Source organism: Centrocercus urophasianus, unplaced genomic scaffold (genome assembly GCF_019232065.1).
Source record: "Centrocercus urophasianus isolate 14NV4802_14NV808 unplaced genomic scaffold, USGS_Curo_1.0 seq_16, whole genome shotgun sequence".
NCBI lineage: Eukaryota > Metazoa > Chordata > Aves > Galliformes > Phasianidae > Centrocercus > Centrocercus urophasianus.
In genome coordinates this window covers 23,217,589-23,339,484 of record NW_024884711.1, presented here as the reverse complement: position 1 = coordinate 23,339,484, position 121,896 = coordinate 23,217,589, and the positions used below count along the sequence as shown (strand labels likewise).

General features: G+C 37.9%; 1 protein-coding gene across 3 annotated transcripts; it reads right to left on the bottom strand.

The window, feature by feature from the left end:
• Positions 1-531: 531 nt before the first annotated feature.
• Positions 532-68,451, bottom strand: ICA1 (islet cell autoantigen 1). 3 transcript variants are annotated; one of them, XM_042816996.1, is made up of 16 exons: positions 68,366-68,451; positions 58,979-59,002; positions 57,385-57,422; positions 54,335-54,506; positions 52,480-52,552; positions 50,789-50,912; positions 48,383-48,581; positions 25,048-25,173; positions 24,750-24,848; positions 17,165-17,256; positions 16,041-16,090; positions 13,260-13,301; positions 8,773-9,042; positions 3,722-3,820; positions 1,324-1,459; positions 532-697 (listed from the first exon to the last, which is right to left on the bottom strand). In XM_042816996.1, exons 3-15 carry the CDS (start codon positions 57,399-57,401, stop codon positions 1,338-1,340), a joined length of 1,485 nt encoding a protein of 494 aa, XP_042672930.1. In that variant the 5' UTR covers positions 57,402-57,422; positions 58,979-59,002; positions 68,366-68,451; the 3' UTR covers positions 532-697; positions 1,324-1,337. The 3 variants fall into 3 exon arrangements, with proteins under 3 accessions (XP_042672930.1, XP_042672929.1, XP_042672931.1); XM_042816995.1 differs by having other exon boundaries at positions 532-1,459; XM_042816997.1 differs by having other exon boundaries at positions 532-1,459; positions 3,725-3,820.
• Between the last annotated feature and the right edge of the window lie 53,445 nt (positions 68,452-121,896).

Here is a 121,896-nt window from a genome sequence, read left to right as displayed (position 1 = left end):
TAGCTTTTTAGCTAAATACACATTCATGTTGCCCAGTGCAGCCATCAGATCATGTTCTACTGTGCTTGAGGAGCAGCACGGCTCAGTTAACTTCTGTATTACACAGTCACCTTGAGTTGCACAGTGCAGGTACTTAGTTATCTAACAGACCCCAAGGCAAGGATTAACTAACTGAGCATACAGCTATGAGCAGGTGAAAATCAGCTGAATTTTAAAAGGCCAAACATAATAAATTGCAAAGCAAGCCCAATACAGTACACATAGCAAGCATGCATAACTTGCAATATTAAGCAACTGCTGACACATCTTTTATACCTTCCTTTGCTATAAAGGGAAGGTCGGGAGAGAAAGAGACACCAAGTAAATTCACATTCTCTTATTATCCTACTGCAGTACTATTCCAGAACAACATGAGGTACTGGTAATCATTAAGTACTGCCTAAAAACTGGCCATCTGTTACCTTCGGATGCTTGTTACGTACCAACTCAACAGCACTCCACCATCTCAACCAACACTGGGAATAAAAGGACTTTCTTGTGAAAATCATTTTATTAAAGAGTTAGCGTCACAACAAGCTCAAAGTAACACATGCTTCAGAAATAAATTTGATGAAAAATACTCTGAACAGAAATATGAATGTTTTGAAGGCATGGTAAATCATCAGTTGCAAGAAACTTCTGCAAACAGGTGCAAATTCTGTTGGTGCAATGGAAAAAAAAAAGTCAGAAAAGACGACTTCTGGCCATTTTGGTAGTACAGTTTGTCTAAGAATTTAAATCAGAAAGGGCACAATTTCCATGGCTGCATAGACCCAGATGTATTTCTTCAATAATTAGCTCCAGCACAGATTTTTCATTGTGAGTACTAACAAAACAAATTTAGTTGACACCCAAATGTAGCAATTATATATATATATATATATTATATGCAATAGATGTTTGACTCATGCAGCCTCCTCACTTACATTATTTTTCTTTAATTTAATCAATAAACATTATAAAAAAATAAGTTTGCAATTTGTATTTTGTTCCAGTGTTAGCTCTGCATCACCTCAGGCAAAGACAGTGTTTTCAGCAGATAGATAATCTAATTTGGCAAGAAATCTGCCCTAATTCTAAAACTCATTTTTGTAAATCCATGTAGAAAATAAATGCAAACTCTTTATACAAAACAAGAGCAAGTAACTGTACCTATATAAAAGAGGATTTTGTTTTGTTATCATGGCACATACTTTAAAGTTTCACAACAACATACTAATTTTAATTAGGTTTTTTTTTTTTAAACCCAAAAACAGTGTTGATGAATGGAAGAATGTGCGTTACCATGGGCAGCTGACTCATGCATTAAGCAATTCATGTTCTTTATCAGTTTTCCCAACAGCATCAGGATTGGATAACGGGTCAAGGTCAGCAAAGATACTGAACCAGGCAGTCCGGTCTTTAGGATTCCTTGTAGGTTCTGGGGAAAAATGAATAAATAAATAAAAGTACAAACTTGGAGTTCTTCCTCGTCAGCTATTTCAAAACAAAACTGATTGAAAGTTTGGCTGAGGTCAAACAAATGCTGTTGTTTCACTTATTACTAAGGGCACTTCTGACAAGAAAATCAGAATGAGTGATTGCATTTTAAAACACCACCTTTAAAAGAATATGGAACTTTGTTAAGAACAAATGTTTTACATCTGTCTGCCTGTGTACTTTATACACCTCCTGCCATGATAAGTACAGAACATTTCAATTACAAATAGTCTCTGTCAAGCTTTAGTGAAAGGTATTTCCATAGAATCATAGAATCCTTTGAGTTGGAAGGGAACTTTAATGGTCTTCTAGTCCAACTCCCCTGCAATGAAAAGGGACAGCTACTGCAAGACAAGGTCACTCAGACCCTGGTCCAGCCTCACCATGAATGTCTCCAAGGATTTGGGTATCCATCAGCTCTCTGGGAAATCCATGCCAGTGCCTCACCACACATATAGGAAAAAAAAAATACTTCTTCCTTATATCTAATCTAAATCTCCCCTTCTTTAGTTTGAAACCACTTCTTGTCCTGTCATAACAAATCCTGCTAAAAAGTCTGTTCTCTTTCTTTTCAAAGCCCTCCAGAAGATACTGAAAGGCCACTATCAGGTCTTCCTGAAGCCTTCTTTTCTCCAGGCTGAGCAGCCCCAGCTCTCTCAGCCTGTCCTCGTAGGAGAGGTGTTCCATCCCTGGGATCATTTTTGTGGACACACTCCAACAGGTTAGTGTCTCTCCTGTATTGAGGGCTCCATATCTGGACACAACACCAGGTGATGCCTCACCAGTGCAGAGCAGAGGGGCAGGAATGCCTTCCTCACGCTGCTGGCCACACTTCTTTTAATACAGCCCAGGATATAGTTGGCTTTCTGGGCTGTGAAGGCACACTGCTGACTCATGCCCAGCTTCCCCTCCACCAGTACCCCTAAGTCCTTCTCAGCAGGGCTGTGCTCTATCCTTAACATCCTCCAGATTGCACTGATAGTGGGGGTTGCCACAACCCAGGAGCAAGACCTTGCATTTGAATTTGTTGAAGCTGATGAATTTCACCTGAGTCCAGTGTCAGAGACATGTACCTGTGTGTGTGAGACTGCTTGTGTATACACCTGCATGCCTGCAAAAAAACAAAAGCTAAATGGAAGCAAACTCTACTTTCAACCTTCAGTCTTACAGGACTGAATTCCCCACACAATATCATAAATTATGTCTCAAGTACAGCTTCTAGTACAAGGGTAGATTTTTTGATTGATATTAAAAAAATGTACAAAATAAGATGCACTCTTCTACTCAGAAGAATAATGTTGTACACTAAATGAAAGCATTCTTTGTAAAATAAGGAATTTATGGGCAAAATATGCTCTGCTTGGCATTAATTCCATCTTCATGTCTGTGAGGCTAGAGAACCTGTCACTTTCACAGACACAGATTTTAGAGTAGCTGAATGCTCTTTGTATTTCTGGTGAAGGTATTGCAGCTGAGACATCTTATTCATCTCCCAACCAGTTCCCAAAACATCTTAACTGTCTTTTTCTACTAGGCTAAGAGCAGTCATTAGTTTAATCCTGGGAGGCAGGGGAAGGAATACACAGTGCTCCTTCCTTCTGCACTGACCATATCTGAAACAACTTCTGCTTGAAAATGAATGCACAAAATAGGCTGCTAACTAGAATAAGGATGCAATGCATTCCTGGTTCCCCTATCAAAAAAACCCTAGTCAAAATCAGCAGGGCTTTGTCTCAGTAGGTAGCAGGACTATACTCTTCGCCACAAGCGAATTGTTTCATACAGACAACTACTGATATGATGCATGTTATCAGTGAAATTTATGATAATGGCTCTTCTGTCTTATCAGTAGCCTGCATTATAGCCTAGAGCCTCAGAACACTCTTTAGCTTACAATAGTGCATGCAGATGCTTTTCCATATGACTCAAAATTGAAGTAGCAGAACAAACTGTAGTGTGAGCTCACTTGTTACTCAGTACATTATTCTTCTGACATACCAGCACTGAAGCCTACAAACAAAACATACGCACAAACACTATACATATAATCAACATTGAGAGAGCAAAGCAGTAGCAACAAAACTCTTGATGTGTAAATGCTATAAAAACAGGCTTTATTGTGGTAGATGAGGTGAGAAAACTAGCAAGATGTAAGTCACAGTTAAAGAGGAAAAGCAAAGCATCTCAAAACTAAATGACTTACCACCTTTCACTGGCGTCTTGTTAGCATTCACATTCAGGCTGTTTGGTTTCTGTGCTGGCTGTGGTATAGACGGGGGGCTCCCACTGTTAGCTGCCCACCCTAAAATTCAATAGTATAGCAGCATTAGTGGTAAGAATTACCTTGTCAGCGCTGAGACTTCACTCTCTAGCAGCACAGTGCTCACATTAGGTGATGGAGCACAGTGCTGTTTTGGTTACGGCCTTCTCTATCTTTCCTCGTACATGAGAAATCAGCAGGAAGATACTGCAGACAAACAACACCCTTAAGAACAGAGCATCTGTGGATCAGTTTCTTCATCTCCAGATTCAAGGAATTGTGCACTTTTCACACCTTTAACCTAGCTAAAGAAAGATAGGTGGATTTTTTTTGTATCTTTAATCCAATCACACTTAATAAGCCAGTATTAAGTGTGCCACAACTGTAGAATGAGGGACATCAGCTACACATGGGCAAAAAAACTTTTTTTTTTTTTTTTTTTTTTTTTAACATCTTCCTTTACTTTTACAGTTCCAAACATTTATTTCATCAACTGTTCCAGAAACAAATGCATTCTGTGACCCTGGGTTATTTAATGAATTATGAAATCATTAATTCTGAAAAAAGAAATCATTTGTTGCCAAACACTGAAGAATTAAATTCTAGATGAACTACTTGCAGCTAACTTAAAGCTGGGTTTTAATTGAGTGTATTTTAGTTATCCTTCATGGTAAGGATCTTCTCACCAGGGAGAGAGCAACTATGTGGAAAGAAGTGAAACTGGGTATTCACAATTTATTGTTCCTACATGCACATTTCATAACCTCAAGATAATAATGACAACTACAGTTATTGAAGCTGGATGAGCCAGGCTGGCAAAATGAATTAGGGACAGCATACCACAGAAACATAGGAAAAATGGTCCGTGGTTTAAGGTATTTAAATTCTTATGCTTTATCACATTTAGAGGACCGGAGGTCATATTTCTAATACCAGGATTAGAATACAGATGTAATTAGCTTGCTTCTATTTCTTATTTCAATGCCACCTCCTTTAAGTGTTGCCTTGGTCAATTATCCATCCACCTGAAGGAACTCGTATATCTAATTCTTCAGTATCTGAAACAAGATATTCATCTGTACACATGGCTAGTATTTCCTTTTTCAGCCTCTTTTTCTACAAGTTCACACTCTCACATCCTTTATCTGTTCTCGTCTTCCTTCCTCCCCTTACTTTCTTCACTTTTGAGACCACTGTCAGATACCGAAAGCTGCTGCAACAGCCATTATGTTACAGAAACCCTTCCTTCCTCTAACAGCTTATTCTCATCACTCCGATCTGGCGTTGACTATAAAGGACTCAAAGCCCATGCTGTGTTATTAAAAGGAAGCAAGAAGAGTGTTTCTATAAAAATCACATAGATGAGAAAGGGAATTTTAAGCCACAAACATCCTCTGTATCTCTGAGAAACTTAAAACTTCCTGAAAATCTGGGTGCAGAAGGCTCACATACGTTTGTTCTAGGCAAAGGCAACAAAGGCTTACAGGCCAGCTTATACCTCCTGAAAATGTGATCTTAAGAGTTTAATCTTTCAAATTTAAAAAAAATAAGGCATTAACACTTCAGAGTGACATACTTTTTCATATATTTTCTCTGCTTGTATTACAAAAGAGAAGAATGGCAGAGGACACAACTACAGAAAACTTTCATTTGAAAGCATTTCATAATGCTTTCATTTGCACGCGTATGTACTGCAGGAAAGTGCTTTGCATATCATGGATGGCAGTGGATAAAATGAGAGCTCCAAAGAACGGGGCCAAATCCTAATTTCAGAGAAATGAATGGGCAGTGCTGCCTGGAAAGTTTCTGTGCAAGTTCCACTGCCTTCAGTGAGCTCAGGAAGAAACCAATATGATCGTGCATCACTGCAAATGTTGGAGCACAGAGTGGAACACTGTGAGGCACCCAGCTGCTTGGACCCCTCCGTTTGACTCTCTGAGCTGAGACCTGGTGAGCCCACATGGTGCTGTGCTCTGGGTCTCTTCATTACAGCACAGGCAGCTCAAGCATCACTTTGAAAGCAAAAGAAACCTAACCATAAAAAAATCCAATCAAAAATGTTCTGTAAAATAGACAATGCTCGTATTATGAAATTCTGGATCCATGAAGGCTTTGGGAAAGATTGCCACAGGATTTTTATGAAATACTTTCATGAATTTTGTTTTTACCACCCACTCACGGTGAGCTGCAGAGAACAAAGCCTGTGCCTTTCAACACCAAACTGCAGTCTGTATCAGTGTGACAGCATTTGCTGGCCCCACACTTGTTTTAGTTTGCCTTGTTCACAGGGCAAATTCATTCTGTGACTAGACAGAAGGTTATCGCTGTGACAGCAAGGAAACCAAACAGCTTGCTCTTCAGCAAGCTTCTTCACAAAGTTACCACAATTAAATTTAGAAATGGAAACAGTAAGCTGCACATTTTCTTACCGACTAGAATATGTGCATATGTAGGTGATACAAAGAGGAATTCTCAGTGGGGTAAGTAAATGTGGCCATAAACATGAAGGAGAAAGCCAGTGCTCTCTGTGAAAAAGTGGCATGGCAACTGAACTGCAAAACTGTATTTAGAATGGGATATAAAAAGATTCACTGGGATCATACTTTGTTTTTGATATTTGTGTATACACACACACACACACACACATATATATTTTTAGACATTTTAAAACAGCACTTGGTAGTCCCCTAGCAATTTGGAGTCCCATTGTGCTAGATCCTGTCAATAAATACAGCCAGAGAGAACTCGGAGCTGGGAATTCCTGACCGTAACAGTTTACAACCTGCATAGCACTGTGCCTGTTTTACAGATAAAGATCTGAGGCAGAGAAAAAACAAAGCCTCAAAGATTTATGAGTGTGCTTAACATAAAATAAGTAAGTAATCCCACTGAAGTTAATAGAAAAGTTAACGTGCTTAAAGTTAAGCATGTGAGTTTTAAGAATTTTTATGGTCTTAAGGCCAAATTCACACAGGAAGCATGCACATCTAGGCTCTGCTGCAGCACCTCGCACTGAATAATTATTAAACAATCCCATCAATTAGGGGAAAAAAAAGTACAGCATAGTGCACAGATGTATCCCAAATGCCTCAGTAAAATATCCATAACTCACATATTCTAATATTTTTGTTTAGATATGCTTATACTGCAGCTAGTATTTTTTTTGTTTTCTAAAAAGTCACTGCTCACAGATCTGACAAGGTTATATGAAAGAAGTGCCGTGAAGTGAAATGCAGTTTCAGAAGAAATGAGATTTCACAAGATATAAAAAGCATACAATTTCACCTTCAGATAAAAAGTAAAAATAATGCATTTCACTTGACTACTAGACTCAGCCAGGAACACGATGATTATCAGATATGATCATTTGAGTTGACTAGCTTTTCAAATGCCAGTAGATCAATTACCATTATCTTCTCCCAAAATCATGGAAATTAATTTGAAAACATTAATCTGTTTTACTCTTTTAATGTGTGATTCTACTATGATGTTACATTGACAGAACTACTTTCCTATTTCTAGTGTTTCATGAATGCAACATACGTAACTTGCACAACCAATGTCACTGCCTCATGCAAGTGGAAGAGACAACAACAAAACAGATACTCAGCTGTCTGAATATATTGTATACATACATGCATAAATATTTCTCCTTGAATAAACATTTACATTTAAAAACATGCAAAAAGTCAAGAAAAGCAATTCTCGTAACATGTATCGCTATTTTTAGTCATTTGCTTAAAATCTGTGTATGCCCTTGCATCAAAAAAGGTGTTTTTCATTGTTCCTTTTGTCCCTGTTCCATTTGACAATGCAGTGACTAAGACTCATTTTTTTTCTGTTCCTATTGTATGTAGTCAATTCCTACACTGTTCCAGTCCCTCTTCACTCTATTAATCATACTCATATATGCATATATCTAATCATAAAATTGCACAGCGTTGCAAATGTCATTTGCCCAGCTCTCATCTAAATATTGAAGTCAGTGAACCCAAGTATCTTGCTTGTGCTGGGAAGAAGGAACAGTAACTGAATTAATTACCAGGTAACTTTGACTTTCTTATTCTTGCCAAAATGACACAGGTCAGTACATATCCTACGTGATTATATGAGTTTCACAGGTTCCAAGACGTAGTCTTCAGGATGAAATCAGTCTGCTAGTCTTACTACAGCACTCTTCCCCAAAGGAGATGAAAATGACTGCTGGGACAGAGCCCAAAACAGCACAATCCTCCTCCAGTTTGCAGCACCCTACACAGAATCTGGGCTGGCAGCTACAGACAGTGGGGTGGATAAAGGTAGCTGTTGTTGGCTGATTAACCACGCTCCCTCCCTCAGGCCAAAGAAGCAGTGGGAAGGCTTTCCTTTAGTATCTCCTTCTTCCTTTCCCCTTCCCATTGCTCAAAAAGCTCAAGAAAGAGAATAGCATAGAACACCAGGGAGAGAAGGAGTGGTCACTTGTATCAGTAGACAGATGTGCAGCCTACAACACAAATTCACCAGCGTGGCTGCTAGGAAAAGGTATTCCACTCTTACCTCACTTATATCCCTACCCGACAACAGTGTAGGATACAGAAAATAAATGCAATTGATTTTCACTAAGTTGTTTAAAAGTAGTATTTCCAGACAAAATACAGTGATCATTTTTGGTTCTTTGGCCCCTTAACAAACAGACACAGCAGTCATAATTCAAACAGTAAAACCCATTCACACGTATTTTCTAATACAGAAAAAACATGTCAAAGACCTTTCAGGAATAATAATGAAAATATTCAAGATAATTATTCTGACTTCAGGCTTTAAAGTAATTCCTTCACAAATCTAAATGCAGGGCTAGAAGAAAAATGCATGTTCCTCTCCAGGTCACATTTCACTTTAACTTCAGCATTTCTGCAGCTATGGCACAACATCACTACACTTCTAAACAGCAGAAAGCCGTACTCTGAAGCTTAAAAGCAAAAACAAAATGATAACATACCAAGATGAGCTCTTACCATGTAAAGATGACTGCAAGTCATTCATATTTTGGTCTAATAGTTGAGAAGGCAAATAGCCTGATGGAGTCAATGCCACAGCTGAACTGTTATCCTCATCTCCAGCTGAAGAGTTCATGGCAAGATCATCCTGTCCAAAAACATCTGTCCATTCTTTACTGAATTCTCCCTCTTCCAGGGAGGAAGCACTGAAGATATCATCCAGTATTACCAAGTCATCCTTATCACCAGGTTCTGATTTCAAGGACTTTGCAAACTGTTCCTTTGATGCTGTCTCAGAACAAAACAGAAAGTAAAGATAAATCAATATTAAAACAATCAAGGAATGGAAGCCACATTTTCAAAATATTTAGTCTAGTTTCTATGTATTAACTAAGATGGGATATTTTTTTCTATGAATACTTGTCATTTTCTCTTGTAGAACTAATTCTCTTGGACACCTGGGCTTGTAGTTTATGCAACAAATTATTCCCTGATTACCTTAGATAATAGTACTGCACTTCAAACTCATTGTCCATTAAAAATACTGCAAGCCTACATAACTATCTAATAGATACTGCACCAAAATCAATATAGAGTTTAATACCTAAAAACACAGGAGAAAAGTACTGTGAAGTATTACATAAGCTACTTTTTGAAGCATTACATAAACCTCCTCTCAAAACAATCAGATGATTGATACAAGCAGAAAACAACGGGAGATGATTGTAGAATTCTGTGAGAACATACTTCAGATGGCCTTTATAACTTTCCATTCATTGCTCACAGGGATATGCTGTTCTTCTCCAAAGGGTGCTGTTTTATCATGTAACTTTTGAATTCTCATATCCAGTAAGAACCATAATCCTTTCCACTAGCTTACATAATGTTTGGAAAGAGAAAGAATCATCTATGAATGCCAAGTGTTATTTTACCTGGAAACATTTAGAGTTCCACTGTGGGAGCAAACAGAGGACAAAAACGGTGGTTAACAATGCTGATGTTATGTTACTGAAACCCAGATCAGTTTATCTTAACTACACTTATTTCAAACTTGTGGTAAGGCTCAGAAACAAATTCAGTTTTCCAAATTGCTGATATATCAGCTGAACTCTCCACGTTTCATACAGCTTACAGAGATGTTTTAACATTTTGGGGTTGAGATAAAAGATTGATAGTGGCACAGTGCTTGCTACCAGAGCAACTGGTCATTTGATTTAAATTCAATTGCCTTCTCAAGAAAGCTCTCTTTTAATAGCTGCAGTAATTTACAATGAAATGGCTGAAGTTGAGTCATAGGAGAAAAAAACAGCACAACTGTTTTAAAAATAGGTAGATGACTCAACATACACACCTATGTACTAAGAAACAAAGACGACAACACGTAATACAACGGTTTTTTAAATTGCTGAAGTCAACACTGATGCTGAGCTCCTCTCTAATTCACATTTTATGCTCCCTCACATGACCAAAAAAATAGGAGCTATTACAAACAAGTCAATTCTAATGTTCCCACTAGACTATAACTAAAATACCATAGAAAACAACATGTTCTCATGAATACTGAGTTCCTTTCCAATCTTCACATAAATAGCAAAGAATGTTAACATTCTCCAAGAACCTACAATTCCCCCAAATCTCTCTGTTCAAGCAGCAATGCAGTGGGGTACATTCTTACATAGGGAAAAGATGCTTGCTGTTTCAAAGACGTGTAAGAACTGTGATTTCTACCGGATGACACCATCTCAAATCGGCTTTCAGTAGGCTCCTTCATGAACTTAGAAGGCTTGCAGGGGGAGACTCAAAGAAGGCATCATTAATAACAGCATACTACCAATACTAATCACAAATTACTTTTACAAAATATGTTACCAAAATTTGGCAGTGAACAGCTTAGGGAAAAAAATTGCTTCATTTGGGTATCCCATTGCAGAAGTACAATTTCTACTGGGAGAGAAAGTAAAGTAAAACACAGCTTTACATCAGAGAACCACTTGAATCTTGCAGTACTTCACATAACCACCAGAAATCAGAAGAGTGACACATCTCTTATCTCAGCAGTCTTTCTGGTTTTCCTGGGGAGAGAATGCAGACAGAGTAGGGGATGATAGGGTGGTGCCTATGCTGAAGCTACCTCAAGTAAACAGCAGTAAAGCTCTGCTTGTTTGCAACAATGGTTATCCTGAAAACAGTCTTGCTTATCGAGATATTACTCGTGTGGTATCGTCCTAGATTACTAGAATTATATGGTCTTTCTCATCTCACCTATAAAGCTTCTATTATTTCTTTTCCCATTTCACTGCCTATTTTCACCGTTGAAATTGCTTCTTCACCTTCACATTCTGCCCTTAATCTTAAAAATATCCATGAAAAAAATCCACAAGCTCCCAGTAAAAGACTGAAAAACCCAACATCATGACATTCTCTTCTGTGTCTGTTTGAACAAGCATCTAGCAATACTTAAACTCCTTTGCAAACATTCCTCATTTTGCTGTTATTAGAAAAATAAATAAATAGGAAGATAAATTAAAAATATTTACAATTATACATTATTTGAAATACAGGATAAAGACTACCTTCTAAGTCACACACAAAAGTGTACCTCTAACTACACTAGTGCAGTTAAAATAGCAAAATAGTAATTAGTCTAAATCTAGCTATTATGTAAAATCTAGGTTGATAGCTAACATTAACACAAGCATTTTTGTCAGATGTAGCTACTCCACAAAGACTTTCATATTGACTTAACTATTTCACTAAAGAAAAAAAAATAACAGGCTTTTAACTGACATGACTAAACTTGTATGAACAATAACTGTATGCATTATCTATATCTGAAGGTTGAAGAGCATACGGTTCAGGAGAAAACCAGAAGGGAAAAAAAAGGCCACATGCTAACTTCTTATTTGTTAACCACAGAAAAGAAGTTGTCACTATCAGTTCACAGATTAGGATTGCTATGTGCAGAGGTAGCCAAGGAAACTTTCAATGTTTCTGCCTGGGTTAAGATGCAATTTCCCCTGCAGTATAAGAGACTGCCCATGGCAAACCAAAGTCACAGTGTTTGCAGATCTGCTGTTGCTTACCCATTGGAAGGCTGTACCTTAAGTAGCCCAAATAAAACTCTCTGACTTGTGTGGCTGACTAAACCACACAAAGGGACTTCTTTGGTTCTTTGTTTGCTTTCTGAGCTGCCAGATTATTTTGATCTTGTTGTTAAGGTTTTTTTTACTCATTCTTTTCAGATGAACAAGTGAAGAGCAAATGAAAAAATGCATGCAGAATTCTTATTGCACAAGAGAATTCAATATAAACCATCTGGCAAGTAAAACAGCACCCTTTGGAAAAGAACAGCATATCTCCTTGAGCTGCTGCTAATCTAACAAAAGTGAAAGGATAGGAATAGAACCTGGAATTAATGCCATTGCTCTCACATCTATTTGAGAACAACACAGCAGGTTGAATTAACTATATGGCTGAAAGAAGTTACCAGTTCTTAAATGTTTTCTAATATTTTCACTGTTGGTATAAAACTAGTGGTTACTATTGTATTGCTAAGTGAAGAGTTCACAGAATCACAGAATCATAGAATGGCCTGGGTTGAAAAGGACCTCAAAGATCATTGAGTTTCAATCCCCTGCTCTGTGCAGGGTTGCCAACCACCAGACCAGGCTGCCCAGAGCCACATCCAGCCTGGCCTTGAATGCCTCCAGGGATGGGGCATCCACAACCTCCTTGGGCAACCTGTTCCAGTGCGTCACCTCCCTATGTGTGAAAAACTTCCTCCTAATATCTGACCTAAACCTCCCCTGCCTCTGTTTAAAACCATTCCCTCTGGTCCTATCACTACCCACCCATGTAAACAGTCATTCCCCCTCCTGTTTGTAAGCTCCCTTTAAGTACTGAAAGGCCACAGCGAGGTCCCCTGGAGCTTACTCTTCTCCAAGCTAAACAAGCCCAGTTCCCTCAACCTTTCTTCACAGGAGAGGTGCTCCAGCCCTCTGATAATCTTAGTGGCCCTCCTCTGGACATGTTCCAAGAGCTCTGAATCTTTTTTGTGCTGGGGGCCCCAGGCCTGGATGCAGTATTCCCAAGGGACCTCACAAGAGCCGAGTACAGGGAGACAATCACCTCCCTCTCCCTCCTGGCCACCTTTTTTTAATGCAGAGACTGCAAAAAGTTATAGCAGAGGTAAGGTTTATTGTGCAACCTACTTCAATGAAGCAAACCAATTAATATAACCAATTCAGTATAACCTTGAATCACCTGCTGGAATGTTTTTATCCTCAGTAAGGTTTGTTTTATATTCTTACATCAGGCACAGTGTTTCAACTGTTTATGAAGTTGAACTTCCTTTAATGCTGTTTAAATACTTCAACTGAATAATTTCATTGAGAAACATATTAACCTTTCAGATTATGAAAGCAATAAAGAACCAAGATTAAAATTGGCACTTGGTACCTATGATTGAAAAGTAAATGAAACAGATATGCACAAATGTTTCATACCATTTTCTTCAGGATGCAGGTCTAATAAGTCATCTACAGCACCTAAGAATAAAAAAGAGGAAAAAATTAAAAGGAACAGGAGATTTGCAGTACTGACAAACACCTTGCATACATCTAGATGTAGTTTCTTCAGACACTTCGCCTGACTTCTGTTTGTGGTTACAATTTCCTTGTAACTTGGATAGGGAATCCTTGCCATCATGAGCTGTAATCAAGAGCCATGAACACATCAAATCACACTTGGCACTTAATGGTACTGAAAGAATGAGAACATGTTGCGTGTTGAACATTGTGACATTGTTTATGAACATTTGCTACTCATGCTTAAAATGAACCTGGTCACCATGGGTGAAAGACCCAAGATATTTAAAAATACTTGTAAGTAACATTTCTGAATTACAACAAGACAAAATCTTCCTCTGCAACACCACCTGCCCCACAAGACCATCTCCAGGCTAGGTGTATCCAAATGAGGCAACCCCTGAACTGAACTTTCCTCCAGAAGCAGATTTTTTTTTTTTTATATGTTTGTACTTCCACAGGGCAGAAGAGAGAACAAAAGTGCTCAGGATCTCATCAATCCTTAAACTGCTTTTCTTGACTATGTATCAGTTTATTATACAAACTGGATGTTAAGAAGTGGAAGCAGTTGATGAGAAGAGCTGTGAATAAACAGTCCCATCACTAGTAGCACCATGTTGATTATTTTATGATATAAAGATGTATTTAAAAAAAAAAAAAAGCAGAACAAAAAAAACAATCTTAGCAATGTCAGAGACTTGTCAGTATATGAAGAGGGGAAAATTTAGCAAAAGTATTCCAAAATAATTCAGTTCCTTCTAGAGATGAAGGAGAAAGAGACACAACAAGGTATTTATATTATGGATAATACTTATGAGCTGTCAAATATTTCAGTAAGTGAGAATGATTCTAGACAACGTCTGCTAAGAAAATACTTTAGAAGTCAGGTTTTTATATTAAAAAAATATTAAAATATCTGGTAAAGTAAGTATCCAATTGCTTAACCGCAAAGTGGTTGAAACTTCTAATTGCCAAAAAAAATGTCCTGATGCAGTGTCACAATTAAAGAAAACACACACACACACAAAAAAAAACCACAGCGATAGCGATTCAAATAATTGTAGGTAACTATGGGCTGGTAAAAGAACAGAAGTACAAGTGCTCCTGTAATAAAATGCATTTTTATGGAAAATAGGCTTAGTTTAAAAGTTAATAAATGGAGATCAAAACAGTAACAACAACAACACCACAACCAACTATTCAATTCTTTGATAAAACTATGAGCTTTTTTAGCAAAGAAATTTGTTTAGAAACAAGTTGACTTTCCACTATGCAGCCTTCCAGCTAGAAAGCTAGCACTGCGTAATATCTATAAGAAACATATTGAATGGATTAGGAACAAGAAAACTAACAGATGTCAAAAGAAGTTGTTGGCAAAAATAATTGCAAAGTAGAAGTGTTTCCAGTTTAGATCTGCAAGGTTTAGTGTTATATTCATTGCTTTTCAATGGCTTTAGCAGCCATCTGGAAGTAAACACAGAATCCCTCCTAAAAAAAAAAAAGTGCAAACAACTTCCAGACTGTTAGAGGTGGTCATTCAGGCCAGTCACTTAGTTACTACAGTAAAGCTGGAGAATTTAATACTACTAATTCTTAAGATATATCTTTAGGAATAAAGAATATAAACCATGCTTCAGAATGGAAGAATGAGTCCTGGAAATCTGTGACTAAAATGAACCATGCTTTCATAAATCAAAAAAAAAAAAACAAACAAAAAAAACCACATGCGAGCTTCTAACTTGACATAACTGAAAAAATGAGATAGTACTGGAAATAGAAAAATAAAGAAGGCAATGAGTAGAAACAGGAATGTGACTTTAGAAACATTACTGGTGAAACTAATATCAGAAATGTCTTGTACAGTAATACTGCTCAAATATTAAAAGTGATGCTGGACAAGGAATGGAAACAAAAACTTCAAAACTAATGGACTAGAGAATATGTATTACAGATATCCATATGGTTAGCCTATCATGAGGAGGATCTGAACGGCAAGATTCTCTATTAATTTAGTACATAAAGATATACTTTAAAGTCATAGCATAACTTGGATGGACATCTGGGTGCCATTTTGTGAGCCACTCATTAGTGTAGAGCTTGCGATGAAGTTGGATCAGGCTTTCCAGGGATGTGCCTCAAACATCTCCAAGGACGACAGTTTCTGTAAGGACTTATTCCAACTCTTTGCCACCCTTGCAGAGAACACTCTTTCTAATACCTAAATGTAGTTACATTTTCCCCTCCTGTCATTCGTCTCCATCATCTACCATTCTTTCATTGTGAATCTTCAACTAGAGCCTGGCTGTGTCACTGGATAATAACCACACTTTGCCCACCTTTTAGCCGTAAGTTCTACTGAATTCAACGAGTTATTAACAGAGGGGATGTTTAATCACTGGAATAAACTAGTATGCTAAGTAGCACAGTTTCCCTGTCTTCACATCTACTGATCAGAAAATTCTTTCCTTGAAGATGTGCTCAGTGTAAGAATTATGCTTTGGAAAGCAAACTATTTGCCTGAGAGTAACTGAGTGAAATGCATTGGGATACAACACATAAGACATTATCTTTAACAGATCTTCCTGGCATTTTTATGCATTTATAGGGATTTACTTATTGAAGCTAAACATACATTAAACAAACAAAAAAGAAAACAACATATACTGCATTTATGAGTTGTAAATACATGAAATAAAATACCTGAATAGTCTGGTTCCTTGGTATGACTCTCCTCATCTAATGAAATCAACCTTAATTTGAAAGAGTAAGAAACATTAAGAAAACAATTCTAGGAACAGTAAATGTATTATTCTCTTTTTGGTCACACCGTTACAGAATCATAATGATAAGGAGGAAACAGTAATTCATATGGACTCCTGCTTTTGCTATATTTGCTGGTTTGTTGTTGAATTTTACTGTTCTATCGGAAGAAGTCTAGTGAAAATCAAAATAAGACTGAAGACCAACTGTCAAAACCTACCAGCTTCTCATTCTTCACCTAACTAAATATATGTAATGAAAGCACAGAGTGTTCTGTTTTGGTCAGTGGATGTAAACCTAAACAAGTAAAATAACTTTTATTATAAATAGCCAAGCAAAATCCACTAATTGTCAGTCAAGCTGTTCTCCGCTTTTTGACAACTTATCCTTAGCTGGGTGCTTCACTTAAGCACAGATAGTCAAAACAACAGGTGGCAGCAGGATTATATCAACACAGCATCTCCTCGCAACTGAATCCTGATGGTCCCATAGGGGAGGGATCACATCTCATTCTCCTGTTCTTCTGTTTCTATAGCAGCCCATTCACCTCAGAGCTACAGGTAACCCAAACCTTGATAGCATCAGCACACTTAAATGCACTTTTTACTAAGTACCTCCTTTTCCATTGGATTACTAACCAGTGCTGTATACATTACAAAAACTAATTGCTGCTCAAAGCAATCAGGAATCCATATCCTATTCCCAGGTGAAAGGAGATGCTGCTGAAGGGAGAAATAGAATGCTCACATATCTTCTCCCATATTATGCTGCTTTACTAAGGAAAAGATGAAGCAAAAGCTGAAAAATAAAGACATGGCTAAGAAAGATGAGAAACATATCAGGTTTAATGGATCTTTTTCAAGCTCTTAATTTCATCTTAAAGTTTATTAATTTTCATACACACAAAACATTTCAGTAATGCTTGCATTAAGCTTACTTTTTCTAACGTGATCAAATTACCTGTGTCTCTCTTCAGTTTTAAATGTTTGGTGACCTCTGTAACTAGAAATCAGATTATACATTAGAGATACTTATTATTTTGAGATACAGTGCATATGACTTACTGACTCTGCTGATCTTCTGATTTGGTGCTCTCAGTCTGCGGGTCCTCCTTTTCTGCTGTTTCTCTTAGTTTATTCACAGGATCTTGCAAACTCTACATATATTGATTACATAAGTGAAGAGAGAGAAGAAAAGATTCAGGGAAGCAAAGGTATATCACATAAAGCCAAACAAGACTATAAAGACTACATAATTTAGTATAAAAGTACATCTGATACAAATAGATTCACTTCTTAAACCTATTTGCTCCTCATACTGCTTCTTTATTTCTTTACTCTTTTTTCTTCCTCACCCAACTATTCTTAGGACCTTAGCAATAGCAGCGTAATACAAAGGTACTCCTCATATTCTGAACCTGAAAGCAAGAGTTAAAATCTCAAAATCATTAGGTAAGAGGCCAAGTGTGATATTACCATAGCCTATCAACCCCCTTACAATGTGGAAGACCATGCTATAAGACAACAGCAGTTTCATGGCCAGCACTTTTATATGCAAAAGTTGGGCATGTGAACAAGCCAAGATACGAAGCACTGTATTCTCACTGAGATTAGAGAACTGGTTGCCCCCACAGTCAATATTGTTCATTAATTTGTGTTGCTGTATGAAAACTTAAACGAAGATAGTATTTAACATGTTCACTAAGTCCATCTCATGTAAGGAATAAAGGTTACTGTCCCCAATCCACCATTCACTATGAGAAAAATATTCCCATAAGTTGTAGGTCTTGTTTGCACCATCTTGTTAACCAGAATCTGTTAGTCACTAGAAGGGGCATTCCAGTGTCTGTTTCTGTAGTACTTGTGTATACAAGGATATGTACTTCTCTGTTTTAGAAACCAAACTACAGGATTTGTCAGATACTGCAGTTGTGTGGTTTTTTTCCCTCTTAGTGAATTAATGCCTACCTAGTACCACAGATTGATTTCTTACAAGCATCTAGAGCACTGCAGACATCATGTTTTGAAAAATGAGGGATCACAAAGGCCTCACCAATAATTAGAGGCCTTAAAGAAAGGTACCTTACTTTATGGCTGTCGTATTTTTCCAACACTATCACAGTGCAATGCCAAAGCCACTTACACTTCTTGGATTCTGAAAAACAGACACGAGCCACCTCATCTAGATGAAGGCACATGTTACCCTTTAACTGTATTTGTACCAGGTGCCGACTAGATTGCACCTCTTCTACTATTAAAATTGGTGGGAGTTATTCACTTGATCCTGAGAAGACCTGAATTAAAGTTCAGAAACAAAGCAATATGCACAGAACTGCAGTACAAAGAAAGACAGTGCTGCTACTTGCAGTGAAGCATCTTAAACATCTTCACGTTGACCATACAATTCACTGCACTCAGGAGGTGATGCTGCAACAGCGTGTGGTGCTCTGTGACCAAGCACAGTAGCACAGAGCCTACCCCAAGAAGGATGTTATGTTTTAGAATAACAAACAGGGCCACATAAACTGCCTTATTATGTAACTTAGAAAGTTATCAGAAGTAAAATCCTTTGCATCTCCACCAATGAAAAGTTTTATTATTCTTTTTTTATGGAGAAATTGCCATCCTTCCTTAAGAAACTGTATCACGGTGCTTCCTTCATTGTTAAAGAATGTTTCAGGAAATCCATTTTTAAAAGCCTGTGATCAAAGCACGGAAACAGTATATAGAAATTAAGTTCACAAGTACCTTAGGAAGGAAACAGAATGATAATACTCAGAGTCACTATTTCCTGTATTAGAAAAATAAATATAGCTCTGAAATGAAGCTTCAGTTTAAATGGAAATTACAACAAAACACTGCTGAAGATCAGCAGCTGTATTTTAAAACAATAATGTAGCTAATTGTTTTTACGTTTAGGCAATATTTCCATCAATTCTAACAGCAAATAATTAAATTAATATCCTTTTCCCTATCTCCCTCCACTCCACATCCTAATGCACACTATGAACTGAGGTATCTTTCTAAAATGATTAAAAACAGAGAATAAATACAAAATAAAAATGAGTGCTAAAAAGTACTGTTAACTGTTTTTTGAACATGAATGCACAGTAACGTGATAACTATTGTAAACATGCATACAAATGACACTGCGACATTCTATTAATTGTTTTAGGCTATGTCTGAAAAAAGGAAGGTCTCCCATCACTTAGGAAGTAAAATGATTAAACAAGTCTGTAAAGACACAGACTGAATGTGTACAAAAGGAAGCATGCTTCATTCAGCTTGGTGTATAAAACAATGCTGACTTCACTGGCTGAGAAGAAACAGATGTCTAACTTCACAAAATCCATCTGGATGCTTGTGTGAACTCGCATGGACTTTGTAAGCTACAGAAATACATGGCTGAGGGTCTCATACCTAAAATGCTTTCTTCCTAGCTTCATTAGTTCTCTTCTATAAAAATTGGTGAGATTGTACACGCTTGTAGAGCCACTTCACAGTCTCTCATTGTGCCTATCCTCTGTCTCTACAACTAAAAGTCACCCAATAATATTTTGCTAGCTCAGATTAATATCCCAGCCACCCAGGGGTATTTATCCACTGCCAAGTTAACTTGGATTCCAGTTAAAACATTGCTCCTACACTGACTGCCTCTCCCTTACAAAACTCCTTTACCTTGACTTGGGTTTCTTTCAAGTCCAGCCAAAATGACCTTGACTGCACGCAAAACCTGTCCTTGATTTACATCACTGGAGTGCTGGCAATGCACCCAGCTTGCCTAGAGCTCCTCACAAGTGACTTGGACAACTTAGGCACTTCTGCTCCACTGCAGCCTCACTTCAAGTGTTCTATGCAGTTTTGGACACCACAATACCAGAAGGACATAAAACTGTTAGAGAGCATCCAAAGGAGGGCAACAAAGATGGGGAAGGATCTAGAGGGCAAGGTGCACGAGGAGCGGCTGAAGTCCCTTGGCTTGCTCAGCGCAGAGGAGCTGAGGGGAGGCCTCATGGCAGCTGTGGCTCTCACAGAGCAGAGGGGCAGCACTGAGCTCTGCACTTTGCAACAGGGCCTGAGGGAGGGGCAGCTGGGGTTAGGGAAAGGGTCTGCATCAGAGGGCAGTGGGCATGGAATGGGCTGCCAAAGGTTCCCATGGTCATAGTCCAAAGTTGCTGGAGTTCAAGGAGCATTTGAACAATGCTTTCAGAAACAGGGTTTGAATTTTGGGTGGCCCTGCGTGGAGCCAGGAGCTGGACTTGATGGTACTGTGGGTCCCTTCCTACTTGGGATATTCTGATTCTTTGCTGTGAAAAAGAATCAAAGTAACATAGCTGAGGGCAGCTCCAGAAGAAAGGGAGACATCCCATGTCCTTGTAAGAACATACGGAGAAGCACAACACCATTGAAGAGACAAATACTTGCATCTGCTTCATTTGGAGGGAAGACTGAAAGGTGGCTTCAGAATTGCCTCACAGAGGTTCATGAAGAAGAAAAAAGCGCCTGGAGATATAAAATTATACACAGTCTTGCCTAGGGAGTAAAATCATGATGCAGCAAATGGAAATGAAACAACAGCAAAGGTCAGCAGAATTTAACAGTACTGAAGTAGCTGCTTGGGCTTGGTTCTCCAAGCCATTTAAGCAGCAGATGCAGCAGCAGTCCACTTTACACCCCAAAAAGGGATGCACTCAGATTTAGGTCCCTTGAGTCCCTTACTAAGGCTAGTACAATTTCTTGTCTCATATGAACTCCTCGGGAGGTTTAGCAGTATAGCATAGAAACGTAAAAAATCTGATCAAATACTCATTAAGTAAGGCAAATAAACAGTGACAGAAATTTGAAAAAGGCATCATTTATGAAAAGCAGCCCCTGAAATAAACTTGAATCCATTTGATATGTACTAATTTAAAGACAATGAAACTTTCAAAGTGTTACCAAAGCAGCAGCCCATCATCTTTAATATTACAGTAATGAATATTTTTACATCACGATACATAAGTTTGTTAGCACATTAATAATAATCTTTCATCAAGGATAAAATCAACAGTTAGGAAATACAGCTGCAATAGCACAGTTGTACTACCCTCAGTATATACCCTGAAGCAAAGAAAACAAATGGGCTGCTTTTCATTAATGGGAGTTTGGCAGTCATCTCTAAAGATAATGTTTTCTTTCCAGAAACAACCCAAAAGCCACTTAAGAGTCTCTTTCCTGAGGTAAATCTAGTACACTCATACTACAATATGCAAATAGTAGTTTTCCATTAAATGCACCTTATAGTTTTTCAGTAAGACAATCTACATCTAAGTCAAATAGTAACACTGTTTCCTTAAATTCTTGTTTTAAAGCAAAACACTGACCCTACATACATGTATGCTCAGTTTAATTCAGAAGAGGTACTTCTGAATTAAGGATGAGTAACATTAAAGTGTTCCTATCAGAACTAGAATTATAAAAGTAAAAAATGATTTGCAAGCACCAATTTCAGTATTTTCCCTTAGAAAATATCCCTTCTGAGATACAAGACAAGGAAAAAAAATTCTAAGAGACAACTCTCAATTAAACACGTAAAAATGGCCACGTTAAAATGCTTCATGTACATTTTAAACAATTATATATTCCAACTGTAAGTTTTTAATGCATAAAGTGAACAGCAGATACAACATTTTCATTGAATAAACTTCTACACTAGAAGATTACTCATTAGAAACTGCACTTATTCTTGATCACCTACAGTCACTAACTATACTTCACAAGAAAAAAATAATATCACCGTCTTGTTTATTGATGGAAAAGAGATCATGCAGGACACTGAACTTTAATATACAAAAGAAAATAATCCCACATTCTAGAGACCACAAGAAATAAAGGACTGATATTATAAGGCAGCAACATAGTCTTATCCCCAAGCAGCTGCTTTCTGCAAGAACAGACTTCCACAAAACTGCAATATAAAACTAACCTCTGATTACCATTACATTTCAGCATACATGTAGCTGCAAAAACAGGAAGTCACATATTTTCAGAGCAGGAGGCCAGTAATAAAAATAGTTATGATTCTCATTAACAAACTTAGGGCTGCACCTCAAACATACTACAGTCACTTTTATAGTTATGTTCTGTTCCGCTGAGTGCTTGTTATAGGTGCACAGATAATACGGATTTTATTTCTCCATCATAGATTCCTAACTTAATTTCAAGTTTAGAGTATGTTGAAATCTTTCACAAGAGGTAGTTCGGAAGAAAACAAGCATTTAAAAGTATCTCTCCCTTTACCGCATGAGTATTTCATGCTCTATAGAATAGGTGCATTTTCTGTGCAGGTTTATTTCCAAGATCACTACCCTATTTTGAAACATCATATGTCTTGTTGAAATAATCATGTTTATAGGTATGAAAGGGAATAAAGAATAAATACACAGCAAAAATACAGGCTAGCTGCACAAGTTAGACTGGAAAGGGCTTCTTTAAAAGCAAAGAAAAAAAAACCTTAAAAAAATTTTACACATGAGGAGATTATGAGCCAGAGCAGTTCCTCAGCATGCTACCCAGGTTCTGGCCATGTTAAGCTCAAGCCGTGAAGCAGCCATTGGTACAATGGGAGGTGACTGAGGAAACAAAGAGGTTTGGAGTTTAACTGCAGAGTCCGTAGGCAATGACTGGCAATGCCAAGATAACTAAGCCTGTCTTCTTTTGAAGTTTGGAGGTACCTTGTGCCTAGAATTTGGAGTATGTAAGAAGGAAGAACGGAGTTAGGTAACTTCAGAGCAACTGTGGACTTATCCTACAAGAAAGGATCCTTTAGAGACTGTCTAAGACGAAAAGCTTATGAATTTTTAAAACTGTCCAGTACAGCCTCCTTTTATTTTTGTCTTCTAGTCAGGAGAGACTGAAGTTTGAAATGTGTTTGTTTGGTTGGTTTGTTTTGATGTTTCAAGCTGCAGAAATAATTGTCTCCACAAACACTTCATAAAAACTCTACAAAACTGCTCCCTCACTGCTCACATTCTAGAAGACAACTTTAAATACAGCATGTCATGTACGGGCAGGTATGCTAGCCCGGGGTATGTTAAATCTTATACCTTCAGGTGCCTCTTCTCCCAGAGATCTGGAGTAGCCACAGGCTATACAGCACACTGCAGTCCAGCTTTCACTTCTGCATGCCATATGCAGAAACCTACATGGATTGAGGCTATGACTTGTAATTGTTTTCAAACTAGATTGTCTCTCCAAGCACACAGTGCTTCGCTCAAAGTTATTCATTCTTTGCTTTTCTGCCAGTTTGTAAGCCTTCCATCAGACCTTCTTCAGACAAATGTTATTTTTCTCCCACATAAATAGGATCAGTCCATCACACAGTTATCATGTTGCATAAAATAATTATAGGACAAGGACACATATGAGGATAACTGGGAAATTAATGTTTCTTCTTTTTCCCCCTATTCCTCTACTGAAGCTCAAATTGCAATGGGAAGAGCAACTTCTTAGGCAGAAGCAGACATGATTAGAAAAAAACACAGTGTGAATGAGCCCTTATTTTCGGAAACCTAGCTAAACTTTGAACTCATTACTTCAGTCAGACATTGCATATGCTCTACATTCAAAAATTACAGAAGATCAGCAAATATACTAGTCAAGGAAAACAGCAATTCGTTTAGGGAACCTGCTTTGACAGGAGGGCTGGTCTCAATGATCTCTAGAGGTCCCTTACAACCCCTACATTCTGTCATTTTGTGATTCTGTAGTTTGTATTATCTGGTCATAGTCAGATGGCTGTGGTCAAGGGCTCTACGTCCAAGTGAAGGTTGGTTATAAGCTATCCTAACCAGGGGTTCATCTTGGGACTAGTGCTCTTCAACATCTTTATCAACAACATAGACGGTGGGGTTGAGTGTAACCTCAATAAGTTTACAGCTGACACTTCATAAAAGAGGGATGTGATCCAGAGGGATCTGGACATGCTCAAAAAGTGGGCATACAAGAATTTAATGAGGTTTAACAAGGCCAAGTGCAAGACCCCATCTGTAGTACTCTGTCCGAGCCTGAGGCCCACGGTACATTAAGAATGTGAAGCTTTTGTAGCAGGTCCAGAGGAAGGCCACAAAGATGACCAAAGGACTGGTGCATCTCTCCTGTGAAGACAGATTGAGGGAGTTGGGATTGTTTAGCTTGGAGACGAGAAGGATTCGGGGAGATCTCACTGTAGCATTCCAGTACTTGAAAGGAGCTTACAAGCAGGAGAGGGATTGATTTTTTACATGGTCTGATAGTGATAGGACAAGGCAGAATGGCTTTAAACCAAAACAAGGCAGATTAAAATTAGATGTTAGGAAGAATTTTTAAATTTTATTTTATTTTATTTTTTTTTTTTAAACTCAGAGAGTGGTGAGGCAGTATAACAGGTTGCTCAAAGAGGTTATGGATCCGCCATCTCTGGATGCATTCAAGGCCAGGTTGGATGGGATCCTGGGCAGCCTTATCTAGTGGCTGGCAACCCCGTCTATGGCAAGGGAGTTGGAACTAGATAATCTTTAAGGTTCCCTCCAACCTAATCATTCCATGATTCAACAAAACATGAATGTTTTCTATATCACTGTATGGTCTCTTATTTGTTATGGAAAGACAAATGTACCTATATATTCCTTACCTTTAGCATAGTGAATTCATATGGCTGATAACCTTTGAAACTTTCATGGATAGCTGCCATTGTGTGCGAAGTTTTTTCCCAAAAATGAAGAAGTGTTGTCTGTAAGGCAGGGTAAAAATTCAGTGTACTGTTATCTTAAACATGAATCTGGTTTTTCACACAAAGTTTTTATCTCCACTCCAGTATTAGTTACAGATTCTCGTATTTGAATATTGCCATGGAAACCTCTTAGAAAAACATATATTAACTGGAAATCTTTATTTGGGAGGTAATGGGTTTTGTTTTTTTTTTTTGGTACCTGATATGTTGTTAATACATGAGAAAGAAGGTTGCATCTACTTGCTCCCAAAAGGTCAACTTTTTGACAGACATCAGTCTTCAGTTTGTCAAAGTTGAGTTTTGCATGTCGCACTTGAGCTTGAACCTTCAAACAAAGGGAGAATTATTTATGTAGCGAGTTTTTTTCTTCATTTTTCTACCCCAACTTTATGAAAGAAGAAACAAACAGAACTTAGAAAATCAGAAATATCAGAAAATAGAAATGAGAAAACTGAACAGACTCAATTAAAATCTCAAATAGAATTATTAATATAATCTGTCCCACTGAAAATACATTATAGCAAGCTGACATGCCAAAATTAGGAATTATACGTTTACTGCATAATACACAAGGACATCTCCATACACCTGATGTAGGAAAGCAATTATGCTGATGAACTTTAAAGTCAGTCAGAAATTTTGCTGATAATATAGCACTTCAGTAACTTCAAACTGCTACAAAAAGTTATCTTGTCACAGTTCTCCTTTTAATAGAAGTGCTTTTCTCATTTGTTGCTATAAGGAGAGTATCAAGACCTCCTTTCATAGGAACAATTTCTGTTTGAAAGAATTTTAGTTTCACAAATTCTTCTACCACCAGTTATGCATATACAAGATATTCTGTTACGCAAGCCATACACATTTAATGACAATACTAGTATTCTCATCAGGTATCAGAACAGAAACTTGATGTAGGCATTCTGAACACAGGATACCTCATTTTAATGACAATTTTGTGCAGAGAAATTTTTATACAACAAAATGTTTACACAATCTAGTTTTTGTCCAAGGAAATACAAAATTATCAAAAAACAGAACAATTTTCCTATCAATCTTTCACAGTTAAAACGTTTACCCACAAAAATCTTCACAGTAAACGATAACCACACTGAACCCAATTTAAAGACAATTTCTTTTCTTTACAGAAAATCCTAATTCAGAGAGGAAGCCTAACAGGCTTGGTTAAAACAAGATCTGACAAACTTGCATGTTTCTGGTTTTCAGAAGTAAATCTATAATCCTGCAACAAGTATCTGTGGTCCTTTTGTGGTGGACACATCTCATGACACCATGTGAAATGTTAGGATTACAATACCTATCATCCTATCTCACTTATAGTAATAGACTTCCAACCAGGCAGAAAAAACCAAAAGATCAGTGCCACAAATTCATCAGATGACCTACTCAGATGAATTGTGGCCATGTCTGTGATTGGACAACCCTTTTTCACTGATCTCATCTGATCAACTGTGCAAATGTTACAGGGTTGTACATATTGAAGGTCTGATACATCCATAATGAAGGAGCAATCATAACTGAAAACTGATGAAAAGTGAAGAATCTCACAGGTGAGATTTTAATTCTAGTTGATGGCAATGTGTCAAATATAAAGCTATACTTTCCAATGATGCAGCTGAGATCAGAATCCTTTTGCTCTTCAGTGTATCACAGCACTAGTTTGTTTGTGAGAGTACAGCAAGGTCAACTGTGATTTTGTAGTCAAAATTGTAGTCAAAATGTAGTCAACAGTCCAAATGAGCAAAGAACGTTACTCCTGGGGAATATAAGTATCTCTGTGTCAGAAATTGTGGGCCACAAGAAAAAAAAATATATACTAATAAATGTGATTGTTAATTTCCACAGTTGGAAGTCTGGACAGGGACTTCATACAACAAATTGGGATTCAGGTCCATCTCATGCCTCCAACTCCTTAAGAAAAAAGCCCAGAAAAGGAAAAAGTTGTAAAGTTTCCAGTTACAGTCTTCCTGCAAATAGCCTTCAGGACACTTAGCAAGAAACAACATCAGCATTTTATCTTAATACATTAATAGTGCCTCATTTAAAAGCTAGAACACTGACAAAAGGGCGATTCATAAGTGTGGAATATTAACCTGCATGTTCGAGATATCCATATAGAAGATTCAAAATATGTAGCACAGTATTTTGATACCAAATGTCACAGATTTATTTCACCAACCAATTAAGATGTGAAAGTATGAGAATTATTCAATTAAGGATGTTTATGAGCTTTTTTAACATATTAAAAATTTAGCAGAAATACTCTCCGTCGTAGAACAGTTGTGCAGGACAGCCCAGAAAGAAACCCACCCCAGGGCATCATCATAACCTTTTGCCTTTTATTTGTGCCCATGAGCACATTTTCAATTCAAATTATTATTAGAAACCTTTCAAGATTACTGGCTTCAGGAATTAGGAATAAAACCTCTATGCTGACAAAGCATAATCTACTTAAAACTGCACAAATTATTATAACAAAACTTTAGTTTTCTGCTCAAAGGGGAGTTTATGCAACATATACTGAAGTTCTCCTTCCTCTGCAATTACTTTCCAAGCCAGGACAAATAGGATCACACTGTGGTTTCTGTTCCATGAATTTTATTTCATATATTTCATTTCATCCATGCACAGCATACAAAATTTATTCAAAATCCTGATCTGAGATGTGTTGGGATTTTACTGACTAAAGAGAACTGTGCTGTTTCAAAGGCAAGGTAGGCATTTTACAATGAAAGAGCTACTAGCATCTGAAGCAGTAGGTGCCAGTTAAGAGATTTATGCAATACATGAAAATCTCACCACAGTACAGCTGACATAAAAAAAAAAAAAAAAAAAAAAAAAACCTACTACTCTCCATCTTTTCCTTTTTCTAAGGAAAAGTAAACTGCTTTTAATTTTCCAATGCAAATATCAAAGTATAATATTTAAAAGATCAAATTCTTCAAAGAAAACACATGAGAAAAATCTGAAAAAAGTGTTTTATTAATTGCTTGATAAACTAATAAGCCAGATAAAACTGAAATAATTAAAAATAAGTAAATAAATAAATAGATAATCAGTACTAAGATCCTAAATGCCGTGTGTTTGAAATTCAGACTCTGGGATGCTTGACTGTAATACAAATACAGCTTCCTAAGCTGACATTCAAACAGAAAAGTCCCAGTTTTCAAGACTGCCATCATCAAAAATAAAGAAATAAATTTTTACACCCAATTAAAAAACCCTGTTCAGTATATTGCTATTAAAATTTGGATTTTTTTTTTAAACATATTTTCAAGAAAATTTTGTGTCTCCTATGGTATTTTCATGTTACTACTTTTGGTCTAAAGTAAAACACAACATTTATTTTCAGTAGTAGCCCAATTTCAGGGACAGTTCAGCCAATAAGAAATTATCTCCAAACTAAATACAGTATATTTTTTGTCTCAGCACTTCCAGTATAGAAGCAGAAACAGATGCTTTCAGTCTCATTTGTCACCCAGCCTCTCACTTACTTGATCTGAAAAGCATGCACAGTGTGTGTACAGAGTGGAAAGCAGGGGGGGAAGTAAATCAAGAGGGAAAAATTCCTGGAATATAGCAAACCTTCCCATTGGGAGCTCTGGGTAAACTCCACCAGCAGATGGAATCAGCACAAATCTCTGCATGAAATAAGCATAACACCTTCTGGCATACCTGATTGTTATAAAGACTACATGAAACCTAAGCACAAAATAAAATAGGCTGTATTTTCAGGACAAAGTATTTAGAGCACAGAAGAGAAAGCAAAAGGAACCTGGCTACTAGTTATCACAGAACTGTAATAACATCACCTAAGCTATGAAATTATGAAAAGGAACACCTACCACACTTTTAAACCAACATATGCAAGCACCTATTGTAGTTTGCTCTTAAAGTTGAGTTTGATGCCACAAGTCTGGGAATAGAAAAATTAATGTTTTATACAAAGTAATGACTGTAGCTAAACTATTCCATGTGCAACACAAAGAATTCCAAAGTCTTGCACAGTGCTAACCCCAATTTCAGCATGCTTTAGTATGTTCAACATTTTGCAGGCTTTTCTTTGACTCAACTGTTCCCTTGGGTGGGAATAGTATTTACTGCATGTATTAATCTCTGTTCCATTAACATGTAAGGATAATATGTTAAAACAATATTTAAAGAAGAGGTTGTATACTTCTGTTTGTGTCCTTTAACCCTTCTTTTATGGTCTGATGAAGAACACTGATAAAAGTTACTTTTGGAAGATGACATTTATGAAGTTCAAAATGCCTCTTGGGCAGAATAACACATGCAAACAATATGGTCTGTCACATACTGTCACATTTTAAGCTAAGCAGATGAACATCAAACTTGTTCAAAAAGTGAAGCTATTCTTGTAAAAGATGTAAAATATCCTAGAAAAAAAGGTGCATAATTAGTTCCAATGATATACTAATTAAGTTTACCATTTTGGACTTAATTACGATTGCCCCTGCATGTGTACATATGCACTTCACTCTATTAGGCTTGATTAAGTAAACCTAAGGTAACGTTGGCATTCCTATAAAGGACTAAATAATTACCATTGCATGTCTGTCTTACTCTTGAAAGCAACACAAGTATTGTCTGGCCCTTCTGCCTCAAAAAAGATCATAGCTTTGAAAGAATAGCCAGTTCTGTGGAATTGCTACCCATGATTCTGACTCTCTGTCGATACAGAATTACAAGCTATAATACCTTGACACTGCTGTTGAAAACCTGTGTGTTCTGTGTCAGAGTTGTCTCTATCTATCAGGAATACCATGAGAAAAGAAAACAGAAGTAGCTGAAAGTTAAATTAAATATTATGTTAACTGCAAATTATTGCAACTGATTCTAGAAAGATTGAGAAAACTTTCTGGTATCCTAAAGTGATTAAAAAAAAAAAGTCTCTAACTATTATAGACCTATTTGAGTTGGAAGGGACCCTTAAATATCATTTTAGCTCTCTTGCAATGAACAGGGACACCTACAGCTACATCAGGTTGCTCAGAGCCTTGTCCAGCCAGGCCTTAAATATCTTCAAGGATGGGGCATCCACCACCTCTCTGCGCAACCTGTTTCGGTACTTCACTATCCGTATTGCAAACAACATTTTTTTTTTCTATTCAATCTAAATCTTCTCTGTTTTACTTTGAAACCATTTCCCCTTGTCCTATCACCCTGCTAAAGGGTCTGTTCCTTTCTTCCTTATAGCTCCTGTTTAGATACTGAAAGGGTGCAATGAGGTCTCCCTGGAGTCTTCAATTCTCCAGGCTGAACAGCTCCAGCTCTCTCTCTCCTGCATGGACTTGATCAAGAAAACAAGATGGCACAAAGACTTTTCAGCTGCCTACAACTATTCTTCTAGTGTATTTTAGATTTAATTGGAACCTCTAATTCACTTCACTGCTTTCACTGTAGCACATTCAGTACAGTCCTGAAACTGAACATACGTAATAAGTCAAGTGATAAAACTAGAAATCAATAAAGAAAAATTAGTATAAGCAATGCTATGCCACTCTGACACAATATAGTGAAATGTAGCTTAATATGAATTAGTTTAAAGCTGCAGCATGTCATTTACTGCACTAGGAACAATCACATTTCTCTGTCAACTAGAGCTGAATCATTGTATACAAATAAAATATCATAAAGTCTTTATGCTAGTAGAAGTTATTTCCTTTTATTTCAATATTGTTTATTTCTACCAAAACAAATGAATTGCCATGATTTCAATGTAAGCTTTGCTCTGCTTATACTGTCTACAAAGCTGTCTAAAGGAAAGAACTAGTAAAAAAAATTAAAAAATCACATAATTGTAATGTTATGCCCCCAAACCTGACAGCTTTCATGTAAACTTTGTCACAGAAACCAGCTTCATGCTAGCTATTTTCACCATCTTCTCTGAATTTGCAATAGTATTCTTCTTACACTCAGTTTTCCTTCTCACAAAGTGATATCTAGTGAAATGTTATCATTCACTTCTGTAATCAAAATGTGAGACAAAAATAACAGTCGTAATAGTTTTAATTTTCACAGAAGAGCAATAGCCTTTGATGATAACTCACATTTTCATCTGAGTTACTGTGTTATTCCCCTTGATTTCAATAGTAACGCTCACTGTTGTTTAACCTTTGTATTGCAACAGTTACTGAAGGTTTCAATGAGACAGAGTTCCACAGCACCAGACACTAAAAATAAATGAAAAAAATTCCAGGTCTTGTGCCAGTGTTATGCAGTCTTTAGGTAAAAGCCCCTGATAGTCAGGTGTCTAAATTGGGACTGTGCTGGGAAAAGAAGCCCTTCCTGTATACCCACAGGGTGATTCCTGCTCTGGGCATAGTGGAATTTGCCCCACTAGAATGTTACAGCCCTTCTTATACCTTCTCTCGATTTAAGAGCATGGTTCTCTTAAGCCTTCACTGCAACATACACATAAGCACCTGTGCAATGCACACACTCAGGTCTAACATCAACATCCATCAGCTAAAAAGCATTAGAGCTGCCAGGGGATGTCTGGAGTAACACATTCAAGCAAGCTTTAGCATTCAGCTATGCTTCTGATCTGAGAATCAGGAGCACTTGAAAGACTTGGTTTTTTTTTTCTGCTTCTGCTGATTTGTAATAAAAATAAGCATATCCCATTTAGTATGAAGATAAAAATGAACTTAAATTACTACTTAACATTTCAGGCTTTTTTGCATGCTGTGTATCATTTCTCATGGGTAAGGCCATAGTATTTTAAACTTCCTTTTCTATTCTCCTTCTGACCCCCTATGAAAGAGACAATAAAGATGCTATAGAAAGGAGAATATTTGTGTAAGGAAGGCAAGGAATGTATCATATGAGAGAACTGCATTTCACACAGACACATGATAGCTTTGATACAGTATACAGGTCTAGATTCATGTATAGCATGCAATTGATAATACAGTGTAGTTTCTCAGCCACATGAAACTAACACAAATAAACAAACACATTCTGTGTTGCACTCCAACCAGCCTCTCTGCTGCTACTACACTATTCTACAGAAGCAGGGTCTTGATTACTTTTTCATAAGGAAATTGATCATATTCTGACAGCTCTTCTGCCTCTAACATGCTGTCCTGAGGCACTGAATAGATTATAATTGAAAAGGAAAATTTTTGGAGCTTTTAAGAAGCTATATTTAAGAAATTTTTAAACTACATATACATACATATATATATTTATCATTAGAGATCCTCACCATCTCCCAGAATGGAACAGAACAACTTGAAAATATCTTAAGACTGGATGGCAATGTTCTGTACTTTGCAATTACAACATTTGAAACCTTAGCTACCCAGAAAACAAAGTAATTGTGTGATAAGGGAAGCTTCAGATTAATCTTTAGTTTTAGTTGAACTAATACCTTTCGATACTGCAATTATTTTGATACATTTTAATTAAAATAAATTTGTACTAAATTTTCTTTTTTTGGTATATTAAAACCGCTTCATTAAAAGCATTCTGATACTTGTGGGTAATAACCCTTAACATAACCCTTAACACTGCAGGAAGTACCAAAAGGGATCCATTATTTTCTGTGATTGTTGACACATGTCCTGACAGACATGGCTTATTTCAGCAATTCTTTGAGGACAGTTACTTTAGCTCCAGTAGTATCTTCAAAACTGCAGTCATTACTTTGGCTCAGTATTTGCCAGAGTTTTTCCTTGTGTAGAGCAGCATTCCTTTCAGTCCCCCAGGTCACTCACACCTGATCCAGCTTGTGGAATCTCTGTGGGTTTTCTAGGAAAGCATTCATAGCTAGTTGCCATTCATTTGGCTAGAGATCAAAAGATCAACTTTGCAAAATCTTACTGCTGCACTCGCTCTAAGGCATACCTTCCAATAAGATATGCTAGGTGCAACTAGTCAGATGTTGTTACTCGAGATCTTAGTGGATGAAGATCACACAAACAATTGACTCTAGAGTTTCATTCATGTTACCCTAAAAACTGCCCATTTCTCTCCACTGGAGCTTTAAAAGCCATGCAGAAGCTTTTGAAGATTTGTTTACATGCAGACACTACAGCAGACATCAGGAGGCAGATGCAAGAAGCCCTAAACAAAATGTTTGGGAAAAACCCAACTTCCTTTTTAGCTAATAGCCGTAACTATTAAAATATATGCTTATTTGCTGTTTGAATTCATTCACATATAAGCTTTCAAGCATTGAATCTTGATAAATTCTCGAAGAGGTGATCGAAGAATTTCAGTAACTTAAATACTATGGTCAAGCCAACTCTCCCTCTTGCCTTTGATACATGAGAATGATTGACCTAGAAACACCCCATCTAAGGTAATTTCCCCTAGTCCTCAAATTACCTCTAACACTTCTTAATTCTCCCTCTCCTTGCCTCCAGTTTTCCAAGCCAGAGGCATGGACTGCCCATGTATCAGTTTCCTAGAGAGTCCTGATGCTGGCTGACTAAGCTAATTCTTCCCAAAAGCTGCAACTGTTCTTGTCAAGATCTATCTTACAAACACAGTTGCAGAGCTGCAATTAGCAACTGGCTGTCTGAGAGCAGAAAATAATAATATCCAAAAGAGCTGAAATTATGATTAAACATACAAAAGAGCTCCTAAATCCAGGATTCCAAACAGATTCTATCATGTTGCTACTATCTGCAGTGAATGGAGATGAAACCATTGCACTCAAGATACAAACATATGCCAGACAAACCACTGCTTTGATTCTGATCTCTTTTTTAACTAAAGCAAAGTTGCCTATGCAACTTTGTCCTAGTTTCTAGGCTTTTTTTTTTTTTTTTTTTTTTCAAATCCTGTCAGCACTTTGGGTCAAGTGCCTGCCTTTTCTTCCTGTTTTGAAATCCATGTCACCAGGTCAGCTTTGCCTGCAACACATTCTTCTATGGTAGGCTACCTGGGTCAAGGACAACATCATGGCAAAAAGCAAAACACTTAAAGAACTTTCCTGTGTTGTTGTTTAGTTGTTTGGTTTTGTTTGTTTGTTCCTTTAGCAGTAACATAAACATATACATATACATATATATATATATATATACATACATATATACATATATACATATCTATATATATATACATATATATATATATATATACACATATATATACATACATATATATATATATAATATGTTTTTTGGAACATTGCCATTTTTAAATCCCAGAGGATTTTTTTTTTTTTTTTTTTTTTTTTTAAGATATTATACAAATATTATATTTACAAAGCAGCCTGACCGAGGACATGAGTTTTCACTTCTGTGGATTTTATTCAGTGGAATATGAAATTTGCTCTTTGCATCACATTTTTATCTCATTTCCCTCTAAAGTTTTTCAGTGCTCAGACTGTAAAACTTTTATGGCTTTGAATCTGTCGGCTCACATGCCGTGTAAGTGCAGCCTGGCAGTAATGACTAAGCCATAGTCAAAACTGCTTACTCCATAACCACTGACAGTCAGCAGATGTGAGCAACTCTCTGACCCCTGCGAGGATATAAAGTTATGGCTGGCTTGAATATTCTTCCTTTTTCCCTGAAAAAACCCAAAAGCTGGTTGTACCATCTTCTGATATATTCCATGATGGCTATCGCAGACATTGAATACTGCTAATTAGCCTTCCCTCTCTGGTTTACACAAACACTGACACAAAGAACTTATTTCTCTCGCGCTTTTTCTACCACCTCACTTCCTTCCCAGCTCTGTAATTACTCCTGCTGTTGCACATTGTATCTTTTCCAACTCTCTTATGTCTCTTTAGGTATGTGGAAAAACAAGAACCTCATCACACATTATGCATGTGGTTGTATGAATATTATCCAGTTGCATGAAGAATTGTTTTTCCCTATTCTATTTTTCTTATACCCAGACTCAAGTTGGATCTGCAATATCATATCAGTTCAGCCATTGCACTGAGGAAAAAAATTACGTTACTCTAAAAGAAAAAGTCAGAAGAGCACAAATGTATGATCAAAGATGTAAATAAGCTACTGTAAAAGGAATGAAAGATTTTTCAGTCTGGAAAAAAAGAGCTGAATAAGAGGTGCATTAGGAGGCCATCAGACAACACACAGACACAGGAAAAAGCTGTGCTTTGGCCACAAGAACCAGAGAGCATTATATTAAATCAGCATATTAAACTCAACACAAGAACAGCAGAGATTTGATGGAAATCACAGAATCATAGAGTCACCTCCAAGGTTGGAAAAGATCACCAAGATCATCCAGTCCAACTGTCCATCTCTCACCAGTATTTCTCACTAAACCACATCCCTCAGTGCCACACCTACACATTTCTAGAACGCCTCCAGGGATGGCAACTCCACCACCTCCCTGGGTAGTCTGTGCCAGCACTTGACCAATCTTTTGGAGAACAATTTTCTCCTAAAATTCAACCTGAACCTCCCCTTGTGCAACTTGAGGCCATTTCCTCTCATCCTATTTCTATTTACATGGGAGAAGAGGACAACTCCCACCTCATCTCAGATAGTCGTAAAGAGCAATAAGGTCACCCTGTGCACCTTCTCCAGACTGAACAATCTCAGTCACTCCTCAATAAGACTTGTGCTCCACATCCTCACCAGCTTTGTTACTCTTCTCTGAACATTCCCCAGGGCCTCAGAGTCTTTCTAGTAGTGAGGGGCACCACGTACTTGCTCTATGCAAGGTCCTGGTTGCTACTGTTAGTTGCAGATGACGGGCAGATGGTGGGACTTCTGCTTGAGCTAATATACCCATCCTGAAGAATCAGGTAATACTGAGGTGTGTGTGTAGGTCAGGGTGGGATTGTAAACAAGGTGCTGGACTGCGCCTGGATCAATGCCTTATCTGAAAGCTGGGCTGCAAAGGCAGTACAGATATTTTCCAAGCATTTTTCCTAAAAGACAGCAGTCTTTCTCATTTCACTGACACCTGTGTAACAGCAGGCTTTTCAGAATCAAAATTCAAAAGCATGTTGAATTTGCTAACTTAAAAAGTGTTCTCAATTGTGTTAAAAAGTGTTTTCAATTGCCAGGGTATATTGACACACTGCCCATGCCCAATCATGCCTAAGTAAGGGAAAGCATTTAGAAATACTCCCTAAATTGTAACTGTAGGACAAGAAGAAAGCTTTGAATTCACATAAATTCATTTGAGGAAGAGATGGGAGTAATTTTCAGACACTGATGATTTTTACAGTCATGGTTGCAGTACAGACAAAAGCCCAGATCTCAGTGCCTTACTTTCACAAAATTTTGTACCTCCCCACACTGAAATCTACAGATATCTTAAGATCTGGGATTTCAACTTTGAAAGCAGCATGTCATAACATACAGGATCCACCTGGACAGATCTAGCTTAGCTTCCAGCATCCATTGCCCAAGCACGTAGACAACACTCTTCAAGTTCTAGAGGGTTGTCTGCCAAGTGAAACTTTAACTCATTATATTTAAGAGGGGAGTGGTGCACCAAGCAGTAATATTGTCTGTGTAAATCCTCAGGAAAAAGATAGAAGCAGCAATTTTTATTTTGTATTGAACTTTTACTTTGCATTTGTGAAAATTGGTAGAGCAGCCCTCCTACTAGGTTAGATATTCTGATCAGAACTAGCTAAACATAGCCTGAACTCATACACCAAAAATCTTCCATCAATTCAGTCAATGAGGTATTCTGTTTCAAGACATCTCAAGAGTGTAGACTTTTTCCCTCACCTGTTTAACTTTCTGAGTTCAATCTGAGGCTTCTTCCTCCCTACTATTAATAGTATGGTAGTACAAAAACCTAAATCCAAACGCATCTTTGCAGCGGCAAAATTTTATTATATCCAAGTCAAATATCTTCAAGACATGAAAACAATCTCTGGCAAGCAACATTGCTCTTTGTGTTAAATAACTTTATGAACAACTGCCCTGCAGCAATGAATACACTTTCCACTCTTAAAAAATATTTTAGTCCCTTCAGAGGGAAAACAAACAAACAAAAACAGACTGAAAGGTACAGCCAAACAGCAACAGAAGTCTGATTTTTTTTTAAACTAAGGAATTATGGGGATCTCCCATTTCCTTCCCAATTTCTTCCCCTCCAGCATGGCCCAACACAGGGAGACAATAGCATGCCAGCTGAGGACAGCAGCCTCTGCTGAGTCCTTGCCACTCATCCAGCAGCTGGATGCAGCCTTGACCAAAGTTACATTTCTCAGCACAATCCAGTCAGTGCAACAAGCCAAAAGCCAGACAACAAAAATATTTAGCTTTGAGCCTTAAAAGAGTTTTTTTTTTTTTGTTTTGTTTTTTTTTTTAAACAAACAGAGGAGCACAGTGCAATTCCACAATAGGAATCCATCTGCTCAAACAGCTATCACTTCATTGCAATAAAGCACACAACACAAGGAGAAACTAACATGCTAGTTTTGAGAAAAATAGCTATAAAATACAGGATGCAACTGACTCTCAGGCATGACAGCTGAGTCACTCCAACCATAATTTCCTTTAAAGTGGAGAAAGGTTTGTTAAATTTAAGAACCAAGAATTGGCAACAGTACCGTATCTTCCATTCTTCAGAACCTCACTCCAATTCATTACAGAAACCATGATCACAGCACAACAACCATATGCTGAAAATTAGGCAAAGCAAAAAAGAAAATTGTCACACCATCTTACAGGACTCAGGCCTCCAAGACCACAAATCTAGAGATGTATCAAGCATTACTTTTCCATCAGATTAACTACACAGTTTTTAAAAATGATTTTGAATTAAACAAAAGCTAAACAAGTTCACAGAAGACTTATTTCAATTAGGAGTTGTTTACTTCAATCAAACCTGTGAAGAAAACACTTTTAAGCTAAGTTCATATATGACATTGTCAATACAAAGTGAATGCTTGCATTGAGCTTTGCACGGGTTGAACTACATTTAGGCACAATCTTTTGAAAAGCTGCATATATGTAAGGTCATCCCTGTTCTTAGGAAAAGGGCTGTAAGTACTACTGACTTTTCCTTTCCAAAAAATCGTCCCCCATTTTTCAAATGCACAGCTCTGTGCTCTGTTATCCACCACCTTCAATTGCAATGGAAAGGTATCTCACAGTACTTTGATTCATTTTTATAGTTTGGATCAACATGCAAGTTACTTTCAAAAGAGAACAAACAGTAAATGACAACGTAAAGGAACGGAGGGCAATAACAACCTCGCATCTAATCTGACTAACAGAAGGTCTGCATTTCCTACTTCAAGCAGCCTAAGTACATGCCTCAGCTTTCTACTGGTGACAAATTTCAGTATTAGTCAAACTCAGGATGCGTGCTATACCAGGCTGAAAGGCAAAAAATGTACTGATGCTAATGCAGCCCTTGAAACAATGACATGCACAGAAAAAAGTTACCAATAATTTGCCAAGTCCGCTGACTAGGAAACTCCTAAATTGCATGCAAGACAACATTCACCTGCATAGCATTACTTCACACTTTTGGGATAGATCTTTATGATATGACACCAACTGCAGTTTTAGTAGTAAGCACACATCTGTAAGCCTACAGTTAAGAGTAATTACCACAATAGCATGCTTGGACACATACTATTCTTAACTGGAAAAAGGTGCACATTTTTGCACAAGAACATATATCCTCTTTAGGGAGGGAGGTTGATATATGAACTTGATATGGTATCTCATATCCTCAAATGACTGACAAAATCCAACAGCACAAATGTCTATAACTCGATACAGTCTGAAAACAGACTTTTTTTGTAACTATAATACAAGTCTGCAAGATGCCAAAAATGACTATTCAGATTTGTAGCACAAAGCAGGCCAACTAAAACAGATGACAAAAGCAAATAAATAAGCTTCCAGGTATGGAAGATCTTCATCAGCTCTAAACCACAGGTAACCTGGACTTAGCATTAAATGTGCTGAGAATCACTCTTAGTTCTTCACAAGTCAACTGTGTTAATTATATTGCACAATCTGAAAGCAAAGCAAGGTTGGTACACATGAAGCAGGGAGGTGCTGGCAAGTGTAGAACAATTAGACAGTTAGCTCTTGCAGGAGATAGAGACAGGTAATTACTGCTTTTGAAAGCTGCTGGAAGGCCAGCTAGAGAGGTAATGTAAAGAAAATTGAAACACAGCACAAAACTAAACTCTCTACTATGTCCATTTCATTCACCTAATAATTACATAGCTCAGCTTCTATCTCATTTATTGAAGGTATGTTAAATCCTTCAGATGCAACATCACAGACAACTGCATTTATATTTTTCATTCCCTTGCATCAAAATCAAATTCTTCAGGGCCTGAACAAGACTATTACTTGACTCGGAGGTGCTTCTGAGCAGGTGGATGGGGAAACTGAGTCATCTGGAATTAGGCAAAGGGATGTTAAAAACTCACGTTTAAGGGCAGTAACATTTTCCCCAGTTAGAGCATCAAAAAATACTAGTTGGCTGCAAGGTCCTTTTGCAACCCTTCCTGTGAAGGGTTGTGATGTACTTGTGATCGGTGAACGCATAATGTACTGGGAAATGCCACTGACACACTAAGCAAATACTAGCGGTATGACACCAATACCCCCAGAAATATACTTGTACCATCAACATGATAACCAGGTCGCTTTTAATAGCTAATGCAGGAAGAAAAGTCATGCAGTTGAGTTTCAGATTTTGCCTTTTTTTTTTTTTTTTTTTTTTTTTTTTTTTTTTTTTTTTTTTTTTTTAATCAATTTGGTTCTATGAAGAGAAGGAGAAAAATCAAACATAGTATCTTAGAGAAGATTCAGAGCCTATGTAGCACATAACTGAATAGCAAAAGGCCTTATGAAGTATAAGCAGATGGACTACATTATGTATGTGCCCAGGCATTTTAGGAAAGTATAAGAATGAATTCCTGGGCAGTGGTGACCAAAAAACTTCTTTCTCTTGTGTAAACAAAGTTTTCCCCAACAGCTGTATTCCCCTTCCTGTTTATCCTTCTCTCCTGCAGAATTATCTCAGTTCGTTCACATCTGTACTTCATTTATTTTTAAAAAATATTTCTTTAGCTACCTCCTAGCTTTTCAGATTATTAAGGCTGAGGGAATTTTCCAAATCTCATTTCTCCTTTTACAACCTATCTTGTTTACATTTTTACACTTCATTTGCGCTCTGAATTCAAATAATGTTCCACATGGGGTAGGGCTTTACCCACACAGATCAGTTTGCAGGATTAGAGTTTTCAAGTGACCACTTGAAATTGCCTAGGCAATTATCATTTCTTCTTGATTTTAAGACCAAAACACAGCAGGATAATTAAGTGAAAACATTTGTAAAAAAAAGCATTTGGTTGCTCCTGTCTTCCTTTTTATTAAATTTCATGATTACCTTTAATGCTTACACATTCCACAATTATTAGATTTTAAAAATCTGTTGAAGCCTAAAGTTTGCCACATCATATTTGAGAACACCTTTCTAACATTGGGGTTCATGACAATAACCAATACATTAAAGATTAAGTTAACACTATTATTGCGTTAAATCACTTAACTTTTTTAATTTGCTTTATTCTGATGAAGTACTACACGTTCTTCTAATGATACGAACAGTGGTTTTAACCTATTTTGTCTTGAGCTACAAGGATGAAATTGCACCACAATATAAAACACGCCACGTCCACTTTTTTTTTTTTTTTTTTTGCATTTCAACTAGGTTGCACATAACAAGATCACTAAAATATGTCTAACACTAACACTTCATTGCCTTTTTTTTTTTTTTTTTTTTTTTTTTTTACAGCCATTTTGCTGGGTCTCAAGTGACTCTTTTTAAAAATAATTGAGTGGATGATGAACCACCTCTCAAGGGCAAGCATCAGCCTCTGGAAGCAACTCTATCCTACAAGCAATACATCTGAAGATGATGTAATCTGTTCCAAAAAGCTTGCTTCTATTGCTAAATAGCATCCTTTTATTATGCTTTTAAAAGAGCAACTCTATCACAAATTGTTACTTTGCATTTAACCTAGTAACAATCATCAGTGATATTCCGTATACATGAAATAGCTTCAGAAAATCGTTGAGTTTTTTCTCATTCAAAATCCTTACAATTAGTACTTGAAATGGTAATTTAAATTTATAAGATTATAAAATACACTGTGAAAAACTTTAGCTTAAGGTCAATTTGTCATAAAAAGGTGATTTTCTTAAAACTGATTTAAAATGCTTAAGTATTTTGTATGTAAAGTACATTTTGGTTTGGGTTTCTGCAATTAATGCTACTGAATTTGACACTGAAGAACACGGAAAAAGCTTTACATCAGAAACAGCACAAAAAGATGTTCTCAGCACTGAAACTTCATCTGACATTACAAGGAGAGACAGTGATGACAGATGATCAAAAACTATCATTTTTTACAGAGAGCACTTTCAGTGTGTTCTACTTTCGATTGACATGATTTCTAAATAAATCATTAAATTTAACACTCCCAGTAGCATACAATTCTATATTAAAGAAGTATTAATTATGTTCTTTCTGTCCCAACGAGAAAGAAACAAAGTGTTTGGGTGAGACATTAGGAAAAACTTCTCTGAAAGAATGGGCACACGCTGCCCAGGGAGGTGGTGGAGTCACCATCCCTGGAGTTGTTCAAGAAACATGTTGGTGTGGTACTAAGGAACATGACTTAGTGGGCAACGTCAGCCACAGGTGGATGGTTGGTTTAGATGATCTTGGAGATCTCTTCCAACCTTAATTATTCTATGATTCTGATTTCCTTGACGGCAATAAGCATGCCACAAGAAGTAAAGGATGTGAATGCTGTTATCTCTGTCATCACTTTGCTACACTGAGATACAGATCTCTGAATGCTAAGTGATGATGTCTCACTAATTTTAGAGTGCAGCAAATATTACTGGGTATCCCAGAATTTCACTTCATATCTTCTGATGATTAACAGCAACCCAAATCAGCAAACCGATCAGCAAGAGTGATAAAGATGGACTATCAAAGTGATAGAACCTACCTTTTCACATTTCTATTAGGCATGATGAAATTTTTCAGTATTTTTCACATAGTTGTGCCACAAACATCTCATATCTAATTATGGTCTACTGAAACTACTTATAGGTCCTTCTGTCATCTCCAGGGAACAACAATCATCATCTACTATACCACATGCAAATGCTTACATTTTTGGCACCTAAGGGCAAAAAAAAAGCTTTAAATTTTGCAACAGTTAACTTAAGAAGTTACTGTGGAAGTATCACTGAAAAAGAAACAGAAACAGCCGCTATCTAAAACATTATTCTTTTTTTTAAACCAAAGTAAACAGTAAATACCATAGCTGGCTCCAAAGATGAATCATTTACAGTGCTATTTGTAACTATGGCAGCTGAAAGTATTGATGTACAATCAATGAAAATACAGATGATATAGTATATTTGAAAGCTTAGCTTATGTAATTATCATACTAGAGCAGAAAAAGACACTCACCCTATCCTGGGCTCACATAGGAAACTCCAGTAGAGTGGATCTCCAGAAGAGATCCTTCCCCACTGGCAGTCAGCTCTTAAATGGGTCTAGGAGAGGTGCAGCCAGGCTCCACCCCTTCCTGCAGCACAGGTGAATTGCCTGTGCTCCTGTGGCTTGACTCAGTGCTCACCTCAGGTGATCAATCATAGGTTCAGGCCGTGATTCAGCAGCCTCATCCAATTGATTACACCACTCTGACTGCAAATGCCAAAAGACATTTTTCTTTGGGATGCTGGTATACTTTGCTACTTGGAAAAACAATACACTTTCCAGCTTAATATCATCTGCAGAAGTAATTAACTTCAGCACATTTTCTTTCAGTTGACTTGTAAATAATTAAACTAGAACACCATCAAAATCCACAAAACTTTTAAGACTATCACCCTCAACTGAATTTCATTTACTAGATGAGCAAAGTCACTTGGAAAATGTATTACAAAAGCACATGTCATGGTAGGAAAACAGACTAATTGATTTTCAACATATTTTCTAGCTTTATTTTCTATGAGTTTGTTTAGTGTTCCTCAACCAACGGTCTCAGCTCTTAAGTGCACTTACTATTTAATGCAAGTTTAAATTCATTTTCTCAGTAAGCACTTTTGAACAATCCAGATTTATTACATGCAATGTATTTTTTCTACTACTTTCATAATTTGAATAGAACCACAAAATAACAAAATTCTGTAAAGCTATTTACAAACTTGTGTTGTTCACTACTCCTCATTTTGTTACTCTCTAAATGCCTACAGATTTTCTTTTCATTATTTTACCACAAACTGAAATTATTTTTACAAGGATGTGAACTGTCAAATTCATTCTTGTTTCAAAAGATCAGTACCATATTAGTTGTCTTTTATCCTTTCCTTAGATTTTTTGCACTTCCTTAGCACTTCAGGAGATTTAAGTTTAACAGACAATTAAAAAAATAATCCTTAAGCACATTTCCACAGTGCCTCCAGTCTTGCAGGGCTGTTTGCAGCTCTGGTGTTAAAGGAGGATTGGAATATGGAGAGCTAGAGATGATGCTGTAACATGGGACAGCCCCTTCAGCATCACACAAGCCAAACTGCTCTCATACCAGGCTGAGCTGATAGGCAGGGAGACAGTAGAAGAACAAAGATGTAGGGGTGTCAACAGCCTCCAAAACCTTCCTGTAAAGCTGTGGCAGATGCATCTTATCCAGACTTGCTAGGGCTTTACAGTATATACATTCCGATGTTTCCCTTTTGACCTTTTGATCAATTAATTTATTTAGATTCTCATTCTTCCCCGGGCATCCATACAAGCTTTAACTTCTTTCCTAAAAGACATCCAGCAGGGAACTTGTGCTGATCAGCTACTCCCTGCATGAGTATATTTATAAAAACAACAGTCTAAATGATTGTTATGTCTTCTTCTTGAGTTTTCCTTTTTCTTACTGCTTTCCCTTTCTCTTGCCAGACTTATGTTTAAAATGCCACTTAAGGACAATCATTTTGTTTCAAGTATATATAGAGTCCTACTACTATGAAGAACTTGAGATGAACTGCCCCCAGTTCATCTCACAGTTCAGCTGCAAGCTTGCAAGTTCCTCACAACTGCAAAGTAACAGTCAGACATTAAGGGACTTATAATTTTTAAGATCCCTAGGGAAAGTGGGAATGTACTGACACTTTTCTTCCATGGTAGGATGTATTCCAGCTCTTCAGCACACTAAAGTAGACTCTACCCTGTAATGCTGCACCTCAAACTATCTCATCTCCCTGAACAAGGAGGCCCAGTATACTCCGTACTACTTGTCCCCATGGTTCCCACAAACATGCTGATCAAGAAACTACTCCTCTTCCAGACAGTACTCCAATCTAATATATAATGCTTTACAAACAGAGATATATCACTGCTATCTCAGTACCATAGGGCTTGCACTGTATTTCAAGCGGATGAATCTCACAGCATTCACAAAGCTCTGCAGCAAACACCCCATGCATTGCTTATTTGCAGTTTCAACCTCATCTTCCTCCCACTGTTTGGTTCATACAGAAGCAGAGATCCTTGCAAAGCAGAGGGGACTATGCAACAAGGAGAAATTGAGCCATCAACAGTTTACAGATTGTGTTTCCACCCCTGGGGCAAACAGTTCCAGGTATACTGAACCATGACAGAGCCCCAGCCTCCACATACCCAGTTCTCAGTACACTGCTACACCACAGCTTGCCTGAGGCATCCCAGTACTTACAAAGCTCTGTGCATTTACAAAGCCACTTCAGCTTTGGCTTGAACCTCAGAACAAAGGGAAGCAAAGAGCAGAAAGAGGATGAAACAAAAACCCATATATACAGTAAGGATTAATTTGTTCTACCAATGTAGTATTATATTTATCTTGCCATCTAAACGATTTTTCATATAATTAAAGTTCAGTATGATATTTTTTCAACTTTTTTTAATTTTTAATCTGTTCCAGGAGATACTGTAATGTCTAGTTTATACAGTGTGATATAAACATTCTTATCAAAACATCTAAAATAGCTTAGCTAAATAAAATTGAACCAAACAGCCTCTTCTGTGTTCCTTATAGGCAGAAAACTCATGGAAAATCTTCTTTGTATTTTCAGAGCTACAGTGAGGAGATTCAAGGACCACCATTGGGCTATTTGGTCTGTAATCTTACAGTATCACAGCAGAGCTCACACTGCAGGGTGCAGTCAACAGACAGATAGAACAGCCAAGACTTAACAAACTCACAATCCTAATCAATGGTGGTAAATTTGGTGAATGAATATTATCTCAATGAAGTTACTTTAAATATCACAGTACTGCATAGCAAAGCACTGGTAGGGAACCTGCTTTGGCAGGGGGGTTGGACTCAGCGATCTCTGGAGGTCCCTTCCAACCCCTACAATTCTGTGATTCTGTGAAACTGGGGATGAAAGACCACTGTATTTATAGCTGTGCTTTAGTATCCATAAATCACAGAGTCATAGAATGGCCTGGGATGAAAAGGACCTCAAAGATCATCGAGTTTCAACCCCCTGCTCTTTGCAGGGTTGCCAACCACCAGACCAGGCTGCCCAGAGCCACATCCAGCCTGGCCTTGAATGCCTCCAGGGATGGGGCATCCACAGCCTCCTTGGGCAACCTGTTTAGTGTGTCACCACACCCTGAGTGAAAACCTTCCTCCTAATACCTAATTTAGATCTCCCCTGCCTTTGTTTAAGACCATTCCCCTTTGTCCTGTCACTATTCACTCATGTAAACAGTCGTTTATAATTAGTTTATAGGAAGAATAAAAAGAACAACAAACCTCCCAAAAAAAACAGTGGAGGTGCATAGCATTTATAGAACACTGTGGGGAGAAGTAAACACTTTACCTGTTTCCTTGGTTTGACTCAAGTAGTAACAATCACAAGAATATCTTCATGTAACAAGGTAAAAAGTTTGTTCTGGGGGTTATTGCTGGAAAAACAACACCGAACACTTTGAAAGTGGCAGTATAGCTGGATCTATTGTATTTACAGCAATGTCTTGGAAATAGCAGTAGAAAACTCAAGTACCTCACTGCTTTGAAAGAGAGCTACAAAAATACCAATGTTTTAACTCAGATTTTATCAGCTCTGAAAATACTGACTCAACTGTTGATCTTTTAGCCTTAGCTACTCTGAGGTATGAAAAGCCCATCTGGATTGATTTAGCTTTGGTCTCCTGAAACAAGTACTGCCTCTGTACACATAGTGATGTATTTATATTATGAAGGCCTACGCAACTGAAAAACAGTTCTATAATCAAGTGATATAAATAGTGCTGATGCACTGGGTACATTAAAGATCTCTATACCAGCACTGTTTACTCAAAATTAAAGACACTCACTGAAGTAGCACATAGCATTTTCACAACACAAAGTCTGAATAATTTTTTTTTTCAAATGCTCTCTCAGATCAGCTCCATTAACCACTTGCTAGTGTATCACTACATAAGAAACTCCAGATCAAACATTTCTCAATGACGATGGCATATTTGAGAACTAAAAAAATCTTACATCTGTAATTATGGTATTTTTCTCACAAAGTTAAGCATGAATTAAATTGCAAGATCCAAAATAAGCCTTAAAAGCTCTGCACTACACTGCCACACTATGGTACAATCAAGATCTGCAAGCGAGAATATAACAAAAAGAGAATAAAAATAACTTCTATAATTATCTGAGATGAAGTACCTACCATCTGTTATCTTTATCTACTACAACTCCAAAGCACTAAAAACAAACTTGTGCCTTGTTCAGCATCAGCTACCTAGGTAAATTATACTTATGGATTTTGCTTCGGTAATGTTTTTCAAAAACGAAAAAAGTTTAACTTCTGCAAGTGTTAAAACATGTAGGAAAGTTGATACCAGGAGCATTCTTTACTTTGCTGGCTGCAAAACATAGAGGTTTTTGTTCTCTACAATACTATGTGATCTGAAAGGTTTTCTGTTGACGGCCAGAGAAAAGAAAGGTTCAAAGACATTCTTTAAGTATTTTTTGAGGTATTCAAGGCAATGCTACAGAATTTTAGCATCTACATCGAACACATCAATGATTTGCTTTGTTGCTAAAATATAACTCATTTTAGACTTGCAAACTTTTCAATATATTTAACATGGTACAAATAGGAAAATTTTCCTAAATACTTCTAAGTTTAAAAAGACTTTATTTTTGCTGACCTTGAAGCACAGTAACACAAGAGGACTGAAATTTCACATGCAGCTTTTTAAATGCACAGCTCATGAGTCAAAGCATAAATTATTTTAATTACTTTGCCATTTACATAATTTATACCTTCCATAGCATTTGTTTTTCAAGAAAGCTATAAGTCAACTTCGTATGACCATTACCAGCACTACTTTATTCATTCTAACATTCCATTTTTTAAGTGTTTTTCTAATAAATCAAACATTATACATAAGCAATTGGCTGACGCCAAGACCATACCAATTATTTTACCTGTAAGAACTTGCCATTATAAACATTTCCCACAAGGCATAATAAAATACTTGCCTGGTGCCACAATACTCACAGGAATATCCTGAACTGAAGTATATTAAATAAAGATTAGATGGCTAGCTGGAATTTCATCTATTCCACCCCTTTCTTAATTGCTATTGTCACCATTTCAGTTTACAAGAAATGGTACAGTCTAGATACATACCAGTTCCTTTCCATTAGGATGGCTCACTCAAGTTTTTAAACTCCAAATTATGCACCTTTCATCTCCAAACATTTCCAGTCACAGAAAGATGACTGCTCAAGCCATTAATGAACAAGGATTGTCTTAAGAAAAGTTCCAGTCCTTCAACTAACACATGCAAGGGCCTCCTGAGCATTCCTGATCAGGATCAACCCAAATAAATTCTATCCTCACATTTGGCAACAAATCTGTAGGCTATCCTCTGTGACTTGTGATTGGCAGGGGAGGAATATAGTCAACCTGAGAGACACTGAAGGAAGACAATTTATGGAGAGTGCATTCTTAACAGTTTTAATGGTTAGTTGTTGCCCAGGAATCATGCTGAACTGTATATGGAACTCCTCCCTTAAATCTGACACCATCCATTCTGAATAATCCTGCTTTTAACTGCACCCAAAGATTTATCAGCGGATACTGGCATTTCTGATATTCTGTCCATTTTAGGTACAAAAATCTATTTTCCTTTCCCAGATGAAAGCAGACATCTTCTTCAATTAGTCATTCAGGTACCACAGCTAAGTATTTAAAATTAGATAGCCTTCTTTAAAACATGTATTTTATATGAATTATAAAGATTTAAGATGAAGTTAAATTGACTACTGAAAAATGTTATTTCTTACTACCATATCTTCCCTTACAGCCTACTCTTCTTTGAAGGATATTGTATTCCATATCAGATTAATTGGAGTTCTGTCACACGGAAAAAGATTAGTTACGTTTAATGGCCTTTTTAGCACTGCAGAGTTATATCTTCCTGAGAACAATCAAAATCATGCTTCACTGCTTCATCAGGCATCCCATTCTAAGAAACTACAAGAAATGTCATACCTTCCTGAACTTTTCCATCTGCTTATAAAGATCTGGATCCAGCTCCTGAGACACATCTTTCATCCAAAGCAGAGCTCCTCTGTATTCAGTTCGATACTGTTCCATGCGATTTACTGTCAGCCACGTGTCTGATATGGCCCTATATCTGAATGTCTCCACTTCTTGATATAACCTAGTCAAAGGAGCACGCAGTGCTAATCTGGGGAAGACATGAAGAAATGAGGGGAAGGAAGTCATTCTGCAAAAGCACACAAATTAATATAATTACTGATACTTTGCTAGTAATCAAAAGACAGAAATAAAAAAGAATTCACTCAATTTTTACTCTGTGTTCAGATATTTGAACAGATTGGTTGGGAATATACACAAAATTGATAGTTTTGTATACATACTGTGTTTCCAGTTCTCCTAGTCAAGTAGCAGCCTTTCATAGTTTCCTTCACTTACTCATGCAAGTGGAAAAGAAACTTTGGTTAATGTGTATATTTTATTTAGCTAAAATGCTTTTATTTACTTTTTTAACTTTCCTCTTAGCAAGTTGCATTTAACAAGTGCAAGAATATACCTGAAGTCATTTTTATTACTGGATACATACCACAGATGCATCAAGATAGTCATGTCAAGCTTCAGAAAAAGCATTTCTATTAGCCTTTAATCTTCATATATACATGTAAACAAAGAAGTAATCAGTCAGGTGCCTAACTAACTGATTCATTTTTCTTTATTTTGAGGAATCCAAACAATTCTTTTGAAGGATATTTATCTTTGGGAAGATTTTAGGGATTTTCTTAAATGTTTGTTTCAGATACTACACTTTGGAGAGGCAGCAGGGGACACTGTTGTCTTCCCTATGCCATCACTTCAGCTCCTAATGGGACAGAATTACTCCAACTTTTGCCATGTTTCCATCTGCTGCTTCTGCTTTCCTGTTTCTTGCCAGCAGCCACCTCGCTGGAAAGGGTTCAATCAGTTCCACACCAGTGTAGAGCTAGTTTAATTTGTCACTTAGGGACTTCCTAGGCCTAAGAGAATCTCTAATTTCAGCTCCAATAGCCAGCAAATTTCATTTACTTGATCTCCGGATTGCTACTGGCATTCAAAATAAGTAAGAACAATTTTCACTCCAAGATGAGCTTGAAGATGGCTCAAGAAGAAAAGAAAGACAAACATCTGTTTTTATTTTTATGGGAAATAATTTTGAAAGACATCTTACTTGACGTACATTTAAGAGATATAATAAAACATGAACTTCTTACTGGGTCTTTTTTGGATATAATGTACATTCTTCTTCAATTCTACAAATACCTAACCAGTCATTCAAATGAAAAATTCACTTTACATGGACAGACTGTACAGTGTGATTTGTGAAAAATGTTGAGCTACTTAAAAAAGCAAACATTTAGGGGTTTTGCTCAAAGGTACGTTACATATGTTCTGAAGATCTTACTCAGGGCTGTTCCTGGATGTGCTAATGACCAAACTGTAGCCCAAGATAAACATGAAATCCTCAGTACTTGGTAGGTGAACTTTTTATTTTGAGCCAAACAGCTGCACTGCTCAGCAAAAGCTGGAAAGTGTCATGATAATTAAAAGTCTCCCCAAATCCTTTAGGAGTAGAGAATTTGATTTTTCCTTTGTCATGAAACTGAACTTTCCCTTCTGACTGATGGAAAATTTAAATCTTTCATAGTACTAATATGGAAAAAACAAACCACAAAATCCTACACACATAATGAAACCCAACAAGATCAAGTACTGTTGCTTGTAAACCCTTTGAAAAAGCACAGTCAGTGAGACATCGAAAACTCTACAGAAAAGCAGAAGTTTGCGTGTTTGTGCCCCCCTGTATCCTTCACATTATACTAATCTGCTCCTACCAATCTACATAAGGTCAGCAGGATGTTTCCTTGAGATTCTTTCTGTAAGGTTAAAGCAGGAAATGGCTTTGTTTCCTTGAGGTGTGAGACTCTATGGTCCAGAAAAAGTCACCTCCTACCCCTCTCAGGACCTAGACACCTCCCCAGAATAGGAATGCTGCAGTGTTTTTCCACATAATGAGAATTGCAGCTAAGCAGGAAAGAGACTTGAACCAGCTCCTTTACTGCCCCACTGCCAGACAGGCCATGCAGATAGCACCTGTATAGCTTCAGAACTGCTGAGCTGAACAGGCATAAGTGGAGGAATCTGGAGATCCAGAGACACGGCAGGCCCAGGGGACAGAAAACAGATGTGGCAAAAGTACTCACAGCAAGCCAGAAATATTACCCGTACTTCGACAGTTTTGTTCAATAACAAATTTCTTATCACTTTGTTCCTCACATATCTATAGTGGTAAAATCAATTACAGCAATGATGAATGAACTACCATTATCCCATGTGATCAGATGGTAATTCTGACATACATACCTTTGCTGAGAAGAAAAGCAGAGGGCCTTTCCAGTTGCTTGCATCATTTTTCCTGCTCTCGTTTTATCCTGAGAACCCTGTGACCGAAGAAATTTCCCCAATTCATTTTCTTCCTGAGACAGAACTAACGAAAAATAAACGAGTGATCAAACATGTAATTTAAAACATTACTAACAGCTTTTAAATTGGCCTAACGTCAAATAGGTTAAGTCACTCCAAAACCAAGCAGCACAGAAGAATTAATTTCATGGACTTTCTGAATTTATGAATCAGAATATTTGATGAGTTTCCTGTATTTAACAAGAACCACTATTTTGTCAGTGCCAAGAGTCAAAAGAAAAAAACATGCTACTTAGTTCTTGAACAAAAATAAATAAATAAATAAATAAATAAAAAATCAAGGTTGGATTACATGGAGGTCCCAAAAGTGGCATAACTGTAGTATCTAATCTGGTCTTTGTTTTTCAAGCTTGATTACTGACTTTTTTTACTACGAAAAATCTAGTAACTTCTGTTAAACAGCATTTATTTTCAAATTACTTTGCAGGACCATTTTTAGAACTCTAGGATTTTTCACATTTTAAATAATACTCTTGAATTTGTATTTTTAAATAAGAGGATAAACAAAAGTATATGGTTATATATTGACATGTTGCCTACTCCCAGTTTGGAACCGTAAGTTTTTATGATCTCAAATCCTTATAAAAACATTTAACGGTGGCCTCATCTAACAGTCTTTCAAAGTGGCTGTCTTCAATAGCACCTATTTGTTTCAGGCTCAATGAGGAGAATGCTCCAATATACTGAAAGACATTTTGAAGTTCTCTTGTCACTCTGGTAAACACTGACAATCATATTGCAGACTCATAGCATACTATGACAGAGTGTGCTGCATGCACATCTTTGTCAAGGAAATTTCACCTGCTATTGTGGAATACATCTGAACTCCAATACACTACTAGTCTGCATTACAATTTTACTCAGTATCCTGAAACATCTTGTCATCTCTCAACCTCTTCTTTGGATAGGCAAAAGAAAAAAGTGGAGAAAATATGTATAAAACTGAACCACAAAAAAGTAAATTTAAAGGTGTTTCCAAAGTTGATTCACTTTTCTAGGCCAGAAACCACAGCAGCAGAAAGTCAAAAATGTTAATGGCAGAGAACTTCTTAGGTCTTTTAATACAACCTGCTGTTTGAAACTTCCAAATGAAGTTCCTGTCTCTCACTAATGACTACTAATTGATGTCCACCTGTTGAAGCCAAGTCAGCATAATCAAATTCATCATAATAGCATGGATCAGTTAATTATAAAACTAGTAATAAGACCAATGTTCTTCATAGTCAATCTTGATAAAAACACAAGAATTCAGAACAGAGTTAGAATTTCTAATGCAAAACAGTTCTGAATTTAGATGGTCCATGTAATGTAATAGAAAAAAAAACTCAAAAATCAAGCTATCCCACGTAACTGTTGCTTTGTATCTCTGTAATATCAAATATAAAACTTAACATGAACTTGGAGATTTATTAACAATTAAGCAAATCTACATTTAGGTGACCACAAGGAATGTTATCTTTAACTAAGGATTAAAGCAGCAGTTCCCCATTTCCATTTTCACTTTTTCACTTGTTAGATGATTCCATACTGCAGATCTCCTTATCATTTTAACAGTATTTGATCATACTTACAACAAATCCTTTTTTGATAAAGTTCTATTGCTTTCAACAGCTCCATACATGTTCTCTGAATTGAATGGAACAGCTGGAATTAAAACAGAGTAAACAAAAAGATTTTTAAGCGTATGCAAGAAACACTGAAGATTAAAACACAAAAAAAGAGCTTATTTTAAATTTTGTTCAAATACTAGGAATATGTATTTTCTTCTTAAATATTGAGTAACCTTTCCCTTTTGAAAGTATATTTGCCTTAATTGTGTATTTTTTCAATCACATTATCCATTGAAACTATATAGACAGATCAGTCAAAACATACAGAAGGAAAATAAAGACAAAAAACATTTTGGAAACAGACCAAACAGTTGATATTCAACCAAAGTACTAATGATTTGTTTATAGTTAATACCTTTTGATACATATGAAGACATACTAACCTTTGTTTTTGAACACCCTCCAACAAAACACGAGGTTATCAAAATGCCTATCTGCAGTTTCTCTGAGACATGTTAAGGGGCAATAAATATACTAAATTTTTAATACCACAAAGGAAAGTGGAACAAATTCATATGATTATACCAACAGTAAAATTTTTTATTTTAAAGTAAACTTCTTACTGTCACAGCTCTGGTTTTCTAGACAAAATGATAAAGCAGCAGTTTCCCAAGAAAGTATAGAAAAAACATCATTCTTGATTAAGTTCTGAGAATGAACAGGAAAACAGAAATTACCACTCCTTTCCGTTCATCTAAAACCTGCAATTTCAACTTCAACTTTGTTATTTCAAGTACCATGCAAATAATAGCAAAATGGACTGTTGGCGCAGTAACTGTCATCCTTTGGCACCTGATTAACCTCCTTATGTATACTAGGACCTTGTCTTTTAAGCAGAGAGCATGACTTGCAGTTGAAAAGCTGCTTAAGTTAAAACTTTTTTTTTTTTTTTTTTTAATCTTGTAAACAAATTAACCTATTTATAATCCCACATGAGGTAACAAAGTGTCCTGTCTGATGAATCTGCAACACAATAACCACAAGAACTCAGGTGTCCATATTCATAAAACACTGTTTCAGCCCCTCTAGCCTGTTTCACAACAATACTTCCCACTTCAAACCTATCATGAAAGCCACATGCATGCCTAGAATCCTCTAAGATATGTCAGTTATCACTACCACAGTTAGTGTACAAATATTTAGGTGTTGCAAGTTTCTTGTACTTCATCATAAACACATTAAAAAACCCAAAAATCCTAATTCAGTGATTTTCTGAGAACAATACAATTGAAATTTAGCTGGACAATAACCCAGTTATTACACTTCAGAAGTCCATTATCTATCTTTTTTTGATTTAGCCAAAGATGTTTAGGCTCTTCACTTTGTAGAACCTTGGCTCTCTTCCAGCGTAGCTGAGGGTACTGACAGCAGGACTGTATTTGCCACTCATTAGGACTCCATCTCCCAGTTACTCTTTAAAGACTCAGGAACTGCCTTTTCTCATGCTCACAAACAGTAATCTGTACAAAAGCCTCAGAGAGCACACTGCACTATGCACCAATTCCTGATAATAAACAAAGGATGATCTCCTGTTTCTCTTGACAACAGAAAAGAGAAAGCCTGCCACCAAAACCTGAAAATAAGATGAGAGATGTCAGGTTTCAATTAAATTTTTGTCTTACAAAAATGCCACTGTATTCCTATTGTCTCCCTAAGTACTTTTGTCCAAAATTGGAAAGGATATTGTACAAAAACAATGATAAAAATCTATATAGATTATCATACAGTATGTATAGGTACATATCTTAGAGACTTGATGGAAATTAAAACATCTTAGAAGTTGTGAGAGAATAGTTATTACTCAGACATTACAAACCTCTAGTTTTGCATCCAGATCTGCATCTGAAGCCACAACATGTTCATCTTCTTTTTTTCCTGTGACTTTTATAAGGGTTTGCTTTGTTTTCCAGTATTTCTGTTGCATTTTGTTAACCACAGATTTTTCTTGGCTTTGAGCATATTGATCATAAAATTCCCTTGGATAATTGCTAAAATATTAAGAAACAAAATAACAGAACTTCAATATGATGCTTAAAAAGTAACTATAACAAACTATATTAATAAATTTCCATATAGAATATGTCATGTATATCTATGCATGTGTATTCTAATATGCATCTCCTCATTATGCATTAGTAACAAAGTTATTAAAGCAGTACAAGTTCCACCAATATTTCCTATCCTTCTTTGGAAAATAACACACTGCATTTAATCTGAACACCTTGGGCACGTAATATTGCCAAATAATCAATTGCTAAAAAATCTTCCCAATGCATTATAGAATAATTTATAGTCCCTTGAATTAAAATTTGTTTTTATACAACTAACAGGAAAGTTCCAAACGGCACTAGTAGAACTGCTATTTTCACGCAATTTAAGCTGTGTCAGGATTTCACAAAGATCATTTAAAGAACATCATGTAAAAATGAAGTTACGCTCTTCATTGTCATTTTTAGAAATTGCATAAATAAAAAAAGAATATTTGTCTCTTTTTCTTTCTCCCCTCTATGGGGGGGAAAGGGGGAGAATTTTTACTGGCAGATGATTCTGCATTGCATTCCTCTAGCAAAACCAATAGAAAAGTATAACATAAACACAAACTGCATATTCTACAATATGTTTAAACCATATGAAGCATAGAAAATACAGTCCCTCAATGAAATCTTGATCTCTTTCAGTAACAGTTATTTCACTATTATTTTCTGCATTAGTATACGTCCTTTCCCTTATTGTATAAATTAAGATCTGCAAAATCACTGCAGCTCATGAGAAATAATTGGCTTGTAAAATGTAATACTAGGAAAATTAAAGTCTTTGGTGCACATATTCCTAAAAAGGGTGGCAGTGCTACCCTACACAGTTACAGTAACTTTAAAAGGAACTTTGTTTGACAGGGATATGCTTCTTGGTTCAATTATTTCTAATCAGTGAATTAAGAGGCAGTCAATCACCAAATGGATGATAAGAAATTTAACTGGAAATGAGCAAAGACAACATTCAAAATGCATACATACACTGCATTTCTTGGCTTTGTCCTCAAATTCTCACAAAAAGAAAAAGGTGTCACTCATTCAATTCTGCCCAAGCACCAGCCCAAATAGCTTCATTTATGAATTTTACTAAGCTTAGAATAAAAGACTTTGGTGCTACAGGACAAAATAAACAATGCATGCCAAACATGACATTTCATATATAGTTCTGCACAATCAAATCATTACACGTACTCTGGCAACTTCAGCCTACCAAATCAGGTCAAATCTATACTGACCTGACTGATATTGCACCTCTAAAAGACAAAATTTACAATACCTAATAAATGACAAGGACATTTAGATCCTTGCCAAATCCCCCTGCATTATGAGAAAGCTGAATATAATAGTTTAACTAGTAAGAACAGTGTAATATTACCTTAAAGAAGAAAATAAATAAATAAATAAAGTAAAATTGAACCAATTATGTGGCAGTACTAAGGCCCTAGCTACGTGCCAGTTGTGTGCCTTCATCTATGCTGCAGCTGTGCAAATAACTGGTATCTCAGTTCACTGGTCAACTGAAGAAAACACCATAATTCATTTGATGTCAACCTCCCTTAATAGCTGCCTTGTTTGAGATCACTGGAAATTCTGATGATATGCAGGGAAGAATAAAAATGAGCTATTAATGCAAGATCACAAAAAAATAGTTCTGGGATTAATAGAGATTCCTGAATTAAACAGATAAAGAAATTGGAGAGAGATGAAGAACGCAATCATCTACCACAGACAAATTCAACTACTAATGTCATTTGGAGAAATATCTGGCTCCTGCTTATTCTTAATGTGATTATACAAGGCTTGCTCATAAATCAGTGCCTCCTATCAGTGCCTTTCAATATGTCAGCCTATGTCTTCAGAGGCGGATGCTGGTGGTATGGCAGTAGAGGTTGTACCTCCCCAGCAATATGCCGTTACATATTGCTGCCATGAGACAGATGGCAGCAGAGAGGCAGTCTGACAAAATAGCATCTGATATGGAAGTGCATATGAAGCAATGGTGTGGAACAGAATTCCTCCATGTGGAAAAATAAGAACATTCAATAACATTCATCGAGTCTATGCTGAATGTTCATGGAGACCAAATAGTGCCTGGTAGTACCGTGAAAGTTGGACTGCATGAGCAACATTTTCCTATCAGTAACACCGTCATAGCAGTAGCAAAATCTCTGCTGGGGCAGATTTTTAAGAGCATGGCATGCAGGTGCTTGTTCATCTCTGGTGAAAATGCAGAGCTATTGGTGGTGACTGTGTTGAGATCTAGTGTTTTATAGCTGAGAATTTGCTCAATCAAATAGCATTATTATGTTCTTTGTTATTTCCATGGAAATAAACAGGAAGCATTACTTCCAGAGTGATCTACGTAAAGCTTTCATTATCTAATGAAATATTTAGTGGATAATTTTTATTGGTAGGCTTTTGTCAACATCTTTTAAAATTTTTATTTGGATTTCATGTCAAACAATCACAGGTATACTTAGGTTTCACTAAACAATGAGAAAAATAACTAAAAGAATGATCTAGTTTTATTTGGTTGTTGATAACAGATACATCTCTTGAAATAAGATGGCATATATACTTCCTACCATTAGGTAGGAAATTTTTAATGCATACAATTTTTAGCTTTGTAGTCAATTCACTTGTTTTTCCATTCTTCAGGAAGTTGGCAGTTTATCACTTTCTGTTTTTATTCTTTTTAAATAAAATATCTACTAGCAATCATATAAATACTAGATGCCAGAACATAACGCACAATAGACTCGGGCAGTGACAAATCAGCACACCAAACACCATTACCTCTTTAGAATAATAAAAAAATGATCAAGGCACTTACTACTTATGACCATCCATGCTTCTTATTTTCTTCAGACGCTAAATAAATAAGAAATTATCAGTTAATACAAATATCTTTAAAATACAATTCTCACATTAGACAACAGAAACATTGCTTTTCCACACCATGTTGTAGCATCTTGCATATCATGTTATGACAGAAGATTTTTCCATTTGCAGACCAAATGCTTTCCTCACGTAACACACAATTCTCACCTGCATCTATGGCACACACATTTAAGTGGTGTTGCTGACTTTTATATTTTAGCAACTCTTCCAAACAAATAAGTTTACCTGGCATAAATTAAGCAATTTTTGACTCAGCAAGCCCAAAGTTTACGTTAGGAATAATCCTCAGTAAACTTTTTTTTCCCCCTAGAATTTTAGTCACAATGCAGTTCAGCTACTTGTTTCACCAATGCCCTGCTGATCTACTTTTGAGAAAAACTAGCTTCGTCGTGTCTTGAGCCATGGATGTGAAATCTAACCACCAGACAGTTTTTCTCAGAAGGGCACCATAATTCCAGTAAATGAAATATGATTTGCATGTGTTTAGATTTTAAATTTTAGAAGTTAGTATTTCCAGTTTGGATACTCAGCGAGCTGTTCAGATGGCATGCACATCATTAGTAATGGAGCACACTCCTCCTAGGCGAAATTTACAAATCAAGCCAGACACTTCTTGTAAAAAAAAGAGAAAAAAAAAAACCAACAAAAACATAACAGAAAACAGCACCTGGCATCTCCTCTGTTACTTCCAGAGAAGACTCTCTGGCACTAATCTGGGAGAGAATGAACAGGGACTACAATGGGGAATCATGATTGGCAATATAGCTAACAAGGTACTGCCTGAAGACAGTATGGCAAGCACTGAAATGAAATGGGACTGGCACAGATTGCAGGGATTCGGACACGGCTATGCAAACCTGAGAACTTCCTGCAACTGTGAAGCACATGTACTCCCATTTGCAGCCAAACAGAGCCAAATCTCAGATTTTGGATTCTAGCCTCTCTGTTCTCTGTACCTGTGAAACTTCCTGGCGAAGTTCCATAAGATGCTGGAAGATTATAACAGAGCAGGATATTTTCCTGAAATTGAATTTTTGTGAAGTGCTCATAAGCTGCAGGAGAGATGGTGAGAAAATTCATAACCCCTGCCTTCCAAGCAGAGCTAAATGGTAAGGTCAATGACCAAAAAACAGAGAGGAAGAAAGAACTGCTTTGGATTACTGTTTGTCTTACAGCACTGTCATGTCAAACATCATGAAGAATGGACAGCAACAGGCATGTCTTTGCTTTAGTTTTTACGGAGTTACAAAGCATAGACAATGTTAATTCCAGTTTTCTAACAGCTGTCTCGACTTTATTGTTTAAATACAGGTACTCCTTAAGTCAACATGTGCAAGAGATAGGAACACAGGATTTGGCTTGATTACACACCCATGACTCAGTTATTGAGCAGCATGCTTGGTTTAACAGGAAGCAAAGAACAACCTATCCAGGTAAAATGATACGCACACGATATGGAACAAAGCGTAGCTATCAACAAGGGGAACAGGTCTAAGGCACTGACCTTAAATACTGTACACACTCACCTTACTCTCCTAGAAACCAGCAACCTTAAAAAAAAAAAAAAAAAAAAAAAAAGAAGAGATAAGGTGACATTGAATTCTCATTTTGCAAGCACAGCTCACATTCTTTTTTCCTGAATATCTGACCTTATATTTGAATCTGAGGACTTTCCAGCTGCATTCCAAGTCCTACATCACACCTCTATGCCCTTTGTGCAGTATTTTTGTAGTTTCAAGTGCCTGAAAACTGTGTTAGTGGTATGAAAATGAAGGCATGTGCTTCTGGACCCACTGTGTGACATGAAGGCACATAAGAAGTTTGAAGCTTCAAGGCCTGATGAGACAGTTTCATATGGCTGTGTAGGGTGGAGTCTTACCTATACTGGCTGCTATACTCCTGGCATGCAGTATCACTCAAATCACACTGAGAGAGAAGGGTCCCAGAGACCTCTAGGTGATATAGACATAAGCCTGCCAGAGAGATTGCAGCAGCTCAACAGCGGGAACCAAAAGCAGCACACTGCTGAAGCTCAGTCCTTGGGTCACTTTTATTTCCAATGCAGAATCAGCTTTTGGTATGAATGAGTATTGAGGTTGTAGGGACAGCTCAGTGAGTGCTGGCCTTGAGTGAAAACAGCTGTAGTTGCTCAGAAAGAATCACGTGATTTTTGACTGAGTTTGTGGTTTATCACCTATAATATCCATCACAAAGAGTTCCTTGATACCATTCATTTCAGATGTTGCTCAAGGAACTTTCATAAAGAAATCAGTTATGTTTCAGCTGAGTTTCACTTCTCTCACTGGCTGGAAAACCAGAACGTCTGCTACAATTCTGCAATTCTTTTAGCTGTTAATCGAGACCACAAAACTGCACTTAGATTGGGCCCCATGATCTTCACTTACACAGAACTTGTTACTTGTTAGTTAGATACACTTCTGAGATATTTACAGGACTGCATACTAATTTCATTTCATGTTTTAGCATCACAGTTTAGCTTTACTGAGATGAGAACAGTATTAATTAACACATTAAAAGACATTAAAATAAACAAAAAGGAAAACATAGGAATATTTACTTGTGCTGGACGTAGCTGGATGTAGTACTACAGGAATTCTTGTGTTTGTTATCTGAGTGCAACTGCAAATGTACTTTCCCTGAGAACTGCAGTCAAAATTAACTTATGTCTTCATGTACTTTCAAATATAAAGCAGAACTTAATTTGCCACAGGAAAGTTGACTTGAGAGACTCTTAGACTAAAAAGTATTTTGGTAAACAATATTATGCTGACCTGGAAAAAAAATAGCATCCATCACCCCACTGGAAAACATTTCATTCAGAAAGTTTCCATTACCTTTAATGATAAAGAGCAGTGTAACATTCATTATCTCTGTGAAAGACATCTAACAAAAGATAGGGACACTCCGAATAATACGGAAAAAAACAGCAGCAAGCATAGGTGTTACGGATCTGATGTCTTCTTCACACTGTGCTCATTCTAGAAGTGCTACCTAGTGTTTTGAGACACACAGATGCTACCTCAGCTTCAGTTTTAAACCTAAGCCTGGCCTGATCCACAAGGAATCTACCTGGAAGACAAGGGATCACAGTGCTGGAACACCCATCTCTGTACAGAGCCGGGCCCTATTAGCCCTGCTGAACCCCTAAAGTTCCTCACTGGCCCTGAAAAGCTACAGGAGGCCTCAACACTATGTTTCGCAATCCCCTGCATGTGGACTGGCATCAGAAAGGCCTGCATCCTGGCAGCTTGGGCCTGGCACAGTCACTGGCTTGGATGCTGAAATAGCACCCAGCTGTTTCTAAGTTCAGCCTGGCTTTGGAAGGAGCATAGCTGCGTTCACACTGCATGCTGCCAGAGCTAACAAGGCGTGCTGGAACCAAGGTTGCCCTGCATGCAGCCAGCCATGGCATCTCTGCATCTGTGGTGGTTTGTCTGGGCTGTAGGCTATTTACCCACAAAGTATTTACACAAGTAGCCAAAACGGTTGGAATGCACTAAGAACTTTATAATATTGCTGGCCTACTGCATCACACTGCTTTCCTACACGATATTTTAGTAGCCATGTTGCTGGAAGGAATTCACTTGCAAATGGTGCTCCTGTTCCACATGATAAATGGAAATCCATGGAAAATTCTGTTTCTTTCACCCTCTCAAACCATTTCAATAGATCGCCAACACTCTTCTCTGCAAAAAGGAAACTGCTAGCTTGATGTTTCGAATAATTAAGTCTTTAGCATTCCCTAAGATTCCCCTCCATTCCATGCTCTCTGTGTGCCTGCCTTGCTTCTCTTTTTCAGTTTTATTTTACTAGTGTTTGCTGCAGCATGGGTTATCTGGTTTCCCAAGAGCTGAACAATATTATCTATTATATTAACATTACTCAGAAACATTTAACATTCACTGGAAAAGAAAAATTAAGAAGCATCATGCAGCAAGGTGAAATTCAGATATTAATGCTCTTTCAGTTACGTGGAACTTTAAATAAATCTTTTCTGCCCATTCAAACATCTGTTCTCTGCTGAGCATTGCTTACGTAGCTCTTATACTAATCCTCAGTCAACAGATTCTATAGGAGAAAGCAGGAAGCAACAAGAGACCACAAACAGGAATCTTTCAACCATGAAGACTGAATCTAAAACAGTGGGGATTCAATCACAACTTCTTAGAACTAAGAGATGACCTCAAATCCTTGCACAGCTGTTACAAGTGCTGATCTAAAGACGAAATTTAGCATTTAAAACTGACCTAACATAGTTACACAGGATGGCAGTTAATTGAACAGTATATTCTTAGATGCATCTAGAAGCAAAGGAATGAAAGAACAGAATGAGAGGCAGAGCAGAATTCAGCAAGCCTGATATGATGTGCCCATGAGAAAGGACAGATGGGTTTGCACTTTTACTGATAATCAGCACTATGCTCTCAGTTTACTGTCCTCTCAATGCAGCTGAAGTGTTCTGAAGGTTTTCTAGTTCCATCAAACTCTCCACACTTTAAAGTCCCCATGCCTTATAAGTACAAACATGGAAGAAACATGCATTGCAGTTGATTCACTTAAGCATTTGTATTAAAACAGTAATTTCTCAATAAACTTTTAATAACTATAATTTGTACAGTACCACTAGACAACAACAAGAGAAAACAAAAACAAAAAATTGTTTGGAGTTCTACATGCAAAAGAGTGTTAGTTTCATTTATGTAAAATAACCCAATGAGAAGAAAATCTGTGATCTGCTTAGGTGAGGGAAGCAATATCATCTGTGCTCTTCAACAGCTATTGGCTGACAACCTGTCTCCTCTCCTCTGCTCCCTGAGAGCTGTGATCAAACCGAATCAAGGAAATGGGTCTTTCACTGCAAAAAGAAGCTTAGGCAGGTCCCAGTTCTATCTGTCTACAAACACACAGACCCAATGAGTCAGGAGCTTCAAATCATGCATCACTTTGCCTTTTGCAAGCAAAATCAAACAGAGTGGCCTATGGCTCTGAATTAGCCACATTGTCAGCACATGGAAACAGCAAAATCTGGGGGTCAGGGTCTATATAGGCACTCAGCATCAAGATTATACATAGCTAGACTTATAGTTATAATTATTTGTCTGACCGCATGACTAGCTGCCACTGAAACTCAGATAAAATAAGTTAATGTTGATATGACAAATGACAAGATCTAATTTTTCCTCTAAAGCTCTTAACACTCACCACTGATGTTCTAATCCTGCGGAATCATCCACGCTTAGCTTTAAATCCGCACTTTCATTCTGTTAGTCTACTTACTGATGCATTTATTTACTACTTCAGAAAGTTTGCAGAACTGTTGTGCAAGTGTGGCACTAGAGTTTCTCCCATCCACTACAACTTTTTGCCTATTCCTTTGCCTTCAGATACATCTTATGTACTATCCCCAACTTCCCAGAAGAATCTGCAGTCTTATGAGGGAGAAGATGTATAAACACAATTACTCCTTCAATCCACTTCAGGAGCTGACATCTAAAAAGATGTTGAATGCATTTGTAACAGAAGTGCCAGGAAGCAGCATGCTTTACACAGAAAAGGACTGCTGATGTTTTCCAGCACCTGAGTGGTTATGAGAGTGAAAGAAATTCATGCTGTTTAACCCCCACATAATTGGGGTACAGTACAACTCTAAACTTCTGCACAGACCGCTAACAGAATCTCCAAGGAGCAACTGGGAGCAATCAAACCAGAACCCTACTGCTCCCTGAGCAAACAGAAATGGTAGTTTCTGACCTGGCACGCAAACTACATGGCTAAGTCATACAGAAAGAATGCTGCTCTACTTGGCTTCTCTTAGAACTGGGGTTTCATGATGGTCAGTCAAACCATCAGGGAAACAGATTGGCCAGCACACTGATTAACACTGTGCATGGGACATGGCACGTGATGCGAGTCCACTGGAACCAATTTTCTCTTTCATTGCAAACACTTCTGAAACTAACACTTATTGATATGATTTACTCCATTTCCTCTTTCTCTCTATGAGGGTTACAAAAGACTGACAAAAACTTAACATTTCATTTATGCGTTTGTCTTGATCCGTTAAGATCTCAAGACAAGAAATACTACCAACACAACTAGACATGCAAAGCAAACCAACCAGCCAACAACAGCGCACTCAAAATAGAAACTGGAGCCCATTTTACGTTTAGTTGGAGCCTACATAGCACTCTTTGCTGTCTTTTTCAGGCTGATCAATTGCAGGGAGAACAAGCCACAGTAACAAAAGTGGGCACAATAAATGACCATGATTCTGTGATTAAGGATTTGAACCATCAGAAGTCACACATAAGGTATGAAGAGATCTGGAGGTCTAGATCTTCATTTTTTAGCAATGCCTGGGAACCTATCTGCAAACAACAGACCCAGCAAAATTAGCAGAACTATTAACATTAAGTATGTAATGACCCACCTTTCACTATGCATTAAGCTGATTGTTAATAATTTCTACACAAGGCAGATGACCAATAGGTACTTCACTGAGTACTCTAAGAGTTACTTTATTCTAAAAACAATTATTATGCTTCTAATATGGAATAATTATTGCAGAACGCACAATTAAAATAGGAAATTACTCTGCTTAGTTTCCTGATGCAGTCAAAATTGAGGATGACAGCCAGTGCCTCATTTCTTTTGTAATCATTTGAATTTTTTTATTTCTCTATTCTCAATACGTATAATTTACTAGAAGACAGTTGTGGATAAATACAGTAAATTTGCACGTTAGAAGTTTACCATGCACTAATACCCTGAAATTGAGTATAAATATATCTGAGCTGCACTGCTTTCTGGTATTAAGAGTTGCCAGAGATAAGTTTCAACTGACATGAAGATGTGAAAATGTGACAATATCACTGAGTTTTTTAAACCTATTTTTGCTCCCATGTGAGTGCAAGGACCAGATCAATTGCTATCATTCCTCCTTTTTTTTTTTTTTTTTTTAAATATTGGTACTATGTGCCTGCGAACTATACCAAAGAGTATTAAGCCATAAATTTACAGGCATGGGTAATCTCCATCTTCTCAGAGCACAATATATACAGAATTGAAAAACAGAGCTGCTTTTTTGTTTTTTTAACAACTGAAAAATAAATTCTTAGAAACAGTGTTTTATCTCAAAAACATAAGAATGGTAACGTGTAGTCACAACATGGTACATGTAGTCTCAGAGCAAAATATTTCAAATAAGTGCTATTTGACTCACAGTTGGCTGATCAGCAAGTAAACAACAGTCCTTTCCAGATAAACTGCGCACAAATCTTTCACTGTTTATATACAGAAAGACATAGATATTTAGACACACGTAAAACTCATTTTAAACCACTTCTGATTACACTGATTTTTCAGAAGCTGTTTGTGAAACAATACAAGAACAGCAAATAGTATCAGCTTGTCCTCAGGCAACAGCCTGAGGTTCCACTTGAGTGGAAGCTTCCACTTGACTACTAGTTTTCCATTTATATTTGCGAGAACACTGAGCAAAGAATGTCCTTAGAAAAGAACCAGGTAAGTACTGTAAATAAGTATTGTATGTGTCTCATGGAAGAAGTTGAGTAGTGGGTCTAACATCACTCTGCCAATGAGCAAAACTGGGGATATATGCAGTCCAGTATTTAATCTCACTCTAAACGCAGATTCACTTCATTTCCCTGAAATTATTATCCAATTGTTTTGTAATATGCATTTGTTCTTCTAGCTTTAAAGTGATATTTTTAAATTTAGTGGCCAAATACTATTAAAGAAAGTGCCATATGGAACACCTGCTGTGCATAGTTTATAAAAGACAATATGAAGACAGTTTCTCTGACACGTTCTACCCATAACCAGTCTAGAGTGTTAATGTTAGGAACCCTTCCCTTTGTAGAACAGATGGAAAAAGCAGAGGATGTACAAAAACTCACGAAACCTTTTTCACACCTATGCTGTCACAAATATGGTTCTAAAGTTCAAACCAACACCTCTCTCATTTAGATGCCCTATTTGCTGACATCGTCAACACTCAAGAGTCTGCCTCTTTCTTTCCTTTTCATCAGTGCAGATGTCAGGAAGCAGTGCTATTATACCTGAGGGGAAACAACGCAAGGGTAGAGAACAGGAAAAATAATCTTCTCTATAATTCCTCACGAGATCTTTTCACTTCAGTGGTAAGAAATTTGATTAACAAAACAGGTATAGCATGCATAGCAAAACAAGAAGAGGCGATCTTCTTCCACTACACTTTGAGTCAAGACCACGATCAATACAGTCTGCATATCCCTGACAGATGCACAGCCCTCTCAAACTGTGCTTTATTGCTCTCAGAGCCTGGCACACTTGCTGAATGTTTCCCAAGCAGCAGTGATGCCTACGAAGCTACTCACAGGATGGACCTGGGCACTGTTTCAGTGACTGGGAACAGACAGTTCCCAAGTTGACGTAAACGCTTGCATAACCGGTCAAAATGCCCCTCGTTTTGCCATGGCTTACAATAGCCGCAGGAAAAGCTACTGTGAGACTACTGCTAGAAACATGCAAAAGGTCAAATGTCTCCACTGCTCTTGACTACACGGTTCTTTGTTTAACATTCTGCACTCTCCAGGCTTTTGTATTTTAATGCTTCTACATCCCACGGCATAATTGTGTCTTTAAAGTGATTTTATAGTTAAGCAGCTGCAAAACATCCTGAAGAACCAACTTCAGAGCCATGCTGCTGGAGAAGACTTTGAAAAAAGTATGAAAGAGTCTTTGAGGATATTTCTTGATGTTTAGCATTAGCTGAGATACAAGCACATTTTTCTGCCAACTCATACCAAAAGCTTTCAGCACCAGTTTAAGAGTGACAAGAGCTGTTATTATTCTGCTCTTCCAGAAAATGTTACTTGGGAAATCATTAGAACAATTTAGCAGGCTTGTAAAGGGTGCAGAACAGAAGAATGGGCAAGACAGGCATACTTGAGACTACTAAAGGGGAAAAAAAAACCAAACAGCCCTGTAATAGGGTTCAAATGGAATTTTACTTTGCAATATGTGACTCTCAGCCTCTACTTCCTACAGTGATATAATCTTATGAAAAAAAAAAAAAAAAAGTGTAAAGAACTAATTCTCCATATGGAGAACTGATTTTCTTGAATTTGCAAAATTTTAGTAGTATGTATATCTGAATCTCAGTTCTCATGAAGACAATGGAGGAAATATCTTTCATCTAAAAACACTTCTTTCATTCTTAAGAAGCAGGCAAATTCCAGTTGCAAGCAACCGACTTTTCACTACGCTGTCTTTTGAACCCTTCTGGAAATAACTTTCACATATGAAGCTTAAACAGTAAGGTAGCTTTAAACAAGATCTGACAGCATTTAACTGCCACATCACCTTCAGATAAAACTTGCCATGGGAAAAACACAACTGGTTTTACCAGTTATGGCACCTCACTACACAAGAGATCCCCATAGCTTTACGGTAAATTCCTTTTGTATCAGTATTAGCATAAATCTCAAATCATAAAGTCACTAAGGTTAAACCAGTAGGCTAATAGGGTATTCAAAACGTTAACGTCTAAATGAGACGTTCCTAGACTTCATGCTAAATACTAGAATCAAAACTGCAGCTCCTCAGCTAGTGCCAGGAAGAAAACACTATCAGAAGGAACTTCCACTCCCTGGAACTCTGAATAGAGTTGAAAAAGAGTAGATTAACAGGGAAATCAGGTGAAAGACCATAAACAAATCCAGCCTACTACTTTCTCTGCCCAACGCTTTGGAAAAGTGATCAAACACTTTCAACAACAGCCTTGTTGGACCAGAACAGCTTACTTTCACAAAGTTTGCTCTGGAACAAGAGCAAGTCCAAATTAAACTAGATCCAATTAGCACAAAACTCAAGGAGGAAGATATACGAATAAAACATAAGGAAAACAAACAAATGAAAAACCTGAACAGGTGTTTCCCAGAAACAAATTATTGGCTTGCTCTACAGCAAGGCTTGTGGATAAAGGAAAATGGTAGTTAACCAAACAGAAGAACAACACTCACACCAAGCTCCAGAATATCAACACGGTGTCATCTGGGACAGGGGACTCCACGGTGCACCTCTGAGATTGTCTTTCTCAGCTATAAATCAGAACTGGATGCACTGAGGCAAAACTGAACGCTCAAGGACTCATACAGGCCCTGAGCCCACAGCACCAGGTGACAGGAGACTTATTTACACTTGGTGCTGAATGTGTACACAGCACTACAAGCTAAGAAAAGACCACAGCACCCTTTACACTCTCCTCTTACTAAAAACTGATTAACTAATTTTCTTCTTTTTATTCTAACCCAATGTATGAGATTGACAGCACTCACACACCAGTGTGATGGATGCAGGTCTGGTTATCGAGATCAAACAAAACAAGCTCCGAATGAGAAGTATTCTGTTACAATTATTCCAGTGTCACCAGCTGTAGGTGCCCGCTGTGCACCTGACCCTGCGCAGGCACCAGAGGCACGGCCCCGGGGTCACAGTGGCGGGCAGCCCGAATTTTAACCCGGCAGCAAAGCCGGAAACCACGGAGCAGAAGCGGCCGTTTTCCTCCCCATCCTCCCCGCTTCCAGTGGGCACCGAGCCAGGGAGGATGTACGGGAGGAAGGGAGGCAGAAACGGATAAATGCAATAATCACGATGAGATAACCGCCTGGCGGGAGGGAGGGGGAAGATGCCATCTTGCACCTCGCCGATTTTAACCCGGAGGGCACCAGCGCCTCAGGCCTGGCCGCCGCGTCGCCTCCTTCCCCCCTGGGCGGGCAGGCGGGCAGGCAGCGGGGGGAGGCTGCCCGCCACCGGCAGCAGCCGGCGGAACCCGTTTCCCCAGCAGGTCCCAGCGCGGAGCCCGGCGGGGCCCCCTTCTCCGCACTCACCTTGCCCGCGGCCGAGGAGCGGAGGGCAGGGCCGAGCCGGAGGCACCGCCGCCACCCCTCCAGGTGTTCCAGCGCCGCCGGCGTCACGGCGCGGAACGGAGCCGCCTCTGCCAGCCCCGCAGCGGGGCGGAGTCGCGCCGCCACCCGCCCAGCGGCCGAGGCGGGAGGGCGGTGGCTGCCCGGTGCTGGCGCCTGGGCCGGCCGGCCGTTTCCTGGCGCTGGGATCGGCCCGGCGCGCTCTTCCTCCTCCGTCCCGGCTGCGCCCGGAGGGAAGGCGGAGGGAGGGGCTCACGGGCTGGGTCCGTCGGGGACTCTTCACAGCGCCTCGGCTGAAAAGCGAGAGCCTCTCCTCGCCGCAGCCTTCTGGGGCTGTGGGTACCGCGCGAGGTACGACGAGGAAATACTGAAAGGTGGTGACTGGCAAAGCCGCCAGTCATCAAGGGAGTGGGATGGTCCTCCGGGGGAGGAAACAGGTGGCAGCCTTGGGACGGAGAGTGTGGGTTGTGGGATGGGGTCAGAAATGGGCTAGTAGGGATTTTGGAGTGGGCTGCTTCAAGTGAACTGGATTTGAAGCTGAAGTCTGAGCCTAACATGAGGGGAGAAGTTGAGGTGATGCTTGAAAACAGGCTGAATAGTTGGTAGGTAAAAGGAGAAACAAGGGAGCACCAAGAATGCAGGGGGGGAAATACCCCTCTGAAATGGGGCATCTTTAGCTGCCTTGAAGAGATCTGTGAGTTCAGAACAACAGCAACAGTGGGAACAAGAGTGAGGAGGCAAGGTAGAATTGGTGGGGGCCGAGGAAGGGGGTAAGGAGAGGATGAGAGGAGAAACCAAAAGGAATGGAAATAAGGATGCTGATGGGAGGAAATACCTGCTGAACCTTACAGTGGCCTGAAGCTTTTGTGTCAGCATCTTGGTGTTTCTGTGAGGTGTAGCTGAACCACTGTTGGGAACCATATGTCTAGGTGTAGAAATGCAAAACCTACAGCAATAGAACTCACTGTCAGATAGTGATGGTTGTGTAATCTGAGGAGTTCCAAGCCAGGCATGGAAGGTTGCAAGTTTCCCCCCCTTACTCTGGTCAGAGCATGGACAGCAGATTATGTCTAAATGAGGTGTTCATAACATAGTGTGCTGGCAAACTGGTGTACACAAAATAGTGTGCTGGAATGGATTTCTGACAGGAAATAATGTTGTTGCTTTCCAGAACTGCAGAAACCTCAGTTGAATAGCCTTTGTGTTTGTATCAGTAATACTGAGCAAATAATTTCATAGGAAGTGAGTTTCTTAATGGCAGTCTCAGTCTTGAAGAAGAAGGTATACTTTTGGCATACTGTCTCGTATGCTTTCAGACATCTAATTTCTGTTTATATTTTGTATGGTAGACAGTATTAGCTGTGCTGATCATCCAGAGCTTTTTAGATAAAATGCAGGAAAATAAGGCATTTTTTGAGGTGTAGTTTATCTGTCTTTAGTTAGATGAATTTAGTCATTCTTTGGACTGGAATTCCCATGGGAATGACAAGGCAACAGGCTAAGGTGTATATACTTTCATTACAGGCATTACCTATTTAATCGTATTAATTCTTGTTGTTACAGTTTAGGAGAAGAAACTATTCACAGAGTTACTAATGAGGGATGAAAAGTCTCTCTGCCATGGGTGAGAATCTGAGATAACTTCAGCAGGATTTGGCATTGTTATTTAGTAATTTTTGCTCATCATCAAACACAAGAGAACTCTGTGTCTTTTAATGCAGTTTATGTGTGCAAACCACCCAGACTGTAAAAGGGTGGAAAAAATAAATCTCACTGCATGTGAAGTAAATAACTTGTTACTTACCAAGATTCAAAAGAAGATTTTATTTGGTAAATTTAAATGTAATATTTTTGTTAGGTGCACCAGAGTGAGGAAGGAAGGCAAGTAGTCCTGGAAAATCCTTGATTCTGAAAAACATACTTTTATAATTTAGGAACTATTTTATGCCAGCAGTTGTGTATGTGTATGAATATATCTAGAGTGGGGGTTGTAGATTGGCTCATTTCTGTTTACATGAGGCTAGCATTTTGCAAGCTGCAGATACTTCTGGAATTATCTGTCTTAATCTTTTAAATTATTTTCTGAGATCACATTATAAAATTAAACAATTAATTTTAAATCTGTTTTCTTTATGACGTAAGCATTTCATAGTCTTTTAGAATGTTTCATATGGCTTATCCCTAGACATGAATGTTATAAATGTAAGCAAGTGCCATCTGGTTGTTCTAGCACCTTTCTTATCTCCCATGGAGATATTTTTAGTGCAGCCGAAATACAGAAAAGAGTTACTGCAAATGATGCATGAAATAAGGTTTACCCACTAATTTTCACAAACTTTGTTCTTTAGCAAAGCTGGATGAATACATAAAAAACCCTGAAGCACAGTGCTACGTGAATTCTGTTAACATTTTTTCCCATTGGAGCATCAAAACGCTCTTGTTGTTCACCTCAACTAAACAATTGATCCACTGACCTTAAAAAAAAAAAGTCTGGACTCACCATTTTTGCTGATTTGTACAACACTATATTCACTTGCAAACTGATTCCCTGAGCAACACTGTGAAAATTATTGGAAGATGCAAGTAAAGTACAGCCCTCTGATGTATCACTATTGGCCACACCAAAGTTGGAATGGTCGTGGTTTACTGGGAGACAGCCAACCCTTCCATCTTGCAAACCTAGAGCTTTTGTAAGGGTGAACTAAAATAAATATTAACCCACTTCTTGTAGGATCTTTTATATATCTAAGCCTTATGTTACACTGTGTCCCAGATGCATTTAATTTGTAAAAGGATAAATAAAGTTTGGAGTCATATGTTGAGTCAGTGACACTCACCTTCCTGTCCTTTTTACTGTATTTCTTTGCTACTAAAGCATACCATAAGGTCAAGCTCATCACTGAATTTGTTGTATTCTAACTGCATCTGCATTCAGTGTTATCTATACAGTATAATCTTACAAACACGCAGGTTGTTTTTTCTCCAGATGATGACCTAAAAGATCCCTTCCAACTCAGGCAATTCTATGAATTAGTTACTTATGAAATCTATGTAGAATCAGATATCTAAGAAACGACAGTGAAAGTTGCTCATCTTTCCTGACCTAACATCGTTAGCTGGTGGTTGAACTCTCACACTTGCCATATTTTTAAATCTTTCTGTAACTCTTCATTTACCTTCTGGTTCTCATCCGCACAAGGAAGAACAAACATTTCACGCTGCATTCTGTGAAACTATGCTTCCCTTAAATACCCTATGGTCCTTTATATGAATGTTTTTGCTCTTTTCTGTGATCTCTCATCTGTCTAATAGTCTTTTGTGTTGACAAACTGCTTGCAATGTCTGGAACATCATTGCTGTTTATAAATGGCATTTCAATCTCTAATCTGTTTTCAAATTTCTTAGTAAAATGTATCTATCCAGTTTAATCATGCTTAATTTTTCAGTTAGCCTTCTGCTTTTCTGTATTAATTTCTATAGTTAGATAATTTAGCTCTGTAGGGCATTTAATGTGCATTTTTTGTGTGCCAGCCCTGTAGATAAAAGGCCAGAAAAAAAGTACAGCACATTCATTTGAGCAGTAGTATCATGAATGGTAGAAGCCAGCACATACAGGAAGAGCTTCTGGAGTGTATTAAGTTCCTACTTAGAAACAGAGGCAAATGTAGACCAATTCTAGTCATCAGTTGAAGAAATTATGTAAGGTAATGTAAGGACTACTTGACCACTTCTATCTGTGGCAAACAGGATTACAGCTTAGTTATCTGCTGAAAACCTTTATCCTATTGGCAGCTTCAGAGATCACATAATTATTTGTTCCCATTTCATAAACTGGAAAATACGTACTAGGATACTGATGTCCCAGAAATGATTAGGAATTAAAGGTTGGAGTGATGCCAGCATCTCTGAAGTTCAGAGTTGGACCCAAATTCTGACAAATAGAAGAGGGTCAGCCTGAATAGTACTTTTCACAGTGTTTAGTAAGCATTACTTTCCTCTACTTCTGCAGGCTTAACATGGAACAGGTGTGAGCACAGGGATTTGCCTGCATTTTTCTGCATGAAGGATTAGTTCCACACTAGGCACCGTCCAAAGTCCTAGCTTTTAATGTTGCTGAAATGGAGATTAACGTAGGTATTCTTTCATGTAATTCATGATCTCTGAGGTGTATAATACTTCCATTTCCTCTTGTCTGACAATGAGCATTGTTGTTATTGTACTTTATTATACTATCCTACACTGATACTTGTATAGTTGTCATTAACAAACTCCTTGAATCTCCTCGATGTATCCATGAGAATTTTTCCATTCAAAATAAAAACTCTTGAAACAATTAAATTATTGAAATATTTTTGTCCATTAAGAATATAAGTCACATCATTTTTGAAGGCCTACTGGAAATGTTTCATATGTTAGGCGAATAAAAATCTACTAAAAAAACTCTAACAGCTGTTGTGCTAGGAGTTGTAGACACTGCATGCTTTAACAAGTATGAGAATAATTCTGTGTCAAAAAATAGTTTGCGACATAAACTATTGCATGCAGCAACAGAGTCTGATGTACTTTTAACTACTATGTTCTTCTATTATAAAATTCTTCTATTATAAAAGGTATACCAATTTAATTTTCTAGAAGAGATATCTTTAAGAGATATTTGTTACCACTTAATACTGTGGCTTGTTATCTGAAATTCCTACTGAGAGCATCCTCAACAATCCAAACTGCTGTTCATTTGAAATATTTTAAATCTTCCAAAATGTATTAGTGTTCAATTTTGTAAAGTATTTTGAAATCTGCTTGAAAATGAATTAAAATGAAATCATTGTGCTTGAAAAGCTTTGCCACGTGTGACAAAGGATTCTTAGTGTTAAAACTGAAGTAAAACCAGACATCATGTAATCTCGAATTTGAACTGGTTGTATTATATTCTCCTGTGCTGTATAATCTCCGTGCCCTCCAAGGCAGTCTCATCTGGCTGGTCAAAGATAACCACATTGAGATAGATGTTTTTCAGTTAGAAGAGGATAGATGACATACTTTATGTTATTTTTACAATCTTATAGAAAAAAAAATGTGTCATTGCCTGAAATTGAAGAAAAGAACATTACTGAAGTTTCATCTCTTAAAACCCTGAGACTTTCTATCTGAGGAAAATACCTTTAACAATCTTTTTTATTATTATTATTTCCTTATCTGAATAGCAGTTCTGGAGGTTGCTATTCTAAAGATGATGTTTAGTGTAGTATAATTTTTTTGTGAAGTGAGAAATATCAATTATTATTGAAAATTCTGTTTTCCAAAATTTTCATACACCTTTGAAAATCACTTCTGGTTGCCATAGGAATAATATTAAATTAGACCAAAAAAAAAAGGAAAGAAAAGGAAAGTTTTAAGTGTGCTTTTAAATAGAGAAAGTATTCTTCAAAATATTTCAGCATCTCTTACTGAGCAATGCAATGGTTTTTAATTCTTTTTTTCCTTCTCTTGGAAACATCATAGATTATTTGCCCCAGGAGACAAGCTGTACTCTCACATAGATCCAGTACCTTCTGTTTTGTGCTGCTCCTTTTTTCTACTGCATACATGTACATATATACAACATAACTAAACATGAATAGATTTCTTGGATGTTATTGATGACATTGTCTTCAGTTTGATTCTGTGAGAAGGCTTTCAGTATCCTCAGAATGTTTAACAAAGCTGAAAATGTCACAGGTAATTAAACTGTTTTGCTCACAGGGTTGATGTATCATAAATGAACTCATTCTTGCTAAAGAAAAAACAACATTGTTTGGACTCCATTTTAAAAAAATATTGAGATTCAGCTTCTATCTTAATGCAGGATTTCAAAAAGGTTCTTGAACTTCTCAGGTAGTGTTAGCAAAAAGGCTTAAAATACCCGTACAATTTTAGAGAAATCACATTATCTGGTTTATTGTGGAAGCACACTAGATTGATTATTTGTCATTTTGAGTTAACAATAATGGGCATCATCTTATACTTTTAGAGATAAAGGCTGCTAAAATTTGCTGTTTTCTCAGCTCTGTGATATTTACTGCAACAGTTTACTGCTGTGGTGAAAGATGTCACCTTTTCCATTATCATGTCCCTTTTAGATAGCATCCCGAGTTATTCATTTCAATTCCCATTAGGATAAAACATAGCTTATAATACTTATAGTTGGTAGTTAAAAGCACTTGGAAATGCTAAATATGTCATAGTTTCACAGCTATGTTTATAATCTATGTTGTAATCTAGTGTCTCTACAATTAAAGAATTCTTTAGTCTGAATTAGTCTGAAAGGTATAGTCAGGGCTGGTTCCTCTCAGCGCATTCTTGATCCATGAATGATGCGTGATCTGCTCAGATTACAGAAATTGGTCAGAGACTTGAGAACTATATTATATTTTTGCTTCCATCTGGTCCACACTAACAGCTCATTTTGACTTCTTCTTTACAGTTCTGTAAAGAAAAGAGAGCTGTATCTATTCTCCTTCCCAATAAATCCGAGTGGTGAAAAATGTAACTGTGCTATTTACTGTATCTAAGCGTACAAGGTCTAAATAGCCTGCTCACTGATATAAAGGCAAATCTGATAGAGGAACACAACAGTGGAAATTGCAGTTAAACATTTTTCAGTAAGGGATTTTTTTTTTTAACTGTCAGTATTTGTTATACAGATCAACAAGTAATAATGTTCTCTACAGCACGTTTTAACAAATGCATTTACTATGGTTAAGTAGAAGTTTAGTGCTTGAGCCATTTAAACATTACTTTTGGGAGCTACAGGTCCAATGCAAGTCTTTATTACTTCTATGGCTACTGATTCAAGTTCTAGTAGTCTTTCTGTTTATTTAATCTTAGAATCACAGGCCCATTGGGCCCACTTCAGTCCATTGGAAATGTGAATATATTTATTTGATCATTTTTTCAGGAGTTCCTTGAAACCAAAATGCAATCTAAAATAAACATTAGTACTCTAACCCAAACTAAACCAAGACGCATTTAGGATATCTGTAAACTCTTCTCTAAAGTTAACAATTCTCTTTTGAACCAGGAAAAACAAAGCAGAGCCAAATATTTAGGTTGAGTAATGCTGAAGACATTGAACTATTCAGCTGCACCAAACATGAATTATGAAATAGGGCTAATAATGTAAAAAATCAATTAAAACATCCTCCCTTCCTTCTGATTTTATATCTCCCTATATGAACCTTTCTGAGAGCTACAGATGAGTGTGTGTAATTGTGAATATCTTTATTAGTCACTGATTGCAGGCCTCCTAAGTTACTGTGTCTCGTGGCAGGGAAGGGAACTACGACCCATGGTAGAGAAAAGCTGAGTGAACACCCTTGGAGAAAAACTCACTGATTGTATGCAGATGCATTAGATTGGAACAGGTGCCTGGAGAGGCTCTGAAATCTCCTTCGATATATTCAATATTTGTCTGTAAAAAACATATAATTTGTCTTAAAAATGCAATTTGAGTTTGAAATTATTTCTAACTATGAATTAGGCCCTGCTTTGTACCGGTGGGTTGATGCCTTTCAACCTGTATTTCTTTCTGTGATTCCATGATTCTGAAAGTACTTATTACCAGCCATTGAAGATAATTTGGTTAACTGTTGTAACCCATTTACCTACAAATCCTATCAGTATTGGGTGAATATCTGAATATCAGGGTGCACATCCTCCCCCCAGGACTGCAGTTTACATAGGTGAGACATCAAGTTGTATTTTCATACCTGAACCTTTTTTTTTTTTTTAAATGATTCTAAGAAAACAACTGCTCTGGTTTGGTTTTGTTTTGTTTTTTGTTTGTTTGTTTCTTTTTTCTTTTTCTTTTTCTTTTTGAAGGAGTTAGAAAATGGCAAAAAAATTTTCTTTCAATTAAAAAAAAAAAAAAAGCATTTGTGCTTATTATGGAACCTTGCCATGGAATTAGGGTTGATTTGCTGCTTAACATGCATGTATCTTAACTAATAGATGTGCATTGACTTAGCTCAAGACAGTCATCATATAGGAAATGTCTGTTATCTATTCTGTAATATGATTTAGTTATGATAAGTTAATTTAAGTGTAGACTTATTTGCATTTAATAGAATTATTAATCAGTGACATAGTTTAAATCTCAGAACAACAGTATGCCCTGTCTGAAGGAACAAGAGAGGAAGCAAAACACATGACACATATTGTGTCCTGAAATGGTTGTGCTGTACCAAGATAGAAGTCAGATTTCATGGACAAGTTTCTAAAGAGAAACAAATGTCTTTGTCCTAATTTCAGTCATTTTAGAATTTTAGTTCTAACAGTATGTCATGTCAATGGGATACAGCCTTTGGAGAAAATAAAGCAAATTTACCTTGTATCATGTTACTTGTTGGAAACAAACTTTATAATAAAAATGCATACATTTCAGTGTTGTAGATATATATCTACATATGTGTAGGTAAACATACTTTCTCCCTGTCATCATAGCAGGTTCAAATTCTTCTATTATATTGTTGTGAATGTGAAATGAAAATGAAAAAAAAACTATCAAAAGACATTCAAAGGTCCTTAATGTACCAAGCATGTCTTGTCCAATATGGAGAATCACAAAGAGGTCAATAGGTCTTGCTTTTGTAGAATTTATACTCAGTGGGAATTCAATGGAAGTCCTGATGTTTGACCTAGATAGGAGAGAGATTAGGTGCTGTATTCTGGCATTGCAACCAGCATGTCCTTATAACGTGAATTTTTGTTTCCTCCATGTTAATATCTTGTGACTAAAAGGAGAGTCCGCAAGGCCTTTGTTGCTGAGGGGAAATACTGCTATAATGTTGCAAGGAAACACTTGCATTTTATGACTTGTTCTCTCCACTGTTCTGGGAAAAAATAAAAGAAAAAAAAAAAAAGCCTATTCATTTACAACATATAAAAGTCCTCTTTTCTGTTTCAAGAAATGAGTGTGGACATGCTATTCTGTCTTCTGTCAAACTTATAATCTTTTATATTCTTTCAGGGAATATAAAATTTTCTAACTCTATCGCTGGAAAGCAATAGTATATTAGAAGGAAAAAGTTACTCAATTTTCTTCATAATGGCTCTTTAAAAAATTGTAGGCTATGATTATTTTGCAATAATGCAGACTTAAATGATAGAAAACTTTCATCCATAAAGACAAACATCTCATCTTAGGTATTTTCATGTAAGATTTAATAAATTTAATAAATCATAGTATTTCTCTTCCTGTGGTTGATATTCATTAAAGGAGCTCATAATTTCTAAACTCCAGTCTGCTGAAAATAATGAAATTAGATCAATAGAGTTATGTTTAATGGCTTGTGTTATGCAGCTCATCTGAAAAAGCTCTAAACGTACATTTTCATAAGGTCTGCATTACTCAACTCATTGACTATAGTGAGATGATGAGCTAATGCTGTTATTTTTAGTTCCTGCAGGTTTTATCCAAGGCATGTTGGAGATAAAGAGCTAGAAGGAATGACTGTGCTGAATGTGGAAGTAGAATGCATTATGAATGATCGTAAGTTCTGGCTTTCGGGAATGAGAGTTAGGCAGTTCTGAGTAGTGTTGCAATTGCAACTTCCTCATTTTAAGGACTCCAGTTATTAGGTTTGGGAATGCTGCCCACGTTCACATTTTCTCAGAATATATTGATTGGAAGAAGCAAAGAAATTGCCCTGCTGAACTGGGCCTGTATGTTGTCCTGAATCTTGCCATAGCCAACATTAGGAGAACATGCAGAGAAATGTATGGGAGCTAGTTGGAGTTCACATGTAGGTTTCAGAGTAAACTCTGATGCCTCACTTTAAGACTGTAACAGTGAAGTTTTCTTCCTTCTACCAATTTGTTATTTACATTGACCACTGTAACACTGATAACCCTTAGGATTACAAGGAGGTAGAATGGAAGCTCATGTTACCGTCACATTTTGCTTATTTCCTTTCTAAGAAAATACCATTATTTTCAGACTCCCTCTGTTTTCTTTTGTCTTTTATTCTCTTTCACTCTCCTCAGAGACCCTGTAAATCTGCAATGCTCTTCTCGAGACAATATGTGGGATCAGATGCACACCCAGAGCAGAGAGAAGGTCACTTCTGTGGTCATCTCACAACCTTCTAATACATTGTGGTTTTATCCAGCCCTTTCCTGTGCCAGTTGCCAGTTAATCCATTTTCATGAAAACAGATACACATTAAACAGAAGCTTACCTTTTTTCCCCCTTACTGTGAAGCCATTACTGACTTTATTAACATGATGCTGTGAGAATACCCAGTCATCCACTTTGATCAGTATTCCTTACACTTCCCCACCACCTTCTTTGCACTTCATTAATTCTGTTTCCAAAATGTAAAACTCTTATAATTTTTAGGTTAATCTTAGTGTCATCAAGGAGTAGTGAATTTAGTAAAGGGCTTTGAATTCCTATATGCAAGGTACTGTGCAGAGAAATTGGAAAATGATAACATTCTAAAATTAGTCAGATGGATATTTTTTTTTCATTCAAAGGACATTGAGGCTAGGCTAAAGAAAGCCCTTTTCAGTGATGTTTCTTTACTCTTCCTATCTTTGTAAAGATGTTTGCAATTTATATGAAGACACTGGTCAAGAGCTTCTTAAAGGACCTTGTTGGCTCAAGTCCAGAGTATTCTAAATAATTAGAAAAGTAAGTATGGGGATGTGCAGGATATTTTCCAAGGCACAAAGGACAGTTAGGTAACCAACTCCCAGGACAAATCTAAGGCTCACTGCAATCTGTGCCACTTAAAAATCCCATACCTTTGTAACTTTATGCACTCTGAAAAAGTCTGAAAAATAATAATAAAAATTAACAGAGAGCTGGAGATGTAGATTGTGTCAAGATGTAAGACTCATAATTACAGCACAGGAAATGGCACCAGATTATGAAAGATCTTTGGCCTGAAATGATGTAGCAAAAATCTCTAAGCATCTGGTTAAAGAGGCCTATTAACAAGTGCCTGAATTTCTACAGGCTGGCAGTGTTATCTTACATGGAACATTTTCAGCAGATGAGAGCAAGCAAGTGTAAGAAAACAGCTTTGATTTTTCTTTTGATAAGTATTGGGAAATAAAAGACAGTTTGAATTTATTTAGCTGGTGCTCCATAGCAACTGCCCAGTAAAAGCATTTCTTGGGGTATGGCTAAAAAGGACGCTATGGCTTACTAGAACTGCCTGGTCTTGTGCTGGCCTGCATCTGTGTGTAAATGCTGTACAGAGCACAAAGGTGAGCAATGTTTGTTTTGTCTGTTTTGTTTTGCTGTATTCAGGTAGGCATGGCCTTGCTTCCAGGTTATTAAAAGAAGGGTAGCTAATGCAGAGATAGAACATTTGGACACTGCTCTGGTTCCAGTGCTACCCAGGTCTCCTTGCTGCATCTGTGTTCTTAGCATCCCAACTGCATGGCATAAAAGCCCAAAGTGTAGATAAGATTTCTATGTTTACTCTTTAGTTCATTAGTGTGATTGCCAACACACACAAATATATATATATATATATATATTCACCAGAATTGTCTATTTGATTTGATTCAACTTTGTTCTAGTCTGCTCTTACATTCATATCAAATTATATATGTTAATAATAACTTGCACAAGAAATACACATATGTTCTAGTGTTAATGAAATCAACTTTTTTCACTTTTAAGGTCCATAAATTTGGATATAGTGAAGCTAAATTGACATTAAAAATATGACAGAATTAATCAACTCCATTATTGCATTCTAACATACAAAGAGAAATTCCCTGTATGGAATGTCAGTATGCCTCTTTTGTGTGAGATTGTACCTTTAATAATAAAACTTATTTTTGCTTAGTTCTTTCATTATATAAAAGCCCCAAAAAATTGCAATATAATATAATAATATAATATAATGTATTATATATTAAAAAAATATATCAGTAAAGTCATAAATGAATGGCCTTATTTATATGACAAATGTTGCAAAGCTGTTTTCAGTGAGTTGACATTTGCTACACTATTTATAATTTATTAATAGTGTTGTTGTAATTGTTAGCAGCACGGCAGTATTGCTTGGGCACTCAGACATCCTGACAATATATGGTCCCTTCTGTATAAATATGATATAAATAAAATGAAAAGCAATCTCTGTCTCTAAATAATCTTAGCAGGCAAGGCAGAAAAGGATAGTAGAAAATGAATATTATTACAGAGAAATGAAGTGACTTATCCGTGGTCCCATCAGATGGGAGAAGCTGGAAATAGAAGACAAGTCTCTCGAGCCTCAGCCATCTGAGCCTCGGTCTAGTGGTTTGTTTGTTAGTCTAATCTGTCACTCACATACTCCTCTAACCCATACTCCTTTAATTGCAATCTGCACCAACCAAAATTTAACAGATACATTTTAAAGGCTATTTTTAAGTCCTGGGTTGCAGAGAAAATTCTCTGTATTCACAGGCCTGTGGTGATAAGAAAACACTAACAAAGTCTCATAGGAAAACAAATGTTTAGGAGGTCATATAGATATATGCTGACACTGATTTACTTGTGACAGTAGGGAGCTTCATGTTAAGTGTGTGCTTACAATTGGTTTGCACATCTACTTTGACCATATCCTGTGGGACAGGGTGTTGCTCTGCTTGGTGGTGACAGTGACTTCAAAAATGTTTATTGAGGAGCATTACTGCAATTATTTCTGCTTTAAGTGAGGAAGCCATTGAATTTCCTTGTCTTTCTAGTGTTAGGCTGGACGAGGACCAAGGAGAATTTTATCTGGGCAGCAAAAGGGACTCTCCTCAAAACTGACCACAAATTCAGGGACTGATCCACCACTTAGTTGCAGTTGTCTTCCTGAAAATAAACAGGAATGTAAAATGAAAGAATCAAGGGAAACTGAATGTAGTCCTGAGTAGGAATGCTACGGGAACGGGGAAAGATAACTTTTGAGCAGATGATTTGCTGGAAAGACAGAATGGGAAATTTATAAGTGGGAAGCCCTTCCAATACATTTTTTAATTGATTTCCAAGATTTTTTTATTATTATTATTCTTTTATTATTCTTTTCTTTTCTTTTCTTTTTTATTAATTTGTTATGAAAGGGATGAGTCGGGTACTACATTTCTTTTTTAAATGGAAACAAGATGGCTTGGATCTTAGCTGACATCTGGAGTTGTTGTTGTTGGTGTAAATCAAAGGATTTTAAAATACAGGAGCCAATGGACACTTTCACATGAGGATAAGCCAGAAAGTGAGCTGGAGACCTGTGAAAAAATGGCTGCAAATCCCAGTTTTGAAGTATCACTGATCAGGATGATGGGCAGCATCCCTGGGAACTCAGTGTGCTGGGAAAATTCCGGCAGAGCCTCGCAGAGATAAGGAGCCTTTCAGAAAGGATGGGGCTTCTTTTCTTTCTTTTTTTTTTTTTTCTTTTTCTTTTTCTTTTTTTCCCGTTAATTTATATTTGTATTTTGGCATACAGAGCATGTTACAGCGCTTTGTTTTCATAAAGCTGTACTCTAAAAAACATTCAGTGCATTTTCAGCAAAGGAAACACTACCATAAGATATTTTGTTTGCATGTTATGACACAGTGATAGCTGGCATTACAAAGCACTGTCTGTGTGCTGTGGGTGTGTTGCATGAAAGCCTGTACAGAATTCGGTGTGAAGAAAATGAATCCCTCAGAAACAGGCATGATAGAAGCATGGGGAAATCAAAAAGGTAATATGGACAATATTTCCCTTTTGGAGAAAAGCACTGTAAAATGCGGCTGCCAGCTCTGAGGAATCCTGGCTTAGCTTCTGCAGATACAAATGCAGCAAATCCTGCCATATTAATTGGATTTCTCCCGGGGAAGTTGTTCCGTCCCTCATTCACCTGGTTACAATCCAGCTGATGCAGCAGTCGCCATGGCAACGGCTGCTCCAACATCTGAACCTGTACAGATACTGCTGGGTACCGCCCCTCACGAGAGAAATGCTGTGGGTGGGAACTGCGCGACCCGACGTTCGCTGCGCTCGCTGCGAGGCGGGAGCGGCTCGGCGGGGTGAGGCTGACACCTGGCGGCCGCCTCTGCGCCGTTCGGGGCGCGTCCGGCCTTGTCTGAAACGGGCGGTTCGGTTCATCGATCCCGGCTCCACACAGCGTCATCCCAAATCCGAACCCTGTATCCGATAGTGTTGTCCTAACGCTGCTTGAACTCCGGCAGCTCGGGGCCGTGCCCACCGCCCCAGAACCCTTTCCCTAACCACGTGCCCCTCCCCTGACACGGCTCCATGCCGCTCTCTCGGGCCCGGTCGCTGTCACACGGCTCGGCGCTGCCCTCCGCTCCCTGTGCGGAGCTGCTGCCGCCGTCAGGCCTCCTCTCAGTTCCTCTGCTCTACGCTGAGCAAATCCAGGGACCTCAGCTGCTCCTTTCCGGATCCTTCACCATCTTTGTGCCTTTCCTTTGGACACTCTGAGAGTTTTATATCCGTTTTGTACCGGAGCGCCGCAAACTGCATGCAGTACTTCTCCTGTATATTATAATTGTTCCGTGGAGCTCGTGGCTGATGTTGCACAATAAAAACATATCATTAGAAAATCAAACATGCTTCGAATTGAAGCTTTCAATTCTGACTTCCCAGCTAGCTCATGCATGAAGTCTGATGCATAGGAAAAATTCAGTGGTGAACACTGGCCAGTTAGGCATGCTGCTGGACTCTGATTTTGGAGTGAAGCTTTTTACATTTCTTTAAAATTGAAATTTTCTTTTTTTTTTTTTTCTTTTTTTTTTTTTTTTCTTTTTCTTTTATTTATTTATTTATTTTCCTGAGGCAGAGAATGAATATGTAGCAAATAATCTCTTCTAGGCAGAGCCTATCTGAAGCTTATGACTTATTAAGCATCATGCGTATGACCAGTGCTTAAAAATACCATAAATAAATCCAGTGAGAGGACACACATAAATCCTCAGTACTATCTATTCTTCAGACACTAGCAAGGGCACAGTGAAATCGTGGGGGAGCTGCAGGTGCAGCACAACGCGGGTAATTCCTGAAAGCCTTGTGCCTGTCAGCTCCCAAGGGCAGACGGAACATCTCAGTGCTATGGAAAGGATTTCTGCAATGACAAGTGGTTTGTGTGTCTCCTTTGTGGGGGTACAGCATAAACTCCCTCTATTTAGTTTGGTAGCTGATGGGAGAGAGAGAGTGAAGCTTTAGCTGCCCTCCCTTCTGCTCCAATTTCCTTTGAAAAGTGTTCTGCTGCTGGCATTATTAACTCTGAAACTCCCCATACAGCTGTGGGCTGCGAGGACTGGATCTCCTATGCGACCATGGAAGAGGCACAAAGGTTTCCTTGTGACTACTCTCTCTTTTTGTGTCCCTACAAAAGCCTGCTCACAATGTAGTATGCTGTTAATAGCTAAAGCACAAGATGTGGTAATGTAAATGAAGCCTGAGCAGCTGAAGCGAAGGTTTCGTTTAGGGGAAACTGGGGTCTAAATGATTGTGCTTTGTCTTCCTTATTGAGTCACTGCCACATGACTTTTTTGGCTTAATCCCTTCATAGCACTTTCTGCAGAGGCAATCCGTTCAGATGTTTAAACACGTATTCATTATATGCTGTATGTGCTCAGATGTCCTTGCATGTGAATATGGCTTTGTTAGTACTCTGTCCTCAAGTATATATTTCACCTGTCTGTGTGATTACTGAGGAATTTTGGCAAAGTTTTGGCTTTGTTGCAAGACTGTATTCCCATTCCCTGAACTAACATTATGTTCTTCTCATTAACATATACAAAAATGCACTTTTTTGTTGTTGTTGTTTACTAATGAATGTTTACTAAGAATTTGCAAAATCTCAGCATGGAAGCAAAGGAACTGAGCATTACTGAGGACATGTGTGCAGTAGAGATCCAAAGAGCTTTGGGTTTTTCAAAGAAAGGAGAATTGGGGGCCCCTGAGAAGTGTACGCATGCCATGAATGTCCCTTCTGTTTGTCAGCTCTGAAGCAGTGTCAAAGAAGCTCCTATCTGTGACAGGCAGACCTGACAGACAGCATTGTTCATTCGGTTTTCATTCAATATAAGGGTCACAGATCCCAGTGTCAGGGTAAAGTAAGACTAAGTAAGTGGTCTGATTGATCCTGCACTTCTAGGACATGTCAGTCTGGGATGTGGGTACTAGATGTAATTCAAATTTTGCAAGCATGGGATGAAGACTCTGAGATGAAAGTGAAAGATAGGAACTCTTTGTTAGGGTGGAAGCAAGCCACAATAGCAATTTTAATCTATTTCTACATATAAAATATGTGGCCTGCATACAGTTCCTAATTTTCATTTTTATTTTCTATGACATCTTGCCAAGTTGAGGGAACAGTAGTGAGACAAACTGATGCCACAGAGACTGTGAAAAAAAAAAGGGAGGTAAAGAAATCTGAAACCTGGCACTGTGCAAAAATCCTGATAGATTCATTATGAGCCACTGTGGAACCATGATGTTTCAGAACAACTGTCAACCTCACCATGCTAATTCTTTTATTCTGGAAAAATATTTCTGTTCTTCACCTGATACATTCTGCTGAATTGGGCGTTTGTGGCTTCTAAAATCAAGAGCTACTGGACAGAAGCAGATGGAACAAAAATGGACCATAGTAAATTAGTATTGTTACAGGGATGTGGGTATGTGAGCCTAACATGGTCTCACATCACTGTAGTTCTTATTTCGAGGAGCCATATACAACAAGGAATAAATACAGTGGACAACATTTTACTCACCAGCCAAAGAGCCAAAATGTCATTAACTTGAAATGGAAACTAGTCCTTTAAAATGCTCAACTGCCCCTGAACCTCCCTAATCAAGTGATCCCCCTGCACTGCAAAGAAAAAGAAGTTTCTTAACAAATGTTTCCTGAGAAAAGCTGTGTGTATAACCAAGCCTAAGAGGGTCTTTGGAACTTGATGATCCTTGAAGTTCCTTCCAACCCTTGAGATTCCTTCCAACCCTTGCCATTCTGTGATAAAACAGGAGAATCACTGACACACAGAAGCAAATAGGGGTTCTCTAGTAGCAAGTTTCTGTTGCCCTTCTTCCATCCAAAGACCCTTTAGAATCAGGCTAGAGCAGTCACACACAAAACTTTTAAGAAAGTCAACCAACACAAGTGTTTTTCATTAGAAGTTCATAACGAATGTTGAATTGCCTTGTTGTCAAAGAGCAGCTCACAGCACGTTTCAGTTTGCATCTCAATCCCAGCAGAACTCACGTTTCCATAGAGAAGGATATATTTTGAAGCAAGCGTTCCAAATGCTTATGCATTCAGCTATTAATGATAAAGTGACTGTGAAGTTATTGTCTAGACAGTGGCTGAGATTTGAAGGCACCTCTGGAAACTGCATTGCCCAAGATCCTCCTCAAGATATGATCAGCAGGAATGGGTTGCTCAGATTCTGTCCAGCTGGGTTTTGAGTTACTCCAAAAATCAAGACTCCATGATTGATTTGGGCAGCCTATGCCTGTGTTTGAGGATCCTCACCTTAAGAAAGGTTTTCCTTGTGTTTGGAATTTCTCATATTCGAATTTGTGCCACTTGCCTTTTGTCCTGTCAGCGGGAACCACTGAGAAGTATGTGGCTCTTATTACTCCGGGCACACTCTTCAGGTCTTTATGGACATTGATGAGATCCCCCTGATCCTTCTCTTCTCCAGGCTGAGCAGCCCCATCAGAGTAAAGGAGGCAGTCTGGGAACTCTGCATCTGAAATCAGTTCTGGAACTGACGTATTTGAAAAAATTGAAGTGAAATTCCATGCTGTGTCTCTGTAGTAAAAGCACAAGGGTCAGGACCCAGTAGGAAGATAGGTTAAAGTAACTTCAAGATACTTTTGTGCTCCTTTAACCTTGGATTGCCATGGGGTCTGCTGAAAGCTCTAGCGTAATCTATTCAGCTAAAATTGTGGCTCCTCTGCACTGTCCTAAGGGGATGTGAAATAAGATTGCATGAAATAGAAATGTCATGGCTGAAATAGCCATAATGCTCTTCCTCTTGTCCCCACTCCAAATTGTAGCATGCTCATTATACTAGACCTTGTGAAAGAATGTTAGGAACAAGGCTTTTTTGCTTTTTTTAGAGCTTCTACTAAGGAAATCTGATGTATTTTGAGGGATTTTTAGGGCCCCTTTAGACCTCTGCATTGCTTCTTCATGGATAACAGTGAAAACAAGTATTTTCTGTTTAATCCCTCTAAGTCTCAGGTATAAAATGCTTTTCTTTTTACTTGTGCCTAAGTAGTAAGTAAGATGTGATTTGGATTTTATTCCATGGGTTGGCCCTAGCTGAGAGGAGTCTAGGTTTTTCTCTAGGATGTCTAACAATGCTGGAAAGTAAATAATTAGGACAAAGCAGAATGCTTGACTTTGTATTAGGTAATTTTACTTTTCAGGAGTGAAAAGTGCAGGAAGGATAGGGGAGGCAGAAAATGACTCATTTTAACTGTGTTGCCTTCCAGTTCTGAGGACATCATTCGGAAACATCACCACAATGTAATGTACGTCCAGATGTCTAGAAACTTTCTCTTAAGAGCACTCTGCTCAGTGGCTGCCAGTGTAGGGTGGTAATGCTTTCCTTCTCATCCCAGACTGGAATTGCATCTCTCTGTCCTGGTAATTTTGATGCAGGTTGTCTTGGCAGATGCTAAATTAAAGGCATGCTAGGAGAATTACATAGTCTTTCAAATTCTTAAGGTTTGCTGTTTTTGCCAAATGAGTATTCCTTAGATTAGTTCATTTCAAACAAAACTGTAATAAAGGTCTCTAAACACTGTTAAGGTAGTACATTTCAATACCTGGGGTCTGCTTGTATGAGAATTAACTAAGATCCACGTACATGTAATGAGAAAATCAGGTCTTGCTTTGGTCAAGTGACACATCTGTTTCTCCACATTTTCAAATAATAGTAAAGCTGCGCTCTTAAATATTTTACTTTCACACAGTTATTCAGTATTTGTCAATATTCCCATTGTTATTCAAATCATATGTCCTACTCTTGTATTCATGCAGCAGTTAAAATTGTGATTGCTGGATTATAGCAGTCTTTATCATCATAACTGAATTTTTTACTTTGAATTAACTCTAAAACTTTAATGCTCCATTAATGTACGATACATTGGATATAAGACAGATGATGAGATTTGAATGAGCTCATATCTCTTGATCTTTTTATCTCCATGCATATGCATGGAATGGAAGCATGGTTTTGAGGGCAACAAAATGTTGGAAGGATAATGCAGAGTAAAAGAGTATTTGAAACTATTGATTTAAATATTGAGAAGGAAAGTATATATAAATGATGACATCCTTGAAATCCAATGGGGTTGAAATGACAATAAACACTGACAGCTACAGAGAAACAATTGGTATTGCAACAACTTTGGAGCTGAGATTGTGAAAAATTTGTTTATTTTCAGTTTAATAAAAAGAAATCAATTTCTCTTGTGACACCCCAGATAGGTCTTTGTTTTCTGTCTGCGAAGGAATTCTGTCTTCCCTGTAGATGGAGGTGAAATTCAAGAGGTAATCTTGGTATCTATGTGAACTAAGACAACTGTTCTTTTGTTGTTGATGTTTGTTTGTTTTTAACCTGACAAATTCTGGACTGAATGAACAAATCTTTCAAATACTGGTAAAAATACTTCCGCTCTTCAAAGCAGAGGTGATAAATGCTATCTCTCCATGACATTTATGAGCTACATTAAAAAACGATCAAGCTGTAATTATATTATGTGTCTGAAAAATTGTCAGAATTCGTATATGGAAAAATAAGATTCTCTTGCATCTTTCCTTGCTAAGATTTTTCACTAGCCTGTAACAATTCAGAAAGCCGGCTTTACTTGTTTTCTTGCTCTTCTCTCAGATTTCAGGTTTTAGCTTTTATACCTTTTTATAGGATGAAATCAAGTGACCTTCCTTCACTTCACCTAGGTCCTCATCTCCAATGGGCAGTGACTAGTCTGAATTTAGTGACTACATTGATTATTTTATCAAAGGTAGCAGTAAGAATACAGCAGTTAGGGAGAAAGGTTTCAAAACAACTTCATACAATTGTCTCCATGAAATATTGTTTCCTGTTCCTAAAGGCAGGCAGATCTGCGTTCTCCAACCCCCCTCCTGCTTAAAGTATCTGCTTAAACATACCTTTGTGTTTCTGGCTATCTTCTCTCAGTATTGAGAAGCTCCCTGGCAGGCTGAGACTGTTCTTCTAGGGCTAATGAACTTCCCATCACCCAAGTGTTTACCAAGCAGGGTCTTATTGTGTAACTGATTATTTACCTTGTTGTCTAAACACCTTATTGTCTAACCCCACAAAATGACAGTGGAAGTATCTGGAGTTTAATGTCCATATTAAATGTGTATGAATCAGATCAGTGTTTACAATTTATTGCGGTGCATTGCTAATTTGGTCAATACAAGCCATTCAGGCAAACCAGATTTCTCTGAAAGATCAGGCTTACTCACCCCTGTAGTTTACTGATTTTTTACAAGACATGCTTTAAGAGTCTATTTTAAAATCTGAGGAGTAAGGATGTCTCTTTCTAATTTAATCTGTCTCTCCTGGTGAGCTGATGTGTAGTGCACAGTTGACAGACCTCTGAGCAATCGCTTCAGTGCTCTTGCTCTGATTTTTTTGGGCTTTGCTCAGTGATATTAGGACAGTCTTGATTTCCAGTTTATTCTTTTGGGGTTTTCTATTGAGCTCATGACCAAAGAAACAGAGTGACATGCAGTAGAGCACGGAGCAGCACAACGAACAGCTGGTATGTGTTTGTTCTCTCATCCTCTCCTCAGGGGGACGAGTGTGCACTGCAGAATGTTTTCCTTTGGAATTATTTTTAATACTGTGCTAATAAGAGACAAGCAAGGGTAAAAGCAATGTGCTTGGTGTTCAGAGTATGAGCAGTGAGACTGGTTATATCCTTATTTTCTTGCTTACCCCAAACACGAATAAGCCTCCAGGAAATGCCTGTCTACTGCACAGACAGACTTTGCTCTTTATGGAGAATATGTCTTATGGAGGATATTGTCTCTTCAATACTGTAGGGAGAAAACGCTGACCATTTATTTATTTTGATTTAGTAGAGCAATCTGAAGGAAAGCCCCCACCCCCAAAAAAAGTATTTATATATTTCCAGATCCATAGGTTGTTGTTTTTCCAAGGAAAGTTTATAAATTTACTAATTTATACTTTATAATTTAGAAACTGTTTCTAAATACAGAGGAGTAACACTGCTATTTCAGTGAAGCCAATGACAATTATGCTTATCTATAGTACAATCTCTGCTTCTGGAACAAAATGGAAACAGTGAGCAGGGAGCAGGGAGAATTGTTCTTTTGGAAACCATCTTTGTAATGGCTCATTGCATAGTGTCCATGGCACCCTGTTTGGAGTAGTAGAAATGGACTGCAAAGAGATTACTCTCATACTATTCTCAGATACTTCTCTTTATCAAACAATGTTTCCTGAATGAAACCTTTCCTAAATCTTGTGGTATTTAATATAAAAAGGAAGGATTCAGTTGTACCTACAATGTATCGCTGTAGTAACATAACATGAAATGATGTTTTGGGCTGGCTATTGCCAACTGCTTCCTACTATACTCTGGTTATGGGCCTCTGCAGTAGACTCTGCATCCCCCCAAGGGCAGGGTCTGGTGTCTCTAGCAACGCTAGTTTAGCTCTATGCATGAGTCTGTGATGAGTCAGAATAATACAGTGGATGTTTCTCTGTGTTTATACTTCCATAGGTACTGGAGTGCACCAGAGGATTGCTTAGTCTACAGCAACAGCATACAACACTGAGCAAATGGTGTCTAGGATCCATGTCTGTCCTTACACCATCAGAACTGCAGGGACACTGGGGCCAGGTATGAGGAGCAATTCCTCTACTGTTGCCAGTGCTTCACAGCTCAACACCTACCTACAGTTGTAGGCAAGAGAGTGTCACCTGGGAGAAGCTCTGCTGCTGCAGTCATGCTGCTGTCGCTGCCAGTGACGGGTCACATATGCCTACCTGTGCTGCAGTCACGTCTTCATGCAAACTTATTCCTAAAGACTTTAGTTTTCTCAATGTTCCCTTCTCAGCAGAGAACACAATTTGAACTTGACGTGCAGCACTGGGCCAGCTCAGCCTGGCTTTGTTTTACTGCTCCACAATGGATATGCTTGTAAACTGATGTTTCTATTCTAGAAGGTTAATAATGATTCTTTCTGGAGTGAAATTTTATCCATAGCAAAATAATTACAGTGAAATAGCTGGGAGTACCTTTCCAAGGCAGCAGTTCCCAGGCATTCTCTGCAAATGGGAGAAGGATGATTTCTGACAATCTGCTTTTGATTACAGAAAATTGTTAAGTTCTGGTTTCACCCTCAAACATTTATCTCTCTGCTGCCTTGTTTTGGAAGATGAAGCTTTGCAGGAGCTGAACAGTAGGTCTTATTGATATAATCTCTATTTTACCTAACAGGTCATTTACCCCCCTTCCTCTCTGTCTGCCTCCCTTCTTTTCCTTGCTTTGCTGCTGCTGGCAAGCTAATTAGGCTGCTCCCACAAGAAAAATTCATCCAAGGCCATAACAGCCATATCAGATGGAAGCTAGAATAAAACTCTCCACAGTATAGCCTTATAAGTGCCTCTCAGCTTGTCATAATATTTCCCTGCCTGCTTTTTTTTTTTTTTATTCCTTACTTTATAGGGAAAATTCTCTCATCCTGTGTTCTATGAAAGCATTAAGTCAATTAATTAAAAGAAATTATGATGCATGTTTCCTGAAATATACTCCTTTACTTCCTTTTATCCTTCTTTCTTTTATACATTGTAGGTGCTGAATCTCAAGCTTTGTCCAACAAAAACACATTGTATATTTCTATATCTTTCCTATTATAAATCCTTAACCTTCTACTAGACTAATATATTAAAATTCTTCAGACACGGAGAAGCAATGTTCATAATCTCCAGTTCATTATCTTAATTAGATCTGTCTTGTATTATCCCACAGTTTAGTCTCATTACTTTAAAGGTGATCAGCCTTAGAAGAGAATGTGAGCAGAATTTAGTGAATTCTATTGTGGCAACATTTCTCTCAGATCTGGCTTTGGATCTTTCAGGTGCAGTGATGATAATGCTGCTGGTGTGGTTAATTAAAAATTGCATTTGAATGGTATGAATATTCATTTTGGGGAATGAACACAGGATTAACTCAGAGGGGTAAAATGTCTGCAATGTCCCAAGGATGTGAAGTGAACCTGGATCACATCAGAACACAAATGAATCATTTAAAATGATGGAAATTCAAAATCCTCCCACCCTGGAAACTATTAGTAGAGTATTGTCCAGGTTGAGCCTGTCTCTTAATGTGACAACATACATTAATGTTCATCCTTCAGTAACAAATGATATGACATATATTTGACATACAGCTCAACCTAGGAGCTATTACCTAGTGCTAAATCTTCGCTAAATAATTAAGAAAGGCTACTAGCTTTTTAAAATTCTTAGGTTAAAGTGTTACAGTTACATCCATTAGATCCAGATTACTTTTAATATCTTTGTGTGAAAGATCAAAATTGGTTTCCCAGAAGGTGATTGTGACATGCAGGATGCTGCTGGGGAGGGTACAGACAAGAACTGCTGAGACCTTTGATAATGAAGTACTCTGTACCCAAACCTCTCTGGCAAAAGCCAGGACTTTAATATTCTGGGCAAGGATGTTAAAAATGTATCTTTTCTTTGTCTTGTGAATAACACAATTGAAAATATCAAAGTGGTGTTTCTTTTTTGCCCAAATTTATTTGTTGTCATTTTTCCTGAACAAAGGAAACATCAAATAATGAACAGCCTCTGTAAAGCTTATCTGGTACTGCAGGATGCTTAAAAAAATGAGACTACAAACTAGAGATAAAGCTTCTTTGGTGTAGGAACGTTGTGTGAAGTTTAATGGGCATTTGCCAGAGAATATTTTGCTGGCTGTTAGCTAGCTGCCAAGGGATTCACGGGATGCATGTTCTAGAATCAAACACTCTGTGAATAAAATGAGGTCAGCTAAGGTAATTTGCATGGTGCTTTTGACTGCAGCATCGGGGAGGTCCAGGCTCACTGTGCAGTCAGAGATAGTGCAGTGATGTGTGTCCTCTCCTCCCTTGTCCTGCATCCTTCTTATCTAAGACACTTCTAGTTTGAAGTCTTCACTAGATGGCCACCTGGGAAAGCCCAAATCCACTCATCACTTATCCCACTCAATGCAGAATCTGGCCTTCTTTCTCCAAGAGAGAAGCAGTAGCATTGTGTCTCAGCAGCCAAGCTGTTTCAATGAATAAAGGGCATAGGGGCTTTTCACAGGAACAATCCCTTGCCCCTGTATAATGAAGACAGATAAGAGTAGAGGTATTCTACTGACTTCCATATTTTCTTGTTAATGCCAAAGAGATTTAGTCAGCCTTTCTGCAGGGAGGATGCAGCAGGAACACAGGTTGTGTTTTGGGGCAGATTATTTGTATAGTGGGCTTCACCAGCTAGCAGCTTAACTCTGACTGTTGGATAGAAGAAGGGATAAGAGAGCTCTTTTGGCTACTCCTGTGGATCCTTTAGAATTGATGTATAACTTGAAAATAGTATCTTAATTGTAAGTAAAGGCAAGATGAAAAAGTATCAAACAACTATTATCATTATTTGATTTTCTTTTTACTAGCAGTATTGTTCCTTGTTTTTCTGGCTAAAAAAAAAATTTGAGGAATAACTCAGGGCCACTGTGTCTGGATATAGCATACACAAAAGCTAGAATTTTCTTGGTTGACTTGTGGGGAGCATTTACATTTCTTAGTCACAGTGTGTGTGCCTAGTTACACTGAAGATGTAGCAGACAGGGTACATATGCCTGGTAGATCTGATATGGGGCCACAGCTCCTTTAAATATACAACTACTTGATTCACTCTGGATTGCCTTTGACATCACAGTCCTTATACAGAGAAATCCTCTGGCTGTAGAGAGACTCAAACTCTTTCTGAAATCGGATTCCTCCAATGTCTAAATACGAACAGAAAGCTGCTTAAAATCTCCAGCATTGCTCATAGCACATTAGTGCAAATGTATGCCACATGCAAACTACACTGAATAGAGTAACATGAGGGCTTAATTAGCCCTGCTAATTAGACTTGAGAAGGAAATTGTGGCCAGACAGCAGCTGTGGGAGGAAAGAATGAACAAACTCAGACTTTTTGTTCATCTGGTCATGCTTTTCATCCCTGTTTTACTATCTGGCAATTATTGCCTGTATATTTCTGTTGTTCCTTAAAATCTATCCTGCAAGTGAATCTGCTTATTGAAGAACTGCTGCTTTCTTCCTTCCCTGTGGTTTCACCCACTGTGAAGGCCAGACTTCAGAGGTGATAGAATACCTGGCCTTGCATTAGTGCCAACTGTTTTCCTTAGGTTTTCTCTGGAGAACTAATCACATTAATTTATTCATGGAATGTCACGGTGCTCACTTCTGAGGAGGGGCCTGTGCTTGTCTTTTGTACCCTGCTTCTGTTTTGTGTACTCTTGTGGAGCCCATGTGTCTACTGCCTGATAGTTAATCCCACTGATAGTGTGATTTAATAAGAGGGAAGAATGATATGGCTGCATCCTGCCCATTATGCCCTTAGGAAGGAGATTTTTATTCGCTGTCAGATGTCACTGATGGAGCATTTGGCTTCCTTTCATCAAGTGACAATTGCAGTTTTAAGAGTACAGTATAGAGTGCCACTTTAAAACCAAACATCTCAATTCACAAGTGAGGGAAGGATAAAGTTGTGCAGCTGGAGGATGTTATTTCTTCTCAGCAGCTGTCATTGAAAAGGCATGGGAATGCTCTAGATGTCAGGTGTCATAAATGCTCCATCCAGGGTTTGTCACGTGCTGGGTAATATAATGTGAAGTGTTGAAAAGAAGTTTCTGTATACATTGAAAATCTTCTGTAGGCAAGCTTGCCCTGAAATTTGCTATACTGATGTTTAGGAAGTCAGAAATTAATATAAGTGAGATCAGTGGCATAAGCTGTATGTTTTACCAGAGTTGTGGAGGCTTTTTATGTCACTCAAGTCAAAATGTGCAGCTTTATGAACGTCCATGACAACTCCTTAACTCCATGCTGTAACTCTCCAAATCCTCAGGTGTATCTACACAGTGTTACCTGCTCCTTCTAAGGACAGATGCATGCATGCAGTGGGGGGCCGTGAATTAAAATGGGGAAAATGGTATTCCAATACAACACAACTTTACACTAGAAAGGTGTTATATTGCATGCCCCGTATACACTCTACTGGCAGTTCTCAAAATTTCCCTTATATTCCTTTTTCTCCTTATTTCACAAACCTTATTACTGAGATAGGGGGACAGCAGCTGAAGCCAAGAAGAGCATCCAGGTCTTTTAACTTGCTTTTTGTTTCTTCAATTTTCCTTATTTTTCAAGAATTCATTCAGTGTGATCTGTGCTTGACAACCCCTGCACCATCCACATATAGAAACACTGATTTCAGTCAATGAGGAAAAGTATGAACTTATCAATTTTTAGGTCCAATGTCTGGTGACAGCGGGGGATAGAGAGGGCAAGATTTGAATCTTATTTAGTTATTTCTTTGGCCTTGGACTCTGGTATTTTCTGTAATGTCATTCTCCTTTTCTGTCAGCAATGGTTGGCTTTCTCTGTCAGTTATTGAAATCAGAGCATCTTTTCCTATTCCAGCTGGCATTTGCCAAAGGTACATGAAATGCAAATGGATATACAGAAGAATGCTTTCATTTGTAGTTATGTCAAGTGGAGATGTAACACAAGAAACACAAGGGTGTTTGTTGATGCAAGGACCACCAGGCACTGTGCACTGGAATTTTGCTCAGAGGAAGCAAGCCAGATGGGAAGAGAAAAGAAATCCCCAGCTTTCAAGTGTCACATCATCACAGGTGAGTCTAAAGAATGAGAAGCAGCATCTTCTTCTAGTCCCTTCTAGTTTGTCTAGTCTGCACATAGAATCCTCTGATGATGTTGTCTTCATTTAATCAATTTTTAGATCAAATTATGAAAAAGTAACTTGATGTGCCTCCGTACACTGAGTTCATATCAGGTTCTATGAGGTCAAGATTGCAGGGCTCCACTACAATCTCCCTTCTGTGCTCGCAAGCATGGGAGATTTGAAGTGCCAGCAAGATCAAGACAGGCAAGGAGAGTGAGCTATGGAACTACTAGTGACATTTTTCTCATTTTGCATTGCAGATAATAAGTCCATGACTGTTGTGGATGACTGGAATAATCCTCTGCATGGGAAGTCTCCTAAGGAAGAAGGATTTCACTTGGTACTATTATAGTTGCCTTGGTTTAAAGCAGAGACTAATTCAGGACTGAAGATTTTATGCTAATTATCTTTGTACTCCAGTCAATACAGAAGGAACAGATTGGATTATCATCAGAAAAGCTCATGTGGTTCGGTTTACCTGAAGCTATGCTCATTGTTCAGAATTAGACTGAAGAAAAAGAAGGTTGATTGGACAAAACCTCTTTTCAAATTCTATGGCTTGAGAATACAGTTTAACTGATTTTTCCGGAAATGTGTCAAAATAAATTTGAAAGAAAACACTTACAACTACTAAAATAACTATTGCTATTTCATGTGGTTATGGAGCAGTCACAGTGATATGCCTTTAAATTTTTTCTTATTGCTTTAAGCATCCATCTAGATGCTGTGAAGTATTTGCTTATGTAATATCAAAACACTTGTTAAGTTTTCTACCCTTCCTCCTCATGTCTACTTTTCGTTATTTAGAAGAACACTACCTGAAATATTTAAAGTGTTTTGGAATCATACAGCATAGAGTGACTTAGCATGACTTGATTTTTAGTGACAACTGCCTTTATGCTTGCTGATGTTCTCCTGTTCATAGTAGTTGGAATTTTTTTGAAGCTGATCATTGTTTTTCAAAATGTTCACCTTTGGAGATAGCAATTTCAGAACTAAGCTTTTGTTGATATTTGAGTGTGAATCATCTTTGAAATATCTGAGGAGAGTATTGGCTTCTCTATTTTTAAGTTAAGGTGGAATGAAATGGCAAAGAACAATTCATTCACTGCAAAAAGAAAACCCTTGTGTAATGCATGGTAGTGATAGCCACTGAAACAGGCAGAACTGTGATAGTTACAGATAGTTATAAGTTTCTTTTTCCATTCTTCTGTGCTGAAATAATAAATTAACTTTTAAGATATTTTTCTTGCAGAATGTATTGGGTTTTGTAGACTTTAAAAAGTAGTATCTGCTAACATGAAGGATGATTTTCTTAGTGATTCAAGAAAATGTTGCACATAGGCACATACTAAGGATTTTGAAAAGCTGTTCTATACCTTATACAGCTTGATGAATACAGTTGTAATGAATGATACATAATGCATGCAGATTTGAGGTTTGTTTCCAGTTTTGTATAAATACGTTGACCACTTGACTGTCTATCTGTTCTTACAATTTTCTGTGATACATTTGTATTGTATGTTGTGAAAAATGAGTCTTTTAAGATGAAAGTCTGGCTTGATTTTCATACAACAGTAACAATGACATGAAGAAAGAGATACAAAAATGCAGATCTTTTGAATGTAATGAGAACGGGCTACATTTGTATTATTTCCTGTGCTTAAGTTTCATTACAGTAATTTTCCCGATGAATACATCGCACAGTATGCTATTTCCTCTTCTCATTACCATCTTTGTCATGGAGAAGAAGTTATAGAATCTTAATGATTCAGTTATTTAAACCTTTTTGATAGTCTCTGTATTTTGAATGACCTCTCTGTTTTACCTTTTCCCTAAGGTTACTGAGCTTGAGGATAGGAATTACTTTCAAATCAAATTACTCAACAGTGAAAAGGGCAAGGTAGTTTAGACTGCTATTATCACAATCACAGAGATTCTAGAAAGGATGAGAAGAGGGAAAAAAATAAAAGAAAACAGAGTCTGAATCTTTCACTAGATCTTTACTACAAAGCAGTGGTAATTATTGTATGCCAGTGCAATGCAAAGCTCACTGGAAATCGTAGATCCCTATATCCCTATATATCCCTAATATATACATATATTAGTACTAAGAGATTGCTTCAGGTGATATCATATTGGAGTATTGTTGGCTTTGCTGTCAAAAATCTAAACACTCTACAATCCAAAACCTGGGCAATCACCCAGTGATATCTAAAAGATTTGTCATCCTGAAAAATTGTATAAATGTGATTGATCACGTGAATTTGATATATTTCAGGAATGATAGAAAGATGTGACTTTTCCGTGTTCAAATAGGAGGAGAAAAACAGATCTCTCTACGTTAGGATTCCAGGTGCTGGCCAGTGAAGTTGATTGGAAACTGCTTGGGATCCATAGGTCTTGGGGGAAAACTGATACGTGAAAAGTATCTGGTAAAAAGTAAACATGACATGATGGGAAGTTGCTCCACAGTGTGACTCTGCCAGCCAAATAACTTTCACAATTTAAAAGCTTGACTGAGTAGCCTGTGGTGCTTCACAGTCATCTAAGATCCTCAACTGAGAATATCAAATAATAAAAGCCAAGATTAAGGATTCAGTACTTGCCGGCATCGTTAGGATCCTGAATGTGTTCACTGATCGTTCTAAATAGTAAATTCGCATCAGAGGCATATGCCATGTACTTTCTATAATGTTCATTTTCCTGCACTGGGCAGGAACATTGCATGAGAGATTCATGAAAAGTGCATGAAGAGGCAAAGGATTTATCTGCAAAGAATTTTTATAGTACTGGGAAGCTATATTTACACACATTCTCCAGTTTATTTGAATAAATAAAGTGGTGTCATGGGACATGCTGCAATACTGATGAGTTTTATACTCATTCATCCTGAGAAGTTTCAATAGATATAGTTTGCCTATCAAATGGATTTAAAATTGTATTGTCACTAGCTTGCTTTCTGCAATGATTGCTTTTGTATTGCAGCTCCATGCCTCAATAGACACTTAGATTGTCCATATCTGCCACATTGTTCACATGAGTCTCCCTATAATCTGTAATAAGCAACCCTTCATTTTAATATTAAAATGCAATTTATGCTCCTACAATGATTATTAACTTAGGGAAATGGCAGCCAAAATGATATTTTGCTTTCTATTCTCTGTTCTTTCCATGTACATTGCATGACATGCAACAGTCTACTTAGTTCAACAACTCAGCATAGTCAAAAAAGCATTACAGAAGGGATGTTGTGAGTACAGCTGCAGTAATTTTCATGGTTCTTATTACCATGCTACTCACAACTATAATAATAAACATTGGCTACACTTGGCTTAGCTATTATTTGAAATTCATATGATCTGAATCCTAATTTTCAGGACAAAGTGTGACTTTAACTTAATACATCATTTAGGCATGTAATCTGTTTAAAACACATTACCTTAAGAATGAGTGCTGAATGTTCTGCTGGATTAGTGTTTTAAGACTTGGTTAAATATACTGCAGTCTAAATTTTATCAGAAGTGAATCAAACTCTCTGCAATTCTGAATGTAAATTCCTCTTTTTACTTTTTCTAGTTGAAGTTATTTTAAGCCATTTCAGCTTGGTAAAGGCTACTGAAATAACAGCTAGATTAATGTGTGTATGGACACATATGTTTTACTGGTCCCTTCTCTCGTCTTCTTATAACCACTGAAATTTTTGGCCTATTCCAAACAGTCTGAGAGAAAAACAGTAATCTCAGAGATACTTTAAGAAAGATGCAGCTGGGTGGAAAAGCTTGCTTAAAAAAACAAAGAAAAAAATAAAAAAAGCTACAGTTTGAGTCCTAATAACAGATCAAATAACAGAGAACACAATTATAAAACCTAAATCCACAGGGAATCATCAATTTATGTTGCTACTTTTTTTTGGTATGTTGTTTAGTTGAGTTCCAAGGATGACAACAGTTTCTTCTGGGAGCTGTTGGCATGGTGATGGCAGGTGCTTTCTGTTTAGAGTTTTGCAACAAAAACAGTGTATTTTAGTTCAGTGTGATGGAATATATCGGCGCACTGTTCCTGTGTTATCCTAAATTCTGGAAAAGCTTTACTAGGGATGAGATGTGATAGGGACAACGAAGGAAAAGAGGCAAATCTTAGACTGAGCTAAGACAGTGAATTCACTGAATTGCTTTGTTGATTTGTTACTTAGTTACCATTTAATAATTTCATAACATTTTATAAAGGTTAATTATACCTCATATTTTATGCTTCAGTTCTCACTTGCTTCCACTCTGTCAAGAAGAAAAATAAGATACAGGGAGATTAAATAGATGACTGACGGCTCTGCTTCAAGTCTCTGTTATATCTCCGAAGTGCTCTAAGCAAGGTACATAGGTACCAGAAACACTGCAGTCATTCTAATTAAATGGTCTTTTAAAGATTAAATTACCCTTGGCAAGTACACTGTATATACTGTAGATATATCCTTAGTCAGGATGATGATAAAACTCTGATTCCAGTATATATAGTTAAGATGACACTCTGGAATTTTGCCATTTCTTTAAATATGACCAGATTTCACTTGTAATCCTTGAGAATACACTGATTTATTGTGCTAGATTTTGGACATGGGCTTTTAAATACTTACAGTGTGAGAAACTCAACTCAACTCTAACTCTTCTTTTAAATAAAGTTAAAATTTAATGAAAGAACCCTATACACTGAAATGGAAGCATGGAATAGCAACCATTTATTTCAAATTTAATACTTTGTAGGGCTATGCTAGCTTCACAATACCTTTGTACATTTAAAGAACTAATTAGAGCATATATATTTGTAGTCAGCAGAAAAACCACTTACCTTTCTCTTTGTGGTCACCATCTTCTGATTTCAGTATGCTTCTAAGCATCTACTGAAACACCCAATAATTGAGTTTTAATATTGGGAAAATATGGTCATGTTTAGTAAAGAAAGATTGTGCACCCTAGTCCTCTTTATGAATCCCTCTAAAACAGTGGCTTTAAAGATTCCTAAAAAGACTAGGAAATTAGAAGGATATGAAAGAATCATTTTGGAGAAAGGTTTGTTTTTCCAAATTAATATGATGAAGGAACGTTTATCATTTCTCACCCTTTGTTTTCCACCCAAACTAAATTCAATCATCTATTTAAGTCACACTTCAGGATTTGCATTTGAGTTTGATGGCAATAATAAAGTGAGATAAATTAAATTAATATTCTTCTTGATACAATTAGTTTAATAACTTTTCCATTTCCATTCCCTTTTTATCTGCTTTATCACAATTCGATAACATACTACGGTAAACCAGTGCTTCAATAAACTTCTCTCTGTGCCCAGCATGAAGAGATTAGGATTTCTTTTATTGCTCAGATTGTCATATCTTGCCTTATATAGCACCTTTTATTGCAAAAGGAAGCCAGGCGCTTTGATATAAAGAAGAATGACATTTCTCAGAGTCGATACGTGTGTGCTTCTGTGGTGGAACAGAGACCTTTTTCACAGTCACCAGCAAGTGCAAGGTCTTGCATCCAAGTGCAACTGCAAGCACAGATACAGATTGGATGAAGAATGGCTTGCGAGCAGCCCTTAGGAGAAGGATTTGGGAGTGTTGGTTGATGAAATATTCAACATGAATTGGCAATTTGTGCTTGCAGCCCAGAAGGCCAACTGTATCCCAGGTTGCATCAGGAGAAGTGTGACCAGCAGTTCGAGGGAGGTGATTCTGCCCCTTTACTCTGCTCTCATGAGACCTGGAGTATTGCATTGAGTCCTGGAGGTTCCAGCGCAAGAAGTACATGGAACTGATGGAGCAGGTCCAGAGGAGGGCTGTGAAAATGATCAGAGGACTGGAGTGCCTCACCTACAGGGACAGACGGAGAGAGCTGGGGCTCTTCAGCCTTGAGAAGAGAATGCTCCGGGCTGGACCTTACAACAGCCTTCTAGTTCCTGAAGGGGGCCTACAAGAAAGCTGGGGAGGAACTTTTTATAAGGTCAGGTAGAAACAGGATGAGGAGAAATGGTTTTAAACTGGAAGAGGGTAAATTTAGACTAGATATGAGTAAGAAATTCACAGGTGTCAGCTGGAATGTAGTCTTACTCTTCCACATCATTATCTTAGGCTGAAGTTCTTTACTGTGAGACACAGGAACAGATTGCCCAGTGAAGTTGTGAATGCCTCCTTCCTGGAAGCATTCAAGGCCAGGCTAGATGGGGCTCTGAGCAGCCTGGCCCAGAGGGAGGTGTCCCTGCCTATAGCAGGGGGTTAAAACAAAATGATGTTAAAGATCCCTTACAACCCAAACTGTCCTATGAGTCTATGATTCTATGTTGCACAACCATTAAGACAGAATGCTCTGAGAAACTGAAGAGGGGTGTAACAGCCTTGCTGGGGTCCTGGGACCTCCATGACACATAGAGCACGTACACAAATGCTGATACATGTGTACTCACATATATTCAAGGTTTTGATATTTATATACCACACAAAGAGGTTTTCTGCTTTTGTAACCTGAATATTTTGCCTTTAGCTGGATGGAACATCAATTATCTGCAGAATGAAATTTTCCTTTTAATGTGGGGTCACTGAACAGGATAGGACTACAGTGCTCTGATGCTACTGTTGCACCCATTGCCAGTAAACTGCAGCCTCTGTGCATTCTGAGTGACAGAGTTGCCATGTTCAAGTGAAGGCAAGTTCCACACTCTCCAAGATGACCTTCCATGCTAGGTGACATGAAGAGTTTTCCTGAAATGTTGCTAATATTTCTCAGTGCAAGTCAAATATCATTTATATACGTGTATATATACAAACACTCCTTTTTTCTTTCTTTCTTTCTTTTTTTTTTTTTTCCTGAGTAATTGAGTAATTGACTTCTTTCTTTCCCTTTTAGTTTCTGCAGGACTTGAAAACCCAGCTAAGATGTTCTTCTTGATAGGAAGGACAGATTTCTGTGGGAGCTGGGCAGTAGTAATTGTGTTGGGCCAGCATCTATTAACACTGACAGTTTAAGCCACTGTGTTCATAATTGTCCTCTGTGTGTTTACAGAAAAGATGAATATATACACACACAAACCTTTCAAGCCCATGTGTGGGCTGCTTAATAGTTTACCAAGTGTTATCAGCTAGTGTAGTCCTCCCACTTATCCTTGCTACTACTGCCAAGTGTGCCTGGAGCAATTTTTAGTGGAAGAGTTATTCATTATGTGAATAGCCAGTGCTTTGGTTCTCAAGGCCATGTCAGGTGCACTGGAAGGCAAAGAAGTCATTTCAAGGAAAGCATTTCAGCCTCTTGCTCCATACCAGGCTTCCACACAACCCTGGTCAAATCTTTTATATCTAGCTTTTCATATGAACTTCAGCTCATAGGCTTGGATCTGTAACAGGACTGGCTCTGGGAGTAGAGGTTTCAAATATAAGTTGGGTACCCAAAATGTGCAGAAAGGTGAGACTCTCAGGCAGGGACTACTTTTGTTTGTGATCCATGAAGAACAGATAATTAAATCATTTTCTTTGAAAGTGAGAGGATGTGATGAGCAAGAGTGCCCTGCTTTTATGTGGTAGTTTAGAGGTGAAATCCTTCCATTGAGGAGAAGATCTGGGTAAATAAACTTTCTATGTGTTTATAACTTTATATTTTTATAATGTTCTGCTGAAATAGTTTTGATTTCATCGAGGAAGAAGAGCTCTCCTGAGGAAGCCCTGACAGGCTGTTTGCTCTGAACAACTCTGTGACATCTGGAGCAAAATGCATTCAGCCTTTGCAAAAGAACATAAGCATAAAAATAATGAAAGAAATTGGAAATAAGTAAGATTTGTAGATATTAAAAAAAAGTAAAAATGAACGACTGAAACAAATTCTACCCTTTAAGATTTTTGAAGAGTCATTGATATTTTGGTTAAGGTTTCTCAGGACTTCTGGGCTCTCTATCAGAACTTCTTTCTCAAGCTGCTCATTTAGTTATTTCTGTTTGAGGGTTGCTTGTAAAATCTCTTTTTGAATACCTTCTTCTAGCCTTCCTCAATGATGTTTTCATTCTACATCCCTTTTTTTAAACTTGTTGCTTGAAGTTATTAAGAGTTAAGAGCTCGGATGGTGACTTCCTTCATCTTCCTGGGGAGAAGCTGCACAACGACCCAAGGAATTAGTTCTGTCCATCAGACATGGTCTGTTCTCTTTGCATAAATTTCTTCTATGTTGAAAACTACAGTCATGAACAGAATTAATAAATTAATGCAAATTTGAAAGTCTACAAAAATATTCTCCAGGCCACCACACAAGACTAAAAATTAGAATACAGAGTTGTCAAAGCTCTCCGTAACTTGATGATTGATCCTAGAATAAACCCTAAGCTCCCTTCAAGATCAAGTACCACACCTATTTGCTAAAATATATTCACAGGAATACATCTTGTTTTTACATGTATTTAAAAACTTTAACAAATTAAAAATGCTTGAGTCTGAAGGAAACAAATGATAGAAAAGAATCACGTTACAAAACAATGAGTTTTTCTTATCCTAACAGAGTGACTTATCTCAGACATTTGCCCAAAAGCGGTAATTTAATATCTATCAATTACTTCACAATTTTTGGTGGTTCAAAGTAAAACTATTTCACAAAATGAGAAATGGCTTGATTTGATGCTCAGATATTTTTCCTGAAGAGGTATGCTGCTCTCAGACGAGTTTTTTTGAATCTGTTAGTCTATACACAGACTTTGGTGAGCCTCAATGGGCTGAGAACATCATTGGATCAACGTGAAAGTTATTTTGGTTTGGATGGCACTCTTTTCAGACTTGGCTAAATGAATTTCCTATTTACTTGGCACTGCCTAAGAACATGGATACTTCGGCACTTGTGGATCAGTAATGCAAAGGTAAATATGTATGTGTTGTAACTTGGTCATAGATGAGATTTTTGTTACTTACTAACAATTACAGTTCCCACTGAAACTGCTGAGCATGACTATCACTGTTTCTTAAAGTAAATGAGAGCAGTTAAGTGATGGTAGGCAATAAAGAGGGAATACAATGGGTTTGCTACTGTGGACACTGACAGCATATCCTGGCAGCTCCGCATTTCTGGGAAACATGCTCAGAGCCTAAGGTTCAAATGAATAGAAATGAGAATCAATAACTGTGAGAAAAACAAGCAGAAAGGACCAGAAAAAATAGGAGACAAAGAAATATCTGTGGCACGACTGAAGGAAAGCCAAAGGAAAAAACAGCAATGTTGGGGCAGAATGATTGGTAAAAAGGCAGATTTAGGATGCTGAAAGAAAAAAAAATAACATTCTATTGCTTGTTCCTGCTGCATCAGGGATTTATGCTTGTTCCTGGTAAAGAAAATGGGTTGTACCAGGGCAATCACAGAGTCTGTCATCAATTTATCCCCCTAACAGCCAATTCAGAAAACCCCAAATATCTGGTTAACTACCTGGATAAATAGAATCAGGTTGTAAAGAAAAGAACAATGTTTCCAGCTGTGGAATTTGCTAGATAGGCTGTGAAGCTGAGTTTTGCATAAGAAATGCATTTATGTTGCATTTCTAATGCAAATTGCCTGCATTTCACATGGACAGAATGAATCCTTTCTGGCTTGATCTTCAGCTTTTCAAATCAATAGAAGGACTCTAATATATTTTCAATAGACTTTGGAGCAGGCTCTTCCTCCCATACACTCAAAATGACTTACAATCAATTTATGGCAAAAATCCTCTCCAGAAAGCCTGAAAACTACAAATATGCAGTTTCATGGGAAGCAAGCATCAGTTGCCTAAAAATAGACTCAATTTCAATATACTGATCCAGATGCCTGCCTGTGAAGAATTTACTCCCTGTGCAAATGCTATCTAGCTTTCAGTAGCTTGAACAAAAGAGGCAGAAGACTATGTTTAAGGAAGAGATGCCAAGTGCCTCTTTTTATCAAATGTTCTCTACACCAAAATGGAAGTACTCAAGAAGTTCATTTTGATGACACGTTATTTCTTTCCTCATTCCCACAAGCAACATGTCAGGTGACTGATATCAGAAGTATTGCGGAGAAGTGGATCAGCCACTTACATTCATACAGATGGGTCTGTAAAGAACCTTTTTATATAGTCTGTTCTAATGCAGTGAATACAGTGAGTCTTTTTTTTTTTTTTTTCTTTTTCTTTTTCTTTTTTTTTCTGTCTATATCTCTACCTTGGATTTTGGGAGAATTTGCAGTTTCTGGCTGCAGAGGCACATTCCGGATGTGTCCTGTCTCATTGTTGAGCTAAAATTTGGGAGAAATACTTCTCCTCCTTTGTGTCCACACAATAAATATGCACAGATACTGGCTGAAAGTGGGGACACAATTTGCACCAGGAGGTCTGCCTGTCTGAACCATTGGGGTACGAAGGGAGCAGAAGTTCTGCAGAGTTCAGAGCTCCAGTACTACAGATACAGACTCACAACACTACATTGAGGAACAGAGCATGTATATTAATCCCCTTGCATCTCTAGGGGAAGTTCCAGTATATGAAGGGGATGGCCTGAGAGATTCAATGAGCAGAGTGGGCTGAAAGAAAAATATGGAATCACGAATCCAAAAGGGCACAGAACATTTTGAAGTTCAAAAGTACAATATGAGGAGATTATGTATTGTTCTGAGAGGCATCTGGGGGAGTAAGAGGAAGAGCAGTGGGCAAGTCATAGTAGAAAACTACCAGAGCAATCTGTGAATAGAAAGGGAGAAATGCATGAATATGAAGGATTGGTATTCTGGTCTAGGAGTTCATAACTTAGTGCTGTGCACCTGACTCTTTGCAATGTGAAAAAAGGGAGTTTGGGGAGTCCTGATTGAGGTTGAGAGAGGTCATGGGAGTCTTCTGTTTCAATAATGCTTTTCTTTGCTATGTCAGCTAAAGCCCATCACACTGCATCCGTACTATGAACTGCCTGATGGGACAGCAGGAAAATTGGTAGAGATACTGACTAAAGAGTGCCTGTAACATTTAACAGTTCCGTATTTAACTTTGTAATAATGTTGCTATCAACCCTAGGGGTGAACAGGAAAAAGAACAAAAGTCCCTTTTCACAATTTACAATCTGTTGTAGTGGTCATGAGGCAGAGCAATGCCAGGAACACTTCTCACAGCATCAGAAAAATTCAGAGCAGTGTCATCCCTCCTATGACTGAAAGAGAGAATGATGATTTTCACTGAGAAATACCCGCTTCAAGGACTTGCCACCAAGGTTACTTGGCCAGATCCCCCAGCTTCAGTCCTCTTGGAGAATACAGCCCAGCAAGGGAAATGTCCAGAATGATGACAAGAACTGTTAAGGTACCATATGCTCACTGGTGTACCCAACAGTGCAGCTCATGATAAATCTGTGCTCTGGAAGCTGATGGAGAGACCTTTCTTATCTCCTGTAAATGATAGGAAGGCAATCTCTTTTCTTTTTATTTTGCTAATATAAACCACAGATTTCTTAAATTTCTGAACCCCCAAAAATAAAGCAGAAAGATATCCAGGCATTTGTATACCAATGCAAATGCTGCCAGCATCCTGCTGCTACAGACAGGGATTTCAGTGAATTGGTAGAGAATTGAGCCAGCACCTACTGTAAATGCACCTGACAGCACGAGCCGCCTATGATCGTGTCTTTCCTTCTCTCTCTCTCACTCTATTTCTAAAAACTCCTCACCATCTCCACCAAATGTTGATGAAAAATTTTCACAGTTTACATCCTCAGTCCTCCAGACTGTGGGAGAAGTGCATGGGGAGATCACTCCCAGCTGACAGACTGGGTGCTCCCCAGCATTTCTAGACTTCCTGCTGTAGAACTGGAACCTGCAACAGGCAGATGAGTTTCACTTAGGGTGGGGTCTTACATCAGAGTGAATGGAATAAAGGCAACTGGAGAAAAATATAAAATGCATGTGGAATAACTATGAATTTGTACAAGGTGAAGATTATTCTGAATATCCTGTTTTGTTAGAGTACAAAAATTGTAACAGGTTGGGTTTTTTTGTTTTGTTTTGTTTTGTTTTGCTTTTTAAGTCAACGAGCACGTAGATCCTAGGGAAGAAATACATGAGAAAATGTTTTTTTTTAATTATTATTATTATTACTGTTATTTTCACACCCCACTTCAGCCCTAAATCTGTTGCTTCTAGGCAGCGAGTAAATCCTGGCATGTTCTACCCCATGAGTGCATGCTTTGATGCTGATAGTTCAGCTATGGACTTCTCCTTTGTTCCAGACCAGATGTTCTGCTTCTCCCTGGTAATGGTTAACATGGCGCTACCTCATTATACACCTCTCTCTGGAAATTATGCCAGTGCTACTTCAGAATCAGCCAAGAGCCGTGCTGAATCAATGAGACAGCTGGCACCTTCCCTGGGGACAGAGCGCTTTACCTTTTGGATTCAGGCAGTCACTATGAGCTGAGATCCAGGACGCCGTGAATGATTTTTCATAGACAGGTGAGAACAAAAGAGCTTTGAAAATCTAATTCAATAGAATCTGAGAACATGGGTGTCTATTGATTTAAAAAAATGCATCGTCCAGTTGCATTTTCATCTTAATTGATTTTTGTATGAGATGGAAGAGTGAATTCTGTCAAACAAAAGACTCCATAGAAATTTTTTCTTTACATACCATTAAGTAAGTAGATCTTTGCATACACAGCAGCTGTGTCGTATTTGCAAAAATCAAATAATTCCTGAATAAAGCTCATAAACTGTAAATTGATCTCTTTGATCTTGTCCATAACATATGCTAATCCTTAAATATCCAGGGAAGTAGAGGATGAGATAATGCAAACAAAATAAACACCTGGTTAATATAAACACTTGTAAATTGAGGTTTCAGGCCAGCTCACTGTTATTATATTTACTTTTGGGAAAAAAAAAAAAGAAAACAAAACCCTCAAGACTTTAAAAGGAGAGTTTAAACAGGAGGAATTTGGCTTTGTTCAGTGAAGTCTCATTAAAGTGCAAGTTGGAAAATTCTGAAAATAAATGAGAATTGGCTCCACTTAATATTCTCCTTCCAGTAAGTATACCTACTTTCACAGGATGTACTTGACAAAACCCATCATAAGAAAAGCATTTGGTTTCTACAAAGACTGTATGACTAAAGTAGACTGCAGGATTCTCAAGATAATCCCTAACACTACATACAAGACTTCCTGGCTGATTCACATCAACTGGTTCAAACCATCCTAAGAGCACTCTGTGCATTGTCCTACTCCCCTTACCTCCCACTCTGTATTTAATTTAGGAACGTAACGTTGAGAATTTGTCTTTATTGCTACTTAAAAGTCTCTTGATCATGTTGGATGCTCCAAAAACAGTGATTAATAATAGTCGTTTCTACTTCCATGAGAGAAGGTCTTCTAACATAACTAGCTATGTTTCTGATGTCTCCCTCTGCCAGGGCAGTGTGGAACAACATGCCCTATTTTTGCTAAGTTTGTTGAAATTCATGTTAACACCTGATTTTAAGAACATTTGCTCATTTCATCTCAAGGGGTTAATTTTTCTTGGATGGCCAGTGTCCAAATCTAGAAAACTCAATGCAATAGGGATGCAAGTGTAAAGTACCAATGAAATCTGGGCTTCTGCCATCGTTTTCATCAGGAAATGCACTGCCTGTGTGATTGCTGACAGAGATCTCTCTGTGTTTCTTTCTTTCCTGACTTTGGTATTCAGAGCAAGTGCTGATTTTGCTGAATAGAAAGAAATACAGCTGAGTCACATGTCTTGAAAGTGGCTGCAGGATAAGACCTGGAACTGCATTAATATGACAGCCATCCTTCACAATAGTTTTTCTGCATCCTGTAGAGATCCTGCCTGGCAGAGAAAGCTATTTCCTCTAAAGAAGAGCACTGTGGTTGGTTTTTCTTTCCTGACTGGATTATCTCCAAACTGCTTTTATTTCGCTTAATCAAAACCAACTTCTTCTCAGAAATGAAGAAGGAAACTTAAATCTCAAAAAAAATGATGGCATTTGTTAATTTCATACAAAGCCCATTAATTCCTTGCAAGTATGTAGGTTGTCAGTATACCATGGTGCTTTTTATCTCAATCTTTTTCAAAAAAAAAAAGAAGAAAAAAAAAAAAAAAGGCTTAAACTTTGCAACATTCCTGTGAGGCAGGTAAATCTTTTCATAAAAGGATTATTTCACCAGTTACTGACATACAGGCACCTCTGGGTTGAAACACTGTGGTTGTTTAACTGCCTGTAGCCACACAACACAAGAAGTGAGGGGACAGGAAATGAAAACCATCCAATCCAATTTAATTTTAAGGAGCAAATAGATAGGCAGAACGTAAGGTTCACAGCTGGGATTTCACCAGAGTAGAGGAAATAAAACACCTTACAGAAAAGTGGCATAGTATCTTCAGTGATTGCGAATAGCAGGCTCTCAGTTTTAATATGCTATCTGAAAGACAGAATCCTCTGCAGCTCATGGCTCCCCACGTTATCCTGAGATAGCAGCCTGAGTATTAGTGTCAGAGGGGAAGATGCAACCTACCAAGTCACCATTTTTCCCCTTGGAAGAATCTAGATATTTCTTAGAGGTTCACTATGCAAATACTGCCCAAGCACTGCTGATGAGTTATGACAGTACTGCAATGCAAGGTAGCAGAATGTAGCAGATGCTTGAAAGTGGCATTGCAGAAATATGCCAGAGGAAAAATTATCTTCCAAAAAAGTTTATTCCTTTTCCCAAGAATCTCACAATCCATATCTACCTGTTTATTCATGATTCTGTTGTGATTAGAAATGTTTTGGTATTTTAGCATCATTTGGACAATTCTCATCTGGATGAGGATTGCTGCCCTCAAGTATCATCCTTATCCAGTCAGAAACTGCACATTACAGCCCTGAGGGGACCAAAGGTGTTAAGCAAAATGTAAAGTGGTAACCATGGGGACAAAAATACATGGCTTGCTCATGTTTGATTGTAGGAGAAGAAACTGGAAGGAAGGAAGATAAGAGCAAAGATTAAACACTTGCTGCATTCATGCTGCACTTGTCTTTTTTGAGAGATACTGTGGAGGTGCGGCTGCAGAGCAATTACTCAGTGCTGCCAAGGAGAGCAGCAGCTGTGCAAACAGCTGTACACGGACAAAGCTTGTCTTATGGGAAGGGTCTGGCTGGTGGCAGTGGGGTGGGACAGGGCAGAGAGCAGCAGCACCAAGTGAAATCCTGCCCTGATTACAGTCAGAGGTGTTTGCTTTCAAGAAAATTGGGATTTCAGTCAAGATGTATTTTTGTGGGTGAGAAATGAGAAGGCAGGATATCTTATTCTTAATTGCATCCTTGCATCCTTGCCTTTTATTAGAAGCGTGTTTGACTTCTTCAGCTCTGAAAGATATAATATGTCAGTAAGTGAAAAGTGTTCTGAAGGAAAATTAAGCATTTTTTTTTTCCATAAACAATTCCTTGGAAGCTGCAACAACTTTGTTCTGAGCTTGAACTACCTCTTTTTCTGCACTACTCTTCTATAAATCATGCATTTATTTCTGACTTCCTTGAGCAAACCTAAGCGATCTACTGTCTGTTTACAGGTGGCCTTCAAGCCTCCCGCATCAGGATGCAGCTATTTGCCAGCCTCCCCAGTATGTGTTTCTTAGGTCAGAAAATCTGCTGTCTGCAGGATATCGTGATGAGAACATGTACATTGTATCTCATGTGCAGCTTCTATGCGTTTCCAGCAGGAAGAATTTCTTTTTAAACATGAAAAAAAAAAGCCTGGCTTTGTATGGTTAGGGCACAAAGCTCTCAAATGCTTTGCAGTTTAAAGAGGACAACACTGATAACTGCAGAAATTTCAAATAGATATTGATTTCTGAGTTGCATAGAAAAGAACAAGTGTTATTTATTTCCTGAACTAAAGGAGTAGAAACTGAAATACCCGTTGGGTAATAAAAACAAAGACCTCTGAGGACTTAGGCACAAAAACATCGACCAAGATAATCTACACAGAGGGGGAACATTTAGTTTGAAGCCTTCACCCTACTTATAAAGTGAGAAATAAAAGGAGATGTGCCAGGAGTAGAAGACGAGTGGTCCTGATAGCCTCAACACAGGAAGGAACAGAGGTATAGCCTTGAAGCACAGAGCTGGATACCCCATTTACCATGTGGAGAGTCTAAGATTCAGAGTTTTCACAGGACTGCCAAAAAGTGAGAGCTAAAGATGTGGAAAATGATGTGTGCTATCCATAATTCAGTTACAGTATTATATAATGGAACTTAGTGATGATATAATAGCAGCAGAAATGTCACCAGAAACTGTCATTGTAAAAAAAAATGTTAACTTAGCTGTCTTTCCTTTTATCTCATAAATGCCAAAGTCTATCATAGCATTCTTTAAAAGATAGAATTCTTGTTTTGTGTTTATGATTTGGTGTTTGGAGGGGATACTTGAAATCCAGTATCTGAGATGGTGAGAAAGGAGTCATTTTGCATGAGAAACCTAAAATGATTTTGATGGAGTTTTGCAGAATGCACAAAGCTTGTGTCTATTACAAATTAGTCAAGTGGTGCCTGGGCCCTGCTTGAATCAAATCTTCTCAGTTTCTTTGATGTATAGTCCCATCTCTTTCCCCTCTTTCCTACTATGTGAGCTACTTTATCTTCTAGTTTGTCTGGTACTTTGTTTACCTTCTTTATAGAGAGAGAGAGAAAAAAGGTCTGAGGACTCATTACTTTATCCCTAAGGCAACATTGGAATGAAGACAAGGGACATCACTGTTGAAAGATAGTAAAATGATGGGATGTAATGAGAAATACACTTAGGGAATGCCAGCTAAAACTCATAGCCCTCTCAAGATAGTTGTAGCACAGAGCATCTTGCATTTGTCACAACCAATCATCCTAAAATCACTATGACATGTAAGAAACCAAGAGTCTACAGTAATGCATATTTTATTATATTCTCTATGAAGAATACCAAAAGAAGTACTACAAAAGCAATAGATTTCTGATTAAGAACAATAAAAATTTAGAAAGTTAAAATGGGATTGTGGGTAATCTGAAATTTCACGTTATACAGGTGAGATAATTAGGACTAAACAGGCAGTTTAGAGCATGTTGTCCAATCATTAACTAATTTAGGAGTTTTACAGATCACTTGTTACTACTTATTTTCTCCCAAATAATCACACATATACTCAGCAAAGCCAAATGGGTGCTGTAATCAGAAGGTATGAGATGGAAGAATGCTATGACATGGCAGCCTGGACCTGAAAAGAGAAGACTCAGCAGAGGAACTCCTAGAGTCAGACAGGGGGCTGGATTCAAATTTGCTGTCCTCTGCATCATTACCTGAGTTAACTCTGGGGCTTTATGCTTTGGGAGAGAACTTGGGATGCATCCAGTGAAGGGTGCATTGGCTTTCCTTCTGTACTCTGTGCTCTGGCACTATGAATATGTGAGATAGTATCAAGGCATCCCTTGGAAAGCCCTGATGTTGTCAACCAAGAGGATGTGGAGACCTGGGGCATAGACTGCTTCCAGCTGTGGTTCTGGAAGTTTGTGGAAGTGTGGGTTGACCAGCTCAGCTTGACCTAGCCATGACCAGTAATGATCCAGGATGTCCCTTTCTGTATTTTTTACATAAATTCATAACATTGGAAAGCTACTAATGGTGTTAGATTATATTTATAAGGAATGAACATTTTACATCCATGCAAAGATAACCAAGGGGTTTTCTTAGTTGGAGGGGATCATTTCTTAGTTGGATACTTCATGGTAAGCAAGGGATGAAAAAGAAGCACACAGGTTTCAGAAGGACAGAGAGGGTCTCACCACCCTTTCAGTATAGTACAGAAATAGCTAGCTGACACTATTAATTCATTTTATATAAGACACAAATACTAGTGACATTTTTGTGTTTTCATCCTATTATTATTCAGAGCCACACTACACAGCAGCTGCAGCTTCCAGAGTCCAGCTGAGGCTCAGCGCTGTGAACTAATCTCACTGTACCTTCAGGCATCGTTTTAGCTCTCATTTTTTCAGCTTAGCTGAGACAAAAGTCTGTCTTCAGAGTCTGGCTCCTCTGCTTTATGTAGGCAGAAACATTCAAGCAAACTTAGAATCCCAGAGCTGCACAAGTAAGTGACAGGATCTGCACACATGGAGGAACCTGCTGTCCTGGCACCCCCTCCTGCAGGATGGAAGAGGAGATGGGATGCTTTCAGCAGTCTTTGAGGCTCTGTTGTTGGGCCAGAGGAGGTGATAAGAGACTGCAATCTGCAGGTTGCCCTGGCTGGTCTGTGCGTCCCCTCCTTCAGACAGCATTTTACCTGCCAAGACTTCCACTTGTGTCCCTTTCCCACTCCTCTGCTCAGGCATCTATTTGATTAATCTTACCTACCAATACCTTGTGTTTTTACCACTGAGCTATCTAGGAGGCAATATTGCCACTTACACAACTTTCTGAAGGCATTGGCAATGTTTTCTCTTGCTATTTATACTCTTTTTTGCTCTCTTGCTTTCTTACTCTGTCTCACTGCTTTCTACGCTTGATCTTCTCTTTGAGCAGGATTGAAGCAGTTGAAGCACACACCTCAATAGCAGCCCCTGAGATGAGGAGCTACGCTACAACTGAACCTATGCACACTTGCCCTCTCTCTGAGACTTTCTGCAGCAGTTTGTCCCACTTTCTTTCCATGGTTTCATATAATGACCAGCATCTCCAAGCCAACATCTCTCTTCACTACAAGCATCATTGGAGATGTACTGCACACCCTCTAACATCTGTTGCCAAGCCTCTCACAGGTTGTCCTGTCAGTAATAATGGACGGAAAAACTTGTTTTCTTGGGAACAGTGAAAAAACTCCTTCCCTTTGATTTGTAGCAGATCTTTGTTGACAGCTGCCAGTGTTCTAATGAACAGATAACTTTTTCTGAAAGGGCATACAGTAGCAGACACCTTCCTATCATTCACTATCTCTTTAAACATTTTGGCAGCAGTTCCATGCATGCTCTAGTTTTTTCATTCACTTTTTATCCTGTTTCTTCTTGAGTAATGTCACTTTCATACAGCCTTTCACTAACAGCTTGTCTAGCATCAGCTGATACACAGTAGTACAGTATTTCCATTTTCAAGAACCTGCTGCTGTAGATAATGGGAACCCTTTCATCAAACAGTATTCTTTTTCATCTTTTGTTAGTCACTGAATGTAGTCCAATGACCTGTTCACTTTCCTTTACAAAGAGCCTGTTTACAATCAGAGATCATTTCTTGCTTTCATCTCACTTGTTTCTTCCATTTTCAGTCTCTTCCTTTGCAATGACTATGTCCCTTCACCTCTCATTGCTGAGTTGTTACCTCTTCATTTAGAAACGGTCTCATATGGTCTCATATCTAATTTTTCTTTTCTTGTCACACATAGACAGCAGTGCGTACAACAGGATCGGGAATTGAGAAATTCAGAATTTTGGCTCTTCTCCCCCCAGTAGAAGAAAGCACAAAGTTAGGGCAAAAGAAGCTCAGCCAAAGTTATCCTACTGCTGCAGGTTACAGTTACAATATTCGATAGGGTGAGAATTTTTCAAATTCTTTTGCAGTGGCCTCTCAAACATGCAATTTCAATTTTACGTAAGTGATAAATACAGCTGTGACTTCTACTTTCAGTCAAAAGCCGTATGTTGGGTGAATCTTGGGTTGGAAAAAGGAGATTTCTGATTGAATATCAGCTCAGCATGCTGTTCCTGTAATTAACACTGAAGAAAACTCAGATCTTGTTTATCAATGCTTGAATGCCTTGAAACATAGGGATGTGCTGACAGCTGGGTATCCAGTGGGAATTTTGGGTAAGAAATTGATACAAACGGAGTCGTTTTTCTTCAGGTCTTTTGCTAATGAGGACAATGGATGAGTGAAGTGAGCAACGCATAACTCCACAGGTATTTTATTTCTAGGTTTGCTTATTGGCAGCAGTAAAACTTGGAACTGGGAATCTCGTCAGCAGTGCTACACAGTAAGTATTAACCCAATAATCTATTATTCCTCTCCTGGAAGAGGCCAAATGCTAGATAAATTTGAATTAGTGCTCCAACACTCAACTCTTTACCATATTCAGGCTGTTTGTCACAGCACCCATTAATTTTGATGCCTACTATGACATCTCAGTTTAAGTGAACAATGAGTGATCCAAGAAACTGGGGGGGCCTTTAAGTGCTGGTGTGTTGTACAGTCAAAATAGGCATCAAGAGTAGGTGTACAGCTGCAGTTCTCAGCCACTGAAATCTCTGTGCTAAACAGTGAATGGGAAATTGTCTTGTCTAGAATTGGAATGGCAAAGGTATCCCTGATGTCTCTGTGCATTATATTCTTCATTTACTTTTAACCAAGTGGCTGAGGTGAGCCTCTCAGATGAATAGATCCCTGCCCCAGGGTGCTTGTAAAAAAAGCTTCTTATTTACATCAAGCAGCATGTGAACAATTCACTGCTGGAAGCACCTCAGCTGTGTTTGCAAATAACTGCTGCTGTCTGACAGCAAATGCTCCTGGTTCATTCCCTACATACATATGGTGATATTATGTACGACATAGATGCCCGTAACAAGCAAGGCCTTTACATTACTCCAGAATTGGTGACTGCTTAACATTCATCCTGGAGAAAGAGCAAATGGCTTTGGAGTTTGACCTTCAAGGTGCTTTCAGGCTGGGATCTCAGATCATTTATATATTTTTTTAGAAAATAGCTTCTAATTATGAGCATTAAGTGATTTGAACTTTAAAACTAGCATTTATGTGTCTGATAATGTATCTGAAAGCAGCATCAAGCAAAGAGTTTGCCTAGATAGTCTCATTTAAAATCCACAACTAATGATTTCAGCATCTGAGAGGACAGAAGAAATTGGTTTAATTCTCCTTAACTTTAGTTGCCTGGAATATTGGATCTAATCTATGTCAGACCTCCTTTCTGCAGCCGGTGGGAGAGAGATGGCATCTTCAAAGCACAATATGCTCTCACTGAAGCAGGAGCCTAATTGGTGCCAGGAAGCTAAATCAAATGTCAAAATGCTCTAAAGATTCGTGCCTGGGTTAGGTGAGATGAATTGCCCTATGGAGTTTCTTGCCTTAGTCCTCTGACTGTGAAACCCAGACAGTGAGCTAAGTCTACAGGCCAAATCTTTCATGGTTACACATAGATGTGATGAATTGTAAATCAGAAATGATAGCTATAGAAACACTGCCCAAATTAGATCCCTTTTGCGTATTTAGCCCTCTGTACTGATAATGCTATTTAAGAGAGAAGGATCAGCTGAACAGACACTCAGAGAGTAGATGCTCCTAGTTAATGGCCAAGGAACATGGGGGGCTGTGAAGAATATGAAGCATTTTGCATTGTACCAAAATCTTTGGAAATTAAATCTATAGCAACATCCATCAGCACAGTGATGTTATTAAGGTTAGTTGATTTGAACATGTACAATCCGCAGCCTAACTTTGAGGTTGGAGCTGGTCCCAGCTATGAATAACTAGAGCTTGTTTTTCTACTGAAGTTAAAATATGTTCAGTCCCATACATTTTCCAATTTACAATTCTCTTGTACAACCAAACTCTGCTTCAGCTATTGCTGTGAGAGTAAGTCATTCAATATTTTGAATCTCTGCACATGCTGAATATTAAGACACATTAACACCTCATGCAGCTGATAGTGAAGAAGTGTGCACTATGCAACTCTGTATTTAAGGTCTGTTAAATGTCACCATGTGGATTTCACAGACATAATTATGCTTCCAACTCTGCCAGTTATGGCTCCAGCTACATCCAGAAGGCTATACTTTTCAGAAAACTGCTTTTGCAAATGATGCCATGTTTTCCGTAAATAAGTAAACATATAAAACTCAGATAATAGTGCATTGAAAAAACTCAGATAATAGTGCATTGAATCCAAAGGGCAGATATGGTTTTGTCTTTAACACTCTTCCCCAGAATGTATGGTTACAGCAGGGTTCCCAGCCTTCCTTTTGTGAGAAGACACCAGAGTCAATGTGGGATATGGAAGATTCCCTTTTGGGTTTCCAGTCATCCCTGCAGTGTCACAGAAGCATTCACTACAGAAATTACAAGAGCTGGATAGAGCAAACAGCGTGAAATCAATTTTGCTTGGGAAAATAAGGTTTTACAGCACCCCAGGAAAAGGTGATGTCATTTGTCCACTCATGGACATATTTCTTGTCTTAAACCATGAAGACTTATGCAGACACATGTTTTCAGTTATTAGACAATCAGTAGCTCTTACCTGCCTATACCTGCCAGACACAGCTGAACGCTTGCCTGGAGGAATACAAACTGTCCCCTTGAAAACATGTTAAATGTGTGCATAATTTAAAGAGTGCTAATAGTACCACTGATGCTTGGTACTGCTTAAGTGAGCAGGTAAAGTTGATGCTGAAAGACCCCAGGTTAATCAGAAATCTAAAACCCTTTTCACACACAGGTGTGCAAAAAAGATGACACTTTCTGAGTGGGTCTGCAGAAACATTGTGGGGCTGCCCACCACCACTGCTTGCAGGGTCTCAAGAAACCCCACAGGGACAGCAAGTAACTTGCAGCTAGGAATCTACAAAGCCAAAGTGCTACTGCCAACCTGTTTTCTTAGGTAGATAGTCATCAATTTTAAAACAAATTATTTTACTCCCTCCCTCCTATGTGCATGCACTGCTATGGTCTAGGTTCTGGAGGGCTGTGCTGTTCACCAGCTGTGTGCATTACTGAAGACCAGTTGCTGCAAACAAAAAATTATTAAATTATAGTAAAATGATTTTTTGTTTTATTTATTTTATTTTGTTATTTTTTTTAAGCTGTTGTATTTTCATAACGCTCTCCTCTACCCACATATTTCTTTTTTCCTTTGCAACTGTGGCTTTTGGGTTGAGGCCTGCATCTTGCTGTAGTGGATCTTCTCTTACACACTTTGCATTAGCAATTTCCTGCTTCACTGCTCCTCCACTATGAGACAAGCTTCAAGATTTAGTGATCGTATAGTGGAGTTGGATAACAGCACTTCCATTTCCTTTTACAGAAATTGGCATCTCTTGCCTTCTGAGAGCCCTAGTCACTCAGAGGCACCTAAACAGAAATTGCAACACAGAAAGGAAAGAGTAGCACCAGATTTTTTAACAACAGCGTCTAAATTTTTTCAATTTTCTTTTTTTTTTTTTTGGGGGGGGTGGGGGGGAATATAAGAACAAACAAACTGGTACATTTGCATTCAAAAGAGGTCTTTTCAGTCACTGCTGTTCAGCAAAAAATCACCAGGAGTATTTGTTTTTGCTTTTGTTTTTGCTTTTGTTTCAGCCCTCCTCTCTTGGGTAGACATCTACTTTTTGCAGTTCTGTTTTATGTGGGGAGGTTATGGAAGAGAAGGTGGAGCCCTTCATCTCCTCCTGTTCTCTTCCAGTAATTTACTGCAGTTTTGTCTGTTCTCCTTTAATCTAGGTTTTAAGCATGCAGTGCTGTTCACAGCCTTGAAGCCTTCTGGTTCAGTGAATCCCTTCTGAGTCACGGAGGCTTGTCCTGACAAGGACTGGACAGAGTGGTTCAAATGGTTTCTTCCAGTCAGATTTTCTACTTCTGGGCAGCTGTAGTTTAAGGACTGCTAGACAGACAAAAGCTTTGTTTAGACCAAAAGTCTATCTCTGGATGATAATGCAGAAGGAAAGTCTGTGATAACAGAATTTGCCAGCTTTGGGTAACCAGTAATTTAAACACTGGCTGACCTAGAGAGCAGCTGGACTATTGTCATCATTTAATAACACTTAATGCCTCTATCTATCATAAAGTTGTCTCTCTTTCCACAATCTCAGACGTGTAACCCGCACATCCTTTGGTGATGTGCTCAGGAATTCACTTACATCTTGACCTCCATTTTCCTTTAATAATACTTCTTTTTCAGTTCACTGGGTGAGAACTCTTGCACTGAGAAAAGTAGTACAAAAATCATCGCCTGCTTACTTTCTCCACATCATTTTCTTCTTTTGCTGTTGGTTTTACTAGGAGAGGAGCTTGGTTTTTAGAAACTTCCCTTACGTGGAAACTGTAGCACAGCAGAACATTTGTGAGTGGTGTCCTTATGATTTTTAACCTGCTCACTTCCTATCTTCAAAAAAATACTAAACAATTATTTGTCTCAATCACAATTTCCAATTTGTGATGGAATACAGAATTCCTAAGTTCAGTATTGATAACTATGTATAAAAATGGCGTCACCCTTAACATCTATGGCACTGATGTTGGTATACATTTTAGGTTATGAAATAGAGTTGATTGCTCAGCAGTTTAATATTCCTTTAGGACTCCTGAGTAAACATTATTGAGTCCTGGAACATGATTTGTTACGACTTATTTTATAATTTGTTTCAAAATATTTTCTAACATTTCAGTCTGAGACACATCATCATATTCTTCCCTTGTATGAAGTACTTCAGTACCTGAGCCTCCCCCGGATCCTCCACCATGAACACAAGTGGAAAAATTCATTAAACATTTCCAGCCTTATCATCCATGTGCACTCCTTTTACATCTTGATCATATATCTGCCTGACTAACTAGCTGGCAGGCTTTCTATTTCTGAGGTGTTTAAAGAGAGCTTTTTATGAAACATTTTTATGCCTTCAGCAAATAGTTCCTAAAAATATTTTGGGCTTCTTTGTGGTTTTCATGGTTTTCACTTTAACTTGCCAGGTTTTTTTTTTCTTCTTTTTTCCCTCACTTGGATTAAACTTCCTTTCTGTCATTTCTACATTTAAAAGTTTTCTCCATCCTGTTATTTACTCTAACTGACTTGTGATTTTGTTCCTTTTAAAGATTTCCTTTGATAGTTGTTACTGGCTTACTAAGAGACCTATGCTATGACATCTTAAAACAATTTCCACGCTATATAAAAATGTTTACCCTTTTGCCTGTTATATTTATTTTCCCCTTCCCCATATTACAGTATTTTAGGTAATTCTCTTTCTTGAAGTTAAAATCAGTTCATGTTAATTCTTTCAGCTCTTTTGCTCCTATGGGCATAGTCACTATGCATGCAGTGTGACAATATATTGCAACCCTTTTGCAGGTTGCTTTGAAGCAGGCCACTTAGAGCTAAGTCAGTCCTGGCTTTTTGTCTTGTGAAATCAAACTGCAAACAGAAGTGCGCAATGTCCAGAGCATAGGACACAGCAGGCACCTCTAACACCCTTCTGTACAGCAGTAGTCCCCTGGGACCTTTGAGTACCTCTAGGAAGATTCTTCTAATGTTTATCAGCTGTCTGGACTGGCTTTATCACCCACATATGATCTCATTCTTTCTCTGTACTGAAAGGGTTCTTCTTGATTTACCCACCAGTATCTGTGAGAAGAAGGGGGGAATATCTAAACTGAATAGAAATGAAGTATCCTCTTGGGGTATTTTGTTCAATGAGGAGAGAAAAGTCCTCAAATGTTACATGATTGTTCCTTACAGATACTTACAAATAAAGAGCCCTTGTTTTGTTTTTTTTTTTTGTTTGTTTGTTTTTTTCCCTAACTCCCTAACTATGGGCTGTAGACAAGGAATGGACTCTCCCAGTTAGTCTCTAAGAGCTTTCAGGTCTTATGTTTACTAATTACCTCCCAAAGCTTCAGATGTTCCAAACCCATTTCAGGATTCTTTGAAACTGGGCACTTAGAAGTTTGCCTGGAGCTCACTGTTCTGGAGCTGGGACTCAAGTCAAAAAGGGGACACCTGCTTTGTGTTAAAAGGTCTGGGAAAGACAGGTAATTGGATCTTTGATTAACCTTGGCATGTTATCATGGAAATGAGGCAATTCTATATCTAGGGACTGTCACTCATAAAATCCTTTCTTAATGGGAATCTTTGAGTCTTCTGAGGGACAGAGGGAAGAAAGGAAGGAGTTCATTCAGCACAGCAGTCAGGTGCCCCATGAAGTGAGATAGATGTCTTGCCAGAGCTATGAATTTGGTGAAGATGAATGTCATTCATTTGCTTAAAAAGAGGGGGAGTTATGACATTACAGAACAGAGGAAAGAACAGCAGCTTTTCCATAAATGTTGACTTTCTTTGAGTTTTATTAAAAAGTTACCTACAACTTTCTGGATGAATCAAAGACTTGGTTCTAGTTTGACTTTGCTTTCTGATATTGATTTCAAATATTCCAGAGAGCTTCAAAATCTAACCTTTTTACCTTTATTACTTTCTCAGCCACACTTTTAAGTGCATCGTTTCTGTGGTTCTGAGCATGGTACTTGAGTATTTCAGACTAAACTTTAATTCATTGCCTAAAAGAAGATGGTTTGTTTATTCTTCTTCTCCCTTTGATGTTGATAATGTCATGGTCCACAACAAACAGGTCCCCTTTGCATAAGAAACTGTTCAGATGCCTTCAGAAGTCCATCACTGTAACATGTGGCATATAAACAACTGGACAATTATCTGTGGCATCAGAAACTGGATTATCCGTATGCCTGAAAATTTAATCTCTATGGAGTACTTTCTTAA

Excerpts from the sequence above, each read along its gene's own strand:
- ICA1 (XM_042816995.1), bottom strand. Across the intron at positions 17,257-24,749 it reads ATGAATTCACTATGCTAAAG|AGTTTGCAAGATCCTGTGAA; the intron begins GTAAGGAATATA and ends CAATATATGTAG. Across the intron at positions 9,043-13,259 it reads CCTGCATCCTGAAGAAAATG|CATCAAAGGAACAGTTTGCA; the intron begins GTATGAAACATT and ends GTTCTGAGACAG.